The 144,179-nt window shown below is 41.0% G+C and overlaps 1 protein-coding gene across 2 annotated transcripts; it reads right to left on the bottom strand.

The window, feature by feature from the left end:
* Window positions 1–60,125: 60,125 nt before the first annotated feature.
* flrt2 (fibronectin leucine rich transmembrane protein 2) lies at window positions 60,126–111,368 on the bottom strand. Of its 2 annotated transcripts, none has more exons than XM_034150547.1 (2): window positions 111,019–111,368; window positions 60,126–66,604 (listed from the first exon to the last, which is right to left on the bottom strand). In XM_034150547.1, exon 2 carries the CDS (start codon window positions 66,173–66,175, stop codon window positions 64,193–64,195), a length of 1,983 nt encoding a protein of 660 aa, XP_034006438.1. In that variant the 5' UTR covers window positions 66,176–66,604; window positions 111,019–111,368; the 3' UTR covers window positions 60,126–64,192. The 2 variants fall into 2 exon arrangements, with proteins under 2 accessions (XP_034006438.1, XP_034006437.1); XM_034150546.1 differs by lacking the exon at window positions 111,019–111,368 and adding an exon at window positions 68,689–69,208.
* Between the last annotated feature and the right edge of the window lie 32,811 nt (window positions 111,369–144,179).

Below are 144,179 nucleotides of genomic sequence, written 5' to 3'. Positions count from 1 at the left end.
AGGAAGGATCAACTTTGTGTTGCACAGAAACTGCCTCTCAAATTCATCATTGATTACCCCATTCACCCAGAGGAATTTTTTGAGGGTTTTTGAGTGCTCTGTTCCCAACAACACTGAAACCTTTCTTTTTAAGCACGTAAGATCCAGCACCCAATTTCCCCGATAAAACTCATGGTAATAAATGTATTTTTAGGATGAGAAAACAAATTCCATTCTTTCTAGCTGATTCAACAAAAAATATAGATCAAAAGATAAATGCATGCACATCCAGTCAGAGATACACATAACCCTGCACTCAAATATAAACACAAACGCAGCTTTCACCCCTAAAGCTAGAGGTGTTTGCTGTTATCACTTTCAGGAGGATAAACAATGTTAGTGAGAATACTAATCTTTGTGTACCAGCTCAGAGCGTCTCCTCCATCGCCGGGGTATAAATAGCATAATTAGCCATGGGAGGAAACACAAATGCCACTTATCTCACTAACCGCAGCGGCATTCTACATTCCTCACGCACATGTCTTCCTGCGATCCATCCTCCCGTGCTGTGCCTTTACGACACACTCAATATCTGAGACTGAAGGGATATTGTATGGTCAGGAATGCAGGGAGAAGATGGGGGAGAAATGTCAATTTGCATGGAGTTAATATTCTGTTTCATCTGTAGGTTCTGGACACAGGGACTCTCAGGCCTGAAGGGCGGGGGGGGAGGGTGAGGATAAGCGTACGTGAGGTCTCATGTCAGGTTTTATACCGGCATGCATGGCAGGTTGCACATATATTGGTAAGAGGATTTCATACACTAGCACAAAAGGGCAGGAAACGTTGCCACCCGAAAGTCCAGCGAGTTCCGTCTAAGAGGTCACAAGCCAGATGTTGTCCACTGATGCAGAGAGGCGCAGTGGGACGTTCACTACAGCAGTTATACTCAGCCAGAGGGCATTGGAGTGAGCCTTGACATTTTGCTCGAATATGGAGAAGAAAGACTGGTACAATTTAAAAGCGAGGGGAAGCGAAGGATACATTTTGGTCAAAGTACTTCTTAATGTTTTCATGACAACAAACCTTACTTTGGGTGCCCTTAATGGTTGTTTTTTTTATGCTAATGCTAACCCATAGTTTCCTACTGCTGCATTTTCCCGGTAAAAGCCTTGTTACACACAGGGTGTTTTTTATTGTGAAACAGTCCCAGTTGCAAAGTCATTTTTCCCACTTCTGTGTGTTCGTGAGTTTTAGGTTGTAGGCTAAGGTTAAAACAAAATGGATGCCAAAGGGAATGTGTGTTGTATTATTTTGCTCAGATCGTTTAAACACCACGTTGATATCTATTTCCAGTGTTTTTGTGACATTATTTGAATGTTTTTTTAGAGTTAATCCGAATAAATAACTTCCTAAGAACTAACCTGTGTGGACAGCAACTGAAGGTTACATCTTAAGCCATCTTACAAACTGATATGTAATATGTGAATATAATGTTTTTAACTTCTAGCATCAACTCAGCATTTATTTCATTCGGCCACTTTTCTGCACAATATGCAACCCAGTCTCACGGCATTTCGTGTTATTAGTCACGAAATTAATTTAATCTATTGATTCGTGTTCACCAACACGATTTCGCCATTTTTTTCGTGTCACACAGAACGATTTTAAAAGCAATGTATTTCTATTGGTAGTATGTTTCGTGCCTGCAACACGTCTTTTTGTCCGGTCGGGTCTTGGAAGACCAGAAGCTGTGTGGTTCATAAAAACATGTTCTTACTCAATATCTTACCCTAAGCCTAACCCTATCCCTTTTATTTTAAATTGTATAATGTCTGAGTTTTTTTGCCGTCAGTGAGGAAAAGAAATGTCTCAGAATACTGACATCTGTATTTTATGTCATCTTTTTTTCCTTCTAATGTGTTATTATTTGGTGCAGGCACGAAACATACTACCAATATAAATACATTGCTTCTAAAATCGTTCTGTGTCAGAATACTTAAATCTGTATTTTTTTAAATGTCTTTTTCCTTCTAATTTCTTATTATTTACATTGCTTTTAAAATCGTTCTGTGTGACACGAAAAAGGTGGCGAAATCGTGTTGGTGAACACGAATCAATAGATTAAATTCGTGACTATAACACGAAATGCCGTGAGACTGGGTTGCAATATGACAGGGACTCGGCAAGTTGTTTCCTCAAATGTTTGCAGCCCTTAAAAAATGTGTTTCTGACTTGAGACATTTACTTGAATATCTGCAATCCGAATATTTGTTTTATTATTTCAACACTACATAAATGCAGACTGAAGTAGCTATCTAAGTGCTTTCTATACGCAATTTATCAGGCTGGAAATGTTAAGGGTCACAATTTTGAATACTTTTATTTGAAACTTCAGAAGAAAGTTTGATTATGTATAGTGAGTCATGTTATCAATAAATGTGCCTTTCAGTCTAACATATTTCGTATTTCAGCTATACATACACATTTCTTCATGGTGGAGGATATTAGAAATACTTTGTCTTTTTTTTAGGGTTTCAAACTTACTCAAATGTAATGCATTACCTTTGACCTCAACGGAATACTTTTGGGGATACAAGCTTTGACAGTAAACTAACTTGATTTGTGGGAATGACACATCATATTAACACCACAATGGTTGTTCTGACATACGGACCTCCTGGAATAAAGTAGAGTACATGATGTTTCAGAACTGAACTTGTGATTCATCTTGGGACATACTGTATGATTAGGACCACAGTGTTCCAGGCCTCTCACTTAGCTGACGAGTGGGACTGACTTACTGCTCTCTAACAGTCACACAGGCTTATGACTCAGAGAGAGATACTTTTCAACTTCTCACCTTCATTCAGAACACGATGATTGGCCCAGTTTGGTGGAAGGAGTAGGGAGAAAGATTATATTGTCAGTGTCATGGCAACGGGATGCAGCTATAACCTTTTGAAAACCTGGAAGCAACACCTATCTTGTGATACAGAATAATGGTTACTTATTGTTCCTATTACTGGAACTTCAATAATATTCCAAACTAGAAAAAAACAAATACTGCTTTTGAACATATCATATTGGAAATGTTCTCTATTCTTTGAACAATTGTATGCAGGCAATGTTCCTGTTCATCTGCTTGTGTTAAATGAGCATTATTATATTTGATAGTTGAGATTAAGAGTGCACAGCCATGTCAGCAGCTTTATTTCAGCACTTTTAATATTTCCAACCTTGAAGGGAACGTTCACACATAATCAAACATTTTTTTTTCCTCTAACCCATAGCGATATTTTTTAATTGAGATTGTTTTGGTGTCAGTGTTCATGGAGTAAACACTCATGCTTATTGCCAGCTTACCAGCTAACGATACATTTTAGCCGAGGTGGGCTATCTATGTGTACCTCTCTTGCTGTCACAAGCACACGCTCTCTTCCATGAGTATAGATGGACACCTCCTTCCCTTGTGTTTTCTAATCAGAGAAATTGCTGTTTTAAAATAATAAACTCCACTCTAGGTAACAGGAAAAATATATTTTTGATTTTGTGCTGAATTGTCCTCTTAAGGCTAACATCAGCATGCTAACATTCTCATAACAACAATGCTAAAACACATGCATCAGGTAATGTTTACTTGAGCACATGTAACTTTAGCATGCTAACGCGTGCTTATCATCACAAAGTGCAACTGAGGCTGGTGGATATTAAATATGTTTTGCAGGTACTTAAACAAAACTAATTTACAAGTGAAAATTAAGACATGAATCGTCAGTTATTTCAATTAATATAAGGAGAAATGTATGTGTTCAGCACTTCCATGAGGCTAAGCAAATAAATAGGTCTGACTGGCTCAGAACATGTATGCAAAATCTTACTGAATGCATGCAAGAGTAATTAATGTAGGCACACAATAATATAATTACTTTCTCTGCAAATGAGTGTGCAGTTCTTGCCTGGCCAATGGTGTCCTTCATGGATAATCCATATTTCATTTCATGCAGGGTTATGGGAAGCATCTCCCTAGAGGTTTCCACTTGTCAAACTGTCACATCTCAAAGGCCTTGCAAGGAGAATGAATTTGTTGATGTTTGCCAAAAAGACCCACACATTCTTCTCTTCAGTTTCTATTTCCATTTCTCTTTCAGGGATTCTTTTTCATGACCTCTATCTCAGGACTTAAGTCGCAGCAGCTGTGAAAAACAAAGAGGAAAAAGCATAGCAGGGCTATTACTGGATGTGTTGCCTCACAGAGAATAGAGCAACATCTGACACTTTGCACCCATTTTGCGTCATGCAAGCCGTTACACACAGTCTCTTCTCTCAGTCTCGGACTCCATCAAATAGCCTGTGAATTAAATGATACGCCTCTCCCAACCAGAAACCCTAATCCGAAACTGCAAATGTAAGGTTATGGCTTCATTTTGAAATAGTTATTATTTTCTTTATAATCTCTTGTCTTCTTTCAATCTTTGTGGTAATACTAAATGGCACATATTCCAGGCTTAGTATATATTTTCTTTATTACATATACTTAATGGAGCTCATTTGCTGAGGTTGAGGAGCCGGTTTTAAATGTCAATTCTCTATTTATATTTGGGATAAATTGTAAATTTACACCAAATATACTTGGAAACATTGAACGATTACATTAAATGCCAAATAATACAGTTAACACTTCTGCATTCACCAAGTCATTGATGTGAACAGACTAATACGATTTTCCCACAATTCTCCATGTAATTTGTTGCTTTGTTAATATGCCATTTTTACTATTTATCTGGCTGTAATTGCACTCGTCTCACGATGACTTTCATTGAAATGACTGCTAGTCCTTCTGGCTTACACAACCTCAGGGTATCACCAGTAAATGGCCTATCATTAAAAGGCACCATAACAATGAAAGCTTGTAATGTGAAAAGCCTTGAGGAATCATTTTTTTAAAAGATGAACAAAAATTACGCCCAAAAAGTTTCCCTTATACTGTAAGTCTATATAGTCTTTTACATGATGACTATGAGTACTAAGTCGGTCCCTGGGCAATCATTTAAGCTATCTCACCATGAAATGTAAATTACAGTCTTCATAAGGTTGTAATGGTGGTCTATTTTATTCATGAGGTTATGATTGCACCGTTTCTGTCCTTTTGAATATTCAAAATGTGACAAGTTGAAATGATTGGATCTAATGTGATCACTGGGACCAGGACACACACTGTGATGCATTATGGATTAAAAACACTGCAGCATTCACTCGTCCCAGGTTGCCAGGAGGATTCACGAGTTGCTATTAAAGTTCAGATCCAGCCTGATAGTCTAAAAAACCTTTCATAAACAATTACCTTCAATTATTGCCACCTCAAGTCCCCCCCGCGTTTCATTTACACGAGCAGAGCATGATGTTGATACTCATTTACGGATGTAATAAACGTATGAATGCGAGCATGTGTGAAAAATGAATGTGAAAGGTCTGCTACAAAGATTAATTGGGGGCTTAGAGGAATGCGAAAGGAGAAGTGTGTGTGTGCGTGCCTACCTACGTGCTTGATACTTCGCCGCCTGAATCTAAGAGATGGATCACTATGAAGACGGATAGCAAGCCAGCAGGGAAACAGAGTAATTATGATGTGCCGGGAAGCAAAGTGAGAGCTGTCTTAAGAACTGGCCCTCTGGCCATCATATACTCAAGCATGCTTCATTGCATCACATGGCCAATTACATTGTGTGTCAGTGAGTGATTTATTACACTAAAGCTAGATGTTGCTTGACAGACAGTCGGAAATGCGTGGGTGATTGTGTTGTAGGCCTATGTTCTTAGATGAGGTCTTATCCATTTGACAAGTACAGCATGCAATACGGGTGTATTTTGAGGGGTAACAGCATGTAACCACCTTATTCGCAAACTGGGATATGTACACAGAAATGCTGTAGTACAGAAAACACATGGCATACAAACTCGCACAAACATTAACTGCTGGTTGACTTTGCTCTGGATCAACCCATGCTCTTGTGTATAATGATGCCAGTGTTAAGTGTTTAGTAATGGCCGTTATTGTAAAGCACTCCATAGCATTTAAAGAGTTTGGCGAGAGTGGAGTTTTTTTTTAATCCTTTCCAAAACAAAAAATAGAACAGAAAAGTAAATGTGGGAAAACTTTGAAATCAAAAGCAACCCCGGCTGCGATCTTGGTACTACAGGAGGAATCTACCTGATGCTCCTAGGCCCCTACTCAGATTGGTGTGTCCCGCACCGTTGTGTCGATTCACCTTGTTGAATCGGCAGCGGAGGCTGTCGGCAAAATAAATCACTCTGATTGGCTGTTCAGCTTAGCGAAACACTATTTGCCTGAATGGGAGTGGAGCAGTACAGTAAATGCACTTTGTTACTGTCCACAATCTTCATAGAAGTATTTTAATGTTGTAGCTGTTCAAGATGGTCATTTTAAAATGTTAAAAAATATACTGTTGGTAGTTAAACCAATAATAATGCTGGGGCTGCAACTGACAGTTATGTAGGCACATTAAAAAAAAATCTTAACGCTGTGTGATTAAAAGAATAAACACAAATAGCAGGATAGGCACACATATTGCTTTATCTTGCCCCACTGAAAAGGCACTGCACAGATACTGTTAAAATATTGGCATAGTTCATCCCTGTGCTGCTTGGCTCGAGCTGTAGCATGTAGCTATTTGTTGTTTGAAATGAGAACTCCTCTCCTCTGAGCGGTCATATTAAAGCGACGTCCGTTAATGATGCCGTGGCAACAGCTGCATCAGCTGTCGAGTGTTTTGTTAGAGCGCTGTATTTTGTAATCTCTGTTAGATCAGCTGAACATTGTTCCCCCACATATTTACTTTTAATTCAATTTGCAACAAGTATGACACAAATGTATGAATATTTTCGACACATACTAGCATCAAACATTAGTATGAAAAGTACCCTACAAATAAAGGGAGGCTTATATACGTTTGATATATTCACACATGCACACATACAAACACACAAAAAACCCAATGACTGTCTATACACTATACACAGTATGTTAACCTTTTTAAACTACTAGGCTAAATGACATGATAAATCATCAATTCACACCTCTTTCACAAAACACCTGCAACGAATTTCTAATCCAAGCAATTAACGAATCATGAGGGACCTGACGGGCTATATAAGGTCCAGGCACACCTCTGATTTAAATCAACAACGAAAGAGATAGTGAGAAGATCAAAAAGTCAACTGATGAAACCCGCAATAGCGTGTGCCTTATGGCAGTGGCCCCAGCTGCTTACCAAAAAGAGGAATCAGGAAAGACGCCGATCCCAGCGCTGGAAAGCTCGAATGCGCAATGCCATCCTGCTTCATCTTGAGGTATTTATGAGTGTTTGTTTAAAATTGTTTTAAATAGTTGAAAAATAGCAGCTTTTTTCATTGGAATACAAAATGGATTAATTTCATATGACAGAATATTTATGTGCAGTTTAGTTTGCTGGATAAAGGAGTTTAGTTAGCTGGATAAAGGTATTGATCTCTGTACATTTTATTCTTCCTGTAGGTTCAACACCCACACTCTCCCATGTACTACAAACGTTTGAACAGCAGTGTCCCGGTGCTGAAACTGTACTTCGGTGATGGGTGCCTGCTGAAGGACTTCAGGATCAGCCGAGACTCCCTGGAGGCCTTGATGCGGTGTCTGGGGCCTAAGAGGAGACAGGCCTGGGGACACCACATGACTGTCTTGACAACCGTGTACTGGCTGGCCCACGGTTTGTCCTACAGTGTGGTGTCCCGGGCCTTTCAGGTACCCCTCTCCACGGTCCACAGATTGGTCCACCAGGAAGTGGAGGACATTGCTGCTCTCAGGTATACTGTGATCAGGCTGCCTGCTGGTCCAGAGCTGGAGGAGGTCGGGCAGGGCTTCCAGCAGTTAGCCAACAGCCCGGCATTCAGTTCCTGTGTGGGTGCCATTGACGGGTGCCACATAAGAATCAAGACCCCACCTGGACCCAGTGGCCATGACTATGTCAATAGGAAGCTCCAGGCAGCTGCAGGCTGTATGGATGGGAATGGGAGATTTCTACAAACTTTCGTAGGATTTCCGGGCTCACACCACGACACACGTGTCCTGAAACACAGTGCCATATATAAAGAGGCTCTACCCTCCATCAGGGTACTTCAGTGTGGGGGATGGTGGCTATCCCTGCATTGTACACCCCATAACAATCGTAACCCCGTATCGGGAGCCACTACAGGGGAGAGTACAGAGCCACTTCAACGGTTGTCATGCCAAAGCGCGCAGCATCATAGAGCGCGCTTTTGGGATACTGAAGGGGCGATGGAGGTGCCTCCTGTCGAAGGCATTGGAGGTGAACCACACCTTTGTCCCTGCTGTGGTCACTGCCTGCTGTGTCCTTCAGAACCTTAGCATTACTGCAGACATGTTTGAACCACAACCCGGTCCAGCTGTACGACCACGATTATTGTTGAGAGGAATTTCATTTACGTTTTTTTTGTTACCCGTTTGTTTTCTTGACCGATGAAAAATGCATTTACTGGCCAGATGCATTACTCTGTTCTTTTGTTTGTGCCATTTATATGCCTTATTTCCAATTTCACCTTGCTCAAGTTTATTTAGAACAAAGGACTTTACAGACCCATGTCTTTATTACAAATTGTATGTGAAATAGGCCATCACACAATCTCGTCAGAAAGTGTTACGTTTAGTGTTGAAATTGAGTTATTTTCAGTGATAAAATATTGTTATGCTTTGACTGAACTTTAAAAGAAAGAAGAGACATGTGTTAGTAATTTTACTTATGTAGGGTTTGAGCTACATGCAGTAACTTGCCTCAATGTTAATTGATATATTATTTATTTCAATAATAAAACATCCCTGATATTGCATTTGGATACTTTACACACGGTTGGTTTATGCGCAGAATTATTTGAGGTGGAGATTTAAAAAGCGGAAATTAAAGTGGTCATGATGAGTTTCTGTATGGCTATAGACAGTTATGCCTTGGGTTGCACAATGACTTGCAAAAAACGTTGGCTTTTCAGTCATGTCACAATCATAAAATGTATATTCAGCTTTGTATAAAATAAAGATCTCCTTGTATCTTTTCAGTAAACATGTTTGTTTGTTTCTGTATGTCTAATTGTAAAGAAGGCTTCATGCTTGATTCAACCCTTGTATGGTGTTCGGGTCTGTGGGACCCGTTTTCATTATTTATCTAAAGAAAAATGACATGATAAATTATTTTTTCTAACTCACTCAATGGCCTTGGCTCATTTTCTATGAAGAACATATATCAGAACACATTTTCAATGACCACCCACAGTACACCCCCCTACACATTTATATTACATACAGGGTGTTCGGGTCCACCAGACCCACGAACACTGGCTGAATAACAGAAATATGAACACACACACAAGGGTTAACGTCAAACTTAAATATGTATTTATACATTAAATGTTTCCAAAACATCACATACAACAAATGAACAAAGCAAAAGAAAAAACAAACAGACACTATTCTTTACGAACTAATTCAAATAGCTGGAGGAATTTTGTGGAGGCTTCCTCGGAGGCTGCCTGCTGGCGGTTGAAACGGTCCTCCTCCTTGACCGCCTCCGCCTCCAGGAACTGTAATAATAGGGTTTTGCGGTTGTTTTTGCAGGGAGGGGGACCGGCAGAGGTGGATAGCTCAACATCCTCCTGGCTGTCTGAGCCAGACTCGGTGGCCTACTCATCCTCTACTGTGGCCTGGCTCTGGACAGCCTCAGTGGATGTCGAGCCACTGCCAGAAGCCACAGCAGCCGTGGCGGAGTCCATCAGGATGGGAGGGTCCATGGATGGCCTCCCACCGATGGCCTCATGCATGGCCGTAAAATACACAACCATGGTTTCACAGACACACATGAGTAAACAAAAAAATGATAACATATTATCTTATATTTCCGTTTAAGGTTGTCCCACTTTTTGCCGATCTGTGTGTGGGTTACAGAACCACAGAACCGCATAACCTAAGGGCCTTTAGAATTTCCCTGAGTGATACAAGAGATGTTTCAAGCTGGTCAGCAATTAATAAGGTCTGCAGCAACAGGTGTCATCTATCAAAGCAATCGATATTTAAACTCACAGGTTCAGCAGACAATATTAAAATACTAATTGTAATCACCAATACGTAAATGCTAAGGCTCATATGTTCCCAATCCAGGAAAATGTCACTCACTCCCAGGATTTCTTGGCAGTGTGCCTTCGGCCTGTAAAAATCTGGTCGTTCTCTACCCTCACTTTAATGAGGGTCAGAGTTTCTTCCTCCGTCCCTGTGAAAAGACAAAGTAAAAGGTGTAGCTTAAAACTGTTGGAAGATTTACAGACTCTGTAATGAGCGATGGATTATAGTCAGGGGTGCACATAACTGGTACGCATGCGCGGCAACAATCTGAAATGCGTACCGTCACTTGTGTCACAAAGCGCATTTGCGTACCGACGTAAATGTGAAGCTTTTCCAGAAGGCGGTTAGTTCACCGGACGACAGAGTCGGTCTCCGTGTGCACAGACAGGGCTGCTGTTAACGTCGGTCTGATTCCAGTGGTGTGTCACGCCTCTTTACAGTCCAGCGTTGGCGGAAATGCATCCACGGAGGAGCCGTAGAGGACCGTGGAGGACCCATCAGTGTATCCTCGATTATAGCTCCTCCAGAGAGCCTCCTCGACGCTCGATCCTCGGTCCTCGAAGTGCATTTAGAGAAATTAGATGTCCTTCAACATGGCGCGCTGAAATTCATTTCCGGGTCACTAACGGAGGACTGAGGATTCGAGGAGTCAAGGAGGGGAAATTAGAAAAATAAGAAAGGGCCTGTTTGTTTCTCAATGTTGAGGACGCTTGTTTGGTAGCACATGTCTTCCGAGTCACTTGCTTCAGAAGCGAGGCAAGAATCCTTCCTAGCCTCGGAAAACGAAGAATTGTGGAACAGGCTAACAGGTGTGCAGGGTGCGTCATATGAGAGGCCCTGCCTTAAATGGAGTGCAAATTCCGCCAAAGATTTGGAAATTGGTCCGTGCGCAAAGCATTGTGGGGATTTTAAGACCGCGGAGTCTACACATGTGCAGCCTCGAAATTTCTCGCTACGAAGTACGCCAGCCTCGGTAGAATTCCAAGTATGCTGAACATTGGAACAGTCCTTCGGCGGCACTCGATGATGTAGTATGCTTGAAATAGTGGCTCTGGAGCAGCCTTCCTCGACATTGAGAAACAACCTCTGGGTGTTTCTCAATCGCGAGTACGCTTGCTTGGTAGCACATGTCTTCCGAGTCACTTCCTTCAGAAGCTAGGCAAGAATCCTTCCTGGCATTCGGAAAACGAAGAGTGGAACAGGCTAGCAAGTGTGCAGGTGTGCGTCATATGAGAGGCCCCGCCTCACATTTTCCGCCACAGATTTGGGGAAATTGGTCCGTGCGCAAAGCATTGTGGGGATTTTAAGGACGCGAAGTCTACCCATGTGCAGCCTCGAAATTTCCCCCAAACCAAGGACGCGGCCTCGGTGGAATTCCAAGTATGCTGGAGATTGGAACAGTCCTTCGGCTGCACTCGATGACGTAGCATCCTTGAAATATTGGCTTGGAAGCCAGTTTTCTCGAGATTGAGAAACGGCCACAGTCTTCCGGTTGCCTCTTTTGAATGACGAATACACACTACCGCCGCCTGCTGGTAAGGAAAGTTATTGCGACTCACGCATGCGCAGTGCGTACGTGCTACTTGGCCGTCGGCGGAAGTCTTTGCGGTGTGTTCCAGTGCGACTTTTTGGCCAAGACGCAGGAGATGTGAGGCGACACAACAGTCTTTGGTGTCCGTTTGGTGTGTCAGGGCCTTAAGACCAACAGGGCAACTGTGCGTACCTCCGGATTGCAACAACGTAATCTTACGGCATTCAAGTTACCATGATTCTGTGACTCTCCTCTTTCAAACCATACATTGACTCCACTTAGTATCTGTTGGCATTTAACAATAAAAACAATAGGACCCTAGTAACAAAGGGTTGACCCCTGAATTAGAAACCTACATTGTACATTTGTTTGTGAACAGCCATTGAGGTTGGCACTGGTCATCGCCATCTTTGTATTATTGTTGTATTGTTTTAAGTGTCGGACCGCAGGAAGAGTAGCTTTTGACAAGAGCAAAAGCTAATGGGGATCCTAAATAAACTTAACAAACATCTTGACTTTTCAACCAGAAGTGAGAAAAGAGCTTGGAGTACACTACAACTGTACATTTTTTAGATACCAATTACCTTAAAGGTGGGGTAGGTAAGTTTGAGAAACCGGCTCGACATCGCTAGAATTTGAAAATACACAACCGGAGAAAATCTGCCACTTCCTTACAGAGCCCCTCCTCCAACACACACGAACGCGCACATGACCAATGAGGGCACGAGATAAGTTTGTGCACAGATGGAAGGCTGACAGGCAGGTAGGCCATCCAGTTATTTTAGCCGGGCCGTCGTACTTTTTACAGTACTACGGCTTCCACAGATGACATATTTTTATGGATTTTTTGTCAAAGCACTTAAGATATTCATTGCTATCGGGATGTTAAGAGCATTCCATGGAATATAACAAAAAGTGTATCTCGAGCCGGTTTCTCAAACTTACCTACCCCACCTTTAACTGATGACAATTTGAAATGGTTAGAGTTCTGAGACAAAAATGTGGAAATCACCCAGACTAGACATCGCCGTGGTAGCCACATGTCAATCACAAGGTAAAGTCTTCCATAACCATATGCTGCTTTATTGCTATTTTATTCTCATATAGGACCAAAATTAACTAATTGAAGAAGACTTGAAAATAGAGATTGAAATTAAGTCATCATATAGATTTACTGTGGTAATAAATCCAGTGAGAAGTTTGGTATTTTTCTCATAGGCTTATATCAAATCTGCCTTCTCTCTTTCAATCAGAGGAGCAGCCCATTGCTTGACAATTAAAATAATTCAAGTTAAAGGCACTTCAGCTATGGCTTTTATTTTCAGAAACGGAGGTTGATGCCTGGGAAAAAAGTATTTTGAAATTTAAAAGAAAGATGTAAGGCTTATTACACCCTGGTGCTTATAATACCGCACAATAAACCTTGACTTCTCCTTCAATGGAACATGTACACAAGATCATTCTCAAGTACATCCATTAAAGACGCCATATGTTCTTGAATTAACTAACCATATGTTTTCAAACTCTATACAAACATATCTTGTGATTATATTTCAAATAACGTACAGTGTGCAGCCTAATGCAGTAATCATCATGGCACAGCACCAGCTGAACTTTAATAAATCTCAGCTGCTGCATTGAGGGGGTAGAGGATGTACTTTCAGTATTTGTGCCAAAGCAAAAAATAATGGCAGCCACATTCTCAGGCTGAGTACAAAGCAATTACTGTCTTTTTAGAAATGTTACCCTTTGGTGGGAAAAGATAAAGGCCACATTAAAGCGCAGATGGGTGATATTTGCATGTAGATAATTACAGACCATCAGATATGTGCTGAATGACTCTTCCTCTTGTTCCACTGCTACGGTAAATATCAACCAATTCTTTTCTCATTTGTATCACAATACCACTCAGCGCTCATCAAAGATTGTTCCCATTATCAGTTTTATACAAAGCTTTACAAATTATAAATGTAGATTATTCTCAGTGGCGCAAAGAAAACTATGAAAGGGAATGCAAATGCTTTTTCGCCTGTGAAATTCTGTCACTAACTTTATGGCGATATTGGACACCATAGAACCATTAGTTGAATTGTGGGAGCTTGCAGCACAGCCACCTGCTGCTGTCAGAGATCTTTCATCATATGTCACAAAGATCTTTCTCCTTTTGTGTTCACTTTACTCTGGATCCCTCTTGATATTAGATTTGTGCCAGGCAGCTTACTGAGAAAATAAGCATGCCGATATGGATGGATTTGACAACTGAAAGATGAGAAACCAAGAGAAAAATCAGAGATGACACTGTTTTTTTATCATGGAGATGCTGAAACATTTATTATGAAAGCTTTCAGCCCTGATAGACAATACCGCCATCACTCCACTGCGGAAAAGGTGAAACTTAATCCGATCGGAGAGATTACACAAATATATTTTTATCCTCATCATTCTTTTGTCGAAACACCCCGAGGCTTGTCAATAGGCATCCAGCATCTCTGATTTATCGGTGGGTTTTTGGCCTTTCATGACGCACCCCCCTCTGTTTGAAGCTAAGGGATAAGGTCACCCCAGCAGAGAGGTGATTGCTGTCTGTGTTTGGTCTGCTCAGGAAGCAAAGGCCTTCTGAGGACTTTGCTGAACCTAGGTTCCCTCAGCATTAATAAAGGGTTAGGGTTAATGCTGAGGGAATAGGGGATCCCAATGCATTCCAAACCGGCAGTATTAAAGGTCCCCTATCATGCAAAATTCACTTGTTGATGTCTTTTATACATAAATGTGTCCCTGGTGTGTCAGGGAACTCAAAGTGTCAGAAAATAAAACCCTCTCTCTTTTCCTCCGTACCTAAATCTCTAAAAACGGGGGAACAACGGAGCTGATCCAGATTTTCTGCCGATATGACATAATATCTGAAATGTGAGCTGGTTTTACACCAACAGCCCTATCAGAAACGTCACTGTATCAGAAACAATGCGCGACGTGTTTTGGAAGTAATATGGTCTTTGTTTACATTAGCAAGCATCGCTAACACTCAGAGCTAACGCTGTACTGGACAGAGTATTTGTAAAAAAGCAGGATATAAAAAGGTACTCACCTTGTGGCAAGGGGAAAAGCATTTGAGCCAGAATCAGCGCTTCTCTAACAGGACTGAAATAGAAGGGTATGAGGCATGGCTAGAATGGGTGATCTGTTTGGTATTTTGAGAAAAACACTTGAGAGACATGTTTTTTTATATATCTGAGACCTACAATATATTCCTAAAAATAGTATAATAGGAGACCTTTAAAACTAAATAAACCTGTGTGCCTGTTAGAAAAACGTTGAACTAGACAATCTGCATGTACAGTACATCTATACTTCCTGAAAACAGAACATTAGTACAACAAAACTGTACAGTATAACTTTGATGTGAAACTTATATCCAATATATTTTCCATACCTTCTGAAAGTGCTTAATTTCTCAGTAAATCCATTGTGGAAGTTAATTAATAAACAAAACACTAATAATCAATGGAATTTGGTCAGTAAGGTTTCACAGTTTTTTTTACTGCATTACCAGTGGTCTTGTAGTACTAGTACAGGGGGTGTTTCTCAATGTCGAGGACGCTTGCTTGGTAGCACATGTCTTCCGAGTCACTTGCTTCAGAAGCGAGGCAAGAATCCTTCCTAGCCTCGGAAAACGAAGAATTGTGGAACAGGCTAACAGGTGTGCAGGTGTGCGTCATATGCGAGGCCCCGCCTTAAATGGAGCGCGATTTCCGCCAAAGATTTGGAAATTGGTCCGTGCGCAAAGCATTGTGGGGATTTTAAGACCGCGGAGTCTACACATGTGCAGCCTCGAAATTTCTCGCTACGAAGTACGCCGGCCTCGGTAGAGTTCCAAGTATGCTGGACATTGGAACAGTCCTTCGGCGGCACTTGATGACGTAGTATGCTTGAAATAGTGGCTCTGGAGCAGCCTTCCTCGACATTGAGAAACACCCAGGGTTTCTTCAATATAGTCCAGAGATATTGCATGTATTTGATTTCCACAAAAGGAAACCGTTGTGATGAACAGCTTTTGAAATAACAGCTGCTTAGTTTGAATACATTGATGGATTCCTCAGGATACTTGCATAGAGTTGGGATTATTTGGACTGTATTAAGAACAATTTTGATTTGCTATTTCCTTAGTAGTTTTAGTACAATAAAAAAGTTCATTTGGCAGATTTTACTCCTGCCTAAATTAACCAACCCAAAATAAAAACCACGTTTGATTGAAACAAACCAAATGCTAGTTTGAATCTTATGTCCACTGTTGTTTGTGCATTGAGTGAAATCTAGTTCAATTTAATGAATATTAATAGACATTTGTCTCAAACATTCTTAACTAAAGACCTAATAAAAAGAAAATCCTTTGACAGTGTGTCGGCAAGGGCCACTTTATTTTGTCTGATGAATGGATTCAAGAGCATTTGCTGGCCAAAGAATGCCTAATGTCGGCATTTGTTTTCTTACTGCTTAATTAGCCTATTTTTTGTATGTAGAGATATTTATTTTACGAGAATATAAGTAAAACAAGATATGAATGTTTATCCTAGAAAACATCACTGTAGGCAAAAATAACTGTAAATTGCTACAACAAGAAAGTGTAATTACTGCATGGTTACTGTAATGCATAATTAAATGGCTTTATTTCCAAGCTTACATAAGTTGATTACTGATCTATTTGCCTTTAGTCGCCTCCTCTGAAGAATGTGCCTTCAAAGGCTTATCTGTAGGAATCTTCAAAGGCCATCTTCAGAAGAGATTTTCATATGATACTTCTTTCACATGTTTAATATAACATCACAATTGACCACGAGGCACACACTCCAAGAGAGAGCATTGATTGACATGCTCCAATTAACAAGAACTACAAAGACTTCCTTACAGAGATCAGAGGTTATAGTAAGTAACTAAGTTATGCATTTTTTCTTATTTTTCGGTTGAAACGAACCAAGGAACATCAAGAAAAATGTGCAAACAAAACTTTTTATTATTGCACATAGCAAGCTTTTACCACAGATATAGACATATTTAGAACAATCTGAATCAAATGCAACACATTCTAAAATATCATAGCATCATTGATCATTACATCTGTTTGAAGTCAAAGTCAACACTCTATGTTGTCTAAACCTTACATAACAGCAACTTTATCCAACAGAGGTGCATGTGAGATGCTCCTTTTTCAAATCATTCACATCTGTCTATTGACTTTCTCATTGCAATGTGTATTTTATGACCTGGCTGCTAGTTCAGATACTAAGCAAACAACATTACCACTGTCGCCCTATTAGCGTAGCATTCCACCATTTGCTAATAAGTACTATCTGGTGGTACTGGGGATTGCCAAAGTAATTTGGACTCATCCAGTGGATCATGAATATATGGATCCAAATTACATGAAAATCCATGTAATAGTTGTTTATTTAATTCCACTAAATCCCCAAAATGTCAATCTCATCGTACAGCTGAATGATAGATTAGAGGAGCACGAAACGGGGGTTACGTATTGTAACCCTAGTTATATAAGCACAGGCGGAGCCCTCTACTGGACTCTATGGGTACTACTCTCAACCATGCTATGCGAGCATTCACCTACTGAGATACAAAAACGTAGCCGGCCAATCGGGGCGAGCCTCCTGACTGTCATCCTACACCCTCTTCAGCGAGCGGCATAGGAAAGACAGGGCCCCCAGGTAGAGGGCTCCGCCTGTGCTTATATAACTAGGGTTACAATACGTAACCCCCCGTTATATATCACACAGGCTCCGCCCTCTACTGGACTCTATGGGTACAGTGGGTGGAGCCCTGATGGATAAACGCCCTGTCGTTCAACAACATCGACCCATCACACTGCCCCTGACCGGCCTTTGGATAACAGCCACTGCACCCCAACTTCCTCTCATCCAGTTGAGACCGTGGAGAAGTCGGGGCCGCAGCTTACTTGGCTGGTAGAGCACACTCACACGTGCTTACCTCGTGTAGAGTGTGCATGGAAAATAGAGGAAGGCTCTCACCGCCCACCCACAGGCAGGTTCCCCAGCCCTGCATGGGGCTTACCGTGCACCATGTTTCCCGGGTCCCTAAGGAGCAAGGGGAGAACGTAAGTGCAGTATGTCCAGGGGGGGTGGGTCAGATACCTACTGACCCACAGCCCCCCCCCCCTCACCAGTCCTGTGTTGCCCCAGCAAGCACAGACGATGAGAAGGAGCCAGACATGTCCAAGAGATAAAACCTTATGAAGGGGCCTGGCGTAGACCAAGACGCCGCCGTGCATATGTCCTCCACACTCACATCGTTGAACAAGGCTGTTGATACAGCCATACCACGTGTAGAGTGTGCACGGACCCCAGTGGGGAAGGCTCTCCCCGGCTGTCCATAGGCATGTGAAATGCACTCGCAGAGCCATCCTCTCAGGTGTTTCTTGGACAGAGCTTTACCGGCCACACCATCCCCAAAGCACACAAACAGCTGTTCAGTGCGCCTAATGGAAGCCGTGCGCTCCACATAACATGCCAGCGGGCAGAGGAGGTGCAATTTAGCCTCCATGTCCCCAATATGGGGTGGAAGACTAAAGCCGTCTAACTGTATAGCCCTCGACCTGAACAAACTCCTTAGGTTCTTTGGAACAAAGGAGGGGTTCGGTCTGAGTGTCGACCCGCTACGGTCACCTCGAATCAAAAGGCAACTCGGGTGCATCAACAGAGCGGTCAGCTCGCACACTCTCTTGGCCGAAGTCAAGGCAAGCAGCAAAGCTGTTTTCAATTATAGTGCCTTCAGGGAGGAGAGCTCCAGAGGCTCAAATGGTTCTGTGACGAGAGCCTCAACTGCAGATCCCATTGCGGGGTGGAGACATGCACCACTGGGCGCTATGTCCTGACCCCCTGCAAAAAAACGCGCCATAAGCGGTTGACTAAAGGCTGACCTGCCGCCAAATCCCTCATGGCAGGACGAGATGGCTGCTGCATACATCTTAATTGTCGAATGAGCAAGCGCCCTGTCCACCAGTATCTGTAAATAGGACAGAATAGAGCCCAATGTACATGATAGAGGCTGTAGACTCCTTTCTTCACACCACCGCTGGAATCCCAACCACTTCGTCCTGTAACAGGCTGTGGTGGATCCTGCTCTTGCTGCCTGGATAGTCTGAATAACTTTGTCAGACAGTCCCTCCCTGTCTCAGCCTGTCCCTCTCAGGAGCCAAGCCTGGAGAGGTTGGCCCAGAGTGGTTAACGCCCCTATTGCACCTGCGGTGGAAAGGCGTAGAGCAGCTATCTTGGCCATGGCTCGTGTGCAAACGTGTCCACCCCCCCAGGGTGGATTGTCCTGCCGAGCCAGGGAGAACCACCATTCGTCTGCAGAGTCTGCATGATGGTCAAAGCTGTCACCGTTGCCCCCTGTCGCAGTCTGCAAACTGCCTGAAGCAGGGATGCCTGTCTGCTCTCTGACAGGGTGGCACATAGTCTGCCTGTATCGAGCAAAATCCCCAGATACCCCACCTGCTGGTGAGGTATGGGACTACTCTTCTTCCAATTGACCGCAATCCACTTGGATCAATTGGGCTGTGTTTGCCTCTTCCCTGGACCTGGCCATGACTATGAGGTCGTATTACAAAACCCTCATGCCATGGTCGCGAAGCGGCTGAAGCGCTGTGGCCACACATTTGCTGAACGTGCGTGGGGATAGGGAGTAGCCAAACGGTAGTCTGTTGTACTCGTAGGCCAGGGTCCCGCTAGAATCTTTTCTCGCCGGTCAAATGTCCGGACAGAATTTATTTTACCGGACAAATTTGAAACTTACCGGTTATGTTTCAATAATAATGATAAGAATTGTGTAGCAGAGTTTCCGTTATTAGGTAATTACCGGACTATGACCGGATATGCTGATGTTTAAAACTCAGTTAATGGGGCTCATTTTTATATTGCTTCAGTTTATAATCGTAACAGATCGAGAGTTCAGATTCGTTTTTCAATAAATGATGCGCTTCCACAAACAACAAACAACATACTTATTACATTCAAACAAACTACTTGTAGTAGATGAAGTACATTATTCAAATGTTTACATTAACTTTGAATAATAACACGGGAGAAACGGATCCTCTCTTTTCCTCTCTCCCTCCCTCTCTCCTGACAGCCCGTCAGTTTCTCATGCAGCTCGCTAAACAGTGGGCGGGGATTCAGGTGATCATGCAGAGCTGCGTGTCTCTGTCAGACTCAGCAGCTGATCAGATCTCTGATCTCTCTCTCGCGTCCGGTTATACTTCACTCGCGTTTATGTCCATATCGATCAGTTCCAGCTCTCCTGATCGGCCTTTATAGAGAGCACCGATCAAACTATTAAGAGTGAATATCGGCCGATAATGACCGGCAGCCAATCGATCGGAGCATCCCTAATTATTACCGGACATTTTGACCGGCAGGTTTTGAATTTACCGGTTTTTAATACATTTTACCAGCTAAAAAACGTTAATTACCGGCTAACGGAAACCCTGTCGTAGGCTACCCCCTGGAAGGCAAAACGCAAATACTTTCTGTGCTTTGGAGCAATTTTTGACATGAAAGTAAGCGTCCTTCAGGTCGATGGTTGTGAACCATCTGGAACTTTTTGCAGGCAATGTGCTGATTCAGGCTGCGAAGATCCAAAACCAGGAAGTACATGGAGTAAAGCCCCTTTTCTCTCTCCTGAGAGTGCACAACAGACACCGTCTGTTTTTGCAACAGGGCCTTAATCTCTGTTGAAAGGAAACTTATCTCCACCTGGGATGATAGATTTGCCTCTCTTATGCCCCTGAATGGAGGAGGGACGCTGCAAAACTGGAGTGAGTACCCCAGTTTCAGTGTCCTGTCCATCCATTCTGTCAGTACACAGCTGAGCTTCCATTCCCCATAAAACTGTGTTAGGGGACCTGCAAGCAGCTGTGGAGTCGCAGCTAAGAAGCTGTAGCACTCTCTGGTGGCCCACTCCGCCGCCAAACCTTCCATAAAAGGAAGATTGGCTCATGGGGGCCGACACAGAAAGGGCCGATTATCTACTGAGGTCCTTGAACGCACCGTGGCACGCTCTCGGGGGGGCGAGCGCCCCGTCATAATGCCGTCTTCACACAGACGGTGAAATGCATCAATCGGAGCTATTACACTAGGCGAGGTGTGTTTTCTGACCACAACACGCCGGCCCTAATGTCCCTGCACCCGCATAGCGCTTTGACAGCACTTCCTGCGGTTAATCACACTCACATGCGCGCGCCCACTGGCTGCCTCCTTTACTGGAGTTACAACTGGGACGGCGAGTGGGGAATTGTGTCTCATAATGGGTGCCCAATTAACATCGTATGAAACGGATCTTACCGATTTCAACGAGACATTATGGGGAAATGTGTAATTGTGGAGAGAGATGACTCTTACTCTGGGATGAATGCAATCGTTCTTATTGAATGCATTTTTCACACACACATCACTCTAGAACTAGGGTTACAATACGTAACCCACCGTTCTTGCAACAGGGCCTGAATTTCTGTTGAAAGGAAACCTATCTCCTCCTAGGATGATAGATTTGCCTCTCTTATGCCCCTGAATGGATGAGGGATGCTGCAAAACTGGAGTGAGTAACCCTGTCTCAGTGTCCTGTCCATCCACTCTTTCAGTACACAGCTGAGCTTCCATTCCCCATACAACTGTGTTTAGGGGACATGCAAGCAGCTGTGGAGCCGCAGCTAAGAAGCTGTAGTACTCTCTGGTGGCCTACTCCGCTGCCAAACCTTCCATAAAAGGAAGTTTGGCCCATGGGGGGCTGACACAGAAAGGACCAATTTTCTACTGAGGTCCTTGAACGCACCGCCGCACGCTCTCGTGGGGCCGCGGCTCCGTCATAATGCCGTCTCTTTGAAACGGACATTATGGGGAAATGTGGAATTGTGGAATTGTGGAGAGAGAAGACTCTTACTCTGGGATAAATGCAATCGTTTTTACTGAATGCATTTTTCACACACACATCACTCTAGAACTAGGGTTACAATACCTAACCCACCGTTCTTCTGCGGAGGTCCTTGAACGCACGCGCGCGTTCGTATTAACGCTGTGTTTCACATTCAACGGTGAAACGCATTAATCGGAGCTATTATACCAGGCAAGGTGTGTTTTCTGACAACAGCACGCCGGCAATAGCGTCTCTTGAACCCGCACGGTTGTGGCTAAATAATCGCTCTGATCCGGTGAGGTGGGGACATCTAGCGGAAGAGCAATGAGCGAGACGCCCAACACACCCGTGTTTATTTGCAGCCGCCCTGTCACGCGGCAGCCTGCTGCCTGCTGGGAGCAGATGGGCTGCCACGCTCCGCCGCCATGGTCATCACCAGGGGGAAATACAGACCTGGGCGGTGGACTTCCATGGACACGGACCCGGAAGTGCCTGACAACTAGAAGTCCTCGTCATCCTCCTCCCCGGCAAACGGAGCCATCCGCCCCGCTGGAATGGTGAACGTGAATGGTGAACGTGAATGGCACCGCCTCGGCCATATCCTGGTCCCCCAAACACTCGAAGCAGAGGTGGTGGGGATCGGTGCCCGCTATTAAGCCAGGGCACGAAGGACAGGCCCGGGTCTCTAGAAGTGGCGACTCCATGAAGGTATGACAACTTCTTTCTTCTTCTTTCAAACGTTCTACTTTCTCTGTCAGGTGTTGTCCTGCTCGCTGAAGAGAAAAGGATGACAGTCAGGAGGCGTGGCCGCCTTATATACTGTGGGCCTGCGCGCGCATTCAGGTAGGCTCGCCCCGATTGGCCGGCTACATTTATGTATCTCAGTAGGTGAATGCTCGCATAGCATGGTTGAGAGTAGTACCCATAGAGTTCAGTAGAGGGCGGAGCCTGTTTAACCTGTTACGCACGGCCCGCCCGGAAAAACACGTTATTTGTAGGAAACAACGTCTAAGGAATGTTAATATTTAATAAACTATGAATGTTTTATATCCATGTAACGGGAAGAAACTCAGCTAACTGATCTTTTTAATTTTTTTTTCCAAAAAAAACCCCACAATGCTAGCACTCAGCCTCTGAATTAGCCACGAGCGAAAAAAATTAACCTAAAACGGCACTTAAACTCACTCATAACTCCCTTATTACTTATGCTAAATGCAAAGCCAACCACTCGTTTTTGGTGTCCTGGAGACACTGAATCTAATAGTGCCCTCCTCAACACTCAGTGATAAACATTCGCGACGCTATAAACGAAAGCGTACATCATAACATGTGGAGCTAAGTAGCTAGAAACGCTAACATGGCTTACCTTGGTCAAAACTGGTCTTCAATGGCATTCAAACGATAAAAAAACGATACTGCAGTTAATCCATAGGTTCATCCTATGTATCTGTGCCTTCTTTGAAATTATTTCTGATAATCCATAAGCAATAAAACTGCTTTTTAATTTCCAAACTCCAGAAGGACAAAATCTGCAAAACTAGTTTCATTTCTAGACGCATAGCCCTCACCTTTTCTCTTTACAATGAGTGTGTGTGTGGGCCTCCCCCTTCGATTCTATTGGCTCTAACGGTCAGAAAGGTGTGTCAACGATCCCAATCGAGCAAGGGGGGCCAGAGATAGGTCAAATCCACCCAAATGACCCCAGAAGTGGGGGTTTTTGGCTAAATCTCTCTAAAAAGGTCAAATTTCACTTGTTTTGCATCAATCTTGATACAGGGTACTTATTATATGTTGTACTTTGGATTCCTAAAGCTTTTAGTCTACTAACCCATCATCCAAGGGTAGTTTTCACTATCTGTAAAAAATAATTTTTGGACGGACACTATAATTTACAGTTTTTTACTATGTAAAATCTAAATTTTCTTTAAAATAAAAAACATTTATATTGATTCTGACACTTCTACATCCAACTCACAGATGTAACCTTGCTTTGATAAAAGAAATTATTCATATAACCCTTTTAGAAGTTAAGTTGTAGTCATTTGTTTTGGGCATGTCATTTTCGAGCCTGAAACATGAAAAACAGGCTCGGTGCTTAACTGTTAATCATCATCTGAGGACCATGAATGTCAAATCATCCAAGAGTTCGTGATTGAGTCAAAATGTGCGGGTCGACAACAAACGTTTTCAACTCTAGAGCCACATTGCCAAGTTCTCGAAAACTAAAAAGTCTAAATGAAAGGTCACTGTGTAGAAATGAAAGGATTCAAGGAGTCCCGAACATTATTTAATACAAGCAGATCACACTGACCCATGGCATTTTTGGTTGATTAGGGTCCACAAACTGAAACATTTTAATTAAATAAAGCATTTGTATAAGTTATTCTCTTAAAATGACTAAGACTTGGTCGAAAGATAAGCAAAAATACCAACCGCACCAAGTAATGCCAATAACAATCTCGAAAACCGAAATCATCGTGAACCTTTAACTCATTGGCCAGCCACTGTCCACTTCACTAATGGAATCTTATGATGAGCACTTGAGAGGTGTTCAAGTGATAAGCTGGAAACTTATCAACTTATTTGGCAGTCTACCGATGTATTGCAGGAAGTCAGCAAAAGACTATGAGACAGTTCTAGTGACTTCCTTATGACTCTTTGTTATGACTCATAGTCAACGAGGCCATTTAGGGCGTGTAAAGTGACCTACTACAAAGACATTCATTTAAAATGTTGATAATTTGCTTGGTATTTTTGGTCTTAGGATCTAAAGAATACTGCAAAATTGTATCTGCACAATTGGTTACTAATTTGAGCCTGCAAAGCCAAGTGTACTCTTAAAGCAAATCCCCCTTCCAGCCTTGGAAGTTAAATCGGTGTGAAACCTTTCTTGATGAGGTTCTTATTGATTAAGGGTGGCCATCACCCCTCCAGGCTCCATCTTAAACCAGGCCCCAGCAGATTTATGTGCTTTTCACAGAGGTTTATCTTTGCCTTAATGCCTCTTTGTTCAGCACTGTATTGGTGTTTCTGTCACGTTGTTAAAATCTATGGTGCAATATCACTCCCTTGGAATGGGCTCATCGAAGTGTCAGACCTTGTAGATCTATGGCTCAATATGGCAGGGAGAGGAAAAAAGGGAGAAAGAAGAAGCGGTAAACTCATAAACCTATATCTTTATTCTGATTGATGGTGCTCAGTGTCCCTTTACAAAATAGGCAATAGAGATAACAAACCAACAGCAGACATTGTGTTAAATATATTCACGACATCCTCGATAAAAATCATTCCCCAATTTCTTGATGTTTGTGATGAGTGTTTCCATTATCCTTTGGCCTCGACCATTTCCTCTGACATTTTGGCTCATCCACAGCGCATGATTGCATGTGAAAGCACTCAGAGTAGTGATTGATATATGGATGGCGTGTGCTTTGGTTTTTATCTTTTTTGTGCAAATAGTTTCAGCTGCTGCATTCAGAGACTTGCCAGCTGTTCTGACCTGCTAACCGTTTTGGTCAAACTTTTGAGTAAGCTACTCTCGCTGATTTAAACTCGTTCTCTATGATTATGGCAATCATCGAAACCACTCTGCTACGTAGTTATACTTCCTCCAGCTGGCCTGTTTGGTCACGTTCCATGTTGCTGTGGAATTGAACCAAGGTGTCAGTGTACTAAAAACCTCTGCTTTAATAGACCAGTTTCAATATGTGAAATGTCATCTGTCAGATCTGACATTAAACACTAATTACTCGTTACTAGAAAATCCTTCTTTCAAAGAGCTATATAGTGAATATATCAATCATCTTCTATTAAATCATCTCCCGAAGCCCCTTATTCACATTCAGCGCCCCTATTTTTGATTAATATCAGACTAAAATGGTGAAGCTCAAAGATTATTGCGGAAAACAATAAATGAACAAATATTCTGCTAAATATCAGATAATTAATGAATAATCATTATTCCCATATATTGATCTGACGGCTGATGCTTAGGAGGAAGAGCGGCAGTCCACCAAACACAAGGTCGGTGGTTCAATCCAATGAATGTGTATGAACGTGTGCCTTGAAAGGTAGCAACAACTTGAAAAGCGCTTTATACATGAAGCCCATTTACCACATTGTGAGCCAATCTTTCAATGTCTCCATATCATCATCGGTAGCCAATAGCTAATGGGCTAACATTACCGTTTCAACACATTTGGGGTTGGATAATTGATGGAGGGTTTGTTTCTTTGCCTCTTTTTACTGGTGATGTTACATGTTGTGCTCAGGCTTCGGAGCGTGGTTCGAGTAATCCAGGAAGTTTTTGGTGAAGCGTGTATCAAGGCTTGTATCATTTGAGGCCAGTGACGTCATCGATGACAAACGAAGCCCCGCTGCCAGTCGATACCACGTGCTTCAGAACCACTGACACTTCACAGTTTTACAACACTCATATTACCCCTCCTGTACCCGGGCCCGGTGCCACGATGGGATTAAGAAGACTCAGACCCTCACTTGTTATGTTCCCCCCTCTGAAGAGTGTTTGTGTTTGCATCACTTGCTGATGTTTATACTGTGTTGGGCTGTGTGTGTGTGTGCAGTAACGTAGCTGAGGCAAAGCTCAGCGGATTAGATAGACACAACACATCACTTAGTTTGGTTTCCTAAACTGCTTACTTTCCTGGTTTTAAATAAAAGTTTTGCACTAAATGACACATCCCCATTGAAGCAATCTACAAACAGAAAGAAAACAACGATATTACATACAAATTGATTACATGAAAATATGATTTCATAGGGTTAGTGTTAAATAACTTTACCTATTGGGATAACAAAGATAACACTGTTGAGATCTCATATCTTCCTGTTTTACACTCTTTGACCAACAGAGGGGTTTGTGTTCAAATGAAGCCTCATGAGGTGAACCCTTTTGCGAACCAATTGGCTGAAAAGCTTCAAAGCTTCATGAAGTTTAATCTCACCAATGACCATCACTACTTTTTGCTGGGAGTAGAGGTGTTGGGAGCTACAAGATGTGTTAAGGTTGATCAGGGCAGGTAGGACCCAAGTGCAGCATAAACAAAGGCTTCAACTAAGATTTCACTTTATTCAAGGTTACAAACATCAACACAGACCGAAACTCTCTTCCTTGTGAACTCAAAGAACCCCCAAACACCAACAGAAAAATCTTGACTTAAATACATACAAGACCAAACAAGACAAGACACAGCTGGGGGGGGGGGAGAACATAAAGGCACCAGATGAACAGAATCAGATAATCAGACAGGAGGGAAAACACAGAGACAGCAAGCAAATACAGACATGAGATCGAGGATGAACACTTTTCAAAGTAAAACAGGAAAACAGACAGACCGTGACACTTCAAAATAAAAAAATATTTATACAGAGCGTGACATGATGTGTCTATTTAGCTAGCTTCCTTATGTTAATATACCCACTGGTAAGCCTTAATTTATGTGTCCACTTAGCTGTTAGGCTATCGTTAAGCTAGCTTTTATCAGTATAGACATCTAAACAGTTTGAAAACTATTGTTTTCTTCTTGTACCCCGTTAGATAATAAGAACATTAATTTAATAGTACTGTAGGTTGGCAAAGTCATTTAGTATGTTTTCAAAGGATAATATGTATATATAGGATACATTTATTACATTTTGAGGTAACTTGGCCTGAAGTAGTCAAAACACATCCATATCGGAAGAAAAAAAACATGCTCAAATGCTTGAATTCATACACACACAAACAAAACCAGCTGGGAAAGCGTCTTGTGCCAAAGTAACCTTGCATCACCAGATCCTTTTTTTCCTCCCTGGCACCGTCAACAGCTCAAATTGCCCAGAGGAATGCTTATTTTCAGGCATCAGAGCGTGGGCAGGACAATGTCTGTCCTTTTCAAAGGGTATCAGGGATTGGCAGGGCCATGATCTCCTCTACTACTGCAGGTCTTTTGTGATTCCCTGGAGGGGCTGAGGCCAGACGAGCTCCCTGGCGCCATTCTGCTCTTTCACCCAGTCATCCTTCATTAGCCTCCACCGTAACATTCCTTTTGCTGGAGATCCACTTTTCTTGGGTGATGGATACCATTCAGTTGCTCAGAAGCAAGCAATGCTCTATTTTACCTAAGGGGGCACACAAATAGTTACTACTCTGCAGAGATGGAGTACTCGAGTCGGACTCGAGTGCCGATTTTCGGGACTCGTGACTCGACTCGGACTCGCGCACTGATTGACGCGACTCGGACTTGGACTCGTGAATTCTCGCACACGATGACTTGGACTCGGACTCGGACTCGTGAATTATCGCGTACGCTGACTTGGACTCGGACTCGGACTCGTGCATTTTTTCCCCCGCGATGACTCGGACTCGACTTGTACATTGACGCTCCGACTTGGACTCGGACTCGGACTCGAGCAAGTTTTCTATGGAGTCTGATGTCCTCTATCCTGGCGTGTGCACCGGCTGCGAGGCGAGTTCACGTACTGGGCCCCGCTATTCCAGTCTAAAGATGTCTAGAGACACACCCCGCATCGTGCTGTATGCTTTCACACATTCTGCTTCCACATTGGAAAAGAGCAGCGCAAAATGCTCTATGTGGAAACAATATTGAAGAGAAGGCTCCGTAACACATTACTCTAAACATCGAGTTCAGACATATAGGCTGTCTTGAACACTATCATCAGAGTAACGTGATCTAATCAATAAATAAAGATTCAGCCGATAACACGAAAGCACACGGCTACTTAACATGCAGAATGACGTCATTTTGCATGCTAAGTAGCCATGTGCTTTCTGGGGCTAAATCTTTATCAGTAAACCGATTTAACCGGTAAAAGTTCCTTCAAAATAAGAGTCCCGATCTTATTACTATCAAAATAAAAGTGCAAAACGAAAACTTTACCATAGGAAAATATTGGCATACAAATATAATCACTTCTCTAAAAGGTAACTCATTTTAAACATAGTTTATTTATATATAATAATAATAATAATAATATTAATATTAGTAATAAGCTTTATATTTGTATAGCACCTATTACAAGAATTGTAGCCAAACTCGCTTCACAGCAGTTCAATAGACAGATTAGTATAACATGACAGGATAAAAGCAATGTAGAGGAGCAGCTACATTTCAACACATATATCCACGAAGATTAATACATGAAGACTTGTGACTCGGACTTGACTTGGACTCTTCTTAGGTGACTCGGACTTGGACTCGGACTCGAACACAGGTAATGATGACTCGGACTCGGACTCGACTCGGACACTCCTTGGGTGACTCGGACTTGGACTCGGACTCGAACACAGGTAATGATGACTCGGACTCGGACTCGACTCGGACACTCCTTGGGTGACTCGGACTTGGACTCGGACTCGACTACGACTCTCCCTTGGTGACTCGGACTTGGACTCGGACTCGAAGAGTGGTGACTCGAGAGTGACTTGGACTCGTGAATTGGTGACTTGACTACAACACTGCTACTCTGTACCATAGGCAAGGAAACATCTGTTATTGATTATTGGAAGACAAGAAAAGCCCTATATAAATCCATGTCCATTTACCATTGTCAACCAGCCAGTTCAGAATGAATTTATTCAGAAACTAGCCAATATTTTTTACAAATTACCAACAGGTTCTGTAACAATTCTATACCAAAATGAGATATTTTGGGATGACGGTTAAGAAATGTATCAAACCATTTCCTAAACATACGACGTTCATGTTGACACTTGTTTCATGAGTTACCACGTCCCAGAAATAAATATATGTCACGTTAAAGGTTCAGTGTCTAATTTATGACCTATTGTACCCTGATTCATCAAAGTATAACAAACAGTGACAGCTGTTTAGAGTAACTGATGCATTAGCATGTGTTCGACTGGAGCTCATGCCCTGAGGCCATCATTTCAGAAAGTCATACTGCAGCTGAATTGTCAGAAATTAGAGTGCAGGGAAACAGGGATGTGTATAAGATTGCATGTACTGTATATCTTTGTATCATTATGGTTTCAATGAAAGGTATGTATTTTATGTTTTTGTTCAGAATAATATGCTACCAACCAAAGAAGTATATCCAAGTAAATTGGCATTATATTGCTGATCTGTATAATAGATTGTCTTTGAGAATAATCATCCCAATATCTCTGGGAAATACATCCATATTTGACAGCCCAAACCCTCATGATTTACGTCCAATGCAAATATTATGCACACTTTTTGATGTCTTTTATACATAAATATGTGTCCCCGGTGTGTCAAGGAACTCACAAAGTGTCAGAAAAAACAAAACCCTCTCTCTTTTCCTCCGTACCCAAATCTCTAAAAATGGGGGTACAACGGAGCTGATCCAAATTTGCGTCCGATATGATGTAATATCGGAAATGTGGACCCACGGCACTATCAGAAACGTCGCTATCAGAAACAATGTGCGACGTGTTTTGGACGTAACATGGTCTTTGTTTACATTAGCAAGCATCGCTAAGACTCAGAGCTAACCTGTACTGGAGAGAGTATGTGTAAAAAAGCAGGAAATACAAAAAGGAACTCACCTTGTGGTGAACCAGCAAGAGAAAAGCATTTGAGTTCCATACTGTTTCAGAAATAATCCTTGATGTGGTTTGGAACATGATATGGCATTTAATCACGGCAGCATTTAGCTGTATCTGCGGTAGAATTCTGAGCAGGCATAAGCTCCCCCTCCTCTTTTTCTTTTTCAAGCTAAGGACCCCGAATCAGCACTTCTCTAACAGGCCTGAAACAGAGGGATATGAGGGATGTTATTTAACCTTTAGTTATAAGGTCTATAACCAGGTGGTCCCATTGAGATCATCAATCTCTTTTTCAAGGGAGACCGGTCCAATGTCTAAAATGCATGATCTGTTTGGTATTTTGAGAAAAACACATAGACATGTTTTTTATATATTTTTATATATCTGATACCCATAATATATGCCTACAAATAGCATAGGACCTTTAAGTCCAACATTAGGAAATAGCAAGCAAAATTAGTGTTTGGAAGTTGGTTTGTACCCATGCAGGAAACTGGCAGATACATCACAATCACCTTCAGACTGTACATGAATGTTTCACTTTTTACTAGCCATGACCACAATTGTTCCCTAACCTTGACAAGGGGCTTTCATTGTCCAACCTTAACAATTGGTTTATTTTCCACAACATTGTCACTGAACACTTTGTTTGCATGACTGAAAGCGAATGCAGACTTTGTCAGAATAACAATTTTCTCTGCCTGTAGGGTGAACTAGAACTGTCTGCATGTATTTCCATAGACGTAGACTTATGTGCTTTGTGTGCTTGGCCTTTTCAGTGTACCAGTTTGATTAGTAAAGCACCACTTAAGTGCTCTAGAATTATGGACGAATGCTTTGCCACTCAAGACATCTTTGATGCAAAAAAACATTACTATCAGAAGAGGTTGATCACTTCTAAACAAATACAAAAAATATGATTTGAAAATTGACGAAGACAGTCAATTGTAAGATATATCCAACATAGTCTGTTCACAATAAACATTCACTTCCAAACAAATCCCTCTCGTCTTTCTTTTCAAATGACTTGTAATTGTTTGTAATTGTTGTAAATCTATCTTCAATCTTTAGCCTTATTATTATCTCGGATACCTGTTATCAAAACTGATTTCTAAACCATCTCATCAAGCATTTTAATTATTCCAGAAGCGGTTACGCCTGAAGTGAGAGGCTTAGATCAATTCCAGTCAATGTAATGCATCAATGGTTTGTGCTAGTTCAGCAAAGAGGCAGGTGATCAGTTATATTGATAGTAGAGAACCTCTGAACCCTAAATTCAATCTAGCACCAGCCAAGTCTGGCAATGAAACTGGGCTGCAGTGATGTTATCAGTTGGACCTCAGCTGTGGAGCACCCATTTATAACAGCATTTGGAATGACCAAAAGTGAACGGTGCCGCAGGCCAACCTGTACACTGACACCATTAGATCGTATAATTAGGAATCGCTAATGGTGCCTGGGTTAGTGTGTGTCATGGATCTGCCGCTATCCTTTAATGCAGAGGTTATTAAAGTGTATGAACGGCTGCCTTTCAACACTTTGTACTATAGGTTTGTGATTAAAGGTTAACCCAACCGTCTACATGTCATCCTCTGCAGTCAGAGTGGTCCAAAGTCATTAAATGTTGATTGACGGGGGACAAAGATGAATAATGAAGATGATCACATGGTCAGAAAGGTAACACAGATATATGAGACGAAGCCCTGAGAGCACCGTACTAGATATACCTGCGCATTTGTTGACCAGACCTCGGTATGAGAACACTCCCTTTATGCGTGACTTGTATTTTTCTCCTGCATGCTGTTTTTTCTATTGTTTTTCACCATTACCGGCAAGGAAGAGCATAAATAACTTATTATCTGTCGACACGATTTCAAGAGGACTGAAGAAGTAAGGGTTTCATACTGATTTCTGTAAACATATCTGTGTTGTTGTGCTCAGCTGGTCTTTACTTCCGAGCTTGAGTTCCAGTCATGAATCAAATGTGCTGTATGATTGGTGAACACAGCCTTTGTATCATAGAGATTTCAAAATGTGCAGAAAATGTACGGCTCCCTATGACATAAGCTCTCTTTTACTAAAAGATGTTTCAAAGGCATGTTTTATTCCTTTGTGATATTGTAATTGACCGTTCACTAAACCTTCCCCAGATGGGCGATTGTCCAAATGCCACCATTGTCCATAGCAACGAGGCACGGCAGGCCTGTCAAGCTTTAGATTTCTCCACATGTTGGAGCAGCTGTGCATGGGGCTGTTACAGGCTGGTGTCTATTTACCTTTTCAAGAGTAGAAATGTTATTAATGTATTAAACAGAGTGAATGTCTGTTAAAGTACACTGGAAATATCAGCATGTCTGTATAACTAGCTTTCCATGCACCTTACAGTAGATATCTAACCTTGCATTCCTAGGGTTTGTTGAACCCCAGATAATATGGAACATAATGGAGGCATACAAAACGGGTCAAATGTTCCTTTGTCCATGTGTTCCCCAGCTCTTTATAGCCCATAATGAGAACCTGAAAAAAGAGTTATCCAGCTCACTTAATATGACCATGAGCTATTGTGGCAACCTTTCTAAGGGATTTTCGGTTCCCTAGCACTCGCTGTCAATAATTAGCCAACACTTGAGTCATGACATCCCCAAAGGTCATAGCTTTATGCTTCCTTATGTGAAAACTACATTTTTGAATCGAATGCTCATATTTAAATGTGTTCCATCTAACTCATATGTAAAGATGTGGCATCAATACTTATTAATCTAATTTAATCCTGTTTGTTTTTGCCTCCATAATTGATTTTCAACACCACTTTTTTATTATAGATTTAACAAAAATGTCACTTATTTTTGGTATTTCTTTATATAAGATCCCACTTATTCTATTACTGGGAATAACAGCAGAATAAATTAAAATTAAAATATTTTATATATAATTATTAGAGTAATTACAAAGAATTGGTTAAAAGATGATAACTTAACTTAAAAAGAACAAAGGCCCCTTGGAAGAAATTATTAGGAACATAGTACCCTGGAAACATAGGATCCAAGAACAAAGGCCACTGGGAACATAGTATCCTGGAAACATAGCCTAATGTGACCAAAGTATATACTGTACTCCCTATCCCTAAAGAGTCTTATTCGAGGTACATTCTCTTATAGTATTTCCTCACTATGTGGAAGCTGTTTTTTTTGTTTTTTTTACCAGAATAGGGTTTCGCTAGCGGCTCTGTTCTGCTCTTTATTGGATTTGGGAAGGTTTACTCTTCAGCAACACTGTGTAAACTCATCTATTATCTGAGATAAAGTTATGATCCCAAAGCACATCGGTTAGACCTCATCTTTATAGCCTTTTTCTCTTGTGAAAATAAAAGGTGAAAAAGGCAGTTTCAAAATATGAACAAAAGCGCAACAACTGTGTGCTTGTCCAAGTCTGTTTACTTTGCTAAGATACAACTGGTCTTTGATTTATCCTCATCATTCTTAATATGTTTCTTTAGTTCTATGAATTCTATATGGTTTAGTGCGTGAGGGTGCTAATGTTGATTAGCTGTAGCCTCATATTTTTGATATGGTGTTTAGGTTTTTTTTAATATTTTTTTAGGATGACTTTCAACATCTGTCCAGGAACTACAGATGAAAAATAGCCTGTTGGCTAACTCTGGCGCATTTACAGAAATGTCAATCAATGTGCACTGTGCCTGTCAATTAAATAAATAAATAAAAAATAAAAAATGTATTCCCATTGTACAGGTGTTTCCTTTTAAGAAGAGACTAGACACATTAGAGAGTATACTGTGACCAGCATTTTTGCTATCAGACATAAAAAGTCTGCTAACTACAGTCATTGCTGGCCAGAAACATGCATTTGCCTCCCTTTTTTAAATCAATGTTTACAACAATACTAAAAATGTACATTAACATTGACTGACTTCAATAATTCAGTGAGGCTGGACCGAGTGAACAATTGTCCTGATTTCCCTTTTTGTAGCAACCCTGTATCATTAATATTTTATACATTTTATGCTTGATTATAAACAACCGCACAGTAAAAGGAATGTCCACCCTGGTGTTTCCAGGATATCTCGCCAATGCAGAAGACGATCGATCCAACTGGTATAAAGGATCTGTTGGTGTGGGCATGAGTATTGGCTTCACCTTAATTCACTTGTTGGGGAGTTATTTTCATGGTTAGACTGAAAGTACATCCATCAGCCAACACACACACACATAAACCAGACACACAGTCTCACCCCCCACTTGCAGAGAGGCACAGGTTGTCTCCACCGAGAAAAAAAAAAAACACATCCAATACTAATCAAATAAATCTGTTTAAGTGCATTTCTGCCCTCCGATTTATCAGCTGGCTCCATCCAAACAGCAGCTGATAGTGCTGTGCGCTGCACTTTGAGGCAGGGGGCTAGCATCGACACACCGTGGGCGCCCATTTCACGCCTGCCCGGTTCAGGGCTAATGAGTGCCGTTAGCATCTCAGAAGTGGGCTAGCACATTAATCGAACATCATTAATTCCAGCGCGATTCATTTTGTAACCAAATCACTGATCAAAGTCCATTTGAGATGCTTCTAATGGGTCTGATGGGAAAAAATAGATGCCCTGACAACGGGGCTCTGCATCTCCGAAAAACTAATTATGTGGATTCCATATGTGTCGGCATCCCTGATTAAATACAATGATTAGATGTACGGTTCAATATCATCTTCCATTTGTGAATGAAATGATAATTCTCATTCAATGATTGGCTAAACAAACCTGTAACCGATTGTGATGGCGTCACGTCTTCCGATGCACGCACTGGAATGCCAAATATTTGTAAAGCCTGTTCTTGAGGTATCCACATATTATTTACATTTTTATACATACATATAATATCAAAACCTGTATTTTCTCAAAGATTTGATTGAAAACAACTATCCACAAAAAGATGCATTTTTTATGGAAATCATATTTACCACATATTGAACGCACTGCGACTGGTACCCATGATGTACTAGCAGGTGCAGATAAACACTGTGGGATATACATTTACATTCATCAAAATGCATTGAGCTGAATGGATTTCCTACCTCACAGAATATCACTTTGAATATTTTGGATTTCTCATTGTTTACATGCATTTTTGTATGCGGGCAATCTCCTTTTTCCTAGCCTACTTCTATCTATTTAACATTTCTATCTATCGTTCTTGGTGCATTATTGTCCCCAACTGTCAATCAGGGAAATATTGAGCCTTGCATCCACTACACATTTGCATCAACCGCCTTCTGCAGTTGGCAGAATGTGTGTTTTGTTCTTCAATTCATTCCGTTCATGGTTGGAATCGCAGGGCACAAGATGAAATGAACGGCTGTATAAGAGCCAAAAGTTTAATTATGCGTAAAATATTGAATATTGGTTATGGAATGGAATAGGTTGTTAATAATGTCAATTAATTGTGATCCGCACACGCGGTTAAACAAGCTGATTGACGCTGTGATTGCTTCAGCTGGTACAAAAGAGTCCTGCTGACGATACTGTGTTCATTTTGGTTGTGAAGCTGCACTGCAGAGAAATTATGAGTTTAAGTTGTTTATAATATGTGAACTAACTGTCTCCATCATCGTCTGGTAACACACTTTTATTTGTGTTAAAAGAAGAGAACAGTGAAGAAAAGACATGTAAAGCATAACATGGAAATAAATGTACCGAAACAAACAAATAATATCTCTGTGTGATGTGTGAGCGCGTCGGCCAGGCGCAAGACCTAAGGACAGAAAGGAGTGGGAAAGATGCTCTTTTAGGCTATAAAACTAATTTAATTACTTTGGGCAAAAACAGTTAAATATTTATTTTATTTGCATAGCTAGTATAATAGGCATTTTTGTATCACATACTTCAATTGAAATGTGTTTTGTTGCAACAGGACATCAAAATAAAGAGAAGGGCATCCCAGCTCTAACTTGCCAATATGGAATTACAATTCTTACGAAATGCATTTAGAAATTCTTTCTCAGAAGATTAATTCAGCAGCGGAGCAGCAAGAATGCAGCCTTAACATTCTTCTGGACCCGTACAATGGCCGCATGTGTTTGTCCTATCCTCAGCCTCATACATTTCCCAAGTCCATTGATGTGTATGTCCTGTTGCCTGCCTAAGATGACAGAGATGGCACGGTACCCAAAGACTCCGCACTGCATTCCAATGGCCATTAATTGAGTACCTGCCCGTCATCTCGTCCCTGATTGATGACATAATTAGAGACGGGCCTGTTTGATGGAGATGCCTGGCAAACTCCTCTGTCTGCTGGCCTTTGTGTGGATGTGAGGCCCCGGTCCCTTGAGCTTTGGTCTATCGCTAACCTTGCCTCAGCGCGAGCAGTATGCCTTCGTGTGTGTGTGTGTGTGTGTGTGTGTGTGTGTGTGTGTGTGTGTGTGTGTGTGTGTGTGTGTGTGTGTGTGTGTGTGTGTGTGTGTGTGTGTGTGTGTGTGTGTGTGTGTGTGTGTGTGTGTGTGTGTGTGTGTGTGTGGTGTGTGTGTGTGTGTGTGTGTGTGTGTGTGTGTGTGTGTGTGTGTGTGTGTGTGTGTGTGTGTGTGTGTGTGTGTGTGTGTGTGTGGTGCTCCCCGGTCCTGCTCTCCTTAACAATGAGCATGGCTTCAAGCTTGGGGAAGCTGATTAAATTAAAGTGCCTCACAGGCAATCATGCCAAGGTCAAAGAGATGCTGTGCAAACTGCTTTTGGCACCAACTTTCCTCGGTGTGCGGAGACGCTTATCAGCAGATGTGTGTGGTTTGTGCTCGGCAGTGGCTGAACAGTCGCGCAACGTGGAAAATTGAATTGTCACTGTTGATTTTGCTTCTTGCATATCAGGGGGAAAATGAACTTTCAACAAAAGCACAATATGAGGTCCTGGTCTGTGGCATGTACGACAAAGACCCCAGGCAGCCTGAGAGAACGGGATCACTGCCTGCTCCTGTCCGTCACTCATACAATTTTTTCTCAGGTGAGAAGATTACCGTTAGCTAACATGTTGTTTACTAGATTTAAAGGTCCCCTATTATACTGTTTTTCATCATTATATTATAGGTCTCAGATATATACAAAACATGTCTCTGAAGTGTTTGGCTCCAAACACCAAACAGATCATTGCAGCATCCCATAATCCCCTCTGTTTCAGCCCTGTTTCAAAAGTGCTGATTCTCTGTCTGTTACTTTAGATGAACATAAGGAGCCACTCCCCACGCCACTCTGAGAGATATTTGGTTAAAAAGAACACAATGGTGCTCTAGGAGGAGATTCAGGTAATAAGGTGGGGGGGGGTTACCTTGGTTGGTGATTGGCTAATGGTTACACAACCCAAAAAATCAGAATCTCTTTACACAGAGGGGACACATGTTGATGTAGAAAAGACATGAAAAAGTGGATTTTGCACAATAGGTGACCTTTAATGAATGCCTTATTTTTGAAAAAAGTTATTTAATGTATTTTAATTGAATTATTACCTCTCTGTATGGTAGCTTCATTGTTAATGTATAGATTCATCCTTCCTTTATTTGTATTTAAATGACCTGCCTACACACAAGGATTAATTATATTATAATTATAATAAATAACAACAACATAAGGCTACTGTTTTAAAAATCATTATTACATTAATTAATTCCAACAATTACATACATTTCTTTGTCTGTCCCTTTATTTCCCTTCGTAGAATACTACAAAAGGGCCAATATTTCTAATTTACAAGCACGAAAAGCAGGTTAACAAAAGGTGTTCTTTATATCTGACTGTCATTGATCATTTCCACTTTGTTGCAGTACTGTAAGGATGCGTGGAAGGGTAGGACCCAAATGCAGACTATCAGAAAAGGTAAACGGTCTTGAAACAAAAACGAGCTTTATTCTTAAAGCTTAACAATAGCATGGCATGAAACACATAGGTTCTATAGAAAACTGACCGTGACCAACATGGTGGGAGACAGGAGAAACAAACACAGGAAGAAGGAACAGAGAAGACACGAGGAAAACATTTCAAAACAAAACAGGAAACCAGAAAAAGACAAGACAAAACACAACACAGACAGATCGTGACACAACCCCCTCCTCAAGGGACGGATCCCAGACGTCCCAAAAAACATAGTCTAACACTTCAAAAAAGGGTGGGTGGAGGGGGTCCGGAGGACGGGCCCGAAAGGGGTCCCGGGCGGACGGCCCGGGGGCAAGGCAGAGTCCAAAAAGGGGCGACGGCCACAGCGGGCGAACTCAGGGGGCCGGGCATGAGAGCAAAGGCAGCGGCTCTCAGGGGACCGGGCTCGAGGGCGAAGGCAGCGGCTGGAAGAATCAGGAGGCCGAGCCCGAGGGCGAAGACCGCGGCTGGAGAACTCAGGAGGCCGGGCTCGAGGGCGAACAAGAAGGCGGCGACGAGACAGCTCCGGAGGACGGGCAGGAAGGCGCCGACGGGACAACTCCGGAGGACGGGCAGGAAGGCGCCGACGGGACAGCTCCGGAGGACGGGCAGGAAGGCGCCGACGGGACAGCTCCGGAGGCCGGGCAGGAAGGCGCCGACGGGACAGCTCCGGAGGCCGGGCAGGAAGGCGCCGACGGGACAGCTCCGGAGGCCGGGCAGGAAGGCGCCGACGGGACAGCTCCGGAGGCCGGGCAGGAAGGCGCCGACGGGACAGCTCCGGAGGACGAGCAGGAACCAGTATCGGCCGGACAGGAACCGGAGCCGACGGGACAGGCGTAGACGGGGTCCTGAACATGACATGGGCTGGTGTCGACTGGACCCCCAACGGAACAGGACACAGAGTTGGCAGGACCCCCGGTGGAACAGGTGTCGGCGGGACCTCCAACAGGACAGGACACAGAGTTGGCAGGACCCCTGGCAGGACAGGTGTCGGCGGGACCCCCAACAGGACAGGACATGGATTTGGCAGGACCCCTGGCAGGACAGGTGTCGGCGGGACCCCCAACAGGACAGGACATGGAGTTGGCAAGACCCCCGGCAGGAGAGCAGTCGGCGGGACCTCCAACATCACAGGACATAGGGTTGGCAGGACCCCCGGCAGGAGAGTAGTCGGCGGGACCTCCAACATCACAGGACATAGGGTTGGCAGGACCCCCGGCAGGAGAGTAGTCGGCGGGACCTCCAACATCACAGGACATAGGGTTGGCAGGACCCCCGGCAGGAGAGTAGTCGGCGGGACCTCCAACATCACAGGACATAGGGTTGGCAGGACCCCCGGCAGGAGAGTAGTCGGCGGGACCTCCAACATCACAGGACATAGGGTTGGCAGGACCCCCGGCAGAAGAGTAGTCGGCGGGACCTCCAACATCACAGGACATGGGGTAGGCGTCGGCTATAGAGCCAACAGGACACGGGGTGCTGGAGTCGGCCGGACCACCGACAGAACACGAGGGGCTGGAGTGGGCCGAACCACCGACAGGACACGAGGTGCTGGAGTCGGCCGGACCACCGACAGGACACGGGGTGCTGGAGTCGGCCGGACCACCGACAGGACACGAGGTGCTGGAGTCGGCCGGACCACCGACAGGACACGAGGTGCTGGAGTCGGCCGGACCACCGACAGGACACGAGGTGCTGGAGTCGGCCGGACCACCGACAGGACACGAGGTGCTGGAGTCGGCCGGACCACCGACAGGAGACGGGGGGCTGGAGTCGGCCGGACCACCGACAGGACACGGGGTGCTGGAGTCGGCCGGACCACCGACAGGACACGAGGTGCTGGAGTCGGCCGGACCACCGACAGGACACGAGGTGCTGGAGTCGGCCGGACCACCGACAGGAGACGGGGTGCTGGAGTCGGCCGGACCACCGACAGGACACGAGGTGCTGGAGTCGGCCGGACCACCGACAGGACACGAGGCTGGCCCCCCGACAGGACACGAGGTGCTGGAGTCGGCCGGACCACCGACAGGAGACGGGGTGCTGGAGTCGGCCGGACCACCGACAGGACACGAGGTGCTGGAGTCGGCCGGACCACCGACAGGACACGAGGTGCTGGAGTCGGCCGGACCACCGACAGGACACGGGGGGCTGGCGTCGGCCGGGGAGCCAGTACTGGAGCCGAAACTGAAGCCGGAACCATGGCTGCTGGGGCCGGAACTGGGGCCGGAACCATGGCTGCTGGGGCCGGAACTGGGGCCGGAACCATGGCTGCTGGGGCCGGAACTGGGGCCGGAACCATGGCTGCTGGGGCCGGAACTGGGGCCGGAACCATGGCTGCTGGGGCCGGAACTGGGGCTGGAACCATGGCTGCTGGGGCCAGAACTGGGGCCGGAACCATGGCTGTGTGGGCCGGTACTGGAGCAGGCACCATGGCTGCTGGGCACGGAACCGGAACACGGAACCATGGCTGTGTGGGATGGTACTGGAGCACGGTACCATGACTGTGTGGGGCTGTACTGGTGCACGGAACCATGACTGTGTGGGCCGGTACTGGAGCAGGCACCCTGGCTGCTGGGCATGGAACAGAAGCCTGGAACCTGACTGTGTGAGCCAGGTAATCGAACACGGAAGCATGGCTGTGTGGGCGAGTACTGGTGCACGGATCCATGGCTGTGTGGGCCGGTACTGGATTATGAGCTGGCTTCCTGACCTTGCGTTTCTTTGAGGTCTTTTGGAGGCTCCGTGGACCTCCAAACGCCAGACGGGATCCCAAAAAAGGGTCAGAGAATGGAGACTGGCACTCGGGGCTACGTGCAAAAACTCTGAGCCATTCAGGCAACGAGCTCCTCAGCCATGGCATGTCAGACACCGCCATCTGTGCCTTCTTGAGGATAGCCTCTTTGTCCTTTCTTGACGAGGTTCCACTCCACTCGACATAGTAACATTGAAGGGTAAAGTCTAGATCGAACAGATCTACCTTAAAATCTTCAAAATCCGCTGGGTCCATATTTGGTCGGTTCATTCTGTAAGGATGCGTGGAAGGGTAGGACCCAAATGCAGACTATCAGAAAAGGTAAACGGTCTTGAAACAAAAACGAGCTTTATTCTTAAAGCTTAACAATAGCATGGCATGAAACACATAGGTTCTATAGAAAACTGACCGTGACCAACATGGTGGGAGACAGGAGAAACAAACACAGGAAGAAGGAACAGAGAAGACACGAGGAAAACATTTCAAAACAAAACAGGAAACCAGAAAAAGACAAGACAAAACACAACACAGACAGATCGTGACAAGTACTGCACCTACACACAACAACCAGCACCAATCAACGAGCACAAAAACAACAACAACAATTATTCGACAAGCACTCAACGATAAGCAAGATTGGCCAATCAAATTTGACAATGCACTAATACAACTATCAATACTTTGATAGTAGTAACTCCAACAGCAATGACGAGTACTAAAAGTGAATCCAGAGCAAGGTTATTGAAAAGAACCAATCATGGGATGAATGCAAGAAAAAAGAGATGGACGTCCCTCCCAGCACAGAAATCGTGAATCAGAAATGGAAATATTATAGCACAGCTGTAGATCTGCCTGGAGGAGGCCATCCTCACTAATGAAGTGTCTGCTGGAGAAGGGCATCAGGAGGGGAGGCCACCAGAAGGTCTGGCAGCCCTGAAGGAGCTGTATACGTACTGAGGGTCAGATTTACTAAGGTTACATATTTTGTACATTAAAGCTGTAGAAATACAACAACAAAGGAAAGAAGCAAGTTTTGCAGGTGAGCTATAAAACCTCTGGTGGCTTATGGATCTCACTTTAGGCAAAAACATGTCCTGTATTATGGTTATTAATTATGAATACCAGTTTGGCTGGAAAATACTCTGAAAGGCAGGGGAAGGGAAACAGGCTGAAGCAAAATGTTATAAATGAAAAAAACAAGGTTAATGTACAGTACATCTACTGTATGTTCTAATGTTATCTTTGAGTATTGAGTTGCTAGAAGATAGGTTTGGTTTTGTGTTGTGGCCAATCTGCAAAACCTTTTTGGTAAGATGTAAAGCTTGCGAAGGTGAGTAGAATAAATAGCTAGACAAATTATTATTTTAGTATGGTAAGGGCTACATTGAGCCACTGTATATTAAAGTTTTAATAAACACTTAGAATTTTGCCATTGGTGCAAATACATTTTGATAATCTATCGCTAACAAACTGAATATGACTCTTCTTTTAGAGTTTCGTACATTAGGACCCATGAGACCTGGTAAGATTTAAGCATTTATATTTACAACATTTTTGTTTTTTTCATGTAAATATGTGAACGTTACTTGCATCAAGTTAAATTACGCTATGTGACACTACGTAACATTACATTACGTTAAAAAGCCTGACTTAATCAGAGTTAACTTTGGCCGTTAGTACACAGAAATATGTAGGATTTCAAAATAAACTGGGATAATTGGAAACTAATGCAACCAGGTCATTAATATAATGAGGAATCGGAAGAATAGCTCTTTAATATAAATGAGCAGGAGTGATCCCAGAAAATGCCCCAAACACATCAAGTAGACGGGAGGGCGTGGACAAATAGGATTCATGTTTAAAGAGGAGGATTTGCATAAACACAGTACAGATGGGATTAACAAGGTTAAAGAAGCGTTTAATACAAGCTTATATATAAAGATTATTATTGTTAATGAACATCACTTGTATTACCGTTACGCAGATCCATATTCACACCATCTTCACCTCCATCTTCTTCTTTGATTTGTCTCACTTTCTTATGAACGTTTTAATTTCCATGTAATGTATGAATAAAAACATATAAGCTTTATCTAATAATTCTATATATGTTATGTTGAGCAACACTTTCTCTCAGGTGCAAATAAATATGTCATTATGTTGTGATTTCCCTTCTGAGCTTAATGATCTCGCAGAAACAGCATCTCTGAACTGTAAATAACCCACCAGCTCCACTGTGGTAGAAGCAGCTTTATGCTGTGGGGATACTTCCCTGTGCTAAGCCGTGGACGGCTTGTGAAAAGAAAAAAGATCAATTGAATCGAGCAAAGCTACAGAGAAATAATGGTAAGAGAACTTCTGAGAGGATAAACAAAAAGCAGAGCCACACATGAACGCTTTCTGTGGCCAAGCCCAGACCTCAATCAAATCCAGAATTTGTGGCTGGACATGAGACACACTGTTCACTTGCATCGTGCAACTTCACAGAGCTCAAACAGCTTGGCAAAGAAAATGGGGAAAACCTGCGGAGACACAGAGTCACACACACACACACACACACACACACACACACACACACACACACACACACACACACACACACACACACACACACACACACACACACACACACACACACACACACACACACACACACACACACAACACACACACACACACACACACACACACACACACACACACACACACACACACACACACACACACACACACACACACAGCTGCCAAAAAGGGGCCTCTGCTAAATATTGACCAGAAGTGGGTGAGTTATGCAATCAATTGTTTTATGTTTTATCCTTGGTCTTAATTTAGATCAATATTTAGAGATTTCTTTTTACTTTGAGTTTTCTGCATTCATCATAAAAAGCTTAAGGACACTCACTGCAAGTCAATATTTAAGAAAAAGAGGGAGAGCAAGAGGCAGTCAAGGATGACTTCCCCCTGAAAACCCCTGTATCAAAGTGCTGTAGTTGCCCTATAAAACCTGGAAATGAGTCAGCATTTTCTAATGACGTTTTTCTAGTCTCAAAGTAAATTGTTTTTGTTTATATGCCTAAATTAAGTTCTGCTGTTATCACAAGCTTAAGAGATTTTCAATTGTTCTTCTACGACAACAACAAAATCCCACTCTAAAAAACCCCTGTAATGACTCAGCAATTGTTGATTCAGGTGTACATGTCTTAAATTCATGGATTCTTTTTAGGTTTTTCGTTAGATGCTTGAAATATGTTCTATTGTTATCGCAAGATTTGGAAATTGTTCACATTTTGGTTCTACTGCTAAAAAGTAGAACCATCTTTTCTTTTTCCTCTACCGATGGTAATACTGTTTCAAGTGTCGTTTAAGATTGCTGCTGAAGAATGTGCAAGAGCATTTGTTTGTCAAAGAGCCTTTTTTCTAGACTATTCCAAAATCAAACTGTAAACTCCCATTGGCTCTTTGTCAAGGGAATCACACCAATGCTAACTTCTGGGTTGGCCTACACAAATATGTCATCCATGCAACACTCTATTGGCACTGTATGTCAATACAGTGCTATTAAAAAGTGAGCCATTTTAATAACTGTGGAAACCCTTCTACTTCAGTAATAGCAAATCATCCAACCTAATGTCACTTTAATAACAATCCATTCCTCAGCGACTTGGCACTTTTACAGAATAATTGGAGTGCTAAAGTGTGTCGAGTACGGTTTGTTTACTTGTTCGCAGACGGACAACATCATCAACCGAGTGTCAGACTAAACAGATGACTGAGAAACAGAAAGAAAACGGTGAGCGAAAGAGTAAAGCGTTGACGGGGCTGGATGAGTGATATCCAATCAGCGGCTGGCTTATGTTCCTCGTGGTTTTCAGGGATGTCTGTGGCTAATGACTCACCATTGGAGTGCCTCCACGTCCCAAGGAGAGATTCGGATCCGTATAGGCCAAGCTTGAGCGCTATCAGATGCTTGTGTCTGAACACCAGTGGCGTCTGCAGCATATGCTTAATTGGCAGTTTGAGCCTCTGCTCTGCTGTCTGTGTTCCAAGTCATTAACATGTAATGTGCACTTTGGACCCCGGGCCCATAAGAACCATTCCTAACCCGCCATAACATTTAAACAGCTTTGAGCCACACTTTCCCCTGCTGTGAGACAAAGGGCTTCTGCTTTTTGTCTCGGGTGGACTCCTCTCCTGTCACGCCGTGTGAACTGTCACCACCTCTCTGCAGCGGCCCTTTTTCGCGACGCGTTCTCATGGGATCTCGCTTCCCGTTCAGGCCACGGCTGGTTTTTGTCTCAGCTACTTAAAAATGGGGGGAGAGTGAGGATTGTTAACAGCTTGTTTAACATGTCTGTTTAATTCAACACCACTCTCACCCCTGTGCTGATCTCAAATGCAACGTTCATCTTCTCCAGTGCTAATGGCACTCTGCTTCTAATGTCCAAATATAAAGAGGAATAGAGAAATAAATTCATAATGTGTTGCCTCGCTGTGCTGTCGGTTGATGTACGACACTCTAATGAGCTCCCAATTTAAACTAAAATGTTTGTTTGGTACTGCGAAAGAGGAAGTAGTACAGGTTCAGTGAGAGGATATGAAACTGTGAACAATAGTTCAAGAGAACATGACAGGCACTTTTTTTGGGAGTCAAGTAAAAAAATATTCCCGACAAGTTCTATGTTGTCAGGAGGTAGTCGGAGGGTAATGGAAACAGCAGTATTTCCTGTTTATTTCTTGCTGCCAAGGACTGAACTACAAGATTAAAATGATGAATTGTGAGAACAACACTAACTGTTGCTACCACAAGTACACACATTCCTGCTTGCCTGTATTCTATTTACATCTTGTGAAGACTTTAGAGCTCATTATAAACATTTGCAAACTCCAGGTGCAACAAAACAATGATAACATGACAGTAAATGAACGCGGCCAATGTTTAACACACAGAAACAACACTATTTCTTCACAGAAACTAGTGCATAGCCAAAGAAAAAATGCCACATTTTGCAGTATTCCATCAGAAGATTATGAAAATGCAAGTTGGGTTCATTAAAATCAACATATAAAGATATTTGTGAAAAACATTAGGCTATGAGCTTAAAGCTAGGAGATATTCTGTAGCAGTTCCAACCCAGTCTCACGGCATTTCATGTTATAGTCACAACATTTAATCTGTGTTCACCAACACGATTTTCCCCTTTTCTTCGTTTCACACAGAACGATTTTAAAAGCAATGTATTTCTATTGGTAGTGTGTTTCGTGCCTGCACCACGTCTTTTTGTCCGGTCGGGTCTTGGAAGACCGGAAGCTGTGTGGTTCATAAAAACATGTTCTTACTCAATATCAAGCCACGATTATTGTTTTTATTTTAAATCGTATAATGTCTGACTTTTTTTGCCGTCTGTGAGGAAAAAAAATGGGCTCAGAACCTCAGAATACTGAAATCTGTATTTTTTAAATCTTTTTTTCCTTCTAATTTGTTATTCTTTTCTAAATAACACACTGTTATTTACTCAACAATAACACACAATTATCCTTGTTTTTATTTATTTGTTTAATTTGTAAAAAGACACTACACTACCCATAATCCTCAGCTATCATTTGGGACTACAGTCCCTTTGCTTGACAAACCCCGTGATTAATCTTCAAGCTCTGGGATTGGATGTTGGAGTGGCAGTGCGCCAAGGTTACGCCGAGTGTCAAACAGCTCTTTGAAATGGAACGAAACCATGACAGACTATCCAAAACTGGACTCGAACGGGTCCAATCACTGAGCTTAAACCATAGCTGAGGATCTTGGGTAATCAGTTCAGTGGGTGTGTATCGCAATGATGCTCGAAATGTCCCATATACTATAGGCCTACGTCTGTTTCCTGTTATTTTATTTTGAAATTCAGTTCCTGACAGACGGCAAGAGATTATAAAATTAAACAAATAAATAAAAACAAGGATAATTGTGTGTTATTGTTGAGTAAATAACAGTGTGTTATTTAGAAAAGAATAACAAATTAGAAGGAAAAAAATATTTAAAAAATACAGATTTCAGTATTCTGAGGCTCTGAGCCCCATTTCTTTTCCTCACGGATGGCAAAAAAAGTCTGACATTATACGATTTAAAATAAAAACAATAATCGTGGCTTGATATTGAGTAAGAACATGTTTTTATGAACCACACAGCTTCCGGTCTTCCAAGACCCGACCGGACAAAAAGACGTGGTGCAGGCACGAAACACACTACCAATAGAAATACATTGCTTGTAAAATCGTTCTGTGTGACACGAAAAAAAGGGGAAGATTGTGTAGGTGAACACGAATCAATAGATTAAATGTCGTGACTATAACACGAAATGCCGTGACACTGGGTTGGCAGTTCAGTTATAAGCTAGCTCTGTAGCACGTCATGGCCCTGTACAGTCTAATAACCCTTTCATCATTTGCAACCCCCTTTTGCTTACATTGCTTTTATTGCTGTGAGAAATATAGTTTGTCTGTTCGTTTATAACATTTGTGAGGTTCTATCATGCTGCTAAGTTTATATTCCACTCAGCAAGCTAGTCTAACCACCTATAGGCTACACCTTGGAATAAGGACTGTCATGCAGCTTCCAAATACATCATGTGAAGTCCGGTTCATGATATGCTTGGAGTTCGAGGATTAGTGTAGTGTCTATGCAACAGCGACATAAATGGATAAGTAATATCCAGAAAATGCGAAGGCATTTCCCTAGCCATGACTTAGGAAAATGTTGCTATGCCTTCCATCCTCAATGTTTTACTCTGACTGATTATTAAATTATGAAGAAAAGCTATAAGGTTTAAAATTAAAAAATATTGATGAATGTACCTAATAGTGCTGTTTTGAGCATTGCAATATATTTATTTGTATTATGTTTTTTTTATGATTAGAGACAGTTGGATGCTGCTGTTTTGAGCATTGCAATATATTTATTTTCACTATGTTATTTATTTATGATTATCTTTAGGCTTAGCAAAGATTTGATGTCAGCTGTTGCTGTCTTTTTTTCTATATTTAATACTGAAATAGAGCCCTGCTGTTTTGTTAGGGCTTTTTCTTTAAATACAATTTTAAAATGTCGATACAGTAGCCTCTTTTTTAAATGTCTATGCTTAAGTTTTTATAGGTGTTGCTATGAGATTTGTGTAGCGTAGTTCTACAAGCAAGTCAGTGCATTCATTGGGTGGTATCAGAGAGTTACCACTTACAAGGGTCTGTAAATGCAATGAAAACCAAATAAAAAGAGCCTAAAAGTACCTAAAATGCCTCTGCCATTTCTGAAAACCCCAAACATGTCACAACTTGTGAACGCTGAGCTTTAAGAACATGTCCACTTTTGAGGCCTACAGTAAATAACACAAGGAGAGGGCATTCATATTGACTCGTGAACATGGTACCCACGACGCCATTTATAAGCAGCATTAGACATCTCTCTTTCATACTATGGGCAGACGATCAAAACTTGTAACGGTTAGAATGCTAAAACTGCATTATTTCTGAATAAGAACAGTAAATGGGTTATTTGAATCCCAACATGGAGTACTTAACATAGGCTTCAATATAGTAGCAAAAGAGTGCTCAAATCTTATTAGATACAATAATGGCTAACAACATCTGGCCCCAGCTAGTTAAACTGCATGTGTAGTCCTTGAAATATATTTGATAAAAACAAACCATTCTACATGGCCATTTGATAGGCCTATATTGCACTTATTAAATGAATGCATCATTTACAGAAAAAGGCAGCAATTACAATTAAAACAAAAGTAGACTCAAATGTCTTATTTTGCTACAATTTGCATCAAACAACAACAACACAAGATCACAACAACTTATAAGGATACTGACTTATTTCCAAAGAAGAATTCTAATTTCCGTTTGACAATAAAAAAGGGCATCAAAAGCTATTTTTCAATTGTTACATCAGCTGTAGATGTGTACAGGGCAACACACAAACGTCCTGCATTCTTTCCATCACAAATGAGAGGATATGTTTTGCTCACAAATGCTTCGTTCTGAGCCTGCAGACTTTGCTTTCACTAAGGAGTATTTATGACTACGGCCCAAAGAATGCAGCTGTGACAAGGACTCCATGACTCAAGGAGATCACACGGTCCTCGCTCTGTTCTTATATTACAGTTGCAGCATTTCTTGTATCATTATATGAACTCTATGGAAGGCCATGAAACAATGGAACACTGTTGAAACAGCATACCTGGAGAAACGTCTTGTAAATGCACTGTTAAAATGAAAAAGTTGAGAAAACTCAACAAATTACCAATCAACTTTTGATGTACTCAAAACTGATCATTTAGAGCAGGGGTTCTCAACGGGGGCGGTAGCATCCCCCAGGGGACGTTAAGAGGGCATGCGATGTTGTTATATCTAAGATTTGAAAAAAAGAGCGAAGCAAAGTCCTTGTATGTGTACATTTACCAGTGACGTTTTCTCCAGGAGGCCAAGGGAAGCCAGGCTTCCCCTTTTTCTCCAGACCGTCTGTGCTAACATCTCTCCCCTTTTGTCAGAGTATTTTACAAAGAGTGAAACAGCGCCCCTCTTAATGGTTTAGTGAATGTGTGGTAAATCACGGTATTGCACTCACTGGTGCCATAATGCAACGGTCCAGAGGAGGCCAAAAATAATTGGCTTCCCTTGGTGAAAAACTTTTGAGGAAGTGACCAATCAGAGGAGGCCCCTGTCTAGCCCGTGCCACCCTCTGATAGGTCAGGGTCATTGTTACGGCCACAGCATTAAAACCTTTGTGGCTCACGGTGTTACCTGCAACATAGATTACAAACACAAGCCGATGGAGTTTATTTATATATATATATATATATATTAGGGCTTTTTCAGTCATCCACACCAATCAGAAGTGCTGGGCTCCACATGTACCAGCCATTGTTAACCAATCAGAAGCGGCCCATGATAGATGGTGATAGACATATTGATCCAATCACCTGCCAAGTATTTTTTAAAGTGCCTGCCCTTTTCCAAATGGCTTCCAATGGAGCTTTCCTAGATGGTTTGGTGAAACAAACCATCTGAGTCAGGTTAGTAATGCTCCATCACATGTTTCTATGGTGAATCTTAAACTGAAGCTTGACTTTAAAGCAACCCAACGGAAGTTTCATGTAAGTTTAGTTCTTTCACTCGTAGCTCGGGCTGCGGGGGTGCTAGAGACGGGAGCACGTTGATGCGACCTTCCTAGCCGGAAATTAGGGCTGCGTTTCACTTCGGTTAAATGGATTCCTTGCGTCCCTCACTTGCGTCGTTTCCCTGTGACTAGTCCCTCCCACCAGGGAAGCATGGAGAGACGCAAGGAAACCACGAGAAGCAGGGAAATGAGTTTTAAGGGCAATGGGACGTCCTTTCCTCCGGAGCGTCACGTGAAGCGACGTCCGTTTGTGATGACGCTACACAGCTGATCGTCTGACAGCAGCCAGCTCTGTCCCCGTTATTTTCACACACACCCCCGCCTCTGTTAGTACACATTTACTGACACAAACATGTGTATCATCTGTTGTAGACCCAAATAAATAAAATAAAATAAGAACTAATTCACAAAAAACATAAACGCCATTCTTAAAATGTATAAACGAACTATTAGTTTGGTTAATATTGATTACAGTGCACAATATAAATAAAATAATTGTGAGAAGAAAAAGAGATATGTTATCTATCAAAACCCAGTTAGATTAACATTAACTGGATTGCACACTGTGTGGATATGTAGTAAATTAACATGTTGAATAGCACTTAATGACTGACTGAATGGAAATGACAATAAATGAAAATGTAAAACGAAAAAAGCGATCACGAAAATGTTTCCAATAAATGAATGAAAAGATTTTTGTCCACTTTGTTGTTCAGATATATCACATATTTGTAACTAAATGATGCATTAATTGAAACAAAACACAGTATAAACTGAGGAGTGAGTCCCATGAGTTTCATGTGTTTTCTTCACTCCGCTGGGAAACTCTGCTCTCCTGTCAAGAAGCATCAGATCAGTGCATGCGCTGCACCGTCCAATCAGTGAGCGATACACAGTAAGGGGGCGGGGCGAGTCTCTGAGGATTTCATCGAAGGATGGTCTGGTGGTTCCTCGATTATAGCTCCTCCATTGTCGCTCCTCGCTCCTCGATCCTCGGTCCTCCGGCAAAAATAAGGCCATTGGGACGTTACACAAAATGGCGCAGACAAATCAACTTCCGGTGAGACCGAGACCGAGGAGCGAGGAAATGAAAAATAAGAGAAGTGAAACGCAGCCATGGCCGCATTTGACATTAAACTTCAATTGGGTCGCTTAAAAACAAATATCGCAAATCGAATCGCAATCGCAATATCTGTCAGAAAAATCGCAATTAGATTATTTCCCCAAATCGTGTAGCCCTAATATACATAAACTTCATATATATATGTTTTATTTAACATTTTAATCAAAATGTAACATTTTAATTAACACTAACTTAAATGATAGAAGTCTAGAGGACTGGCCAAAATTAGCAAAAAGATGGAGTTTAAAGTTGAACTTCTTCATTTTGTCTAACATGATCGTTTACTTTTCATTCATGAAGTGTGATGCACCGCTGTCAGTACGCTTCTCCATGTTTGTGATTGGTCAAATGTTGACTTTTAATGACAAAAATGATGCCTGCATGGATGCTAGCTGGTAGTGCAAAGCTTCAGCTTCATTATGCTCTATATTTTTGAGCATAATTCCATTTCACACTGTCAGAACTTTGAATGTTCATGTCCATTTATTGTAACTTGATTGAACGCTTGATTAGAAATGCATTTACTGATGAAAGAAGCGTAATCATTTACAGTTTAAAAGTTGGCTTGATCTGTTTGTAGGACTTGTTTTGTATATTTAAATGCTGAAATATGTTGCCCTCTAAGGTATAACGACTTGTTATACTTCATGCAGAGGAATATAGGTTGGCATCCTTAATGTGCAGACTTCATTTTCTAAAGCAAGGTTCCTCATAACTCATGTGTGGAGAACTCAGTGAGCCTTTCAGTCTGACTGACAATTCATTTACAGTGTCATAAATACATCCCATGAGGACTTGTTGTGGGAGTCATTTGTCTGGAGTGACATGGCAAATGGCTAATGTTGCATCTTCATTAAGACATTACAGGTCAGAGTTTCATTCTCAACTGCAGATTTATTCCCATCTATTTTCTATCTTAGTCATTTACTGCTCTGTATTATTCATCCTTTCTCGAGCATCAGAAAAAACGACAATGCAACATAGTTATATAAGACATAAAACAATAAATGTATTGCAGAGTGTAGAGTATTGTATTGTAATACTATACATAGTATTGTATGTCAATAATATGCAAAAAATGATGTAGTATAGTATGTCCAAAATATGGCTATTTATTTGCATATTTTGCTATTTCTAAATACTACTATGCCTTTTGTATGTGGTTTTTATGATATCTTCTAATATGTAATTTCTTTAATATATTTTTGTCTTACTTTACAATGTTATTTCTTTAAATATTTTTGACATTCTATACTATGTTATTTTCATAAAAGGAACGTAGAATAGTATCTAAAAAATCATATATATATATCATAGAAAACAACATCTATATCTATAATGTGTAAGTATGATTGTTGAAAATAATACTGTGAAAAATGATAATAAAAAAGAACCCAAAAAATACATGGTAAAGAACGATGTAAGTATAAAAAAGTAATGGTAAAGTATGTCAAAAATATCATAAAAATATCATAGTATAATATGTTGATAAAATGTGAAAAAAGTCATGGTACAGAGCCGACAAAATACAATGACGAAAGTCATAATATACTGTAGTGTGTCAACTGTGTTCATGGAATAGTATTTCAAAAGACTTTCAAAAGTATGTTGAAAAAATCGTGATTATCATTTTGATCATAATCCTGCAGCATAATATGTATTCAGTGAGTAGACAGGAAGCTGCTTCTCACTTTTCTTTATCAAGATTGCAAGGAAATGGTATTTGAATATTTCTTAGAAAGGATATTTGAAAAGATGTGTACTGTAATGTTGTAAGATAAAAAATACCAATTCACCCCCTGGTAACAGCCATTTATCATTAGATAAAAAAGCACTAAAACAAGAACATTATTTAACAGTGTAAATGTTCCCATTATGTTCAAGAACCTGATTAGCCGTATGAATAATGCATATTTTTGCATTTCAAATCCCTGCAGAGCTTCAGCGATACCAATAAATCTCCCGGGCCGGGGCCTTGCACAATCTGAACTTGTGTGTTACATGAAATAAAAAAAAGCGAAAACCGTTTTTTTTCTTGTAGTTTCCTTCTGGTCACCTCCAGAAAGCCTTGAGCTTTTTGCCTTCACAATTCATCAGCGTCTTCATTCATTACGGACCTTCCCAGACGGTGAGTCCGCTCAGGTCACAGCTGCTCCGTCCCTCCTGGAATTGTGACTCCAGTGACCCACCGGCCCAACATATGGCCACCGTACCATGCTCAATGTGGTCCAGGGGAGAAAGTTAAAGATTAATCTGGCTAGATTCTGGGGAATTTGCTCCATGTTTCCCTGACAGGTGGCGTTTTAATTATTGAAATGCTCGGTTCATATTTAGTTTAGCCGAGAATGACTTTTTCATCACGCTACGGAAGTAAAGCAAATGTAGAGAGATGTTTTGAGTTGAATAAACATGCTCTCCAGCTCGCTCTTCTACTACATTAATTGTATTTTTTGGAAAAGTCAGGTAGCTGTTGTTAGGGGAAAGCACAATTACTTTCAATCAAAGAAACCAGAGGTATGGAAAGTGTTGTTTAGATCCATACCAATTATTTCTCAATGCTGATGTGTGGGAGAAATCCCCTTTCCCATGGTAACAGCCTCTGTAAGGCAGCAGACTCTGAAATATATGCTACGACGTATAAATCACCAATTAGCATACAAATATGCACAAGTTTCTATGTAGCGTCGTCTATAAAACAACGAGTGATTCATTTCATACCAAAGAAAAATGTGCTGTAGTCTGAGAAGACATTGTTAACTGGAAACAAATGAAAGCGCTTGGACAACTTGATATTTTATTCCACTAATGAAGTGTTTCCTCTGCCACTCAGTTATGGATGCTGATAATTAACAGCAGTCTTTTTTTTAAACAAATGAGGAAAAATGTGCGATATTATATTAAAGGAATGCCATGATCACTGTGGATATATCTCACTTACAGGTCACCTATCATGCTATTTTTAGGCAATAGCATAGGTTTCAGATATATCAAAATATATAAAAAACATGTCTATGAAGTGTTTCGCTCAAAATACCAAACAGATCACCCATTCTAGCCATGCCCCATATCCCTCTATTTCACTTCTTGTTTCAAAAGTGCTGATTTTGTGTATAAAGCTTTAAAAAAATCAAGAATTGATCAAAAAGAGGGGCGGAGCTTATGCCTGCTCATGCGGGAGATTCTACCGGCAGATACTGCCATGATGAAACGCCATATCATGGATTATCAAGGATTATTTCTGAAACAGTATGGAGTTCAAAGGCTTTCTCTCTTGCCGGTTATACCACAAGGTGAGTTCCTTTTTTATTTCCTGCTTCTTCACACACATGCTCTCTCAAGTACAGGTTAGCTCTGAGTGTTAGCGATGCTAATGTAAACACCGACCATATTACGTCCAAAACAGTCGGGCATTTTTTCTGATAGCAACGTTTCTGATAGTGCTGTGGGTCTGCATTGCCGATATGACGTCACATCGGACGCAAATCTGGATCAGCTCCGTTGTTCCCCCGTTTTTAGAGATTTGGGTACGGAGGAAAAGAGAGAGGGTTTTGTTTTCTGACGCTGCGTGAGACACATATGTATGTATAAATGACATAAAAAAGTGCATTTTGCATGATAGGTCCCCTTTAAGTCATATGTGACATCCACATTAAATAAAGCTTCTTAAAGGTAGGGTAGGTAAGTTTGAGACACCGGCTCGAGATACACTTTTTGTTATATTCCATGGAATGCTCTTAACATCCCGATAGCAATTAATATCTTAAGTGCTTTGACAAAAAATCCATTAAAAAATGTCATCTGTGGAAGCCGTAGTACTGTAAAAAGCACGACCAATCATTTTAGCCGGCCCGGCTAAAATAACTGGATGGCCTACCTGCCTGTCAGCCTTCCATCTGTGCACAAACTTATCTCGTGCCCTCATTGGTCATGTGCGCGTTTGTGTGTGTTGGAGGAGGGGCTCTACTGTATAAGGAAGTGGCAGATTTTCTCCGGTTGTGTATTTTCAAATTCTAGCGATCTCGAGCCGGTTTCTCCAACTTACCTACCCTACCTTTAACGATCATTTTCATAATACCAATGTATGTATTTACAGTCTAATCACCAATCGCAAATGTATGTGCCATTTAAAACACTTGTATGTGACTTCAGTTTACCATTACATGCAAATGTAGATATTACAGGGCCTGTTAAATTAGTTATAGATCAACCCAACACAAGATACATAATGATTACACTTTTACGTATTACCACTCCAATATGTAAATAATAACGCTAATTTGGTGCTTTTAGCTGATTAATACTTGGCACCTTTATTTTAGAAAGGTTTATAACAGTGGACTAATTTTGTATTTATTAAAATAATGCATTATAACTAATATTTATTGTGTTAATCCTTTTTTCTTGCGTTAAATATCTGAATACTTCTTCCACCACTGCTATTCTTGCTACTATTTCACCTCCGCACAGTCTGTTACTCAGTCAGCAGAACAATGCAGAGTGTGTGATTGTAACACTATTTCCACGATAGCTTCATTCACACATTCACTTCTTAAAGCACTAACTCTGACCATATGTTGGCAGCATGATGCACATTGGCTTGGGGAAACTTAGGAAAATGGTGTTAAAAATAAAACTGTATTGTGTTGAGTCACAGAAAAGGCGTAATCAGATTCATAATTAGTAAAAATTGGGATTATTAGCAGGACATGTGTTTAGCACATGCACAATACAAATATGCAAGACATTATCTTTGTGAGAATGACTCCCTCAGTAAAGCCAGAGAGGTGAATTTTGTAAAACCTATATCCCCTTAATTTGTGGTTCACTTCAGAGAGCATGGTCCCCTAATGATGTTGCCATACAGCCAAACTGCACTGTCAATTTGTTTTCCGGGGAAATACGTTTTTTTCCGGATTATGTATGCTTTTAACATTTCACAAATATATCCGCAGAAGTCTGCATAGAAAGAGGGTTTGGGTAGAAAGTGGGCTAAACAAAACACAAGACTGTCCCCCAGGAGACTGGTGTGGGTGTTCCGTGTTAAACCAGAAGGCAACGTTTAGTCATTTCAATCAACTTACGTAAGCTAAATAACACAATAAATGTGTTTGGGCAAAGCCAAACCATGATCTTTTACTAAACCTTAGTTTGGTGTGTTTTTCATCTACAACACATGTCAAAAACTGTGACAGGATTCAGGGTGAAAAAAAGCTTCCCTCTGAATTTATTCGAGAATGCAGTTTGAGTGTTTGTTTTGTAGGACACAGGTTTTCTGCAGAATGTAAAGGAATATAATACAGCACAACCACAAATATAAAAAAGGGACAGAACAGTAGATTCAATCCCTCTAGCTCCTGGTGTCGACACAAACTGACCATTGCAAGCTTCACAATGGTAGCATTAGTTGCAGGTTGCAGCTAGCTGGTTGCATCACACTGTTTACAGCAGGGTTACCTCCATTGTGTCAACACCTATAAATGCCTTCCAGACCTGAGAGCATTTCAGGCTGTTTGACAGCATAAAAACTCATTTTGTCACCAATTAGGACTCCGCACAGCTGGCAGGTCACTTTTCTCAACTTGTAAAAGAGTGTTAAAGAAAGTGCTGTGGTTTTGAAAGCAAGTCTCACGTACTGTAAGACTAAAGACTTGTCAGGCAATATATTCATTTTTGTACGGAAAATATGTCAGCTATCTCAAGGGCACAAAGCACATTTTCTATGCAGCTGTAGCAGAAATCAGGCGAGACTTCTGTTTGCGTTTTCAGCCTTGCATGGTAATCTAAAATTGGGAGGACAAATGTAATTTGCATCTCCTTACATTCCCCCGATTGATGATTGTTTAAAATACCCCCTTGTGTTCATTGTTAGAATGCTACCAGAGGAATTCCTATAGAGTCTGTGCTGTGTTTTGGTCTCTTTCAACTTCACAAAGTCACATTTAAAAGACTAGAATCAAATGGAGTAAGCACTTTCAGGAAACAGGAAGAGAAAAGCGGAGCTTGCAAGTCTATTTTCTATTCACACAGGAGTAAATATAAACTATGCTTTCTTTTTTTCCATCCATTCATTTTTTCATTTAATAAAAAAAGAAATAGCAATGTGATCCTAAATGGATTTAGTGTTTTCTACTGAATGTTCATGCCATTCACCGTTGGCAGTAAATGGGCAGAAATCCAGTGACCCATCCTGACACGCATTAGCCTGAAGTACTGTGCGAGAGCTGTAGGCCTCACCTGCATATAGCCTCTAATTAAAGGCTAACAGAGGGCAATGAAAGATGGGAATAACAACCAAGCACCGCTTTAAAACCAGCCGCTTCAATGTTAAAGTCTACCAGATGTCGATGTTTGTAACACCTGAAATAGGATTGCTTTAAATTGCATCCTTTAATGACTTTCCCTCCATATTGAGGCTGATTAGAAGACGGTTAAATGAGGATCACAAAGTAAAGCTGTTCCAGAGCTTGCACTAAACAGAGAATTGAATGTTCTTTTGGCAGGGAGACATTTAAAAAGCAGCTCCTCAGAGCGAACACCTGTTCAGCGTACGATTCAAAGGCAGAAAGTCCACATTTCATTAGTTTCCTCCATATGGAAGATGACACACACGCATTTGCATCTAAATAAAGCAAAATAAACTCTGCTACTGCGTTTCCATCGTCTGACAATTAGGAAAGTGCCGACTGCAGCAGTTCAAACTTAGATGAGTTACGATGTAAGTGTGTGTGTGTGTCTGTGTGTATGTGTGTGTGTCTTAGGAGCGAACTGTACTTAAAGTAACAAAAGTAACAGAAGTTGTGGAAGAAACAGATCCTTTACCTAAGAAAAAGTACTTATACTAGTGAAATACTCTACTACATGTAAAAGTACAGCATTAAAAAGTAGAAGTATTCATTGCTCAGTAAAATTTCCACATTCAGTATTAAGGTTTAATTAGGATAAAGGTTGTGCTACATTTAACTCCTTGATATACTTTTGAAAAGTATAATCTACAGCAGGGCTATTCAATTGGCGGCCCGCGGGCCAAATCCGGCCCCGGGGTGATATTTACTGGCCCTTTGAGTATAATGTTAAAAAGTCATCAATTTTTTTTTTAAGATTTTTTTTTTTCTTTTTTTTTTTTTTTTGTGCCATAGTGCCTTTATTCCAGAGAGGGTGTTACATTGAGAGATAGAGGGGTAGACAATGCCTGAAAACGTCGACGGGCTCGGGTTTCGAACCCACCTACTATACTGTAGTGACAACTCCTGTCATTGATTGCATCTCTGCGTGAATGATTAGATCATTTCACCTAAATGAAATCAAATGAAACATGTAGGCCTACTGAGTTCTGAACTTGCCATTTAGATCTATAAAGGCCTTGGGGCTATGTTGTTTGATTGAATTAAACACAATATATGCACTCCACTATGCTGTTGTAGTATTTACTGTATCTGAAGCTCTTAAATATGATTGCTCATATTTCAAGCCATCTTTTTCCCGGCCCCTTGCTTTGGATCATTTTCATCAACCGGCCCCCATTCCAAACTAATTGAATAGCCCTGATCTACAGTAATGCATCATATTCTATAGGATCATCATATCTTTGTAGCTGTCTTGTGAGAAAGACATTTATTTAAAGAGTCAGCCATTAGAATTCTCTCATTCAATTTATACTACAGATCAGAAAGATTCAACACATCTGGAGATTCATGGTTTTCACTCGACGAAAAGGGCAGTTTTAAAGCTATCAAAAATGAAAAGTATAAGAGTGGTTAGGAATTGCACATTTCTGATTTGTTAATTAAATGATCTTAAATATGGAGTAAATATACTTGAGAAAATATAACTCAAAATGCTGAACAATGGCCCCTGTGGGTGTTTTACTTTTAAATACCAAACTATATAATTGTATTATTATGACTAATGCAGCTTTTAGTTGCTGTGTTGCTTAATCGGTCCATGCATTATATTGTATGCTTTTATTCTACAATATGTGACATTTGAAATGATCAAGTTGTGAATATATTTTAAATACCCTCAGATTTGTACAAACATTGGTAATGTACTTAGCATTAAAGCTCTAGTAGTCTATTTGCCTGCTTTTTTGTTTCATATAAAACTGTTCCAATTTACATATGGTTGGTATTTTTTTAATTGGACAATATTAGACGTGTTATCTAGCACCTGATCATTACATACTCTTTTCTTACATCATTGTGGTGCAACCCGATTTTGGCAAATCACTAGTTTGAATTAATATGAACTGAGACATTACGCAATAACTAAGTTATGGTCTTTAAACCCACTTACTGATGAATGCACAGTGGTGAGATGGTGGTGAGATCACACACTCTCAATCTTCCAGAACGCTCGCTACACAACACACAAGTAGGACAGAACAGCAAAGCAGATTATTTTAGTGCCAAACCCTCACCCACTTTGCCTCCACAAAAGGCCTACAATTGTGCAATAACAAATCACATTTTGACATGTGGGGGTTTTGAGAGAAACACCAATTTCCCGCTCAAAATACCAGAGAGGCACACCCTCTTGTGTTTCAGCCCAATACATGTGGTTAATTGTCATAGCGAATTAAGATTGTGCTAATGTGGGTTTTTCTAGCCGACTGGAGGTTGCAGAGGCAACATTGGGATGTGGTCATGGGGAGGGGAAAAAAAGTTGGTAGGGATTTGGAGACTGAGCCCATTCTGGGATTTAGCTGTGCCGTATATATGTAGAATGAGAGAGTATCCTGGATTTTCCCCAGCCGTATGCTAAGCTGCGGTGGCTACGCTAAGATGTCTCAAGCTTCCTTTATAGAAATAAGAGGATAACTTGGCATGGTGTGGTACACATCTTTGATCCCCAATTACTAGTGTCTGACCCAAAATACATTTAGCTAAAACCCTGTGTGTAATGTACAAACTTTCCCCCGTCTTGCCACAACTCATACGTAAAATAAAAAGAATGTGGGATCACTCATGAACAGAATATACTTTTCTAAAATGAAGGAGTGATCGCCCCAAATCCAATGGCTCTTTTATTTTCAAAAAGCTTCACTTAAGTATTTACAGTTTGTGCAAAAACATTTAAAGGTTTTCAAGGACTTTACATTGTAAGTTCAACCTCAAGGCACATACATGGAACAACATCAATATTTCATCATGAGAACAGAAATGTAACTTTGGTTCCTAAGAAAACTTGGTGTGGATGGCCAACGTAACACTTCAGCGTCTCCATGAGTATCCGTACGCAGTTGCTTCACATGCACTGTAACTTTCAAGCCTTCTTTCTCAAAACTCTCCTGTATGGTTGCTCATACTGTACCTCAACCACCACTGGGGGATTGCTAGAAGAAGAAAAAAACCCGGTAAAATAAACAAATGAAAGGCTATGAAGCTAAATACAGTACATGCAAAAATCCTTGAATGAATGTTACTGGCTAATAGATATTTGTAGTTTTGCCTGCAGGTAGAAAGATGATTTTAAACATATTCAACCACTCATTTGTGTTGACCTCTTGGAGATTAAACATAATTATTTCAACATGATTCAATGAGCTTTAAGGGAAATTACTCCTCAGCACCCAGAAACAGTAATAATCCTACGCTAGCAGTCCTTGATATATTTTGTGTAATTCCATGGTCATGGATCTGCAGCCGCGTTCTTTCATCAAGAAAATTAAGAATAATGTACGCTGCAAAACAACCACCAAAGCTTCAAAGCACAAATCATTAGCCATGCACCGCTTAAGGTCTGGCACTAGGGATGAACAGTCTCTCGTTAGCTACTGTGCGTCATGCTCCGTGTTGTTCTTCCTGTTAACACTGTTATTGTTGCTGCGCCGTGGCTGAAAATTGTTAAGAGTAATGTGCTTTCTTTTCTGCATTCTTGTTGCCGTCTCTTTATGTCTCCTCCTTTCTTCCTCCCACTAGACGCTGTCGCTAGCTTATCATTCAGTCCTGCATAAAAGGTAAGGCAAATATCTGTCTCCGTTACACATTCACAGACAGGGGAGATACTTTATGTTGCGACAGTTTGACCCCATTTGTTTGATCAGCATGTGACTAAGGGGCGCAACACAGAGCAATAAATGATATTTGATGTAAATGTTCAAGTGTTTCTGCGTGGGGGTTATGTTCAGCTGTGGATATTCATAGAAAAAGGTCTAAATAAAAAGTGGAGATGCCTTGTTAACCACAGAAGATCTTATTTTTGATAAACCCAACGTGAATAAATACCCATCTAAACATGTCATGTATTGAAGTCTTAAAAACGTACTTTACAATCATTTTGTTGCAAAGCAAATGAACATATTTTCTATTATTATCTTTATTCACAGAAGGGAACAGTTTGTAATTTTGCCAAATATTATATTGTTCACTTTCTTGCTAAGAGTTAGATGAGAAGATTGACTGTAAATATGAAGCTAAAAACAGCAGCCATTTAGCTAGCTTAGCAGTATTTTTGAAACAGGGGGTAATAGCTAGGACTGGCTCAGTCCAAATGTAGCTTAACCCATCAACCATCACTTATCAACCCAATATATGTGTCCATTCAAAATAACTCTAAAAGTGACCATGTTGTTTGACAGAAAATGTTTCTAGTTTTGGACAGAGCCAAGCTAGCTGTCTCCAGTTTTTATGCTAAGCTAACCTCACTGGCTGCTGCTGGTAGCTTCGCATTTAGTTCACAAACATCAGAGTGGTATGAATCTTCTCATTAAACCACAGCAAGAGAGTAAATTTGAATATTTCCGAAAACTAAACTTATGCTTAATTGTGGAAAAAGGGTATCCATTTGCTTTTAAAAAGAGAATCCAACAAAAAGGTAAACAATAACGACACTGCGTGACGTGTTGGGACAGATTTCATTCAATCATTGTGTTTGGTCATGTTTAAAATGTGAACAGATTTTCAACACTGGGGCTATGCAAGTGTGCGCACCACCTCAAATTCAATTCAACGTGATCGGAGCTATCGCTGGAATTACAGTAAGTGCAGCTACTTTTGAGATATCCAGAATGAATAAAGAAAATCCTCTCAAAGATAATCTTGACACTGGAATAACTTGAGTACAAGCCCTTAAAAATATTTTCCCTTCAGCCTAGTTTGTGTCAGTTATCTACCGTGTTTGTTGGAGCAGCAGAAACTGTGAGCCCCACAAAGAGTTAACACACACTCAGTCTCCCAGTGTGAGCTCCATGCAGCCAAGTGAAAATAAGGTCTACATATTTTTCTCCCTTTTTTGGTCGAGGATTATGAGGAGAGGGGGAAAGGTGGGGGCAAAAGGGTCGGCGGTGGGAATTCTTTAAGCTTGGCCCCTCAAACTAGAATCTTGTCAAATCAAATAAAGTCTTCTTAAGAAGTGAATAATGAAGACCCCTCACTGGCACATCGCATGCAAAGAGCTGCCACCACAGCGCACAAGCTGAAGGGCAGGGAAAGTGTTTTAATTGAGCTCATGCAGGGAGACGGGAGGGAAGGACGGAAAATGAGGGGAGATAGGGCAAGGATCATCATCGAAGGAACTAATGGTGTGAAGTAAGCAGGTGCATTGTTCAGGTAGAGCGAAACCATAAATGAAATAGACAGTCTCATAAAATGTGCACAAAGGGTTGAATGATGAGACGCTGGATGAGCTTCTCAGTCACAACTGTGTGCAGCATTGTGAGGTTCCATGGGCGGAGCACGATCCTATTGTGGTAATTTCCTAATTTATCAAAAAGCCTAATGAACATTGGGACACGTTTGGAAATAAGTGGGTGTATAATTAGCATTATGTGTGTGCTTTCTCAAAATGCATCGCACTCACACACACAGAGCTTGGGAACATAGGCCTTCCTATCATGATGGACCACAGTGGTGAAAATCTATATCATTTAGCCACCGAACACAGAAAACACTGTTAGTTTTAAATGATTCCACATCATTAAGTAGCTCGATGAGCAATAATACGCTAAACAATGTTGTTTGAGCATGAGTAATGTCGTCTGGGTAATGGACTCTAGGGGAATTGCGGATGTAAAGTGATCTATGCAGCTTTTTCTTCCTTCTTCCTTCCCTCTGTCTGTCTTGCCCTCTGTCCCACACACGACGCTAAGGGAAACTGCCCCCTTGTGGCCTCAATTGCCAAAACAATGGAAAAAGAGAAGCAGAACAAATTTGGGAATTTCTTCAAAAGGATCTGCGAGTCTCAGCACATCCATGCACCTCATTAAGGACAAACATCCTTTGTTCCTTTTTAAACTTGTGGTAATAATTGCACCTCCTCAGAAAAAAAATACAAATATGATGAAAATTGCCAATTTATTTTCTCCAAAAAGTGTCTCTTGACTAAGCCTACCTTTGTTCCACTGTAAACCAGTAGAACAAAGATGCTTTTAGTGTTAAGTCACTTATGGGAAATCTCTGTCCAGGCTTTTCAACAGCACCGATGACATTCTTCCTACACAGCCGTCCACACTCCCTTCCATGTGATCACCACCTCTGCTCATTTCCTGCCTCGCTTCCATTAATAAGAAAGTGCACTTCAGTCCTTTTTTTTCACAACATACCGCCAATGAACCAGTGCTATATTTCGACAGCGCTCTAATCAGCAGTGTTTGGATTTCCTCTGTGCTGTGTTGTCTTTACTACTGTACTGTTGTACTGGGGAGGGTTTGTAGTGTTTAAAAGAGCAAAAAGGCCATATTTTGCTTCTGTGGTTAGCAAAGGATCCCAGCCCTCTAAGCGCCCCTCAACATTTTCCAAGGCTGACAGCGTCAATCAGAAGCTACACCCAGGGTGCCGTGATTGTACAAATCCATGTTCATGTACAGTACTGACCATTAAAACAACGTTCAAAACCCTGCTGGTTATAAAAAAAAGAAACACTTGTATCTCTTCTTCTAAAAATAAAAAAGATAGCAGAGAATCCCACATTATTATCCATAGTATAAATTACATTGTAGACAGAACTTGGAAATATATATAGTACAGTTATATTTCACTAGAATTTTTGTATGTTTTTTGTTGTCTTCACAAATGGTGTATGTGTGTGTATTTATGCGTGTATTCATTGTTTATGGTATGTGAAAAGACTGCAGCATCACGTGTGGCAGAACTCTGTACTGGGCACGTTGCTGCTCTTGCAGAAGGCTAGGCTGTTGTTACTGAGGTGACAGTCTCTAAATCCAATGCCCCCGTTGGGCGTGTAGATAGGCTGAATGCGGAAATCTCCCTTGAGCAGCTGCTCATTGTTCAGCGCCACTATCTGGAAACTGGTCTCAGTCATTTCCAGAATGGAGTTATCCTTCTTGGTTCCAGCCTCGCCGTAGTCGTCTTTTCTCCTGCCCCGGTTGTATTTCCACTTGGTCGAAGATGACCGGCTCTTCCTGTGCATGTGCCAGCAGAACAGGCTGAGCAGCGTTACCAGGATGATGAGCACCGCCCCACCTATGATCCCAGCCATTAGCAGCGTGGAATTAATGCTCTCCTGTGGAGATGGCTCTCTCCCCGGAGGCTTGGTAGACACAACAGCCTTGGTCCTGGCCTCAGAGCATATAGTATCCTCTCCGGGCCTGTAGGAATTTAGGGTGTCCAGAACATGCACGCAAATCCGATACACGGATCGGGGCTCAAGGTCAGTGAGGCTAATTTGGCGCCTGTCCCCACTCACAGTCCTCTCCCGCATTCCTTCGTTTATTTGGCTTTGGCCCCTTTTGACCCAAGTGACCTTGTAGGCTGTGACGGTGAAATAGGAAGCCCAGCTCACCTCGATGCTGGTAGAGTTGACCACATGGAAGGAGATCTGAAGGGGGTCCTCATAAGGAGGCAGGGGCCCAGGAGGGTTGTTATGGATTGGGGGTAAAGGGGGTGAGGGTGAGTCAAAGTAGAAAGGGATGGATGTGCTGATGAGGGTTGAGATCATGGTGGTGATAGGGGTGGTTGTTGGTGGGGGAGGGGGTGTGGAGCGGAGGGTGGGCCAGGGTGGCTGATCAACTTCAATCGGGCACTCTATACTATCCAGCGTGAGCTCTCTGATTGCCATGCCGCGCACCTTTTCCGGACTCAGGCACACAAACCCTCGGGCGTTGATGGAGGAGGGCAAAGACTTCAGCCACACCACCACCCATTTCACAGCACAGTCACAACGCCAGGGGTTATTGCGCACCATGAGATGCTTTAGGCTAGACAGGCCATCAAATACGCCCTGTGTGAGAGTCTGAAGCTGGTTACTGGAGATATCCAGTCTTTCCAGCCTGTTCAGCTCAGCGAAGGCTGCCACAGGGATCTTGTCAATCTGGTTATCCTGCAGGCTCAGTTTGACCAATGCCTGGCTAGGTAAGAGGGGAGGGGGGAAGGTGAGTGAATTGCGGGCCAGGGCCAGCTCACGGAGGTTGGTCAGTTCCTGGAAGGTCCCTGGTGCAATACCCTCGTCCGTTAGCAGGTTCCCGTCTAGCAGGAGGCGTTGCAGGCGTGTCACATTCTGAAAGGCCTCCTCTGCAATGTGAGCGATGCGATTCTCATCCATCCGCAACTCTTTCAGGTCCTCTGGAAGGCCAATGGGAATGCTGCTTAAGTGGTTCTTGGTGAGGAAGAGGAGTTTGAGGCTTATTGCCTCCCTAAAGGCCCCTTCTTCCACCCCCACTGTGGAGATGGAGTTATCATCAAGGTGCAGCTCCTCTAGTCGAGTCAGCTGGGCCAGGGCTGCCCTAGAAATTGTTTGGATATTGTTCTCCTGGAGATGCAGGACCCTGGTGTTTTTGGGCAGATTGATGGGAAACTCATCCAGCTGGTTGCCGTAGAGATACACAGTCTCCACAGTGGCCACATTGTGAAGGTCCATGGGGAAGCCAGCATTGTTTATCTGGTTGTTGTGTAGGAAGAGGACCTTGAAGCCGTCCTGTATCCCCTGAGGGACTGATGTCAGGCTGCGTTCGTTGCAGTACACAAAGGGTTTGTCACAACGACACTCTTCCGGGCAAGACGCACCCGGGCTGAATTGCATTTGGAGGCTTAGGATTACAGTCAACCAAAATTGCAAGAATGAAGCCCAATCTTTATTCCAGGTTCCAGCAAGAAACTCCATAGTGGAAAAACAAAACAGGAAAAAGGAAACCAACGATATATAAAAAAACTGGTAGGGGATTAAAGAAATATGAAATTCAGAAAGGCAATGACGTATATATCCACCAAAAACCAGAAAGGTCCGACTAGGAGAGTTTGGTAATGATGCAGTTAGCTGAGAAAACCGTGGGAGTAATCCTGTAAATGCTAGTCCTCAGTTGAAGAGCGATGGTCTCATTAGTGGTGGCCAGTCTTCTGACTGACTCCATCCATGCTGAGACATCGGACCATAGCAGGACTCTTCACTCTGTGCTCCATGCAGAGCTCAGCCGGGGCCAATTTGAAGCCACGCAGTAGAGAGCCACCGCAGGCTCCACTCGCCTGTCCGTCACACACTGCTGGTCCCAGACCAGGACAGAGTCCAAGGGAGGTGACATTTGGATCCAGAGACCTGTGTGGGAAAACAAAGAAATGCTGGATTAGTCTATTTAGGGGTGGTCCGTTCTCAGAAAAAAAGGGGCCTCAATTCTCCCCCTCTTCCTCTTTTTCTTTATTTGACATACACCCATTCACACACACACATACCAAATATCTTTCCATCCCTTGTTCTCTTTCCCTCTCCCCCAAACAGAGTCGCAAAACATACCGTTCACTGCCGACATCAAATTATGCACTGGCTTTTCAAAAAAAAGAGTCCAACCATCTGATAAATATTCAGAACAGCTCTTGCACATCCGGTTTCACAGACATAAAGAAGGCTTTTATGCCTTGCGCTCTATCAAAGGAGGTAATAGAGGACTGCAAGGACACACTTGCAGATCCTCAGAGGTTCTGAGCAACATCAACGCTGCTTAATGGAAAACATGATAAAATGAGATAAGGCTAATGAAGACATCCTAGGCCTGAACACACCGTCGCCAAACTGAAGATTTAAAGCCGTGGAATTACAAAACAACAGGCAGTCGTGGAAGAGAGACCCTGCATGTCAGCTCCTCCTCTCGATGGAGTGACATACATGAGCTGTCAAATGAAATGGGATTGGAAAATAATGTAGTCCCTCCACCTGCAATAAATGATCGATACAGGCTATTTTTCAGCATGGAGAGGTTTGTAGTAAAGCACAAGGCCATTGGATTACAGTAGACCCCCAGATCCATTATTCCAAGTTTTATGACCCATCAAAAAAAAATTCTCTCCATCTTTTTCCCCACATGATTGAAAGATACTGGTTGTCATCGGTGGTTTTCAGCTTAACTGAAGCTCCACCCTTAGTCAATGTTGGATAACACGCAATAATGGGAACGATAGGTTGAATGTTAAGCACAGGAACGGCCTTGAGTGTGGATTAAGACGTCCCGCAGGGTTTGTCAAGGAGCAGGAGTAGCCAGTTAGCCACATCGTAAAGAAAATAACTGGAATTCTTCCTTTTTACTCATTTGCAGATGTGTTATGTCTGGAAGCCATTAAAGGGAACTATATATCGTAAAAAAAAAGGTGTACAAGAAGTATAAAGAAAGCCCATCTTTTGGCCTTCCCCTGCTTCTTTACACTCCTTGTGTTGTTTGTTGACGAGATACAGCCTCCATGGGCTCTTTGTGGCAGAGATGGAGAAGCAATCCTTTGACACACATCTGTGATCTACTTTTCTAAATTGAAAGAGCTAAATTTAATCAAATAAGCTTCGGGGGGTATAAGCAACCACATGAGGCGATAAAATATGCTGCCACAGCAGCCGAACCAACAGCAGAAGGCAGCAGCATCAAGATTATTATAGCTGCATAAATAAATGTCACCAAGAATCCACATTATAACCTTAAAAAGGAAAACCATGTCAAGTTGGTCTTTACTTGATAACCCCAAACCCGATGACTGGTAGACATGGATAGATCAAGGAGGGAGAGTGACTTTTTTTTTCGCTTTTCTTTCATTTTGATTTAATTTCCAGCCGACTGAGCACAGTTTCTCAGCGCCAGATGAACGCTGTGATATGTGGCCAGGACAATCGGATTAGGAGTGGATTTAGCGACAGAAACGCAATTAAAAGTTTAAAATGGATAGGGTATTTAAGAGGCGATAAGAGGCGGATCAGGTATACTTCAAAGCCTGCCCAGTGAGCGGTGTTCATTTGAATGAATTATTTCAAAGGGGGAATTGAAAACCGTGCAGTGCATTGAGAGTGAAAGCCTCCCCTTCCAAAAAAAAAATCAGGTTTTCTCCCGGGTGAAAAATGTGGAGCGGTACGCTTTGTAGGGCATTAATCTTTAATACGATTAAATGAACCTACAAATGAATTGGATAACTATTTTCATTCATCTTAAAACTCACTGTGAAGTGGTGAATTCATGCTTTGATTAACGGATTCTTAGAGCTATAGTAGAAATACGCGTGTGTGGATCTGTTCTGTTAAGAAAAGGGTTCTTTTTTAAATGAAAAACATTCCACAATAAAAAACGAGCCGATTGATATAGTATTTAGGACCGTCGTTTTTTACCCTTATTCCTCTCCAACTGTGTTACTCAAAAACAGCCACTGTACCTTTGGGGAGCCTTTATCCATTACAAAACCCGTTCAACTTTTCCCTTGCCTTGCGCCTCTGTCCTTCATGCGGTCCCGCTGTAAGCCCGTGCGTAAAGGTCCGTTCGGTAAAGCTGGTGCGAGGAGTCGGTTCCGATCAGAAGCGTGGACCCAGTGAGTCTCCGGAACAGCATATTTTCCCGAATGGGTCCCCTCGAATAGTGTCTGCGCGTCCGACCCCAGCGCACCTTTGTTTTTGCGTCTTTCCCAACCTCCGTTTTTAACAGCGCATGCAGCGCTTGAGGACCGAAGGAAGCGGCGGCAGGGTGATCGCCAGCTCTCCCCTTCCACACTGTGCCCGAACGGTGAGGACGCACTCTCCGAAGTGTCCTCCACAGGCCATGACGGCCAGCTGCGTCCGTCCGCTGCGCTCTTTTATCGGGGGAAGCTCAAACTTGCCTTTAGTATCTACGCAGCTCAGACCCGGACTCCCTGCGAGTTGTTTTCTTAGATGGATTCAGTTGATAGTGCGACGTGTGTGCTCTGCTCACCTCTTTCGCTCTCTCTCTCTCCCTCTCTCTCTCTCTCCCTCCCTCTTTTTCTCTCCCCTCCCCTCCTCAGAATAAAGAATGCATCTCCTACAGCAGCTCCGCGATGGCTTTAAGCCACAGATCCTCCCTGCTGCCCTCACACTGCAGAAAATAGTTTGTCTCTCAACACACTCTTATCCCCTACATGCTATTTGCCCGGCCTACCTTGCTTCGCGACCACGTCTGAGCTCTCATTTGCATTTTAATCACAAAATCCAGAAATTCAGCTTGGAGTCACACTCTCAAAGAAGAATCACTACAGGGCAGAGTCATTTAATGTTCCTGGTTATTTACAGACTATATCATTGGGGGTCACAAAGTATCCCTGTTGGGCCTTATTAGATGTAGTTTTGTTGGAATATTTATAGGCCTTCTGGTAGATTTTTTTTAAGGATCACTAACCCGAGTTCTTTTAAATTACTGCTGGATAATTATCCCCGAGTGAAAAGCTCAGGCTTGTCTTTGCTTCCCGTACTCTCTCCCAGTGATTTGAAGCATTTAGACACAGCCAGAGTCATTTCATCTGACTATTGCTTCTTCGCGCTAATACTGATTCAGCAGTGCACTCTCTGCTGCTCTGCCCACACACTTTACAACACACACACACACACACACACACACACACACACACACACACACACACACACACACACACACACACACACACACACACACACACACACACACACACACACACACACACACACACACACACACACACACACACACACACACACACACACACACACACACACACACACACACACACACACACACACACACACATTTTCCTGCAGTTCTCACTTTCGCAACACTCTTTTACACATCTTAAAACTGACACATGCATCTTTGTAGATTAACATATTTAGATGACCTTTTTAGTTGAACTGAAACTAAAGTGTATGTGACTTTTGAGGACCACAACCTTCTTTAAATGAAAGGGAAGTGTTGGGAAGGTATACTTTCAAAATGTCATAGGCTACAGATACCCGTGTAAACATACTGTAAGTAATGTCACTTATTACTTGTGAAATATTTTCTAACAAAGGTTTTCAGCTTTTTGTTTCTACATCGAGTATTTCTGTGTTGACAGCATTTTCATTGGTCTTAAACAAGCTTTACTGTACAGGAATGTAACAGCTCTTTTCTGATTACAGAAGACACATGTTATATTTTCCAGCACTTGAAAGACATTCTTGTATAATTGATTGGATTGGCACACAAGAGTTCAAACCAATAAAAAAAAGAGGACCAATCAAAAGCAACTCTATGTGTGTAACTGCACATAGAGTACATGGAGCATGTCTGGACATTAAGAAGCTTTTTACCAAGAGTATATATTTGGAATTAAAGGTGGGGTAGGTAATTCACTTCAGAAACACTTTTTGTTATATTCCATGGAATGCTCTTCACATCCCGATAGCAATGAATACATTAAATGCTTTGACAATAAATACATAAAAAATGTCATCTGTGGAAGCCGTGGCGCTGTAAAAAGCACGACCAATTATTTTAGCCGGAGGGATGAAACCCTCTTTAATGGTCACACATGCAGAGCACACAGCACACACAGTGAAATTTGTTCTCTGCATTTAACCCATCCTAGTACCAGGAGTCTAGTACTAGGAGCAGTGGGCAGCTATTGTACAGCGCCCGGGGTAGCAGTCCACACTCCATATTTTAGGTTGGGGACTTGAACCGGCGACCCTACAGCTCCCAGTCCAAGCCCCTACTGACTGAGCCACTGCCGGACTGTGCGTGTTCGTGTGTGTTGGAGGAGGGGCTCTGTAAGGAAGTCTGAAGGAAGGGGCAGATTTTTTTCGGCTGCGTACTTTCACATTCTAGCGCACTCGAGCTGGTTTTTCCATTCTTACCTACCCTACCTTTAACATCCAACATTTAATTTAATACCATATATTTTGTAATTTAATTATGTTACACAGTTACTCCCCAACACTGGCAATAAAAACACCCTTGACCAATTTATTACACCATTAGCTTAGGGTGGCTAATGTTGGCCAACACATAATGGATAAAGCTGTGTAACTGATATTATGAAATTATTTGAGGGCTTTGTGATTCTTCTCTTTTAATGGTGCCACTTTTAGACTATATTTGAGCATGTTGGCCTTCAATTGCCACAGTAGCTGCTACAATGTGTCTTAAATTGAAATGTTCTTTATCTCAGAAATTAGAACTGTGTAGTAACTTGGTAGATATAAAAATACCAAAGAAACATTTGTTCTTTTTTTTTAAACGATTTTTTTGTATTTATAGTGCCTCCTACTTAGCATTGTTTGAAAATGTTTGGTTAGCAACTGGCTAGTGTCACAAAACCTTTCCAGTTTCCTCTTTCTGGGTTACATACTAACAGCACTATAGTTCCTCCTGCATGTTCTAAAGGGACAAATGACTGATAGTCAACATTATGTGGGCTTGTCTAGCAATGCTGTCTATCAAATGTCACAGTTGCCATGGAAAAATGCCAACGCTTCAATGCTGTCTCCACACATTTGCCTAAACAGTTGAAATGGAAAAATGGCCCAAAGTATACATAGAATTACCGTCAAAGGAGAAGGGGATTCAAATTTCAATTTGCCTTAAAAAAACACTAAAGTTGTCATGTTCTGTGTTTTCAATGTTTATAGACAAAGCCTGGGTCAGAAAGGCAAACAGCAGTCACATGATCCCCAAGGTCAGCAGGTGCACGTTAGATCTTCCGTACTCTTGCCAACTAGTATTAATGTTTCTCTTGACTCTCCGTGACCCACTTCAACACAGATAACTCATGGAAACTTTCCGAACAAATTATGCGGCTCCTACTTAAATCACCAACATCAGTTTGTCCAATCAAGCCGGCCACCGCACATGCCTATTGAAGTCTCCTCATACGTCCACCCTCAGCGAGACGATGTGGTTGTTCTCCGTGTTTGCCTTTCATGTTTAATTTCTGGCTGCCACGTCCCCGAGACGAACGTCCGTTGCGAGGCCCAGTCCACAACATTTAATTCCTCCATAAATCAGGCTTCTGTGCACGCATGAATTATTGATTGAGTGAATTTAGAGGAAACAGCCTATTTTTATTTTCTCCTTGATGGACATGTTTTGCAGTAGGGCTCTCTGTTCCTAGTCGAGGCAGCATTATGGAATGTCTCTCTCTGGCCCGCAAATGGGGATAAAGTGACAGACACGTAAATGGGCGAAAGAATGGCCTGTTATGCAAAAATAACTGAGCAGGAGTTAGAGTTAAATTAGCATGAACACATTAGATTGAAAAATGACTTCGACATTTTGAATTAAGCTTGACGGAATTTAATTTAAGCTGAAAAAATTAAATGTCCATATCATGCTTTCTTCTGATAGCATTGCTATTAGGTTAAAGGTCACCTATTTTTCACATAAACATGTGTCCCCTCTGTGTAAAGAGATTCTGAAAGTTTGAGGAAAAAAGATTCGCTCACTTTTTGTCCTGATCCATTTATATAAAAACCTGTCTGAAAATGAGCTGATCAGATTTTGGCTACTTTATGATGTCATAACGATTTTTTGTCTTGTGTAACCATTAGCCAATAACCAACCAAGGTAACCCCCCCCCCCCCACCGTATCACCTGAATCTCCTCCTAGAGCACCATTGCATTCTTTTTAACCAAATATCTCTCATGCGGCTTTCACACCAGCGCTTTTCCCTTTCTAGCTCCTAGCGAGAGCTTTTCTGGTTCAGCTCCGGTTTCCCTTTTCAGCTCCCGCTCTGTTCACACCGCCCAGCTGCCGCTGCTGCGTCATGACGTCACCGTTTACATAGCTGATTTTCTCCCCAACGGAGCTCACAACAACAACAACAACGGGCCGGGGACTGCGTCGGGTCGATGATCGTGTTGCGTTTAATCATACGAAGCCAGATTAAATTAAATAACGACTTCTCCAACCTTATACTTTTCTCCAGAGTGCCGTGGTTCATTGTTTATTAATGTGTTTCAGCGGCATTTACCGACCGCTGCAGTGCTGCCTGCTCTTCCACGGGAGTTTATTCTCCCGTTAGCTCCGGGTTAGCTCACACGGCTCTAAAGTATTCACTGTCTGACTGTCACACAAGCAGCTGATACATATCCCCAGTTCCCCTTAAGTGAATGTGTGTCAGTCTGAATTGACGCTGTTTGGCATCACAATGCTGTTATGAAAGTTTCTCTGGTATAACATGGGTGATGTTAGCATAGCAACCGAAGCTAAACTGACTACTTGCTAAGCCGTTTTCTACAGGCACATTTTACCGGCGTATTTTTCATTATGATTCTACTTGTGATAGTCGGACATGACAACCTGTGCAGCCCATGTATTGATTCCATACGATAGCTGCTATAATACAAAACAAAACGTCTGCCTGCTCTCCACAATGATCAATAACAGCGAACGGATGGTCAAAGTAAGGTACAAATAAACAGAATCACACGAAGCCTGGTTAGTGTTGCCTGACTTTATAAAGCGTGTTTTTTTTTATAAGTGTGTGGTTGCCTTCTAGTCACTTTGCTCAGTGCTCCTACTGCTTGTAGGCAGGCATGACGAGACTCTTCAGTCGACCCATGTTCAGGGGAGGTGGGTTTAGTTTCCTGCACGCCTCGACGTAAGAGAGACGTAAGCGACGCCGCCTCTTAGCTCCGAAGCTCTTGCCTCTAGACCGACCATTTTTTGGAGCTGGAAGTGAACCGCATTCCGGAGCTATGAGGCAGCGCCGCTGCGGTGTGAACAGGAAAAACCGGTACTTTTCAGGCTCCAGCTCCGAGCCGGAGCTGAAAAAGCGCCGGTGTGAAAGGGGCATCAGAGGGGCGTGGGGAGTGGCTCCTTATTTTCATCTAAAGTAACAGACAGAGAATCAGCACTTTTGAAACAGGGCTGAAACAGAGGGGTTTATGGGATGCTACAATGATCTGTTTGGTACTTCGAGCCAAACACTTCAGAGATATGTTTTCTATATATCTATACCTATAATATATTGATGAAAAACAGTATAATAGGTGACTTTTAAGTAATGGTATACTGTATGTATTTAAGGTCTGTTATGCACAATTGCAGAGAAATGTTTCAGTCCACACCCTCTCGAGTGGAAATCCCCCTTCTTTGCCTTTCCCAGAGACCTTCCCAGAGTTTTGGCGTGGCGTATTTACTTAACACGCTTGTGTACCTTGATAAAAGTGCAGATACACATGACCCCAGAGCACATCAAAGACTCCAATGTCCATCTGCTTCTGTTGAGGCCCCAAACAGTGTTAAAGGAATGAAGAGGGGGGAAAAAGTCCACTCAGTTATGCAGAAATGTTTATCCCTTGGTTATGTTCATTTGCTTCCCTGGAGACATCATTAGCTTATCACATCTCTCCCTTCATGAGTTTGAATCTGGACACTGAAAGTGCCAACAACATCAGCGTTTAAATACCTCCCCGCAAGTATTGGCAGGATCTTTGAAAGAACTTACTGTGGCAGTGATATTGCAAATCGCAAAAGCCATGCTATAATCACGGCCTCCTCAAGAGATTTCAGTGGATTAAAGGAAAATATGCTGATAATATTTAGAGTGGGCGATCAATGCGTTCATTAGTTTCTAAGGCGATGTAATTATGTTTACCCCCCCTCAATTATCAATCTACATGCATCTAACGTCACAGCAGGATCAGAGAGAGGGGCGCATTTTCACAGCCGGGGAAACTAGTCAGCCAACAACATTCGGTATATTTTACTCATGATGTGAGCTGAGAGGAGAAGAGGGAGTTGGAGGATTGCACCAGCTCCTGAGCACCTCCAGACCAAAATTCATTTTGTTTATTGCTCCATTCCTGGGCAAACACATCACGATTGACAGAAACTGAAAAATGCTGCAGTACACAGACCACAAATATATTTTGTAAAAGAACAAGGTATCTCCCAACTGTGGAAATGTAGCCTTGTAAACGTGCTGCAGGGATGACATCTTATTTGGACAACTTGTAGTTAGCATCACCCTGGATCGCTAAACAAAAAGCCAATGGGATTCTTACATTGGATTTTTTTATAAATGCTGAGTTTAAGCTCAATGGCTAACAAAAGTTTAAAATACTTGTACCTTTGTTTAGCAAGATTATCTTCGCCAATGAACACCACTTTTATGATATTTTGAAACATAAATGCAACCGCCAAATGATTTAAGCCAGGGGTGTCCTAACATTTTTCACCAAAGGCCACATACAGAAAAACATACAAACGGTGAGGTAAATTGCCTCATAAGTTACTAATGGACTAATGTCCATTTGGGATACTGAACATCCCCAACACAACTGTAGTCTCATCTAGATGCTTCTTAGCACCCGATTTTTATACTTCAAATCCAGAGTGGATACTATCGTATTTTATGTCGTAAAACAAAAAAAGTGAAAATTACTTTAAGCTTGGGTTAACCACAGACCTTATTTCATGCATCTAATAAATTATATATTTCAGAAAACATTGACTTTGTGACAAGGAAACCAGAAGGGCAAAATTGCTGACTCTTTACTGTATTTCAGACTCATTCCTGCAGAACTCAATTACACGGCAGCGATAGATTGAGCAACCTTTACTTCCCTGCCATCCTTGCTTGTTTAAGTCAAACAAATCGACCCCTAACTCTCATGTAAGACATTCAATACAGCACCACTCTATCTCAACCTGCCTAGTTTCACACGGATGTTATATGTGCATTCAAAATGGATAAAATATGTATTTTTAGGGCTTGAAGTTGCTTTTAGCAGAAGAGTAAAAAAGTATCTTGAGTCGCCGAAAGGCCATTGATGCTCAATCAGGGTCATTTCACGAGCAGGAGCGAAGGCAGCGTGCTCTCACATGAGCATGTGAATTATTAGGGAGGCAAAGTGAATGCAGTGTCCTGACTGAATGCTGCCCTGTGCTAATGCCAGGCTGTAAAAACACTGACTTGACAACAAGCAAGCCCCTGTAGTTCTGCTGAGGGAGGGATGGGGGAGAAAGAAGCTGGGTTAGAGGAGAGGAGAAGGGGGGAAAAGGGAGAGAGGTGAAGGTAGAGGGGAAAAGAGAGAGAAGAAAAAAGGGTGGTTAGGATTAAGATCGCTCAAAAGGGGGCAGGAAGAGGGGATTGTGGATTACTGCTGTTTCTGACATGTCTTCCTTGATTTAATACCTCAGACAACTGCTGAGCAACGTATAATTGTTGAGATAAGTGGAGGACATTTTGTTCTGACATGTGGTGCTCGCTATGAAAAATAATAGGGCTTAAAGGAGCATCCACCCTTGGAAGGTCTTACTTTATTTTGCATCTCCAGTTTGTACTGGGGCACTGCAGTTTATCATGGTCAAGTAGCCCACGTTTGTTTTTCATGTATTACCATAACATTCCAGATACAGAGCTAAGTGTCCAATTTCGATATGAAAAACTCAGCAATCTTTGACTATGTCTGTCCTTAAATCACATGAGAATACTGTCTGTTGCTGCACAGTGAAATACATTGAAGTTAGCATCTTAAGTGTACAGGCATTCATCATCCCCAGAGAATGAACCCTACTGATTTAAATGACTCCCTGATATTTGAACTTCACCACAGTTTTTTTGGTGACAAGTCTTGACAACTTTTTGATGGATAACAATGACATTTGGTACAAATATTCATGGTATCCAGAGGTTGAACCCTTATTACTTTTAAGACTCTTCTGTAGCGCAACCGAAAGGTCAACGTTTGCACTTACAGTACATTAGTTACAGACATCTTCCTTTCCCAAAGGATGAATTCCAATAACTTCAACAATCTTGGAGCCCTATCGGCCCATCAACAATAAGAATCTTGGGGCAAGGGAACCCAAGAATCGAGGTGGAGGTGTGCTTCAATTACATTCCGATTGTATGGGTTTGGAGATTGCATTTGGCCTCTTATGCCACCATTCGATCAAACATTGTAATCGTCCAATACTTTGCTTCGACTAATTTCCTGCAGAACCGAAAATAACATTCTCGTCAGATTCAGCTGAATAAGATTCAAAGCTGATTAGTAAATGTTAGATGGGGAATTTAGCTGACATTTACATAGCATGTGAGCATTTAGCTCAAAGCACCGCTGGGCCTATCATGGCTGCAAGTCTGATAGAGATTGCCAGGTATATATATTCAGCATCAGATACCGCAACTTGAATGTCATGGTAAATCATGGAGGCTCAGACTGGGGCTAGCTTAAGTGCTGTCATTATGTGTCCAATCAATATCTGTACATACAAGTTCATTTAAGTCATTTCCTCCATTTCCCCAGAATGACTCAGACAATTTGCTTGGAATAGATCTGCGTAGTGTGTACCTTTAATGGTTAATGAGGAACAGTGAGAAATACACTTCACTATATTTGTACTTCCAATGAAAAAATGCAGAGACATTTCTTCCTGTGTAATTATACTGGAAGGAAGCCTTTGATTTTTCTTTTTTTTAAGCTTTGCTGTGTAATCTTGAAACCTGTTGTTTAATTACAGCTGATGCTTCACTCTTTTCAGCCTAAACCTCACTAGAGATTTTCCTGGAATAGAAGTGTGTCTTCAGATATTCATCAGAAAAAGATAAAACGCGAGGTTACAGACGTGAAGTACTTCACGTATGGTTGTTTTTGGCATTAAAAGGCTTAAGTGTGCTCTGAGAACTTCCTAAATCCCTGAATTTCATCCCTATGTGCTGCAACAAGAATGTTCTTATCATTTTATACATGATTTATGGAAACTACACGGCTAAAGTAAGAATGACGCAGCAATGATTTGTGAAAAACAGCCGTGTTTTTAAGGAGTAAAAGTAAAAGCACCCTGGAGACTGCAAGTTGCAAGAGTTTGTCTGAGGAAGAACAGAAGAGGAGAAAAATAGACAGATGCCAGGAAGGAGCGGGTCTTGGGGTCACGCTAAAGATGGGCCTGATCCCACCTCCAATCCCTGCAGCTTTTCTTTTGTTTGAAGCCACATCTGGGCTAAATTTCCCCTCCTGACTTTAGCAAAGAGGAAGTCTTCTGGGTGGGTGGAAGGGGGCTCTGGGACGCTCCTGCCTCCCAGGCTAAACTGTACAAATACTGTTGATCTATGAGTCACTAAAACAGGGTCTGGGCCAACCTATATCCAGACCCTGATTCAACGTTTGTCATGGTGGATCCGTGATGACTACTGGAACGAGACAGACGTCCTATCAGTCAGATGTTGGCGAGAAGGAAAGGACAGTTATTATTATAACTTTAAATAACAGCATTTCAGAAAGACTGTTCATTCATATATTGAGGTTAGGAAAGTCTTCAGCATTGAGGAGAACCTCGGTTGCCCTAAACTGCAATTTATTCTGCTGACTGGGCAAAATGTTAACCTGGAGGTCGAGACCCCCCACAAGAGGATTAAAGGGGAAGGAAATAAGAGAGAAAATCCAATTTTGGCACACAAAATTACATTTATCTTTCTGAATTTTCTCTAATCTTTCCCTTTTTCTTCCCTTTTTTTTTAAAGCTAGTTTCTCCTCTTCATGCCTGAGAATGTTTCAGAAGAAAACACAAATCTTATACCGTCAGGGGTTGCAAAGAGACACTCCTTTTTCCCAAGCATAAAACAGATTGAGAACCACTGAATCAGAATTGCCAAAACACAATTATAGTCATGCTTTACAATAAAGATAAAAAAAGATATGTACAAGATTATAACATCACAGCCTGGTGTCTTAACATGTACTTTTCTATACACAAACGGCATTGTACATTATGGGTGAAAGGGTGTTTTAAACTGAAACCACAGGAGCAAATCCATTTCCCTCTGAAAGTAACTAAGAATACAGTTTGGTTGTGTGGGAATGTCATTTTGTATGAGACATGGTTCAATATGCACTTTAAATTAAGGTTATTGTGTAAAATGGGCTTAATGGTCATTTTTGCCAATTTTACAAACTGGAAATTGTTTATATTATTACATACCGTGTCGACTTAGGAAATGTAAAATGATACACACATTCAAAAATAAGATGAACATCTTTTGAGCTCTGTATATGCTCTATATAATCTAGCATTACACACTTTTTGTTGAAACTAATCAACTATTTATACATAACTTTAATGGTTTTCTTTGCATGGCTGTTTCATACATCAGAAGATTTCCATTGCATAAAAAAAACTATTTTGAAGGTATTGACATGACATTTTATGTTTTTTTATTTGAATTTTCAACATTAATTTTAAATAATTGTTTGGGTTTAAAGCCATTCATTCATTCAAAAGTCTTTCAGGGCCAGTGCTTTACATTGAACAAATACAAAAGTAACAGGGAACAGATGATTGAACAGAAAATGAAGTTGTATAAAAAGACAGATAAATAAAGTTAATTGATTTAAAAGAAACTAATAAAACATCTATTTATAAAGGACCAAAAACACATACTTACGCCCTACCGAGCAAGAATGCTACCCCCACTACACCCAGATGTGTGTGTCCAGCACCTTGGTTTGATCAGGACCTACAGCTGTTTAAAGGCTCAGCTTGTGTTTGGATGACAATCTGTGTTTATCTTCGGCTTTCCCCTCCAACTAATTAAGTAAGCCCTGAAACACCAAAACACCACGGTCCCCTGAACCTCTTTCTCTCCGACAGCTTCTCCCCGCAGCTGATTTATTATTGTGCGATTTCAAATTAGCGCCGAGTGGAGAACGTCTCACAACAATTTACACTCGCCTGACCTGAGACACTTATTAATTACTCTATCTCTAATTAGACGTAATTACGATATAGTGCACAAACTGCGGGCAGATATTATTCTTGCTTATTTACTTAGCGGATGAAATAAAGAGGGGATAATTATTGTTATCATCGTTATTATTATTATCATCATTCTTTAATTTAGCGAGTTAGATTATCCAAAACAGACTCCGAGGACGAGTCGGGGGAAGGTTGTTCATTTTCCACTTCTATACTCCCGTGTCTTCTCTTTCAGATTAAATAACATGCCAATCTTTATTCCTTATGGAACCTTTTAATTGCCTGGGATGCAGAGAGACATTTGAGCTCACAGCATGGCAGAAAGCATGCATTGAAATGGACTTCTGAAAGGGGCTCTATTATCTATTTCGGCCCCTCTATTGTCTTTTAATGTGAAAAATCCCCTTGATGCATGAGGCAGGAATTCGGATAAATCCCGATGACATCACAGGCAGGTGAAACAGCTTACAAAACAGACAGCTAAAAATATAATTGCTCCGTCAGACAGTGCTCAGCTACAGTGTTTAATCCTCTGCCATACGCTTGTCTTCTCCCATCAAGCGTCGTAATTCAATATTCTTATCCCACGACTTAATATACATTTCTTTCCTGTTTAATTCATCATCATCAATTTTTTTTTGTCTTATTTATTCTTGCGTACAATCACAGTATTAGCCTTGGCAAGCTTTTTGTAACCCAAAGCTAAGATTTAGCCTGCCAAGTGTTCATTTGCTCTTATTTTTGGAATATTGCTCACGGGTTGAAATCAAACTCCAAACACACCCCGGAGATACACAGATGCAGATGAGGCTGCTAGGTTTATTTCTCTTGTTTCATCTCCACATCACATGTTGACAGCATTAGTACTTTATCTTGTGTTTACAAGATCCTCCAGTGCTGCTCACCATGTTGTGAAAAACATAAATGAGATTCCGCTAAATAGCATTTTTGCCCCATATGGTTTTGCTGAGGCAGTAACCCTCTTTTAAACAATCTGCGGTTCCATCTGGTCACTGTGGTTTTTGCCCCTTCGCCAGTTTGCCCTCCCCCCCTTACCCTATCCAACCCCCCTTCTACTTTCACTTACTGACGCAGCACGCCGCCCCAGTTTGAGAAGAGTCTCACAAAACATCCCGAGGGTGCCTCTAGGTGGACGCCTACATGAAAATTACCGCTCTTCTCAGGGTGCTTCTGGGACGCCTGATGAATCAGAGCACATTGTTCAGCCTTTATTGGCCTCGTCTTTGAGTCCCATGAAGTAGGAGAACAAAGAGGCTCAGAGGAAGTGAGCCATCCAAAGAGGAAGGAGAGGAGGGAAGTGGCAGGGGGGATGAGTTTGGTGTGAGCGATAATGTAAGGGCGTATCGATTGGAAGGGATCTGTTTTCATTGCTCATCCCCTCACCGAGCAGCAGATCACTCTTTCTCCCTCGCTCAGGTGGCATGGGGCCCAACCCTGGCGCCTGCCACCCTGCCCAGATTGAAGCATGCTGTTGTAAATGATTCACATATGGCTAATATCTCCCCCCTCTCCATTTAGCTAGCATCACCTCTCCCTCGTTCATATTCTATTCCGGGAACGTCACCTTTTTCCCCTTATTTTTAAGAAAGTGCTGCAAAAGAAAAGACAGATGAAGAAGAAAGTGTGAAAAGGTAGCCAAGGTCAGACACTCATCGCTTTGATTTCACTGCAAAATTCATGACTTTCCCCTTTTGGTTTTTCATTTATCTCTTTCCATAGTCCACCCTTTGCTCTTAACTTGGCACAAAGCAGATTAATTACGCTGTCGTACGAAAGGTAGGAAAAAGCCGGCACACCTGTCCCCGAAGCCACCTACCATTAAGATGAATGTGTCGTATCTTTGGTCTTTGTTAGTTATTTATAAGACCCACAGCCCGGAATAACAGCACTAAAAGAACGGGAACAAAATGAACAGGCGCTTGCGGTGTTTTTGGCACATTATATGAAAGAGTGATCAATGTTGACCAAAGGGACATTACAACAATGTCCTGCCAGGCGGCTCGATTAGGTTGTCATGTCAACACAGCATGTTTGTCATGTTAACGTCATGCAGAGTCGAAGCAGTGTGCGGGAAGAGGATTTGTGTCTTAATGAATATTTACATAAATGTTTGTAACATTGTAATAGTACACAGAGAAAAGCTGAAGAGAAAATATGTTTTTGTATTTTCTTAAAATTACTCTGCCAACAAACTGCGTACAATTTAAAATAAGTATTATATACATCTAATCTAGGAAAATGTGCAACCAAAAATACATTTGTTGTCACTCCATTGTTTTTCCTGTTCACTTCAGGACATTTTCTTAGACTATTTAGTCTATTTAGAGTAGACACAAGCTTTTAGGGGAGGTTCGACTGCCCCGAGCATGTTAGCCTCGGCTTGTTTGCACTAAACACAAAGTAAGGCTCAGGAGGATGGGAATGTCAATAGTTTACTTGTTCTTCAGTCCTAAATCAATAAATAGCGCACATTGACATGTTGACCTGATGACACTGCTGGAGTTAAAAGGTCACCAAAGTTATCATGAGTTCCATAAAAGGTCATTTTAGTTAACAAATGATTGACATTTCACAAACAACTTTTTTTGCAAAGTAATGTTTACAATATATTTACAGTTTTAGTTCGAGTAGTTCGATATGTTAAAGTGTATTCTAACTTATTCTTCAAATTGTATATTGTGTGTATATCCAACTATCTCTCTGTACGATTGAAAACACCAAATTCAGAAGGGTTCATCATCTGCAGACTATGAATGTTTGTACAAATCGTTGTTGCAGTATTTAAGTAGTGGATCAACCAATCGACTGAAACTCTAATATATAGAGCCCTGTTTCTATGGGATTACTTTTGTGTCATAAAGATAAAGCAACACTTTCTCAGAATCAAGCAAAACTAAGAGTTTAAGAGAATAAAAAACTGAGTCAAGCAAAATAAATCTTATTTAAAAAATAAAACTATAAGTTGCAAACAAATCATTTGTGTAACTATAAGTATTTTTTCTTTGTTTAACACATCTGTTTGTTTGCAGTTGTCTTTGCTTCTTTCTCAATGATCAGACTTTTGCTCTCGCTGCAGCTCTCTCGTTTGCGCTCCTTCATTTTTCCCCCCGATTCTGACACAAACGTTCCAGGTGGGCGGGACTTTCAGGGGTGCGTCCCGATTGGCTACTCAGTTTTTGAGTGACAGCCCAGTCCTCTGGCGATTGTACAGTGCAGCTGCGGTAGATGAGCACGGACAGAAGACCCCCAGAAGAACCAGCATTTCAATTATTATAATACTACAAGGGAAAATATATGTAAGTATTGATCATTTGTGTTGTTTGTGCTGTACTATACAGTCTGTTATATTGAGAATTGTTTGTGGTGTGGATGGAGGACATGTTTTTGGAGGGAAATGGAGGAGTAATAAAGGAGAGGAGAAAACACATTTAACTAATTGTTGTACCTCATCCAAAGAAGAAAAAACAATGTGATTTGAGGATTTTAAATACTGAGCAGAGGACTGGAAGTCAAGCCAAGACCAGATTCCCAATAACTACACCTGTGTACTGGGTGGGAAGTCAAGAGGCCACGAGAAACGGGAGGCGTCGAGCCAGGCCATGACTTCTCCCGACCACCGGCTAGCCTTGACTCCTGGAAATGCTGAGGCCTAGTTCCACCTGCCCTGCTTTGCTGTGCTGCTGTAGCTGAGGCCTGCTTCCACCTGCCCTGCTCTGCTGTGCTGCTGTAGCTGAGGCCTGCTTCCACCTGCCCTGCTCTGCTGTGCTAGCTGAGGCCTGGTTCCACCTACCCTGCTGCTAGCTACCTGCTAGCTGGTTCAAATTTCAATAAATGTAATTTGTATAACCACTATTTTGTCTTTATTCTACATGAAAATGTTAGAGATTCTGTTCTCCATTCAAATCTGTTGATTATTCATATCTTACTAGGCTAGGAATAGTATGTTGAGTTTTTAATGCTAAATGTATATCATTTTCTCACATGATATAGAATGAGACAACACAGTTCAATATATGCTTTTGAAATGTAACATGTCTTTGAAAAAATAACAGGATACAGTTTATATTGTGTATAACCTTTAGCTGGAAAATACAAGGATGTGTTTTTTATCTATACAATAAATAGATAGACAGACAGACACTTTATCAATCTCAAATTGGGACATTATTTTACAGCAGCAGTGTGTTCAGGTATTAAAATATTTAAAGTTGGAATAAAGTATAAACTACACAACACAAGTATAATGCACAGCAATCCATAAGATAAGTCCGATTTTTCTCATGAAAACTCCCCAGGAGACACCAACACAAATGTGGCCGAGTGAACTCCGGAGTTTGCTGCATGAGTTGCACTGTACAATCTGTGGTGTGGCTGTCACTCAAAAACTGAGTAGCCAATGGGGACGCACCCCCGAAAGTCCCGCCCACCTGGGATGTTTGTGTCAGAATCTAAAACAAAAAATGAGGGAGCGCAAACGAGAGAGCTGCAGCGAGAGCAAAAGTCTGATCATTGAGAAAGAAGCAACAAGAACTGCAAACAAAAAAACGTATGTTAAAACAAAGAAAAAATACTTATAGTTCACATGATTACACAAATGATTTGTTTGAAACTTATAGTTTTAATTTTGAAATAAAATTTATTTTGCTTGACTAGTTTCTTCTTTCTCTTGAACTCTTAGTTTTGCTTGATTCTGAGAAAGTGTTGCTTTATCTTTATGACACAAAACTAATCCCATATTTTGCTAGCATGGGTAATAAAATATATGACTATTAACTCTTGTGTGCATTTTATATTTGCAGCTCAGTTTGTCTGCTCGTCTGTAAATAGAAAAATGACTGCCCAAATGTCTATGAAACTTACTGGAAGCCTGTATATTCGGAAAATAGAGAAACCAATTCAATTTTGGAACTGATACGAAATGAAAAGCGGAAAGAAAGATCCCTGCGGGGATAATTAACATGAATGCCCCATTAAGGCAAAAAAAACTACTCGGAAACATTACATTACATTACATGTTGTTTGTTAGACGCTTTTATCCAAAGCGACTTACATACATTCAGTACTGTGGACAATCCCCACAGGAGCAATTTGGGGTGAAGTGTCTTGCCCAGGGACACAACGACATGCTGACTGCAGTGGGACTCGAACTTGCTACCCCCTGATTTGAAGTCCAGCACTCTATCCGCTGAGCCACAGCCGCCAGAAACAGATATAAACTTCTTCTTTTAAGGCTCTGAGCAATAAAGTACAACACATTTCCTTCTTTTACATTAGGAATAAAAGCTCAGTTTCACAACGAGGATCATCCTATAGGAACATTATTTGAAATAATAAACATCCTAAAAAGGTTCAGGTTAAAAAGTTTCTTTAAAACATTATTAGAACCTGTAGGTAACGTTAGCCAAAGTTGTGAGAACGTTCCCCGCTAGCTAGGAAGATGAATTCACCATTGGCCCAAGCGTAACCTCTGCGTTTTTCAATTGTAATTGTAGATATTTATATTAACTCGAGCATAAACATGCTAAGCTAATAGCAAATGTTCCGCCACTTGCATCTACGAAGTGAATTTTTTTTTCTTCCAATCAGTTGAGAAGACCATTAAATCCAGAGCAGAGTGGACTTTGCACCATGTGTGGGACTATTTAGTTCCTGTCAAGTGAGATTTGGTAGCTCTGCAACACAGGAGGCGTCTACAGGCTATGAGCTAATATCTGAGCTGACTCAAGATGTCTGATAGCTAACAAGAACATTGCCTTTCACGAAAAGCCACAGTGCCCCGTTGATCCGTTCTTATCATAAGACTGATCAGGGTGTATTCAAAAACTTGGAAGGGCCCCTGATTGCATGGTTAGAAATTCAAGTGGTAGATGTATCAGGTTTGATATGAATATTATGTGGTTTGCCCATGGGGACAATTCCATTTGTAAGGTCTACCCCCTTCTTTGTCTGAACCCTTTTGGATTTGTCACTTTGCATTTACTTTATGAAGTAAAGCTTTAAACAATCGTAATAATGGAAAGCATGCTTTGGTAGTGACACCGCTGTGATCTGTATCAAAGCCATCTGGGAAATTAGTCCCGGCTTGTCGTTAAAAAGCGCATTGGAGCTCTTTAAATCCTGTTTCTTGAATTTCCACAATACATCCTGTGTTCAGGGGGCAAGTTGGTGAATCACTTCATGCAAATGTCCTATGCGACTGCACTTGAAACTGTTTGAGGATGGCGGCGTTAAATTAAGATGCAGCAAAATAAACCCTTGTCTCTCATTGCGGTTGTGTTCATCGCTGAACGCCCATCCCTCTTCAAAACTAGATTTTAACAACAACGTCCTTTATCAGCCTTGAATGAAGTGTCCTATTTTCTTATTAAGCACAATCTTGATGTTTGTAATTCTCACATTATATGCAGTTTATGTGCTCCCAGCATGCACTTGCCCACATGCATTTGTCATGACGAACCACTTGTTCTACCCACCATTGTGATTAATTGTGTGGTTCTGCACAGATTTACTGTGATAGTCCCTGCTGTCAGAGAATGAGTGTGTCGGCACCCACCGTGGTGTGCAATGGTTAAACAAATAGACAAGAGGCAGAGCATGCACGTGTTACGGTGGGCTTGTAGGTGCTTATTCCGCACACTGAACCTCTTTGTTCTCCCTCCGACCTTCATCCAGACACTTTTATTTGACAACGAGGTGTGCCCCACAACATTCGGTCGGAGCTGATGTCCCCATGTAGCTGCCAGGGGTGGTGATTATGACTGTCATAAAACAGCCTTGGCTCCATCTCCTTTGAGTATAAGATGAAGAAAGAAATAGCTGCATGGCACATGAGAAAAATCAAAAGAAGATGGCGAAAAAATCCCCTTCTGTTATTCAAAACTGTTAAGAGCTAGCAGGTATTTCTCATGACTATCTGCTTTCCCCTGGGTGTCGAGTATCTTTGGAGAGAGTCTCGAAAATGCCTCAGAAAGGTAGTAGGAATGCGGAGTCTGCACATGGAAACATTTTAGATCGACTGCAGAGGAGGCGGCCGCTGGAGAGATGTAAGTTGAAACATTGCACAATGTCCTCTTCAATGTATCTCTTGGAAAGAGAGTGTTAACACATGTTATGTTCCCGGGCTATCTGGCCCCGTGTGTGTCTGGGGTTGCAGAATGGTAACTGCCGTGTCATAGCAGGGGTTGTGTAGAAATACACCCCAGGGACTTCAGCCCTGGCTTGGGTCCAGCTCTGCTGATACGTTAACAAGAAGAACTTGTTCTTATCAATGGGGTGCTTTATTCCTGCTGTACATACACACACCAACAGACCAGAGTCACACACAGCAGTGCTAACATCACACCATTTAATAAACTAAAAAATGGGCACACAATTGACAGACAAAACCACCACATATTGACTGATGTGCTCAATGACAAACAGACAGACAAGCATATAAACCAGTCTGAGGAACCAATAAACACACACACACACAGGTAGACAGAAAGACACACACGTAGACAGAAACACAGCCTCGGGGTACAAAAGCAGTGCTGACATCAGGAATGCCCCTCCAGATACACACACACACACACACACACACACACACACACACACACACACACACACACACACACACACACACACACACACACACACACACACACACACACACACACACACACACACACACACACACACACACACACACACACACACACACACACACACACACACACACACACACACACACACACACACACACACACACACACACACACACACACACACACACACACACACACACACACACACACACACACACACACACACACACAGCCAGCTTATTATTATTTCTACTAAGAGGTAACTGAATATTTCTAACAGGAGGAATTACGTGTAAAAAGACAGAACAGGATAGAGTACTGTCTGTGTTTGTTTAAGTATGGAATTGCCCAAGTGGTATAATGGTGTCTTGTGAGGTGGGTTTAAGTGTGTAATGGTAAATACTGTTAGAATACTAAGCGAATCATTTCGTAACTACCAATTGAATCGCCATGTCGGCCCACCACACAATATAGCATTAGACAGACCCATTTTCTGCTTTAATCCGTTTGCTGGTATCCTGTTATGCTGCTTAGGTATTTAGCTGCCCACCCTGAGTTCTCACAGACTTATTCTCCCAGAAAAAGGACTTGCTTGTTAGATATCAGCAGTGGTCTGAGTGACATTGATCCACTATTCAAGTGAACCTCTAACCCATCCAACTACCATTACGTCGTCTAATCTTCTTCTTGTGGAGACACTTCTCCCACTATCTTGCGACTGTGGCCTGTGTCATTGTCCTTCTTTAAGACAAGTTGATTGGTATTGATTAGTGCAGCCTGAAGACGCGCTTCTCGCCAGCGTTGGTGCCATTTTAAGATGTTACATATATTGCCGGGGAATGGCACCTCAATCAACCCTACTCCCTGCCCCAAAGGCCTGCTCTATTACACCTTTGGCAAGCAGGTAGGATCTCCCAAGAGAGATCTCAACACTTTAAGTTAATAACATCGCACACCATCGTAGCTCTATTAGAAGAAGTTAGCAAGTCGGAATTTGTATTTATAACAGTGGTGTACCATTATAAAACTGTAGGGGCCCCGAATCCAGAGACACCCGTTCTTGCATGGGGCTATAAATGCAACATTTAGATGACATACAATATTGAACATTATTGGCTGCTGTATTACCAATCACAACAGTGTTATGTAATTAAGTTACATAAACAATGTGTTAAATGACAGTTACTAATCAACAGTGGCGAGCCGTCAGGTCCCTCTAGGCCCTCTGTGAGGGCCTAAGATATTCCAAAAAATAATATTTAAAAACATTTTAAAAAATATATATATTTTTTAAATATATATTTTTTTAATATTATTTTTGTTATATTTTTCATTAGTTTTACCGAAAAAAAACTTAATTGAATTGTATTTAAAATAACATTTCCAAAGAAATAAATCCTTCGAATCTGCCTGTTCAGTCTCTGTTTGAATGTGAAGGGTTACATGAAAGAAGCTCGTCTGGCCCTCTCTGCGATTCACATTACTATAGTAACTGAACGAGAGAGTAATGTCAAATGACAGTACAATTGACCAATCATATCTTCCCTCTAAATGGGTGGGTTTTATTATCGCGGACTTTATGACAAGATCCGCCCGCTGTGAAACTTTTCTTGTTTCCATAGCAACAACAACTTCCTGTCAACAGCGTGAACTCGCCTTCAAAATAAAAGCATGCCAAATTACACTTAAGACATACAACGGCAACGAAAGTAACAAACAAAATGCAATATCCTTTTCAATGTCAAAGAACACAAATTGGGTTCACAGGTGTTGTTTTGTGTGGTAGAGGGTCGCTGTCATTGATGCGTTTTGCACCCTGGGCCGTTGTTTTGATATTCCGCTGAAGTATACGCTGTGACGTAATAACTATTTTTTTTCTTTTTTTCGAGGGAAGGGGTGGGGGTCAGAGGGCCTAGGTATAAAGCTCACGGCTCGCCACTGCTAATCAAATTATATTGATTAAGTCACTCTGTTCCAATCTTAATTCACGTACAATTAAATACTTAAAATTTATTTCTTAACAGAAATAAGTGTTTTGAGTTTCACATTCCCTGGTTTGCCAAGACATTTTAGCTTTATGTCCAGTTTAAAACTGTCGTCATTCAAGTAATAAAAAAGTTAATATATTAGTTATTTTGAACATGTTACTTAATCTATACCTTTTGCTTTTGAAAAGTAACCTTCCCAACAATTTTGAAACGTATATCTGGCGATTTTGAGGAAGATTGGCAGTAAATCCCAAGGTCTACAGTGTAAACCTGGGTAAAACGCCATGAGGAAGGCACATCCAGAAGAAAAGAGGGTACAAAAAAAACAACGTCTGAGATCACTGATGGTAATGGTTGATAGGAGTAATAGGAGTAAAAGTAAAACTTCTTGGCTGCTGCTCCTGCCAACTATCGGGTGAAGCAGAGCAAACAGTGCAGTAGGCTACCCCCCCTCCCTGTGCCCCCCCCCCCCCGCCCGCTTATCTCTTAACATGGCCTACCTGAATGAAAAGGCTTTTTTTCCCTGCAGAATTTAATTACAAACAGTGTTAGGTACTTGTCTCCATCTCTCTTCCCTTTCTGTCTTTTTGTCTTTCTCTGTTGCAGGACTCTCACACTTTTTCTTCCACTGCAATGATTCTCTTTCACAAATGGCTACTAAAAGCCTTGAATTCTCTCTAGCTCGGACTAAAGCATCAACACACATAGAGTATATGGTATGTGCAGTTCCAACTCTCATGTAGTAGCAAGGCCAAGTGCTGCATTACTCACACTGTGTCACGTACCTAAACAAAGAGTACAGGTTTGTGTGTGTGTGTGAAGGCAAGGTGTCAAAACTTTTATTCCAACATTCTATTATTGCTGGAAAAGTCTGAAAGCTCTACCATGTGTTTTCCACTGTCAGAAGCTTCACTGTCTTTTCTGCTGCTGCTTTTCGCCTCCAATCCCGGAAGTCACAAGATCCTGTTGTTTTGAGAAATCCATTGAAAACAGCTTGCAAACCATAAAGCATAAGGCTCCTTAACCAACACACTCCATCATTTTTAAACAACACATGTACTGTATTTTGTTCTTCTCATGTGACTTATTCGAGCAGCTTATTATCGTTTTTAATGAGGACTATTTTCAATTCTGCCATTACTGAGCACTTTTACGATTCACATGGTTTAAGTACTTCTAGTGAAGAGGTCAAACCAAACATAAAGTGAAATTACATGGAATGTCTGCATATCCCAGTTCAAGTTCTATTGTTGCAGCGTGGACGTGGGTTTAATGATTGTAAGCTTAGTAATTGTGGTATAATAAAGTCAGAAATGGATATAATACATGTGTTACATTAAATAATGGATTAAATAAGACGTTTACAGCTACAATTTCATTTTTTGAGCAGGAGCCCGGTTTCTGGGAGGCAGTGGAACCAACATAATGTTTGTTTTTTTACTGTAATAAATACAGTGGGTGCTTCTGTTGGTTGCTTGACACTCGAGACAAAAGATGATATTTGTCATACCGATGTCTCCATTTATCACTTGGGGACAATATAATAGAAAAGCATAGAAATTAAATGGAATCCATCACACAAGTGCACTCCAATTCTGGCGAGGTGGCAGTTTTCAATTATGGGAATGCATACAAAATAAGAAGGACTCAGAAGCGGCCTTCAGTTTCATATTTATGTGTATACGTCATTCCGCTGACAATAGTGCCTCTTTCGCTAGCCACATTTAAGAGACAATTGTCACAAGCTGTTTCATGTTGCTGCCCATGTCATTCAAACAAATGTGTGTGTAACACCGACAACTTCGCCATGTAACCAACTGTTGTCTTGTTTACATGTTTTGTCTTTACAATGGTTTGCTAACAGTAGCCACGAGCAATTTAAAAATAGTTTGTTGTTGTCAGCTAATGGGCCCTTTCAGCTGGTTTTCCTAAATTAGCCACTAGCAACTTTCAGCTGATTTGTTTACGTTAGCTACTGGCCAGTGGCGCCCCAAGACACTCTGGGGGCCCCAAGCAGAAGAGACATGCCACCCAACACATCAAGCACAACCGACAGTATCGAAATTAGCCTAGGTTTGTACATAGTTGGAAGTTGTGCAAACCATGTTATCCAGTCTGAGATCACAATTAACGGCATGCTACGATCAGGGCTAGGCTATAGTGATGTGACGTTTGCGAATTATCCGATTCTTTTGAACGGCTCTTTGGTGTGAACGAAGGGAACCGAGTCCTACTTGGTGAGAGCCGTTCTTTTTATCGTTGGTTCACTGCCTGCCATAAATCCACTCGCCTTTACGGGAACTAACTTTCCTGAATGCACATTAGCCATAGATGATGGCATAACGCTGCCTGAGTAGTAATTTGGCTGGCTGAGAGATGAAGCAAGTTATACATTTTTCTGTGAGTAAAAGTAGATTTCTAGCAATACAGTCAATCATTATCCTGGTGATTATTTCGCAGATAAACCTATCAACCCCGCCCTCTTAAAAAAAAAACGGCTCTTTTGAACGGCTCTCGGAAAGGAATGGAGCCATAAGATCCGGCTCCCTTCAAAGAGCCGTAATTCCCATTACTACTAGGCTAACGTTTACTATTTATAATGTTCATTAAATACATGGAAATTGAAGGCCGCCTTGTAAACTGTATTGTCTGCTTTTCTAAAAAAAAAAGTAATGTAACAAGTCATCTTGCCAATTTGCTGTCAATTTCAAGTGACATACAACACTGTGGTTATGCTTTCAAGTTGTATTAAAGAAAATGATTTAATTTTCTTTTGAGGTCAAACGTAAATCAAACCACTTAATAGTGTTTCCTCGCTGTCTTTTATTTTTCTCTTTACTTTGAAAGAGAGATTTCTTTTTTCAGTCACCTTCCTCTGAATAATGTACAATTGACTGAAGGCATATTAATAATGATATTATTTTTCTAATCATTGGGGGAACACTGAAGAGGAGTGATTCAGGGAAACTCCAGTGATGCAATTGAGCTTGAATATACATGTGTTTTATATCCACGTAAAAATGTGATCATTCCCAAAACTATTATTGTGAATATTACTTTCAGGTCTCATGTCATGTTCAGGGTGTATTCGCTTCAGATTTAATATATTGCTAAATTTCTTCTGCAGATGTTGCAGGTGGTGCCCTGACTCGTATTTTAGGGTCATGTTTGTACAAATACACTTAAGAAAACATTATTCAAACAGTATGGTTCCATTACAGTTGTGTTCAGGGACAAACTGGGCTGGGCTTAAATACTACTATAAGGCAAAAAAACTAACAACAAATAAATAATTGACCTGCTGTGGGTTTAAGCACATTTCCAATGGAGGTCTCTTTTCCATAGTCATTTAAGGCTTTTATGAAAGCAACTTGTCACTCCACTAATGCCCGCAGTGCTTATGGGAGAAAGTCCCGAAACTTTATTCTCCCTTGAAACAGTTTAGTGATCTCTGCAGCCGAGTCAATAAATAGGAACACATAACTTTCCCCCCCCCCCCGCTCGCACAGTTCCCCTCCCCTGTGCCCGATATCCAATTTCAGCCCGACGGAGGTGATCCTTCCTCGGGGCCCGTTCAGATGGAGGCCGCCGGGCCGTTTACACAGCGGAGTGAGAATGAGGGATTTCTAATGACTCTGCACTCTGATAGTCTTCCAGTGCTGCCCAAGGCCTCTTGCCAAGGACCTTCCAACTCGACACAACTACTCATCAAGCAGTCGCATAATTCTCGAGTGTAGGCAGAGCGTGGGGGGGCCTCTAAATCCAGGAAGCCCGGCCGCGACGAGTGTTAGCAGATGGAGTCCATGCTGATTTGATCCCTTTTTCCCCTGCTTGTACACTCTCTATAAAAAAGGAGTTGACTGAACATTTTCAAAGTATCAAAATTGTGATGTTTAGACATGTTGGTATATTTATTATTACTGAGTATCAATATTACTAGAACATTTTGAAGGGAAAATACGCCAATTTCTCACCATATTAACACAAACGTAATCCAGGAATAATAAGTGCCTTGTCAGAAATATTAATGATCCCCTTTTACTGAGTAATTAGTGGTAAGGCTGACCTGCGGTATTAAGTCACCTCAAAGCTTACTAATTGTTTTTCAGCCAGGATGGATTTGTCTTAATTCTGTGTGGGAAGTCAAGACTGAAAAGTTGAGATATTTTTCTTAAATGTTTTCCTGAATGTTGTGCGAATAAATTGGAACCCTTTTCTGTTTATAAACTGAATTATTTCTTAACTTTTAAAAAGCTTTGTTGTGTTTCTGCCTTTGCAACTTACTTTATTACAAACCCCTCTATTCTTTAAATGCCAGTCAGATTAACAAAGCAGAACTTTTCAGTTGTTTTGACTTTGATTACAGTTTGGTTCGGTCTCTAAAGTTACCAGAAGTAGCAGCTGTCAAGGTTATGCTCAGTTTCAAATGAGCAAGTCTGTGAGATGTTTGATTGAATTTGATAGATTTCTCCCAATAATGAACCTTATTTTGTTGTGGTGTTATTTTAGTAATAGCTTTGAAGAAGAGACACTACAATACCCCTGAGATCACTTGTCAATCAATCAAATGTTTCTGATGTCATTGTCAAATGTTCGGTTTTTTGTATAAAAAAGTGTTATATTATCAGAGATGCACTTTTACTTCAATGTCCATGTTGTAACTTCTTTCTGTTTGTGAGAAACTGCTGGAAAGTGTAGACCTATTCATCTATTTAATACATATTGGGTTTATCTTACTCATTTATATTATATAAATAAAGTGTACAATATATTGATTAGTATTTTAGTAGTAGAAATATGTTTTACTGCTGCTACTTTAAAAAATAAATTCCTGCAGTTGTTATTATTTAATCCTTACATTTCACCAGATAATTGCTTACACTTCGAACCCTTTTAGAGTCAGACAATGAAACTGTTCATAGATAATTGTGTCCAACTTATAGTTTGTACATTTTGGACCACCATCAATATTCTTTTCAGGAATATTTACAAATTATTTGATTTACACTTCACTTCACTTTTGGGGACGATTCCAATTCTTTACAAAGCTTGAAATTCAGCTGAATCCTTTTATTTTAAACTTTCATTTAAATTGCCAATCTAACTTCATTCATTACTTACACTTAAACAAAATGTCAGCTTCTCAGCAATTCCAAATGGACTGCTGCCCCTTCAACTGCTGTCCAATTATCAATTGATAATTTGCTTATTAAGGTAGAAAAATAGCACCAAAAAAAAGCCCATTACAGTTTTCAAAGCCAAAACTGACCTTTTAAAACTGCTTGTCCAACAACACTCAAACATCTCATTCTAAATATGACTTTAACCTTAATAAGCATGGCATGTATCTCTGATACTGTCTGTATACCTGAAGCAGCAGAAAAATGAGACAAATTAACAAAAAGGTCAGTTCATCATTGGTTTCCTTTAACCTGCATCAATTCTGAGACTGCTTACACATCCAGACACTTTACTGTTGCTGCCGGGGAAGTGGGTGTAAAGTGGCCCCACGAGGCCACGGACCTCATCCGCGTGTCCCTGAATGAGCGTTAGGTATTAGGATGCAGGCGGGAAAGAAAATGGAGAGCACTTGACCCCTATTGTCTCTGCAGTTGGTCATATTTCCCTGTCACAGTCATGGGCCGCAGCTAAACTCCTGTAGCATATCAGCGTGTCAAAGACAAAACATAACACCATGGGAACACACACTTAGACAGAATGTCATTGCAACATGGGTTCATCCCCTCCATCAAGAATGCTTTCAGGAAGGGAGTGAAAACACACAAACTCCCACACAGCTACATTTCTATTTTGCATCGGGACGTAGGAAGATGAATGTCTACACTGTAAAATCTTTACTTCACGGTGTGGCATTGACATTAAACCAAATCATATCTAATTCCACTCATGAGATGCATTTACTTGCCCTTTAAAAAAAATACTTTACAGCAATGATTCTTTCTCTCATCCTCCAATCAATTACTACCTTCAGAGTTCAATGCACAATGTTATACTTTCTAAGTAAAATGATTAAAAAGCATAAAATATCGTGGGCTAGATTAAGGTAATATTATGTATTTTATAAAAAATAAAAGATGCTTGAAACATTGAGGACTTGTTTTGCCTTCAACTCCATTCAAATGGACTTTTTTCTAGTCTTCTCGTAAGACTTCCAGAAATGTATTTATTAAGCTTTAGGGGACAGCGCAACTGTATGTTATATAATGCAATCTGTCTATGGGTGTACATTTGATTACAGTTCTTAATATGATCTCTGATTGTAGAGGTACATTTCCATGTCTAAAATTGTTCATATCCTAAGTCTGGGCCATGTTAGTCTATCTCATTGGCTCAATTTCTGACAATTTAGGAAATAATGTGCATCATGTTCAAGGAAGGCCACATTTTGTAATCTTTGTATTTTGTTGTTGTTATTGTAACTGTTTTGATTTATCTGGGTACCCTCAGTGAACTTTTCAAAATGTAATAAAGGTTTGAATTTAATGGATTAAAAAAAGAGAGGCCTGTCAATTTAATCTTCCTTAGTAACATTTTTGATACACCTAAAAAAACACATACCTAGTGGTAAGTGCAAAAAGTCTCAATACAAGCAGCAAAACAAAACTCACTCACTGACTGATATTTGTGCCTACAAGGCCATTTTGTTATATTAATGATGCGGCTTTGAACTGTTTATTGGCCAATTTAAAAAAGGAAACCATTCTCAAGTATGACCCTGTAAGAATCGAATGTTTTTACTCCTCGCCTGAGCTTTGCTTTTTAAAGAAACGGCCCCACTAAACCACCGTTACTTTCACACGTCTGGGTCCATTTACGTGAGCGGTCCCTGTTGTACCATTTCGTTCAGTCTTTCTGCCTCTCCTCTGCTCTGTCCCACAGCACAATGTCACCACAAGCTATCGGCTACCAGGCGCTTTGATGCAGCCCGGCGCATATTCCTACGCTTTGACGCTGGTAAGCTTATATGTCTCCAGAGACCTCGCCTGGGGGTCAACTAATGGGACCACTGCCATCCTCCTATTTTGCAATCCCTTTTTTCCCCCCATCTCTCTTTTTCTGAGGACTTGGTTACAATAACTACAGTTCTCAGAAACCCAGATGGGGAGACAAGCCGGCACTCTTACCGTGTAAAGAGCCCGGAGAAAAGCAGTGTAAGGAACCAGCCTGCTCATTCGCAGCCAACACAAACGCACTCACACCTTGGAATCTTTCAATTTGCCTGTAATAAATTGCAGGAGGAAGCAGTTGCGTCGCTGATGTGCTGAGAGGGTTGAAATTGAAACCCGTGCAGGGACGGTGGCACGCTCTCAAAGAGAACAGCGCCATATAGTCTTGCCTTTGACAAGTTGAAGAAATGGAAACAACGTACGGTTCCTGAGTCTCTCTCACACACAGGCCCACAGAGAGTGTTTGCAAACCAACAGATACGCCTCTAAATGTGTGTCAAGTCAGTACCTCGGCTTGAATATCTTCCCACAGTAAAATGTAAAAATACAATTCACAGGAGTAGCATTTGGAGCATTTAGTGTGGCAATTATGGAGGCAACAAAACAACTTTCACAGAGATATGGAAGCCTAACTGCAGCATAAAACACCCACAGGAAATGTTTACAATGTTATATATATCACCTATATACAAGGGTTTAGATTCTGCAAGAGAGCATTGTCGTTTGATCCAAAAACTGTTGACCCCTTCATTTATAGGTATTGTACTTGGTATAATCTAATCACAATGACCATAATCTTAATATATTCCGACTTCCTTACGGTATTACTACAACTTTTACAAAAACATATGACGACAAGATTCTCATTAAGTTACAACTTTATGCTCTTAATATGACTTCTTCCTCAAAATGTTACACTATATCTGAGAAAACATAAAGGTAGGATATAATCAGTATGTGTAGAAAGTTCTGAACACATATGAGCTATTTAAATTAGATTGAATCCATTATTAATCCTTGATGTGTACTGGTTCAAAAAGGCACATAAGAGAAGGGTAAGTCATGCATACATGATGATGTGATGTGACCCAACAGGGATGACTTTTAATGAGAAGACTTCATCTACAGGAGCATACAAGTTTGAATGCAATACAGAATGCCTCAGAGCCTGACATTCCATTATATTTAAACCTGATTGTTGTGTTTTCCTTTACATGAAGAAAGGTTATCATCATATCAGATATGGAATTCCATGAAAATGTAGGAAATTAAACGTTTGGCCCTGTTTGGTAGTGGCAACTGAACATGTCTCCACTCCATTTGTTTCATGCAAATACGAAATATAAAAAAAAGTATAAAGATTATTGGTGTGTAAAATGTTCAGTTGTTACTACATGATCAATATTATTACAGAAAAGTGTGACATCTTACGAGTTGCGAGAAAAAAAAGCATTGTATAATGTCCTTATCTGAGTGTTGTTGGGCAGGATTTACCCTGGGTGGTGTCTGTCACATAAGAAATACTTTCAAAATTCAAAACTACAGAAACATAGAAAATACACAGAATTGCCGACTTCGTGGACAAACCTGGCAACTGAGCTGAAAACCAATTTTCACGGACGATGGCAGTTCTTTAAAATAGCCCAAGCTGCCTTGCTGCGAAGGCTGTAACTACAAGCCTCACAACCGACCACACATCCTTAAGGTTTTAAGGTTTATGCTTTTTTTTGTTTAACACAATTTAGACACAATTTTAAACACATGTTTAACCAACTTTATTTTACTAGATTGAGTGCGTGCAATCTTGTTGAATTTAGTGATTGTTGTGTATTGTGTTAACCCAACTTTTGTCAGTTTCTTGCAGCTCACCTTGCTCCTGGCAAAATGTTGAACTGCTGAACAACACCTGCCTATACAGATGTGCCTGGTTAATTGGACTGTGCCATTTCCCTAAAACTTGAGGGTGTGTTTCAAAGATCCAGCTAAGCCACCCATCTTCCAGTTAAGAGCCTTCTCTCTCCTGCACTCAACTATGGACTAGCCAGCATTGTTATAAATCCCTGCAGTGGCTCTTTGGAAGAGGAGCACTCACATGTCACCCATTGTTGAAGTTTTATGTTCATTAATATATGCTTGGACTCTAGAGTATTTATGTTTATATTATAAATGATTAACCTTACATTATTGTTACCTGTTCTCCTAGTCTTTGCGTACCTTCACAATTGTGTACACACTTCTAGAATAATTAAATGTGGTCAAATGCGGCTTAGACCACCTCCAAATGTGGTCCAAGTGATAAGATGTCAATGTGTCATTAGCGCGTCTCGGCTGCATTTACACCCGTACTAAAGCTGTCCGCTAGTGATCAAATTACGCAGAACGCATGCTATAACAGGTCTGAACAGAGGCAAGGACGCTCAAAACTTCCTGTGGGAGGACCTCTAAATCCCCCACTAAATATGTTCCCCCCCTATGCCCCCCCATTCAATGTCGAAATGAGACCATCGCCCTTGGCCATGTATATTCAGCTAAGTGACCTGTGTGAGCCGATGTGGTAATACAGCCCTAATGCTTTAACCTCCTTTCCTGCTGCATTCATGCCCGGCCAGCTCTGTTTGTGCTAACTGCAGGTGGCATCGGTGACATGCATTAGTCCGTAATGGAGGAGCCAATGTGAGCCCCGAACCCCAGAGCAACGGGGCCCAGACGTAACTGGATGAAGGCTGTTGCAGGGCCTCGTCCGAGCCACAAGTGGAAACGCCGGCCCAATCTAATAAGAGTCCAACCCGCAGAAATGCAGACAGTATCAAAACAAGAGCTCCGAATATGCACTTCTTTTTGCAGGTAATTTGGTCTCAGCTGGGCCTAAACTCGTGTTATTCCATTACATTCCCTCACGCTCCACGTTCTGCTTTCGTACAAGAGAAAAAACAGACTTTTGCTGACCTTACAAATTACATTCTCCAACAATGATGTCTAGCCTGCGCAGCCAGCTGATTTGAAATTAATTACATCACCCTGTGACGTATCACGTTCATACATGATAAAACACATAATGCATGTTTAAAAAAAAAAAGGGGCTAAAATAAGAGATCGGTAGGAGCTTGTTTGCTCGGCCGGCGCGTGGGTATCAGATAACGCCGTGCGTGTTTTATTGGGTGACGGACAAATAAAGAATAGAGGAACAACATGTGGGAAGACAGTCTAAAAGCCCACATTCATCCCTGAGTCATGTTTCACTCGGGCTGCAGTGTCAGGTTGGACCCTAATCTCATCCAGATGCCCTCGTAGGAAAACAACGTCCCCCGCATGCACCACCACAGAACAGAACGCCAAACCTCGATAATTGATTTGCAAGTTCTTATTAAAGTTGTTTTGACTGTATCCACGTATTTCGTTCTGTTTGGTTTCGACTGCCCTCACTTTGTAGTCTTGATCAAAACAGTATCTCCTTCCACTCATCAGCGCTCCCTGTTCCTCTTGGATGGGAAGAACAGGGAAAATATATGCATAACCCTCGGCTGACATGCCGACTCGTTTGATGTGGTATTCCTTAAACAGACGCCCCGTCTCTCGTACGTTATTGGGGATATTAAATTGCTGCGTGGCTCTGTCTCTCTGAATCCTTAATGCAAACAAATACAAACACTGTTTGCAAAAGCCAATTCCATTTCCTGTTATTTGAAGCTAGCTTCACAGCTCTCCTCTGTTATTTGGAAAATGAATCAAAACTCAGTCAGGGAACTTTAGAAAACCAGAGGGTTACCGGTTCAGTTGATTGTGGGGTTGCATATAATGATAAGTAATGGATTAGGATTGCTATGGGTTAGGACTGGAACTACTGGTTCATTCCATTGTAGAAAAATCTACCAATTATTTTATAGATATATTAATTGATGTCTTTAATTACTTGTTTGTTCTCAGTATTGTTTCTGTTCTGATTGTATGTAAAGTGTCTTTGAGCATTAGGAAATGCGCTATAAAAATCCCATGTATTATTAATATTATTTCAAAAAGAAGATAAAAAGCAGGAAAACTTCTTTTTTGTGAGTCTGAGAACTACATTTCTTGCCTTTAAAATGACAGAAATGAATAATCAAAATAGTTGCTAATTATTGTTAGACCAATGAATTCGTTGCAGCTCTACGATTGATCATGCTTGCTACAGACACAGCATTAAAACAAAGGTTCAGGCTCAAGTTGTGACCAGCAACATATATTTAAAACGCCAAACCCGATGGAGTTTACACAAACAATATGGTTTTATTGAATATTTAATAAATCACACTAACTTAAAAGGAGGACTGGCCAAAAAGAACAAAAAGATGGACGCATCCTGGGCCAGCCACACCATGGGCCACCATCTTAAAGCCACAACGCTTTTGTAATGAAACGAGATATGGCATGTTCATTTACAAGTTTTAAAGAGTGTTGTTGGCAGACTATGTAACCTCTGGGCAGAGCCATGCTAACAGTTTCCCCCTTTTTGTTCCAGTCTTGATGCTAAAATAAGCTAACCAGCTGCTGCTTAAGTGACAGTCCACTCTCATGTCTAACTCCCAGAAAAAGAACAAATAGACATATGTCAAACTAATCTTTTAAGCAAATAATCAATTCAAAAATCCAATTCCAGCACTGCTTGACTTATTGCTAACGTTACGACCTCTGTGATTTTGAAAAGGCTTGCAGCGTTTGAGTGGGGACGTATATGTCCTTGTAAAACCAAACTGTAAATACACATACAATGACATTTACAAGCCAATTGCATCTCTGGAGTTGAGTCAAACTTGTAAACCCTGAGGAGAAGGAGGCAGAAGAAGAAGAAAAGATAAGCACGCCTTGAATTATCTAGGCTATAGTCAAACAGAGGTGTGTTCAGGGACGGACGGTGCTTCCAGCTCCAGGCCAGGTCTGTGAGAAGGTCATGTGAAAGTGGAATGTGGCTGAGCTGGATGCGAGCCAGAGGCGGTTATAAGTCATGAATGCTTATTTTTCTTAAAACAAAGTGAAAACTGTAAGCCACCTGGGAGAGATTACTCCTCACTGTATCAATAAAGCCAGGGTTATTTGAATAATTGGGTTGTGGAAACATGTGACAAAGTTTTGCCCAAAGGCAGAGATAGCTTTTTTGGCGTATTGTTTGTCAAATTCAAAAGACATAATTAGAGAGACTGTTTTTTGCATGCGGCATTACTGGATAAACAGTGACCAAGCAATCATTGAGAAGATTTTGAGATAGAGGCGAATGGATCGCAGTGTGTGACGTGCAAAATAGGAAAATAGTGGAATAGAGTGCAATCCAGACAGAGACATATAGGAAATACAAATACAAATAAATGTATACAAAAAGGGTAAAATAAAGAAAATTAATAATAATTGAAAGAACTAAAACATAGAAGAATAAAACAATACATTTAACAAAAAAAAATAGCAAGGTTTGGTTTATTTGAAACCAATGCAGTAGCAATTTCAATAGTTCGACATATTGATAGTGAATGTATTTGCAGTTTTTTTGCTCTTTTGAGTCAGTTACTTCATGGTTGAATGCACTTTCTGTACGTTTTTTGGGATAAAGTAAGGTAAAATAAAGAAGGCGATAGGTTGGGGGAAACTATTTTTCCACACCAAAGGGAACACATTCAAGCAAAACACATATCCTAAGAGAAGGAAACATGCACACACATCCAGACTCTCTTCTGAGTGCTGTCAAAGCTGTCTGACTGAAAACAGGACAGACAGGGAATGAATCAGATGGTATTAGAGCAGTACATATAAACACAATGATTAATGTGTTCCCATATGAAAGGAATATTTCATTTCATGATATCAGGCTGTGAGAAAGTCTAATACAGAAATACTTTGAGGTGAGCAATAACAGGAAGTCTGGGGAGTTGCATAATGTCTATGCGGGTGTTTGGTTTGGAAGTGTTGCTGGTGTTTGTGTTGACTAGACCTTTAATCCAAGCTGCATCACCAGCAGTCACAAGGTGGGTATTGCAACAACGAAACTAAAGGATGATGTCACAATGTCTGCTGAGAGACAGAGGGAGAAGACAGATATTCACGGGAGATAAATGGACAGCTAGAGAAATAGAGAACAAAGTTGGGTTTGGACTGGGAGTCTAAATCTGATTTTCTTTTGGCATATTCACATTGGAATCAGATTGCTTTTGACCTGGTTTGGATGGCAATAAACACATAGAAGGCATACTGAAGGTGGGGAGAAATCTGACTCAAATCAAATTTTAAATAACTGAACACAAAACATGTGATGGTGACATCACATCTGGCTGTGACTGCCGCACAGCAGTGGAAATGGTTCTCAAGAGTAAGTGCCAGTACAGCAATGTGAAACTGCTCCGTTTCAAGTAAAAGTCCTTCATTTAACATTGGTCTAACAGTAAGTAGAAGTACAGACATTTTTCAGCACTATGAACATAAAGCATGAAAAGTTCTTGTCTGTGGAAAAATGTCCCCTGTGTATGATATGATATATTTAGATTGTTAATATTGACCCTAGTGCACCCCTTAAAAGAATCATAAGAGGGTTTCAAAAATGTAGCAGAACATAGCACCAACACAATATATAATGTATCTTGTATTGGCTGCACAATAACCTTCCTTGTCTCTCATGCTGCCTGAACACCACTATTAAGTGTGGGAGAATTCATCTGCATTTTTCATCTGATGTGCAGATTGCTGTGTTAGTGTCATTTTAGAGAAATGCTCCATGAGTCATATTACAGTACGTGCTGGAGTGCCATTACCGCAAAAACTAATCTCGATAGGATTGCGATGCCTTGACGCAGACTGCAACATTGCTTGTAAATGACAAAAAGCAGTTCCAGACATCAGGCCTAAGAGACAAATTGAGTTTTTATGAGGTGTAAACATAAAATATAAGCTAAGGGGGGAACGCTGAGAGTAGAGGTATAGGTTGGTTGGGTCCAAAATGCGTCAGCAGCTTGAAGCCTGTTTAAAGTTCAGTGTGGTTGGAGCAGAAAATCAAGGAGCGGGGCTCTGTGATGTGTGCTGTACGCCTGCTGGCAGCGCTCTGGCTGGCATTAGCCAATGCTTTTCTGGCTGCTTTGAGAAGACTCCAAAGCAAACAGGAATGGTCCTACATTTCAGGCTGTAAAACTTATGTAAGCCCTCTAAATCATACACAGCGATGTACTTCACAAAATGGCAGGTAGTGTTAACATTTTCTTATATTAAAGTGGTTTGGTTTGATGATGAGACATTTTTTGAGTCAAACAAATGTCTTCTTTTATTGTAAGGGAATTTATATTACACTTATACTGTGGCTCAAGTATAAATGTCCACTCTTTAAAATGGAAATAAGTCAATTGTTTGCATTGTTTTGTGGAAACAATGCGCAATGACCCTACCAGCCGACGAAGATTGATACAATGCGTGTTTGAATTGTAGTGATTTAAGCCATCTGTACGTATTTGAATACAGGAAGGACACATGTTGTTGCTGTTAAGTCATTTGGAAAGTGGAAGCTCGCAAACCAGGCTAACTAGCATCCTATGCCCTTCTGAGACTTTTCTATGTTGCCGATCACAGTGGCGAGTCATGCCCTGCTGAACCAGATGTAGTAATAATAATGCAGTTTCTTATGTCTTTTACTAGCCACTTTTCCTTGAACAACATTGATGATTGTTCAGTGAAAGCTAAAGGAGAGAAGAAAGGAAGCATTTTAGCTCCCTGCCTTGGCATTTAAAGAATTTGACTAGCCCTTACCATGGATGCCACTTCACTGAGTGTTTTTCGTCTACAAAGGTCTTCATACTATTTGACCACAACAAGAGAAGTCGTACACGGGTGAAACAACATGGAGCCTGAGACGGGCCAAAAGAGAAGAGGCTTGGGCCTGCAGCAATTGGCAGGATACAAGCCTAAACTACAGTTACCCAGGTACAAATGCTTGTAATACACAGACTAGGAGTGTTGAAATTAATCGTTTCTGCGATGCATCGCGATGCGGACGTGGACGATTCTGCATCGATGCAGTGACAGAACATAATCGATTATAGCGTAGTAACGTTGCTTCCTGATGTTACGCCCGCGGCTTTACAATAACGTTTTTTTTTCTGTCACTTTAATATAAAATCGGTCAGTGACGCAGAGATCAGGGAACAGACGTGACAGCAACACCAAACACGGAGCAGTCTGCTTTATCCACCAACACAAGAACACCAGTCCAGAACCAACAGCAGAAGGACTCGCTCTGAATCACTCCGTGTCGCTGCGGCTCAGGCACACACGGATTTATGTTTTTAAAAAATACTTGCGTTACAATCATGTCAGGTTTTTGGTGGATTTAGTTAAGTCTTGGTTTGCAGAGTATGAATGTCCTCTTGCTATTTTCAGATGATATACGTGTGTAAAGTTTGTGAAGGCAGGAGGAAAGCTTCCCCGCCCCCTCCCTGAAAAGAATGAGTGACAGGCTGATAGTGACCCGATAGAAACTTTATTATTCACTTAATCACTGATTGAGATATGATGAAGCTAACTTAATCTCATACATTCATGGGATTTATGTAACAGTAAGACAGAGAATGTAAGTGTGCACCCACATGCACTATTTTTGTTTGTATGCTGTTGTAAATACTCCTGTTGTCTGCTGTGTTCAGACTCAAGTCCTGTGTGTGATGCCACATTCAGGACATTCAGTGTCCTTTTTTTAACAGAAGACCGTTGCTAGAAGCTGCAGCTAGACTGCAGAAGCATTAGTTTTTTGTTTTTGAGGATGGAACAATTTCACACACAGATACTGTATAGGGATGCTAGAGCTATACAATTGATTTATTTTGGTTTATAAATTAATGTCAAGACATTTATGTTATTGATTTCTGAAGCACTTTCTAAATAATAAAAAGAGAGTTCATATGTATTTACTGCATGTATTCATTGATGAAAAATAAGCTATGTGCAGTAATATAGAAAATTGAGGATGCAACGCATTGGTATGAATCGTGATGCATCGGGATATCGAATCGAATCGAATCGGTGACAGGATAATCGTAATCGAATCAAATCGTGAGACCAGTGAAGATGCACAGCCCTAACACATGCATACAATAAGGAGAGATCCTTACAAAGCAAGTATGAATTGAGGAAGGCAGTGCAAAGAGCTTAGATACAGTATAATAACAAACTTGAAAAGAAGCTCAACTCTAATGTTAACGGAGAGTCTGTGGAAGTAACTGCAGTTAATTACAAACTATAAATCAAAACCTGTCATCGTAGATTCTGATTCCAACCTGCCAGATGATTTGAATAAATGTTACTACAGGTTTGGCACTCGCTTGGCCCACTGCCTTTCTCTCAATTTACATCAAAAGCTGCTACGCCTCCTTATTTAATCACTGAACATGAGGTTAGAAAACCTCCTGGGTAGGCAACATGAGGAAGTAGAAAGGCTGCCGGACATGACTTGATCCAAGCACTTGAAATTGTGCGCAGATGGGCTGGAACCTGTTCTAAGCCAGAATTTTGTAGACGGTCTCTTTCAGAGCAAAGTTTCCAAGCATGTTTTAAGTCTGCTAGTTGTATGGTTCCCGTGCCTTAAATATCTTTATCAGACTGCCTGAATGATTATAGGACTGTCGTCTTAACATCATTTGTAATGACAGTCTTAAAAGATTGGTTTAAAGTCACTTGACCAGCGTTGCCCTTAAATAATTTTTATTTTAGAGCAAATAGATCTGTCATGGATGCAGTGTCATTGTGTTTGCACTCAGTTCTTCAACACTTTGTGCCACCTGACACTTATGCACTCAGTTCTTCAACACCTTTCGGCACCTGACACTTAAGCACAGGCTGTTTTTTATTACAGCTCAGCGATACATTTGATTCTATCATCCAGGCTGTATGTTATAATTCTTCAACTGGGAGACCATACATACACGAGTCAGTGGATTTTGGACGTATTATAGCAGAAGTGGAGACTAGTGGTCAGAAGCAACAAGTTCTTCCATTCAGTTATACAACAGTTGTCAACACTGGTGGCCCACAGGGATGTCTTCTGTCTCCACTGCAGTTCTTAAATTGCCTGTACTTTCAACACCCAGTCTTAAGGGTTGTTTAGGTTTGCAGATGATACCAAACTGGTAGGGCTAATATCTAACAACAATCGATTAAACAGAAATGTTAAGAGTTTCCAAACCATAAGGGTATTGACGGACTTCTGTAATAATTGATGGGGGTAGAAACATAACCACTATGTTAAAGAAATTCAACAGGAGGAGCACTACAAATGCTGGGTATGTAGTCCATAAAAGTCTGAAGTGTATAACCTTGTACATTTTTGTGAGGAAAAGGTATGGGTTTCGACTAGATAAATTAGACTTGAATTACACTATACAGGCTCTGTAAGAGTTTGTAAGAAGATGTTTAAAGTCATTTTTCTTTTGTTAAGTGTGACCCCCCAATCAACTTAAAATCGTTAAGAATTGTTGATGTATTTCTAATTATTTAGATAACCATGGAGGCATGTGGGTTATCATTCTAACATACAAATGTAGTCATTTAGTAGATGTCTCTACTAAACTCTTTAACTGAGAAATATTGCTGACTTGCTTAACAACTAATAGGCAAAAAAGGGGTATTTAAAGTTGCCCAATCTTGCAAGAAAACAGCACCATTGGTCATTGAGTATTGTACTGAGTGCTCAAATTACAGATGGAACTAATAAATGGCTAATAACATTAGCCCTCAGCAGGTTGACTGCTTGTGTGTCCATTAAAACTGAAGTGATATTATGAAAAAGCAATTAGGGCCCACCAACACATATATTGTACCAATCAAAAGACTGTTCCCATATTGTCAGTCATAACCAGTCTGATTTCTTGGCAGGCGAGGCAGATTTAAATGGCTCTTTTGAATGTTTATGGGGCTTCTTTGTCCCTAAGTGGCCCGATTTGCAGATCTTTTTTCAGCATGTTGTTACTGCAGCAATCATAGCTGTGATTTATTTTTATACTGCTCTGTAAAGAACAACACAGGTGCTCGTAAATGTTAGAATTGTCTGGGTTTATTAAAGAAAATTCTTCACCTCTGATGTTGAGACGAATTTACCATTGAAGGTCGATATATTTGCCAAGAAAAAGGCAATCCAGAAGCTATAAGTACCGCAATTAGAACATTTATCCTCCTATGTTTAGCTCTGGATATCTTTTAAAGGTCAATGTTGTACTCTAAGGTTTACCCTTGTGAAGATAGTCTGTCTCCTTGAATGACAGCCCACATAAACAGGGAGTGAATGGTCACATGATTATGAGTGTTTGATCAGAACAGCCACTGCTGACATTTATCAGGGGTGGCGTTGAATTGCTCCAATAGACCTCCAGACACGTGTGGGATACGCAAGGTCACCGTGGCAACTCTGCTTTTTACCATCAGTCTTCATGTTATTCTAATGGCATGTCTTAACCATTGCCTATAATCTGATAATGATTGGACACCAAATATCCAGGTATTATCTTCGGAAAATACACACTCCTAACATTCCTTCTGAACTATTGACTGTGTTTATTTAAAGAAGGCGGGAAGAATTCGAGCCCCATTGGCTGAGGGGTAGGTTGTCGAGCAGATGTATATATATAGGGTCGTTTTTTATAGCCACTTAACTCCAATTAACCTTCATTCTCCTATTTGCCTCTAATCACATTATCCTCTGGTATTTGGCTGTATTTTTATTTTATCCGAAAGAGGCCGTGTCCTCCTGCTACATGCCCAGAAAACTGTGAGGCAGAGAAAGAACAAGCTTCTCCTTGTGCTGGATCTCCCACTTGGCCGGAGATCCAGTCTATGGTCTACTTTTCTCTCCGCGTCTCCCCCTCCTCACACTCTGACCTTTCTCAATGCTTTCCTCACGCTCCCTTTTTAGCTTTCTTCTTCTGCTCCCTTGCTGCGTATCTGAGCTTTGCCCTCGGGCCATGTCCAGCGTCAAAGAACGTCAGATCCTTGAATTGGCTGCTGCTCTCAGCTGACTCTATAGTACTTTTATATTGGGTTTATTGGAAGATTATTTCAATATCCTGCCAGAAAGAACGCTGATCAATTCCAGTGTACTCTTAGTGTGTAAGTACAGCTAAATGCATGAGTAATATGCTACTTTATTGTCCTTATAATACTAATACATTGAGACATAGTGAGTCATTGTAGTTGTCAAAACAAAGATTTTACTCCTCGCTATTAAATGTCTTAAAATGGACACTTGGAAACAGAGGCTTAAGTCTGTGCCTCTTTCTTCCCCCGGGGTCGTACAAAAACACATTCCAGCTGTCAAATATGCTCATTCATGTACTTCTATATAAAACTGTTTCTGACTACCTGCCTGTCCCCTAAAGCAATTATAGGTGAAAGAGCTCACTTTCAGCACACCAATCCTTACGCTCCAGAAGGAACATGTACAGCTGTCACCCGCACTGACACATTAGTGGCACCTTTTCAGAATCTATGACATGAACAATAATACTAGAAATAAGCAGTGTTTTTGAAAGATTCAGAAACTTAATCTGGCTCATATTTTACACTTCTGCACTAAATGTTGTATAACTGCATTTATTTGAAATATATGGCTACTATATGTAAAAAGTGAGATTATGTGATGAATTGTAGATGGTTGGTACTCTTTTCTGTTATTAGGTCTACCTACCTTGTCAGTATCAATTCTCTGTATTCATGTGGATTTAGTTTTAATTTTAAAAAAATACAGATTTTCACCCCAATTTCTCTGTGCTCTGGCATCTTGTCTGATTTAAAAAGGCAAGACAACAGAAATAAGGCAATAACAAAAGTCCAAAAGATTTTCAGATTGAAATTAAATTAAAAAATATATATTTAGTTGGTAATAATCGGGAACTTTCTGTTAAGAAACACTTTGAATGTAAGAACTGATAGTAACAAGTAAGCTGTCAGCAATAGGATACAAATACAAAGTTGAAATGGTTTAAATAAAGATGATAGTGGATCAACGTAAAAAATAATTTGAAACTACAAGGCAACTGATAATCCACTGCTTAGGCCACAATTCCCACTTCGCAAAGTTAATGAAAGTTTACAAAGATTCATGTATCTGCGTAGAACCTTCCCAAATATTAAGTAGTTATTGCACCATGGCCCATGTTACACCATTCAACCAAGTTTCATTCAAATCAGGCCTGTTTCTAATCAATCCTGCTAATAAACAAACTGGAAACATACTCGCCTTGGAGAAGGATATAAAGCCATTTGGAACTGGATTGTTGGGAAAACCAAAAAAGTTTGGAAACCACTGGTTCATACTTTCATTGAACTATAATTCTGACCCTGACTTTCTTGCTAATGGATGTATGCCACGTACTGTTTATTTTTGAATAAAAACCAATTCTGTATTCATGTTCTTTAGTCACTGTGTTAAAAAACATCAGCTAAAAGCCCCAGAACATACCGATTAATTATGAATGTATTTATTCTCTGTAAGTTGTACTGCATTAATCACTTCCATTGGCAGTCATGGTCTTGGATTTGGTGTGCTGGCGGTAAAACCTGTGGATAATACAGGGTTTATAAATTGAGTGCATTTAGGGCAGTGTTCCACTACATTTTAAAAAGAAAAAAGCTTTTGATCAAAAATATGTCATAATTTCCCAAGAAGCATGGTGTGTTTGCCTGTGAAGCGCAATGCAGCACTTCACACCATTTCAATAATGAGAGGGTTGCAAAAGGTGTGAGAGATAATTGTAACTGTTTCACCTAGACATTTGTATTGCTTTATTTTAAGTTGTTACTGGAAATGCTCGCAATTATTTTAAATAGCTTTTTGCTAGAACAATAAAGCTGGTGACAGATTGTAGAATCTAAACTGCCACCTTACACTGCCCTACGTTCTTAAAACAATCACTGGGAAATGCAGCTTTATTATTCCTTTTTGTCTTTTATGTAACAATATGTACTGAACCTTTTAGTTGGTGTCTCCTGTAGGCCACCCATTAAAATCCTCACCCCGTTTAAAATGTTGTCACACCAAAAGGTGGACACGACAAGTGCACAAGGTCAGAGAGAGACACGGGGAACAACAGGCAGTGAACTAGAAATAAACTTGGCATCCATGAATAATGCATTGTTAAAAGGTTTACCTAATGGCACTCTTAAAACTTTTAAAAGTCGGTCTTCGCATTCAACTGATGAGGCTCTTGGCAAAAAAAAGCCCCTTTTTCCCTAACTGACTGCAGTCGTCCTCCAAACTTAGTTTTAGTGAGAGACACTGATTGGTTTAATTATGTTTCCAGTGATTAAGCATCCTAATGGTACTTGTTACAATACGAGACGTGCATGGTAATGATTTTGAAATGTGACATTTGGCTTGCAGCTTCTGGAAAATGTTTCAGAAACTGTTTTATTCTTATTTTTCACTTTTTAACACAGTCGATTCCCGAAACGGCAGACCTACTGGCATAGAAATCAAAGAGGGACACTTACCGTCTTTGAACACTTGGCGGTCATGGCAGGGTCAGAGAAGAACAGAGACACAGAGAGAGTGGAGAGCGCGACCTTTGTGGCATTACATTCACATCCCAGCCCGGGCTCCCAGACACGAGGACGAGACCGAAGGGGCTCGTTAACTTGAAAGCGCGGATGGAGGGCGGCGGGATTGCCCGAGTGTGTCAAGAGGAAACTACAGGCAGCAGTCAGTCAGGGAGAGGAAAAGAGACAGACAATAGAAGAGAGAATTCAAAGACGCCAGCAGTTTTCTTCTTCCTCTTCTTTTTCTCTGTAACTTAACCCCCGAGGAGCTCCGAGACACACAGAACCAGTTCCAGACCTGTCCTCCTGCACCGACTTCCCCCCCTTTTCTCTCTCTCTCAGTTTTCTCTCCCCACTCTCTTTTTTGGTATCATTTAACTCTTGATTCCGTGGCCCGGCGATGAGCTCACCGCAGAGCTCAGGTTTCAGCGCCTTGACTGGAATGCGAGGGGGCAGCCGCGCGGAGAGGCAGAGGTGCTGCTGGGGAGGTCAAAGGCTACCGGGGGTGGTGGGGAGGAAGAGAGAGAGAAAAAGCGGGGTGTCTGTCATCTTGGGGGGGGGGGAGAGTTCCAGTGGAGAGGATATCTGAGGGGCCTGGAGTGGCAAGAACAAAACAGGAGTTACAGGGGTCACGGGTTACGGATGTTACGGGGTCCGGGCAACATTTGACAGCTTTGGAGGCTATAGACTTGAGGACACTGAGTACATTTTACACACACACACACACACACACACACACACACACACACACACACACACACACACACACACACACACACACACACACACACACACACACACACACACACACACACACACACACACACACACACACACACACACACACACACACACACACACACACACACACACACACACACACACACACACACACACACACACACACACACACACACACACACACACACACACACACACACACACACACTCCTAAGTGCTAGATTTATTGCTCACTTAGAGAGCGGGGTGTTCTCCTCAGGGAGCGAAGCTATTTTTTTCTGTTGTGGAGTTCTCACATTCTAGCAGTCCGAGGTCAGGGATATAAATTATACAATTAAAACATACATAACTTAAGAGGTCGACCATAATCACAGACATAAAAGTACTTGTATTTACATAGAACACATTTAGTACTAGTGTTATGACATGCATTTGAATTATAGTAAACCTGCATTAAAAAGGAAATACTTAAAAGGAAACAATTAGGGCGCTGTTATTCTAGGGTGGGTATATGTATAGATTGTTGGATTTAGAGGGATTTGGGGATTAAATATCAACATGTGGATTTTTCATTTGGTTCGGTTAGCGCTCAATGAAGCACACCAAACCTTGTAATCAAATGTCCCATGGTTGAAACGGTCACACCTCTTTGAGACAGAGTAAAACTTGTAGAAAATTATTGGTTTCGGATATAATGGAGCAGCACGAAATCTTTGCGACCTTCAGTGTTCAGGTTTTGCTTTGGTTTTTCTATCGATCAAATATTTAAGATGAAGGATAACAATATGAGCAGCAGGTTGTTTAAGATGTCTTCCTTTGAGAGAAACGAGTCTGGCCCTGATAAGAGGAAGAGATTGTGATGTTTTGTGCTTTTTAAAGCAAGTGCACTTGGAAGCAAACAGAGATGGGAATGAGCCACAAAAGAGCTGCAACACCACATAAACCTATTGAGTATTCTATAAAAACACAAAGGTTTGGCTTGAAAAGGACGACAAACCTCATATTTGAAAGAACACTTTAATGAAATGACACAAAGGCTGTCTAGGTGAATCTGAACAGGCGAGACCTAAAACAGGGATCGCTTCGGAGACTCAACAATTTATTGCTGGCTCTTAAGTTTGACATGAAATATAATGCAAGCTAACAAGCTAACCCCCTTTTTAGGAGCTAGATATGAGCAGTTGCTCCAAAAGCCTGTTAAACTGAATGAAAGGAGAGGCTACTGTTTGCTCAGTTTGGTTAAAGTGCATAGTACTTACAAATGTAATACAACAGTTCAACAGCACCACAAACTGAAGCCTGCATCTTGACCCTAAACTTGAATGGACCGAATTTCTAAAACCATTGAAAATAACCTTTCAAAGAAGGGTTTATAGCTTTTTAGTACTAGCTTGTATACATCTTAGATAGGTGAATCCAACAAACAGGCAAGCGGTTTTGACTTTTACACAGTTTTCATGGGGACTATTTCATTGGTAGAATCAACTTCCAAAGACACTGCACCAGACACTGTTTATTTAGGCCTGTCTTCAAAGACTACTAAAGAAGTTACCTTGTCACTGTGACGTTACCTATTTATCTGTCCACTATGATTTCAAAGCTAGAGCTGACATTTTTGGCGTTGCAATCCTTTGTTAACAGGACTGACGCGAGACTGAGCTAAGTACAACTGAACAAGACGTTGTAAGAAGACCAAAATGTTATAAATAACTTGTATGAACAAAAAACACAGTGAAATTGTTTGCTTCCCTATCGAACTCAGATCTGCTTGACAGAGCACAAACTATATGCTTACCAGGTGTGAAGAAGAAGGAAAGGATAACAAACAGAGATTGTGTGAAGAGATTGGCTGTTTAAATATAATTTATCTTTAAAGGAATTCAAAGACAAATGGTGTTGGCAATCAATGCTGGACTGTGTGCCAGTAAAGTGCATGCTAGGAACTCCAAACCAATGGAGATGTTTGTTTTGGTTTAAATAGACTCACAAGCACAAGGCTGAGCAGTGGGAGTATACCCATGCCTTTCCTGTAGGACATATGCGAAAACTATTTATAATACTAAAGTTTTATACATTTAAAGGTTGACAACAACTTTTTGTCTTTAGTCCGTCTTTTACTTGCATTGACAATAACAAAAACACTGCCAGCTTGTAATTTCCTTAACTGATCTTATGACCATACTGTATGGTGTACTTTAAAGCTGAATTATTAAATTAAGCCATGGAAAACTATCGCAGGTACACTGTATAATAACTAAACTGTGTTTGTGCCACCTGTGGCGCTTCAGCAGAGATGTGAGGAGAGTTGCTTTTTTCCACCAATGGCTAACTCGACAACACAATTTGAAAAAAACAAGCACAGAACAAAGGGATGCCTCTAAAGAAGCCACTGTCCGACTGACTTTCCCTCTTGTACTGCAGCGTAACAAAAGCAACTGTGGCTGATTGAAGCGGCCTGGCATTTATTTGTTTATTGTTTAGCCAGGCGACTTCCTGCTGTTTACCTCTCGTCTGCAGCTCAAGCTAGCTTTGAACTGCAGCTCTGTCGGCCTGCGCTGCTCCAGCCGCTGGGAACGTGTGTTCTTTATTAAGCAGAGGAAGTGTGCGAATGAGCACTGCAGGCCCGACATCTCAGGAATCCTGATCCTTTTTCCCCTTGTGGCACTTTTCACAAGCGAGGCCAGCTAATCGCTTACACTGATAGCAGGGTTCTGCATGAGGCCCTGTCTTTTGGAGGAAAAAAGAAGGCTGGAGGGGGTGGAGGCTGTGCTGAATCCCTCTCCTAACTCCCCCCCCCCCGCCTGGTTTGTGTAGCTTGATGGGGAGCAGGCTTGCATACTGTTTGTGCAGATGAGTGTCGGCACGGGCACACCCCCAACGGGCCTGTTCCCATGGGAACGACAGTGATAGCGAACAGCTTGTTTTTATGTTTTTTGGCAATGTTGCCACTGCTGGAATTCTGACAGCCACTGGGGAGGTCTGATATGCAAAAACATTGCCAGGTAGACTTTATGAGGGAAGAATGTTTCTTTGACTTTCTCCGCTGTGTTGTTTCACACTGAGTTATTTGGGCTTCAGTGGAATTCACCTATGAGCGGGCGATGTTGATCAAATGGAGTTTATGTTTCAGAGCCAGCTCTATGCCACAAGCTGACAGACTGAACTTGTTTCCAATCCTCAGGTGGATCATGAGATCCGTTTTAGTCAAATGACTTCAGGTTAGTGTTACACGTCTCCACACGCTTGGCCGACAGACACTTGGCTTTGGTTTTGACCTTTCGGTGTCTCGGAGGGAATTCCACACTACATAAACAGGAAAATAAGCTTTTTTAAATCTCCCTTTCCCATAAAATCCGAAATGATAACATCACCCCATGGGTTGGCTGACTTCATTAGCATAATTGTAATGTAACCCCTTGTCCCTGAAAAAAAGTATACTTCTACATGGGTGAGTCTTTAAAACGTGTTTCAATTGGCACTGGATCAACAAGTGGAGTTGTGAACAAGGAAAATGACAGTGAAAAAGGTAGAAAAGCATTGACTTAAGCTTTTAAAGAAGTCGATCTCAAACTGTGACGAAAACAGAGAAATGTTCCTGGGGCTTTGTGAAAACCAAGAAGAGATTATGCTGGAAAAACAAAATCAATCGCCCTCTGCATCAAGGGACAAAGACCAAACGTCAGGAAAAAATAAAAATGTTGTTTTATATTTTTTTGTTTTTATAGTTATTTACGGCCGGGGGATTTTGAAATGAAATGAGTGTGTTGGTTCATTGTGCGAATGACTACACTTTATGCTGTTTGGGTTCCTAAATGAAAACATACCCCGGGAAACCCTTCACCGGGCTTCTTGCCGCGAGAGCAAGCTCGCATGGAGAGCAAGCGCCTCTCCCTCTCCTGCCGCCCTCTCGCCTGGGACCGCCGGGTAATTACATCATTTGGAGATGGAATGAAAGCACTTTACAAGCGAAAGTAAGTGAAATGCTTTATTGCTCACGGAATTGCCAATTAAAAAGCAACACCTGGAACAGAGAGGCTCAGCTGAAACAGCCCTCTCCCCTGAGGCTGGCCCCAAACCAGTCCCCTGCTCCACGGAGGCCCCCAGAGAATGTTTTTCTTTCCGTCCCTTTTTTTCTCCCCCGTCGTTATTTGGGAAAAGTTGCCGACAATGCACCTTCACATCGCATTACATAGCCCATAAGTCACCAGAGCCTGACGTGCTCTTAAACGTATTAATAAAGCCCATTTCCTAGCGAGAGCATATGGCACGTCTACAATGTAAACCTGCTCAGGGCACGCTACTGCAAAAGAAAACAGTCATGATTCTCTCCAGCACCCAGTCGACTCTGCAGTAGGTACCACCCACACACACACACACACACACACACACACACACACACACACACACACACACACACACACACACACACACACACACACACACACACACACACACACACACACACACACACACACACACACACAACACACACACACACACACACACACACACACACACACACACACACACACACACACACACACACACACACACACACACACACACACACACACACACACACACACACACACACACACACACACACACACACACACACACACACACACACACACACACACACACACACACACACACACACACACACACACACACACACACACGTCCCATGCTCAGGTCTGTTTCCCCCAGAACAGAGAAACAGACCAAACTAAACGAACAGAAAGGTGGGGAAAAGAAAGATGTCTTTCATATTCTTACACTGCGCCTACAGAACGCCAACTGCCCACTATCAATGTTTTACAAGGGACTCTTGTCCCATAATACCTCTCCGGATGAATAACATTAGCTCAAGGTTCCAACCAGTGATGTAGTGCTTGAAATTGATCTTGGTTAAGAGACCAGTTTTTGAAGGTCTTGTCTTGATCTTAGAAAAATAAAGTCTCTGGATTTTTTTCAAGACCTCAACTGTGGGGATATCACTAAGTCGCCTGAGCATTATCTGATTTATTTTCTACAATCTTTACTTTGATCTGCAACCAATAACTTTACTTACAGGGCATGCAAAATAAGATGTTTAAAGTTCATTTCTGCTGACATGTATACCTTTTTATAACTTAATTCTCAACATGAGGAATTCAGAAATGTTTTAATGGATTGTTTCTTTGTCTGTTGACTATGATGTTAACGACATTACATGTTTCAAATATAATGATTTCACGTTGCAAACTGAAAATGAAATATTAATACAAATTGTACATCTAAACAACATTGAATCAAAGTATTTGATTTGCTATTGAAGGGTCCCCGGGGGAAGAATCCTCCAGGGAGTCCACTAATAATTTGTTAAGATATTTTAATTTTGTACAAACTTGGGGAATTAGCGAGCAACCCACACTAAAGTGAAGAAAAGCTTAAAAAATATATACATAAGAAAGTAAGAAAAAACGTTGAATCAAAGTTTTACGTTGTAAGCAACAACAAAAAAAGAAAGCTTAGCAAAATAAAAATGCTTCTATTTTCATTCTCTGCCCTCTAACTTTGTCCTGGTCCTTTACCTGAACAGTAGCTGACTGACACGTTTACCACACCCCTGCTGAAGTCCCCACTCTGCCCAACTACAAACTGTCACATACGCAGAAAAGATTAACATCAGCCCACGCTGCCATGACGACACCGGTGACAAAGATGCTGACAGGCCACACATATGGAACAGCAATCACAGGCACACATTTGTGGTGTCGGAAAGGAGGCTTTATTTACTTTGCAAATGTCTTTACCAGAGGCGCTGGCTTATTACCTTTCAACTTGACTGACATATAGTCCTACGCAAACTAAATTGGCAGAACCACATTTGATGTATGGCATGTTACTCATTATACTGGTTTGGTCCCTGAGGAGAGACATGAAAGTAGATGGGGTATTGTTATGAATGAGTGAAAGGGATGAGTAAAACCCTGAGTAGGGCTCGTAGCCCCTTTGTAGCTGCAGTCAAAGTGCCTCTTGCAAAGGCTTAGCTAGCAGCAAAAGATAATGTGCCTCTAATATCCAAATAATGACTGCTGTATTTTGCACATCCTTACAAGATCCTGGCTACACAGTTCACCAAGTCCAATGTTATCACTTGTTAAGCCTGCATTGATTTCAGGGTTTTATAAACATAAACACACAGTGTCACGTTTCCTCTTTCATTAAAGACTGCTTGGGGAAGAAGTAAGCTTTCAAACGCGGTTTATGAACAAGTATTGGTACAGTGAGTGAAGGCAATTCCCATGCTCGGCTTTATAATTGTTAGAAGAGAGGTCTTAGCTGGAATACATGATTTGAAAGAAGAGCTTATCTTATGATGAGCCAATTGAGGACTCTATTGCCTAAAACCTTCTGGATGACACATGAGCAGGTGGGTGAATGGAGGGGATTTTGAATGCTTAGTGAAACGAGGAAAACCTATATTAACTCAAAGCTATTGAGGTCTACATGATCCTTAAAGACCCTCTTCACTTAAAAAACTGTTTTACTTATCTTGATGTCCCCTAAAATGCTTTACCTTGCTATACTGACTTATACCAGCTCAAATTATTTATACGTTCCTATGTTGAAGAGGGAAATGTCTGTGCACTTCACGAAAATGTGATTCAAACAAACCCTGGGACAAGCTAGATTTTGATGTCACACATTTGGACAGCCAATCGCTGTGGGATATGCAAATACTGACACATTGACAGGAAAAGAGTCCTCGACACAACCCCAGCAAAGAAAACGACTTGTCAGTACAGTACGCTAGAGTTAGCATTAGCATATTGAATGTTTTCTTAGGTAATGTGGAAGAGTTTGCAGTTTTTAGATGTAAACCAGACCCATGGTCTGGTTTACATCTAAAGCTGGAGCTCTCCTCCATAACTACAAAATATCTTACTAGATATATTCGGTATGTTACACAACCATTAACACTTTGTCAGCCAGTGCTAGTTACGAGCTAACAGATACAAGATGCTAACAACATTTACAATTCAGATACTTCTGATATTAAATCATTTGTTGCCTGAGTAACATATGCATGGTTACATTTTGCTGATTTTCTGCTAACGTTAGCCATCTTGATGCGCAATGTACAATCTAGCACAGGGGTTCCCAACCTTTATTGTGCCAAGGACCGGCAGATACATTAAAAAAAAATCGCGGACCGGTTGTCAATTTTAACTGATTTTAATATTTACTCACCACCAGCAGGTAACAACAGAGGCTAATTGTATGTAACAGCCTGAACAAATACTAGAACAATATGCATCCAAAACATATTAACAAAGTTTAAAAAAGAACCGGTGTCATTTTTTGGTTTTTCGGAAAACCAAAAAACCGACGTTATTCAGTTTTTAAACCAAAACGGGAAAACAGATCAATTAACGTTTTGGTTTTGTTTGTATGATTTACGGATAATCCAGTGAATGCTGGGAAAACGAGGAGAAGCCGCATTATGAACACTGGCATTTGTTTTCAGAAGATATTATGATAGTGTCGTTCGTTCCGGTGCACTCCGACAGCATTAGCACTACATCGAGATTAAGATTAAACTAATTTATTTTGGGAACAGCCGCATATATGGAGTTAGCCATATGTGTGTAAATTACTGTTCATAAACATTTGAAAACAAATGCCGGTGTCGGACAGACACAAACACACCGAACACACAGAGCTGAGCTGAGCAGAGCACATACACACACACATCATGCGCCTTGGTGACTGACTGGACATCTCCTTCATAAAACTAATAAAAGGGGGAGTAATCGGGCAGTTCGATGTGTGTAGATGTGTGTGTGTATAGGTGTGTGTGGTTAACACGTAGCAGCCTGCAGTCACTCTTAAGCTGTTCTGATGAAGTTAAACACAGTCATACTGGTGCTGCACTTCTCAGAAGCGGAGTATACGTCCCGCTGCCTCCGGATGCTGCAGCCGTTTTAAGAAGTGAAGGAGGGTTTCCTTCTATAAAGCAGCTGCGGGCAGCAGATCGTGAGAGTCCCGGACATTAATTCATAGATCAAGGCAGACTGGTTTACTCTTCTGTTTTGCCAATCCGGTGCTTAAACAAATAGCTCTACACCCCTGGCCGACATGTCCTTAAAATGAAGTCCGAGTTTGAAATATATCTCAAATAATGTATGCACCACCATTTCCCCACATAAACATAACAGTCTGCAATCAAACGGTTGTCTCCTGTGCGCTCCTCTTCCTACTTGGCGCACCGGTAACAAGCTCGTGCGCACGAGAGGAGACCTTATAAGGCTGAGCCGCCGAATCCCTCATCATAAAAGCCATTTTCAACGGTTTTCTGGTGAAAGATTAACTAGCTACTGGATGAAATAATATGACTGGTGGCATAGGTGCGAAAATTAAACACTCTTTGAAAAAATATTATGATAAAATATTTTTATATATTTATAATTCTGCAAATATTACGATAAACTCACAGCTATTTCGCGGCCCGGCAGTAACACCTCTACGGCCCGGTACCGGTCCGCGGACCGGGGGTTGGGAACCCCTGATCTAGCAGACTAAAGATGGGTGGGATCAAGAAATTGTAAATGAGGGAGAAGGAAAAGTGCTTCTGACCCTTTTTCAGTTTCAGAGACCCATTATTAACAGAATATTAATCATAGCAAAGTATTTTTTATACTGAAAGACGGCTTCTAGGCAGGTTTTAAAGAGGATAACATACATGCTAGTGAATGCAAAGCAATACTAACGTTATGCTAAACTTAGCATAGAGTCCAGATCTGAACTAATTAAAAAAATTAGCAAACATTAAAAGGTTGTGGAGCTAAAGATATGTGTGGTAGCTGAGAAAAAACTGCCATTCCATTTCCTTATGAAGTCCTTTTTAACTGCAGTTAAATTATCCACATGTGACCTTTCCTTACCTGAACAGAAAAAGAAACTGAGGTGACCCGCGCCTGTAATGTTTTGATACATTACCCCCAGAGCTCTGAGCATGCCTGGCACTAATGCCCCACCTGTAGCACGGCAGCCTGTGCCAGCATGTCTGACTCAGGAGTAATATATCCATTTTGACTTGCTGAAATATTCATTGGCACACCTTGGGTGCACCAGAGGAGGTGTATAATGCAGGCTAATCGTGGTGAACCATCGTAAAACCCAGCCTGCACTGTGTTATCAGTCCAAATGAAGAAAACACAGAGGAATAAGCTCATGCTGCATAAAAATACTTTTGAAGCCATTAGTGATTCAATAATTGCTTTGAGAGGGAATTTGAAGGTTCATACAAACACACTATGCACACAAGGTACTGAATTTGATATAATGCCATCGTTTCTGATTACAGAGATGGCGAGCATATTATTGCTCTAACCACTCATTATTTTTCTGTTATCTAATTTAAATATCCTCTTATCTTTTTAATTCAATTAACATTTGAAATGTCTATAATAAAACCTACTCTTTGTACAATGATGTATAGTATGGGCGAATATTACTCATTGTGCTGGAGATTAAGTACAATTAAATGTGTATTACACATCGACCATGAGACATGGTTTGGTTATTTTGCAAGGCTTTTTCAAGATTTCATATTTGTATATTGGTGTATAGCACATTTATCTTTTGATACTTAATATAGCGGCCAAGGATGAATAGTGCTGTCTATCTATGTGCGGTATCATGTTTTTTTTCCGTTTTCTTAAAAAAAAGGCAGTATATTGGTTTTATGAGTATAAACAAAAATAAGTAATACAATAAAATCAAGTTAATTAAGACTTGAAACACACACAAAAACACAGGTATAAATGACCAGGTTCATAAAAAAACTACAATTTGTAAATTTGTAAATTATTAATATATATATAGATTGTTGTGTGGTGTGTAACACGCTAATTAGAACCATCTGTCGCTGAGGAAGCATCTTTGAGAAAAATACACTGATGATTAATAATCTTTATTTTTAAATACATTTTCAGAACACAATAACAGTACTTTACGGTACATGAGGATATACAGTAATATACAGTGAATATAGACAGAAATGACTTGTTGGTAGAGGCATATGTCATTTTACTTAAGTTGCAGATCAAAATGCCATAACTTCATCATTTAAACCCATTAGAATGTTATGGCCCCTCTTAGAAATGTTTGAACATAACCTTGATATGATGAGATATTGCATTCACACATTTTTTCTCTGGATTCAGCTGTGTCCGTTGTGGAGCCATAAAAACGAAGAACATAAGACCTGATAAACTAAGTTCATACTTCAAAGTTAAACAAGTGATAAAAGAGGGATGGAAACAAGACAAACAGATTTATTGTGAAAACATTCTGAATCAAAGTTCTCCACACATCAAACTGTATCAATGCCTGCAGTCTGATTCTTCACGGCGCCGTCTGGATAATGCTCGCCATCCACCTGGTGTGTCCTGTCCAAATGTTTATCTATATTTCTTCGTTTGTTCAGCTGTCTTGTCATCTCTGCAGAATCTCCCAGCACAGACGGCACAAAGAGTAGACATAATGTGTAGGGAGAGAGGGAATCTCAAAACACACTCAGCAGGTTGTGTGATTGAGCGACATAAAGGCAAAGTGAAAATTCTTTCCCCGGGTGTCAGCTCAGAGATGAAAAACAACTTAACAGGAAACTCCACCTTCATGTGGCTTACTCTCTTCTTCATTTTGACCAAAGTGATGTTCTGTGCACCGCAACACTCCAAACAGTGACAGAGAAGACAGGGGGGGAAGAACATTGAACATCTGGCTGCGGATGAGTATCGTCATTACAGAGTGAGCGAGCTGAAATTAAATGCACCTTGAGGTTTGAGATATTTCAAGACAAAAGGTCATTGGCTGAACGATTCCCTCTCACATATCCCCCAGTGTCTGTAAACATTGAAACTGGCAGAGAGTTTTCCATCACCTGACACCGCTAAATTTGATTTTATGTAAACACAAGCTAGGATCGTAAGAAAAATGGGATACCATCCACTTTTTTTTTTTTTTCCCACTGCTGTAAAGTGAAGCTCTAAAATCCACAAGCGGCGCATTGTCTCGCCGTATCCGCACGCACACATGCATACCTGTCCATCTGTGGGAATGGGGCCGTGAACCATAGCCAGGTCCTCCTAAAACATGCAGCATATGGGCGACTCACAGGCAGTGTTCTCATGGCATGCATTACACTGTAGTTTAAGTGATGGGACGCTTATTGCTGCAGTTTAAAGGTCACTTATTATGCAAAACCTTTTTTACATAAACATGTGTCCCCTCTGTGTAAAGAGATTCTGAATGTTTCAGGAAAAAAGATTTGCTCACTTTTTGTCCTGATCCATTTATATAAAAACCTGTCTGAAAATGAGCAGATCAGATTTTGGCCACTTTATGATGTCATAATCGTGCAGAGGGGCGTTGAGAGTGGCACATTATTTTTTGATCTAAAGTAAAAGACAGAATCAGCACGTTTGAAACAGAGCTGAAACAGAGGGGTTTATGGCATACTACAATGGGTGATCCGTTTGGTATTTCGAGCCATGTTTTGTATATATCTGAGACCTATGATATATTGATGAAAAACAGTATAATATGGGACCTTTAAATGTGATTTTAAGTCAGTACTGTGAAGAGCAACGCTGGTAAAGTGCTGATCCCGTTCCTCCTGATAACATTGTTTTGCCATTTGGCTGCGTGCCTGTCGTCCGATATGCTCTGCGTCCCATGTTTCCACGGCTCGATAGACAGACGACCTCTCGCGCCCTCCTTCTTCTCTCCTCCTACGCCCACCCTGGGCTTGGCACCACCAGCTGTTGAATGCATCAGGCCCCAAAATGGCTCCTCAGCTGCTGCTGTGGCACACGGAGGAAAGCCTGACAGACCGAGCAGCTGCTGGGCTGAAACAGGGCAAGGTCACTCTTCTTATGAAATGTATTGTGACTAGCTGCTGAAACGTTTTTTTTTCAGGGAGACATATTAAAATGGAAAATATCCACGGAGGAAAACATATTTATCTTAATGATTACATTCGGAAACTAATCTTTTAATATTTGCATCCATAAAACATCAAAATCAATGCGTTAAATGACTGTCAGAGTATCTGCATTTGACTTTATTACCACTGTATTGTTATAGGATTTGAATAATTTGCAATCAAAATTGATCTAATTATGCTATATGGAATTTGTCACTCTCGAACCCTGTTAACTGCAGTGGCAGTGCGGAGATAAAGAGCAAGCAGCTGATTTATTGTTGCTGTTCACACAGTGCTGCCCTGTGGCAGTGTACCACCGCACCACTCCCATATTAGAGTGTTAAGAGACGGCTGTGTCTAATAAACCAATCAATGGTGTCATGTTCATGGAACATCAGGCACGAAGCGACTTGATGTTCGCCGATCTTCCCAGAGGGTGAGAGACAGATTCAGTTTTCAGATGGTGGATAGATTAGTGAGGGAGTAACAACCAGCGGCAGGTTGGGTCTGCAGCTGCCACAGGGTACTTTAAAATAAAGAATTTAAATAAAATTGCAATAAGAATTTTATTAAAACATTGATCGTTTATTTTTTTTAGGAGATTAACTGTTACGAATACGATAATTCAATAATTAATTAACAGTTGAAGAGATAATTTCCCAAATTATCAGTAAAGAAAAGAATGGATAAATTGTTCAAATTAAATGTTAAAAACATATTGCAAGAATGGCAATATATCTATCAAATAGTGGTGTATAAACTGTTGAAACAATAACGAAAATTAATGGGAAAATAGTGAAAACGATTGGCAAGAAATATTGGATTAATGGTTAAAATAATTAGCTAGATAATGCAACTTTTTTACAATAATTAGCTGGTGGATAGATTATTGGGAAAACAGTAAATTAATAACTAAACAAAGTGGGTAAATGTTTCAAATAATGGATACAAATGCAAAACACCAAATAAAACTAATGGCTTAAACAAACATTGACAATTCAGTCATGAAAAACACATACAATATATTTGTTTCAATGTACTTACATCCCAAAAATGAAAGTAATAGAACACATTTGTAACTACTGGGCATCAATGTAGCACATATAGCTTTAGACTGCCTGACCCACTTATTAATGAACACTAAGTAGTCCTCCTTGGAAAGGCCTATTCCTTGGCATGTTCATTTGATTGACTTCAACAACCCCTTCCCACCCACCCACTCCACCCCGCCAGTGCTAAAAGGGTGTTTCCTGACAAGTGAGGTCGTTTTACATTTATGCATTAAGGTTTTAAGGCCAAGGCTTAGGTTCACAAATGACTGGCTATTGTATAATGTTTCACACGGGAGTCTGGGCGACCGTACCTTGTGTTTAGCCGTCGGCCCACACTCAGGAAAGCCCGATGTATTTTGATAGCAGTGAGAGTTGAAGCTGTCAAAGACTCAGCCTGAGGGAAGCTCACCTTTTGCATTTCTGCCTGATTACGTAAATCTCTGTCACCGAACAACAAAAGCGGCAGTGTGAGGTCGTCAGCACTGTAATTACCTCCAACTTTGTCTTGGCAGATAATTTTTACATGCAACTCCAAGGTTGCAATTTACAGAATATTAACCTTTGTTGCGCACAGTGCTAATTAATGAGGTTCATGTAAGATTTATGCCTTTAGAACATGTATCCGCACAACGCCACATCCTGTAAGGTTGGAAAATGGGTGAGAGTTCTCGAGATTCTTTTTGTTTGGAGCGAGACATGCTTGAGGCAGCAATTTCCAAGGTTTTCCTTTAACTGAAGATATTTAATATAAAGTTTCAAGTATCAGTGTGGGTGGCTAACGACACAATGTGTCACTGCTCAGCCACTCTTTGCAATGAATAACACCCGTGCTTATCATCTGGTCACTTAACCCCCCCATTGTCGACAAGGATCTTTGCTGAAATTGTGTGTTTTGTTATTTCTGCCTTGACCTTATTCAACAGGTTCACGTCCGCTCGGATTAGTTTTTCTTCTGGATGTACTTAAATACAGTTCTCGTTTCTATCTGATCTTCAGTGTATTTCCTTTCAGTTTGACTCTTGACGACTTCCCCCCCTTGTTCCCATCACTCTCGTGTATCTTACTAACAGCAAAGTTCATCAAGGGGAACTATGAGAAAGTGCCCTGCAGGTTTTTCCTGTCTGCACGTTCTTGCAATAAAACCTTGAATGTCACTGTGTTAAAAATGCAGACAAACATCCAGCCATACATCACACACTGACAGACGCTGGCTCGCACGCTCAGTACGCACACAGCATAATCCCAAACCCAGCGTGACACACTAATGAGTCATATGACTGGCTATGTGTGTGTCACCACACAGATGTCAGGAGAGGCAAAAACTCTTGTTAAAGACGGATGAAATACGGGGTCAAATTACGCCTTAACTCTCCCCCTTTCTTCCCATCTAGATAAACAGGAAATCATCGTTTGCGGTTCCAGAGAATGGGAAATGAAGCCAAGCTGATCTATAATTTTGTTTATTGCAGGGCTGCATTAGGTTTTCCACAAGCAGCCTATTTTGGTTTTCTTAGGGCCTTTTGCTTTGTTTGTCAAGCTCCCCGTTGTATCTTTCCACCCACTTTTTCTTGCTGATTTTCTGTGATTATTATCACGCATCGCAGAACGCTTCACAGAGTCACCGTGTCCAAGGATGTGTTTGAGTGTTTTGCTCTTTTGTGCTCGGATAAACAACTTAGAAACCTCTGATCTGACACACACACACACACACACGAGAAAAAACCACGGGCCTGTGAGTGCATGCTACTGCGAAAGCAGCAATTATTGTACATTTTTTACCTCGTAAACACAATTATGCAAATCTCTTGATTTGGATCTCTTTTCTAACGCTTCTTTGAAAACACGCCTGGAATTTTTTTATGGGACTTCCTAAAACGGTTCACCTTGCTATTTGTTTTATAATTCACAGTCAATTAAAACAATGCTGAAAGTTTGTTTTGTTTTGCTTAATAGCATGGATAAAACAGTTAGTATATTATTTTTACCCTTTTCAGACAGATATTATTCAGAATATATTTTGAATGTGTTCATTAGCTAAATTATTGAAATGCACATTTTTCACTTTTTCTTGAGGGGATTTGCTCACCGAAGAATCCTTTTTGCTCAAGGAGAGTGTCAGAATAGTTATGTTCAAAACATTTGAAACTGAGCATGCTGTGCAGCTTCTAGGGCTCTCGATGGAAAGAGGAAATATCCACAGTTTTTGAAAGCTGTCAGCCTGCTTGTAGTACAACAGCGTGTGTACCATGGTTTCTCTCTCCAATACATACATAACTGACAAATGTCAGAAAAGAACCATTACTTATAGTGAAAACCACCCTTTAATGATGGGATAGTAGACTAAAAGCTTTAGGAATCCAAACTATAACATATAATAAGTACCCTGTCAAGATTGATGCAAAACAAGTGACATTTGACCTTTTTAGAGAGATTTAGCACAAATCTCTGGCCCCCCTCGGTCGATTTTGATGATTGACACCTCATATTAACCGTCAGAGCCAATAGAATCGAGGGGAAGTTCCTAAAATGCATCTAAACATTACCCATTGGTGAATGAGTGATGCGTAGTCAGAATACCCAAAACCGGAAGCTGTCATACACTCTCGTAGCTATCATAGCAGCTATGAAAACTCCGTTATTGACATAAAAATGGAATGATGGATTATCATTAATCATTTCAAAGTGACACAGACACATTGGATTAACCTTCAGCCACGTTTTTCTCGTTTTAATGCCATTGAACACAACTTTTGATCAGAAACAGCTAAAGGTAAGACAAATTTCCCGATTTTGCTCCATGAAGCTACGTCGTGTGTTGTCTGGCTTTGCTTCCCCTGTCGCGAGTTTTGATCGCTCAGTGATGATACTTATATTTCTGGAATCTGTGGAATCTCACTATTGCTATAGCTAATATCTTGTTTGTGCAGATCCGATAAGTAATAAAGTATTTATACCTAGAGTTCTGTGCTTAGTGCGTTAGCATTTCTTCGCTCAGGGCTCATTTAGACGCTTCTTGTGAGACTTGTGTTTTGTTTCGGTAAAAATGGTTCGTGTTGTCAGTTAGCTGAGTTTCTTCCCGTTAGGTGGGTATGACCAGGGGTTAAGTTGGGATTTGATATGTGGGGGGGCTCTGTATGGAGCTGCGAGAGGGGGGCGGAGGTCGAGGATCTCATTATTTGACCTTAAGGGATATAGGCCTACACTGTGGCCCTAAAGCAACTGCTCCATTATCTGTATCGTATCAAATGCACACATTGATGCCACCAAATGTCACAATAAAAATAGAAAGTACTACAAATAAACTAGAATTAATTTACATCTTAAATTATTAATATATATACACAAAAAAAGGTTTACAAATACCCAACCTTCAAATTGCTTTTTTAAATCAACACTGCTCTGCACACGTGCTAAAGAACATTTGTGTGGAAATCTCAATTCATTTGTAGGGCTGCGTGAGTATGGCCAAAAGTATGGGAGTAAATCTCACTGTAAACTATTTAATCATCACCAAATTCTGTGTTATTATGACCGATCATAACTCAGCTTTATGCAGACATACATTTAGCATGGTGTACAGGGCCGGTTTTTGGCATAGGCGACATAGGCGGTCGCCTAGGGCGCCAGATCTGGGGGGGGAAAAAACCTTTTTGACTGTTTGCGCTCATCCTAATTTTCAGCCTTGATGTAACAACATTCATAATTAAGTAAATGTAACACCCTTTTCACCCCGGTTACACTTTTCATTTGCCCTGTACGATGGGCGCTGTAAGTGATGAAAGTGGGGGGTGTTGGCTTATCAGGCGTCCGCAGCTCACAGCCAAAGTGGGCGTGGGAGCGAGCAAGAGAGATAAATGCAATTTATGTAAACAAATATTTCCAAGGCACTCCTTTATAATTATTGGGATAAACAGGTTAGAAATCATTCCAATGTATACTATAGGACAGTAAACCAAAAATATCGTTTAAAACTTGAGAGATATAAAAATATGCATAAATAAATGTTAACTAGGTAAAATAAGATATGAATGAACAACAAAAATAAAAGTTACATTTATTTGTTATTGGCTATGGTAGGTTATTGGTTATGTTCACATATTTGATTATTAAAATGTAAACCGATCTTTTTCATATGGGTGTTTAGAGTTGTACCCCCTACATCTAGTCTCTATAGTAATGTGGGCTTAAAGTGCACCAGATTGAAGCATTTTACATTTACACACACACACACACACACACACACACACACACACACACACACACACACACACACACACACACACACACACACACACACACACACACACACACACACACACACACACACACACACACACACACACACACACACACACACACACACACACACACACACACACACACACACACACACACACACACACACACACACACACACACACACACACACACACACACACACACACACACACACACACACACACACACACACACACACACACACACACACACACACACACACACACACACACACACACACACACACACACACACACCCTTGGCTTTCAGAATATTAAACTTGTTTGGGCAAATTCAGATGATAAATACAACTTTGAAGCTTGTAACGGCATATTTACAAGCGGAGAACGGAGTAACTTAACGTCACAGCAGGCATAACAACAGCCGGTGTTTCTCGTGAGTGTTTTCCCCGGGAAACAAACACAATACACACAAACGCAAAAATACACAAACACACACACACATACATACACAGCCAGTACCAGTAATCCAAACGAAAATATTTTCCCTCCGTACTACTTTGATCATTTGCTCCGCTAATAATCAATCAGATCGATGGATTCCAGAGAAGAGGAAACTCTGAAGGCCTTTTTCTCAAAATGATGACTCGGTGACAGTCATTATATAATGTGACATATTTTGCTTAATATTTGGAGTACAAAAACAATCCTGATATCATTAGAAAGCTAGGAATCTCCTCTTTCCAACAGTGTATACAACTCAAAATGTGTCTTCGATAGAGCAGGTCACAAATGTTCAAGACAATCCAACCTGTACCAATTAAATAGAATCAAACTTTCCTAAAGCCAAGCTCTTGTTCAGTGAGACCATTGGCATGCCAGATGGTTTGTTACACTGAGCCATCCGAGATAACAGTCATTGGAAAGTGTTTTGTAAAAGGCAGACACTTTCAAAAAAAATACTTGGCAGGTGATTGGAACAACCATCTGTCTATCACCGTCTATGAGGGGCTTCAACTGAACATCAATGAACTGTAGGCATATGGAAAGTCTTGCCAAAGCGAACTTGGGGGACGAACGGAAACATCTTTGCCATCGAGAAATATTTCAGCGCCGTTTTTGGCTTTTTTTTTTTAAAGAAATACTCAAGGTTGGATATAACTGATGACATTGCAGTGTCAACGGTACCCTTTTTAGGAGCTGCCATTGTTGCTCTGTCCTCTGATTGGTCCCCATCCACTGTCATTAAGACATTACTTGGAGCCTGACAAGATGTATTATTGTGTGATTTTGTTATTTGCAAGAATCCAGCCCCCATGCAGGGCAATGTCTACGGGTACAGTCAATCAATCAATCAATCGAAGTGTATTAGCCCAATATTAAGAATTTTACATTTTTCTCAGTGGACGTTACAGTTTGTACAGAATATGAATATGACACCCTCTTTCCTTGGTCCCTCACATCGGACAAGGGCAATACAAAATATAAAAGGGCACCAACCTGATGTGGTCAGGCACGGGCAGTCATTTATTTTTCTGGCCACCCTAGATATCATTTTATTGCATTCATTTATCACAGGTGCCTTAAAAAGGGCACTTTAGCAGGTTTTTCTTCCCAAATACTCTAGGGGCGCAATGTGGGGCAATCTTCCATTGGTCCACCATTGAGTGAGACTATGTGACTTTTAAAAATGTGATTCTTTGAATAAATAAGCATGTAAACTAAATTCACACCTTTTTCTGCCTTGTATAACAACTAGCTTTGGCCATTTGTTGGTTGCCATAGAGAGAATGAACAGGAAGGATTCCTTTAGGATATTGATAAAAAAAAAAAAAATCCTTCCCGCTGGCCATCCTCTAACTCTGGATATGAACAGTTCTCCCTCTCTAAATTCTTCACTCATGACGTTATTCGTTACTCTTACCTGGCAGGTCGCACCGCCTCGCACAGATGGAGTAGAAATGCTGAGACAGGCCTTAGCAGCTGGGGGGCTCGCTTCACGCAGAGCAATACCGAATGCAGCATCATTACGGGCGGTCACCCACCGCTTAGCAGACACACCCCGTGTCTCCTGTAACTGTGGATGAACAAAGTTGTGAAGGGGAATCACCCCGTTCGCTGCCACGGAGCGAGGCGGGGAGCGACTCCACCATCTCTGCAGTATGAGACACGCACACAAGTTTGTGGAAAATGTGAAAGACACAAAGTTGAAGGGCAACAGCTCGACTGTGCTGGGGCGTCCCTGCTGATAGACTTAAGTTGCACAAAGTCATATCCTGTAACAGCCTTCGGGCGATTCACACTGGGAGAATTCTGTCTTTTCCTTGGTCAAAAATGGAAGGTGGAAAAGAAACGAGTGCAAACATTAATATGTGATGGAGTCCCTCAGTGTTTGGTCACTCATATGCTTCACTCAGAAATAAACCCCTCCACTAAGACTTTTTGTTTGGTGCTAATTAATATGCTAACACCACAACATGATGGTTAACAACGTAAACATTATAACCAATGTACACCAGCCTTTTAGTACTGTCTTTTTGAATGTGTTAGCATGCTAATGTTAATGTGATGTTGTGTTTATGATAGTTCAAAGCCCCACTGTGCATAATTACAGCCGCTAGCATTGGTTGGAGACTCATAGTGGAGTGTTTTGCTGTTCTTTAATACCAAACAAAATACATAATAATAAACCCTTGCTGGTCTTAACGTAAAGTGCATTTGTTGTCTTAAAACAACAAAATACACTTTGATTTCATCTTGATTTTGACAGCCTAAAACCTAAGTGGACACAATTGGTATAGTGTTTTCTATGAGCACCACTGCCTGGTCTCAAAAAGCTGTTTGTAAAAAGTAAAATAAATACATAACTTAATTGAAATGCCTTCTTATGTTAACACAGCTGTTTGCCAGATGCATAAGGTTATGTAACATTTGGGACTGTGGAGGATTAAAATATGTAATACAACGAGTAAGCTTTGTTTAGCCACCAACGCAAATTCGTATTTTATGTAAAACCTTTTCTTGCAATGTATTTCACAAATAAAAATAGGGATATAACATAGAAAGAGGGCCAATTCAAGAGCGGTCTTGAATCCTTTCAAAATCCTGCAATTATTTTTCGATCTGCTGAATGATTGACCAAGGTTGAGTCTTGTTTTTTCCACCGCTGGTCTTTCACCATCCTTTAAGCTTTTTCTTGTTCCCCCGCCAATTATTTTAGATTTCTCTTTGCTGATCCTATCTCAGCAATAGCCTAAGCTGAGAAATGTAACAGAAAAAAGGAACATTTCTAGAGAAAAAGTCTCCTCTTGCTTTCTTTTAATGGTCTAACGTACTACTCACAGCAAAACATACGCCCTTCCTTTCTGTGTGCTGTAAATTGGACGAAATTAAGAATAACTATATGGAAATAACCAAACTTCTCATCAATGGTCAGTGTGTCAGTATTAAATTAAGACTGTTTAAAAAACTCTGTATCAACTTAATGTTACTACTTTAATTATTTCTTACTCAAGAGACATGCCATCCTTAGGAACAACATATTGTAAGAAGCAAACTAAAAAAAGGCACCAGATGGCTTAAATACAACATCTTTTAAACACCCTTTACGCTGTGACCTTGTTTGAACCTTTCTAGGGGGAGAGCGGCATCAAAGCAGAATTATTCCCAACACATAAAAAAAAAATAACACTTGACACTCTGAAAATACATTAAGAGTAAGACCTTTTTGATGTGGCTCCAGACGGTTTTACATTAGCAAAATTATCCACGCTATATATTCCCAAGGTAGTATCTCAATCACATACTTCTTACACTTTCACAAAGTGATAGCAGCACGGAGACCTTGATTCTAAACACCCCCCCAACCCCTCCCTCCATTGAATAGACCTTCATGTGAACATTATTATTAATTCACTATGCTGCCAGACTGCATTTTACCTTTAATACATTACAAGATTGAGCTATCTTTATATTATATATTCTGAGTGATTAATGATTGAGGAGAGGTGAGAGCATCAGCTTGGTCCACTTTAAATACAAAAATATGAACCTATGGAAAGCCTAGTTTAGAATTCCGAATGATCCGAACATTTTGTTATTGTGAACATCAAAGTGCTCCGATAGTCTTAAGACAGTATCAGAGTAGACAGAGGGGAGAACAGCAGCATCAGGGAAACCTCTGCGTAGAGTTGAGCATTTCTGACAATGCCACGGGATCAAATCTGGTTACAAACCGCTCTTAGCTTATCCTGCCTGTGTGATGGTTGCTTTTGTCTGGCCTCAAAGGCTTTTCTGATCCGTAGAGTCACCTTACCAGAGGGTGGGAGAGGGGAAAATCCTTCAGAGATGAGGCAAAAGAGAGCAAAAGATATCGACATATGCACAAACGGCAAAGAGAGCCTTGGCGGATTATTTGGAGGGAACACGTGCCGCAAGCCAAGTTTCTTTTGCCTCTTCTCTTTCGTTTTAGCTGCACGAATTTGCAACACATAGGCCCGATCACAAACCCAAACACACACACATTCCTCTTCATGCCAGACACTTTGTAGATAAAACAAGACCTTTTGAAGGTCGCCGTTGTTACAGGTGAGAGATATTGGGGCCTCTGTTTTGTCGTGAGTGTGACGCCTTGCCTTTTATCTCAAGTGATGTGATCCCTTCATGCCGCTCAGCCCCTATGTTACTAACACTCCACCTGCTCTTTGATGTCTTCACCTCTATTTGTAATAGCAGAGGATGTCACCTTACTGTCAGCAAAATACCAAGGAATATTTGGCATCCTGGTAGAGGAGGCGTTAGAAGTTTGAAGGTTGACTCCTTACCCTGAAATCAAACCTTTGCAACATGTTGTACCTTCTCTCCCAGTTTCCTGTCTGTTATTTACACTTCTATAAGGGTTTGAATCCGGGTTCAAACCCAACTGTGGCCCTTTGCTTCATTTTGTACAATCTCTCTCAGTTTCTGTCCATCTTCAGTTCTTCTATCTGGTTTGGAGTCCGGGTTCAAATCAAACCCGTTGCGCTTTGATACATGTCCTCCCCTTTCTCAGGACTTCCTATCTATGTTTAGCTCTGCGAAATCCATTTCGCAGTTCTGTTTGTGAGTCACCTGTAAACATTATAAGCTTTTGGTAAATTCTCCATTTTTGTTCATGACATTTTCCCAACACACACCTAAGGATGAGCTTGTCAGTGGGTTCATATGAAATGTCAAAGCCGATGGCAGACTGAGCTTAGTCATCGAGCTACAAGCAGAGACTCGCACGATGGTTATATTTTCACAAAACACCTCACTGTTTGGAGGTTTTAAAGTGCCAACGGGATAGAGTTGCAGTAATGTAAAACTGAAGACAATCTCTTCACATCTGTGACGAGAGATGATACAGTTTCACAGCGAACAGTGCCTGAGATCTGTTCAAACTTGACTGCCAGTCAGAATTCTCAACCTATGCTTAAGCTTCACATCACTGTACTGCTAAGATTTCCTAACTGTTGCTGGCCCTTGACCTTGTTTCTTTAGATTTCACAATTCTCAGGTTCCTTAGCAATTAGAGAGTCGTCAAGTTGTCATGTTAATGTTAGGGTTAGGGTTGCATACTTTTGTCTTTTTTTAAATAACCTGGACAAAGCTTCTTCTGTAAGTGGGTGAAAAATGTCTGATGTTTATGACTATCATAGGATTTTATTGTGAGTACATTTTCCAGGGGATTTTATTATTAAGCTTAATTTAAAGCAGGACTATGACAAATATTTTTGGAAAGCTGGTTTAACCACTATCTTATGTTGACTTATATTATCCAACTTTAGAGGGGTGTGGGTAACTGACATTCTTATTGCGTAAAGACACTTGCATAACTCACCTGGGTTGAGTCCTAAATCACTCCCTAGATTGCAAAGAAATTGTCACATTATTTGATTTGTGTCTGAAATTCTAAAATTATATATTCTGTTGAACCTGCATGTGATATGGGAAGGGAAGTCAAATCTGAATGGCTTGTTGAATCCACTTTTTCTGACCTAGAAAGCCCTTAAAGAAAGTTGCTAAGTGATCTTATTCCATGTCATTGTGTCATATTTGTATTAAATGTCCTCTTTAAGTCTCTAACCCTCAGGTTGTACAATGCTAATGTATTCCATGGAACTGACATTCAAATATCTTGGGAAATCAAAGTAAAGATTTTTTACCCTGTAACTACTGTACAGTTTTCCCTTACACTCCCTTTTTCTCTTCGTCACTTTAGAACTTTACAACATCCTGCTATAGACTCCACTGTGATTAGTCTAAATGAAGATGCAACCAGATGGCTGTCACTAATTACATGCAAGGAGGATGTTAAATGTTGTAGAAAAGTATCTTAGCATTTCAAAATAATGGCAAACCTGTCTTCTTTGGAACATGAGTTATGACAGCAAGCATAAATAGACCATGAGACAATGCAGCTGTGAATAAGAGATGGTGTAAAGTGTCGACCTATGTCACTTAAAAGTCAAACCAAAGTGCTTTAAACCTGCATTCTTTGTAATGGTAGGCCGCAACACATTGATTGTATACAGCAGTGGTTCTCAACTGGTGGGTCGCGACCCAAAAGTTTCGAGTGGGTCGCAGATGTGTGAGTGAAGAAAAAGAAAATTGAAAGAAAATTCATTCTTTTTTTTTTTCAAACTTTTATTTTGAAGGCCCGATTTTCTAACGTTGCGCATGCAGTCGGTGTTGGACTGGAAGTACTGGAGACCATAAACTGTTTTGAAAACTTATTTTCTCAATAAAACATCTTTGCTGATTTTTCGAGTCTTCTGGCCAATCAGAATCAAGATTGTTGCCGGAAGTCCCCACGGAGAATAACTCTGCGGTAGAACTATTCTTTATACATCCATGGGTACAACTTCAGATAAAAATGAACACATAATGAAATATGACCCCCGGTTTGATGATTGACAGGTCACATAACAATGGGAGCTATCTACCCTTACCACAATTTAAAGTAATTCACACAGACTATCTCCTCTTTGCTCTTCTCTCTGTGAGGAGCAGCAAGCTGTCAGAACAAAGTGAAAAACAAACAATGGCATAACATATTATTAATATGTCGGGTTTTAATACATTTATTTATTTTCTTCTCAGAGTGTACCAGAATGTGTAGTTTGTTAGTATTTCTAAAAATCTCCTGGGGGAGAATCCCCCCAGACCCCCCTTCTGGGGTTGGGTTTTCAGCATGTGTGCCTTTTTCTGTTATACAGTTCATCTTTGATTCCATCATACTTTAGTTCTGTGAAGGGATACAAGGGATGCACTGTACTTCACTTTAATTAATATCGTATGCTGAAAAGCGTACGATATTACAGCACGATTTTTTGTTGAATAGATTTGAGTGGTTCAAAATGTCGGGTCGCGATTTATTGACAAAGGAAAAAGTGGGTCCCGAGGCCTGACCAGTTGAGAACCACTGGTCTACAGTATGAGAACATTGCTTCTCCACATTTGATTTATATCCACAGTTAAGTATGTATATGGTCAGAATATGGTTGTCTAACTTGTTATTGACAGATTTATACCACTGTTGTGCTGTAATGGGGTCCGTGTTTCAGTCTTGGAACTTGCATAGCGTAGTTACAGTTCATGAAAGTTATTTTATCATGTTGGTCACCCAAAAAAAAAAGAAACTCCTGAAACAGCGTTTGCTTATATCAGCTCCACCAAGCTTGTCACCTATGGTTAAAAAAACAAGATGACTACAGAAGTCCAAGCTTTAAAACAGTTCATAGTTAAATGGTTGATGTCCTGCTTACTCCGTATATAAAGTTAATGGTTAGTATGCTTCTATGTGTAAAATCAAAATGCTCTGAAAATGCTTTTTTTCCCATTAATACTTAAAACAGTAGTACACGGCATTCTTTTTTCTGCTTTCTGTGACTTTTAGTTGTCACAGTGTCAACAGAGAAACAATTGAACCAAGTTGTTTTTATGGTAATTTATTCTAATTGTACTATTTCTGGAGAAGATGTGTCACTTGCACAATCATCCCTCACATTCACTTTAGCAGACAAAAAAGAAAAGGGACCACTTAGGTAGCATCTAGGGTAACTCCACTAAGAAATGGTATCCGTCAGTGTACAGCAACTTCAGTCACTGTGCCAAACAAGCAATCCTCTTGACGCCTAATTAAGACACTTGTGCATGTACTCCAGCACATATAGGCCAATGCAGCGCTTTTCTAATGCCCTCAACTTCCTCAGAGTGTATTGTCTTCTTTGTGGCAATTAGCGGTTTAGTGTACTGGAATCCTGGGTACATGTGGGAGGAACTGACTCGCTTCATCGCAACAGGAGGTCCGAGCCAAACAACATAATGTCTGGCTGTTTTATTGACTATACCAAAAGGCATAAATATAAAGTCGTAGGATCCCTGTATTTTTTTATGCTCTCTTATTTCTGGCTCTTCTAACAAATATGTTCACAAAAACTCCAAGATATAAAATAGTAATGAGCAGCAGATAATAAGAAGCAACTTTTGAGAAATAGGACCAAAACATAAAGCACACAAAACTTTTTTTTGTCACTTTTTCCAACATTTGTGTAATTTACTGCTAATTCTCTGTTGAGGTTTCTTTAAATTGCAGTCAGGAGGCACCACAAAGTGGTGGCAGTAGCATGGCAGCATGTTCCTGTCTCCAGAGGTGGGAAGTAGTGGAGTACAAATACTTTATTACTGTACTCAAGTACATTTTTCTGGTATCAGTACTTTACTCCATTACTTAATTTTCTGACAACTTTTGACTATTACTTCTTACATTTTTAACACATATACCTGTACTTTCTACTTCTTACATTTTGAACACAGGCTGGTTCCTTTAGTTTTAATCTGTGTTTGGTGGCGTGATCATTATTATTTAGAGTCATTGCGTGCCTATTGATTTGAACATGATCCGTGTATCCATCATTTCCTGGTCTTCTCTAAAGAAGAGGGACCAATGAAAACGTTGTCATGTTGCCGTTGTTCAGCATGGAAACATTCATTAGCTAACAATGACATTATTGTTCTATTAATATAAAGGGAGGTCAGGTACTCTTTAAAACAGATGGTAGCCCAAACTTCTTTACTTTTACTTGAGTAAAGAAGTTTAGTCAGTACTTCAACTTTTACCATAGTATTTTTAAACACGAGTATCTGTACTTCTACTTGAGTAAAGGATGTGTGTACTTTTGCCATCTCTGCCTGTCTCCTTCACAACAGCAGTGATTAAAGAGCAAGCTCTCCTGCTTATTAAGCAACTAATCCTCGTGCCCTTTTGGGCTGTCAGTCCAAACAGATGAGCTTGCAGGTCAGGGAGATTCATCATGGCACGATCTGTGGTCATTGCTATTTGTTCAACTCAACTTACAGTATCAACCGAAAAGGTGTTTGTGGGAGGAATTATCTTACCAATACTAAATAATACCACATCTGCCCTTTTCCATTTAAGTTTCTGATGGTTAATTAAATAATATATGCAGTGTGAAATTGGTCATGTGTAGTGATGCACCCACAGATTATTATAACCATCTGCAGTGGCCCTCAGCGGAACAATGCTTTCATTCTCATTGTTTGGTTTTTATGGCTACTCTCAATGTGCTCATCAGCATTGTGTTCGGCAGCAGCAGGCAGCTGTTTTTAGCAACAACAACAAAAAGAAATTCTGATAAACCCACTGTATGCTGGCTGTCAAGCACTTAACAGCTGACGGACAAAGTTAGCGACGAGGTGGTAAACATAGTGAAGCCTGCAGACGATAAAGAGTCCACATTTTTCCTGGTGGAGACCAAAACAGAGCTTAAAGACGAATAACTAACTATTGGAATAAATAGAATTTCCAAGCAGGAGTTTTTGGGGATAAATAGATCACATATTTGAAGTAAAATAGTTACTTTTTCGCCTTTTGTGAAAGTGACACATTTATAGCTTTTAGCCTCGCTAAGGAGCCATAAGGGATTTCCTTGAAAGAATGTGAAAAAATGGTGTTGTGCAATTCAAAGTTTGTATTGATACAGCTCCAAATCCCACATGACCATTCAAAGTCTTAAAACTGAGTATCAACTAAGAAATTGTTTAAGAAGTCTGAGAACCAGATCCCAAGCTCATAAAACAGAAATGGTACTTGGAGAAACAAATATCTCAATTTCCTTCACCATTAAACAGAATTATTTAATGAAAATGAAAAAATAAAATGAATAAACTTGTGTTTTTTTGGTCTATAAAGGTCTCTTGTGAATATTTATTGTTATTTTTAAGTAATTTCTCAATATCAGAATCATTGAACAGAGGCAAAAATATGCAAAACACAATTTTGAATTGTTTCTTTCATTAATCGCTCCATTTTGAGAAGAAGTCCACCATCACAGTGGGTGTTTCTCAATGTCGAGGAAGGCTGCTCCAGAGCCACTATTTCAAGCATACTACTTCATCGAGTGCCGCCGAAGGACTGTTCCAATGTCCAGCATACTTGGAATTCGACCGAGCCCGGCGTACTTCGTAGCGAGAAATTTCGAGGCTGTACATGTGTAGACTCCGCGGTCTTAAAATCCCCACAATGCTTTGCGCACGGACCAATTTCCCCAAATCTGTGGCGGAAAATGTAAGGCGGGGCCTCTCATATGATGCACACCTGCACACTTGCTCGCCTGTTCCACTCTTTGTTTTCCGAATGCCAGGAAGGATTTGTGCCCAGCTTCTGAAGCAAGTGACTCGGAAGACATGTGCTACCAAGCAAGCGTCCTCGACATTGAGAAACACCCAGTATATCTTTTCTGTTTGAGGCAAAAGTGTTCTGATGGGCATGAACCCTGAATAAAGGGCGTTGTCACACCGTGATTGGCCGAGAGCAGAAGTGCACTCAGCTGCCCTTGATTGTTAATGAGGAGCCGGTCCCCACCCCTTGCACAACAGGTGATCTGAATAACCTTCCAATCAACTCAGGGGAATATACGATTTTAATATATTTATAGTGTATATTCCTTTGGTAGGAAGTTGAGTATTTCCAATGATTCATAATAATGTTCTTAATAAAGTCTAGGGATTATCAAAAGAAAGGGCAATGTTTCTTCAATGTTGTGAGCATTAACCTTCATTGTATTAGGGAGGAGGCTTAAATGTCATCTACCTGACTAGATAGCACTAGAGATAATATATCTATATAAAAAAATGTGTTCATGTCAGTTCAAGTGAGCTAATCCGTCACTATACTGTCATCTCTTTTGCTTGTGTTTGAAGGGACTCTCTCTATGTTCAGCGCGTATAATAAACTGAGCCGAGATAAATCACCAGTGAAGCTAAAAGCACTCATTACTCGCCCCGGGGGAGGTTGACAGACACTGGCAATTGGTTGAAAAGGCAACCTAAGTGAGGTTTGATTGTCACGGGGATAATGTTTCATTTCTTTTGTTGCTGTGCAGTGAATGACCTCTTACCCTTTCAAAGCCCTCTCCTAAATCAGTTGCTGTGATGTGGATCACATTCCTGGCTGTTTACATTATCCCCCCTTTGCCAGACGCTGCCACCAGCCTTTCACACCTGTCCCGTCACGTCCACGGAAGAGAAACTGTGATACATTTTGGGAACAGAAAGGCCTTTGTGTATGTGTGTGAGAGTGTGTGTGTGGTGAGAGCCGAGCTTAAATGCGCAGACATTCACACAAAGTCAGAATTGCCCACATGCCACGGCTTACACACAGCTGAGAGATGGCCCACACAGAAACACAACGACACACATATTCGCACACACACTCAACTGGCTGTCAAAATGTCACAAGAGTGAGTTATGGAGCTGGTGGATGTGTCGGAACACGCTGGGGAAGATTCCATTGCTGTAAGAAGTGATAAATGAGGAAGAAGCCAGAAGTAGAAACTCCACACACCGACAGAGACGCCAAAGTTTGCTCACCGGAGAGCCAAAAAGGCAGATATGTGCTGTCACCTCAGGGCCATCCTCACCCAAGTCATACATAAACAGTGAGCTTTACAAAAATCTGGATGGTCTTATTATATCAAAAAGTTTTATTTTGCTAACTAGACTTTTAAGGCCACGGAAACTTGGCAATGAAGTGAGGAATTAATCTATAACACTGACAGTGGAGTTTGCTTGGAAATCTAAAAAAAATGATTATCCAGGGAACGACATTGTTTGTGTGTCATTCAAATCTAATCACTCCGTCTACACATTAGGCGTTTTTAATTTGTCACTCCCGAACACATCTGACGGAGCAGATGCGCTTCTATTTAATCAAAGATGTATGTCATTATCGCGACACACCAAATTACTTTGTTTCAGTCTGATCATATAATTGCATATTGTTTTACACAAACTTTCTTTCTTCTTAACAGTGAATCGGTATGAGAAAATTCAGCTATAAAGAGTTGTTTTTCATCATTTATATTTTCTCTCTACTATGAAATTGAACAGCACTTTTACTCAGAAAGGATTTCCCTTGTTGATTGTTTCCAAATGATCTAACTTGAATAGCCTTGATGATTGCACAGGCAAGATCTTCAACTGCATTATTATTGTTATTGTAGGAGTGCATTGTTCCAATATAAGAAAAACTGCACTCAAATTCAACAAAATTGGAGCTGCTCATATTGTTGCAAACATTCATCAGTAATATCTACAAAATGGTGATTCAAACACGTTTAAATGACAATCACGAGCTCAAGCATTCCTGCCACCACAATTAGTTTTCATGGCTTGTTTTATGTGGTTGTCCAATTAGTGTTGATGATAAATGTAGCTGATTGTAGCGATACATTCTAATAGTGGGGAGTTCTAGAACGACTCAAATATTTTTGGTCTTTCTTCATCCAGCACCATCATTTAATGTGAAAGAGACATTGTTGGAGGAAAGGAATAACTACAGATTGGATATTCTTGCGTAGCTAAAGGGCGTAATGTAGATACCTCCCAACAACAGAACGTTCTTGTTCTCATAGCTTGCTAACTAGCTACATTTTAAACCGCAAAAATGGTATTCCAAAATAAGAGTGCAGGGAAAGTTATGGATGAGGAAACGTTTTACAGTGTTTCAGCTCAATCATATATCCAGCTGTATTTATCTTAGCCAAAATATACTCACCAAAGATAAGCATTCAATGATTTGGTCACATTAGCTAGCAAAGCATTAGCAAGCTAGCATAAAGGCATCCTGACACATGTAGGCACTAAGAGCTAGGAATCTTTTGTTTCAACATTTAACATGCACATCTCTTTAAGCATTAACGTTTTAAAATCCATTTCTAAACCGGAAAGAAAAAGAGCCATTTCGAAACTCTCATGAACTGGATTCAAGCTAATGTAGCTAAGTATTATTGATTCAAAAAATTCAGTATGAACATTTTAAAATTACCTTTTATCTCCTACACGTGTACACCCACTGCCACGTATGAACCCTACTGACGTAAAACACACATTACTTTATATTACACACCCATTACCCTGTTATCTTGTCTTTTCTTACTCTCTGTTCCTCTCTGCTATATTCCCACCCCACAGCCATCCATTGAACCACACACTCATCATATTCATCGCTGCCCACACACACACACCTCACAGCAGTGCACGCAGCCCGCATCACCGCCGATCCATTTCTCATCGTCCCCACTCAACGCCCGGGATATTGGACTAATGGGTCTGATAGCACGCCCACTGCTATTGCAAGAATCACCGGGTGTACTGTAATAAAGAATTATCTACGTGTGAGGAGGAAGACATTTAGTGAGCGAGAGAAAAGACCGGGGAGATAGACGAGGGTGAAAACAGATGGTGAGAGGAAGAGATGACGGATGAAACTGACGTGCTGAGAGATATAGAGATGACAAGGCCAGACTGACAGGAAGCTCCAGCAGAAGGGAAATGTGAAAGTGCATTTCACCGTAGTCGCACAACGCTGCTTAGCTGTCAGCACCCGTGGTGTACAATCTAAACATCAGGATCCTTTGATTGTGACATTTTTGTTTCTTTTGTCTCAGCTCAAAGTAAGTGCTGTCGGACGAAATGAAAGCGTCTCAATAGGAGCTTGGGTAAAAACATCGTCTCGAAGGTTGCATGGAATAGAAAAGAATTGTCTGGTCCGACTCCAGCTTTTAGAAATGTGTATACCGGAGCGTGAGTGATTTAAGCGCCTTCTTCCCACATGCTGTTATTACCCTTCCAACACTGAAATATTGCCTTCAAGATGGCAACAGTTTCTCCACCTGGCTTTTATTTTCAGAGACTCAGATGAGATGATGGATTTTTGTCTGCTGGAGAAATAACTGTTTCCCTTGAGCTCCTGAAAATGAATTATTCTAGGCGTTATGCTCACATGCCCGTATGCATTGTAGGAGGCAGTTATTGGATTATTGGAAAATTACATTTCTGCGAAACGCACTTATTACAGAATAAATTAGCACTGCTACAATTTCCTTTTGTGCGTAATCCCCCTGATTTGATAAATGGTAATTATCTTAACGCACGTGAAATGAAAAAATGGGAAACAATAGTGCTGAGGGACGGACATTTGAGCCTGGGAAGAAAATGTATAGGAAAAATGATTTTGGAGTGTATCTATATAAACAGGGTCCTATAAAGGTCTATGTTCATAAACACACTTTTTTTTTGTACTTTCTTTTATTGGAATGTTTCAAAAGAGCTATATAAACATGCAAATCAATACATTTTAAATTCAGAAATCACAAGAAATGATAGTGTTACCTTGTAACCCCATGCAATTTTACACAAAGTTTACAAAAAAGTACATTTTGTGGTTATAATATAGTACACTATATTACGTGTAAATAATACTTATTAAAGTGTTATGTGATGAATGTAATAGAAATACATTTTTATTTGATTGGAAAACTTGTACCCTTTAAGAGGTCAACTTTTAAAAGTTTTATAAAGCTGGAAAACGTTGGACACTGGGAACTTTGGAACAAACACAACATCTTTTACTAATGAATAAAGAAACCGGAATCAAAGAGCTCGGTCTCCTCTGATGAAAAATATTCCTCCTCCACTCGAGTATAACTGCATTTTTTTGTTTTTTCTAGTGAATCTGTGAGCACATTTTCTCTCTTCCTAAAACAGCCTGTTCCTGCTTTT

The sequence above is a fragment of the Trematomus bernacchii genome, unplaced genomic scaffold (genome assembly GCF_902827165.1).
Source record: "Trematomus bernacchii unplaced genomic scaffold, fTreBer1.1, whole genome shotgun sequence".
NCBI lineage: Eukaryota > Metazoa > Chordata > Actinopteri > Perciformes > Nototheniidae > Trematomus > Trematomus bernacchii.
Note: the sequence above shows the minus strand (reverse complement) of the source record. Positions and strands in the feature narration are given on the sequence as shown.

Bases quoted from the DNA above. Each gene is read 5' to 3' on its own strand.
- flrt2 (XM_034150547.1), bottom strand. From the start codon at position 66,175: ATGGAGTTTCTTGCTGGAACCTGGAATAAAGATTGGGCTTCATTCTTG.